The sequence below is a fragment of the Ovis aries genome, chromosome 15, assembly GCF_016772045.2.
Source record: "Ovis aries strain OAR_USU_Benz2616 breed Rambouillet chromosome 15, ARS-UI_Ramb_v3.0, whole genome shotgun sequence".
In the NCBI taxonomy this organism is placed as follows: domain Eukaryota; kingdom Metazoa; phylum Chordata; class Mammalia; order Artiodactyla; family Bovidae; genus Ovis; species Ovis aries.
In genome coordinates this window covers 66,061,891-66,206,069 of record NC_056068.1, presented here as the reverse complement: position 1 = coordinate 66,206,069, position 144,179 = coordinate 66,061,891, and the positions used below count along the sequence as shown (strand labels likewise).

General features: G+C 40.7%; 1 pseudogene; it reads left to right on the top strand.

The window, feature by feature from the left end:
• Positions 1-102,012: 102,012 nt before the first annotated feature.
• Positions 102,013-105,556, top strand: LOC101107200 (nucleosome assembly protein 1-like 1; annotated as a pseudogene).
• The last annotated feature ends 38,623 nt before the right edge of the window (positions 105,557-144,179 follow it).

Genomic DNA, 144,179 nt, shown 5'->3' with positions numbered 1-144,179 from the left:
AAGCTTGGGGATGATATCACAGTTAAGACCCACTTTCCCAAGGCAGAAACCTTACAAATGTCCCTAAACAGCAGAAGGTATGGAAGCATTAACATCAACATGGTAGTGCAGCATGTCTACCATGAGAAGGATTAGGGTCTTTCCCCATAAGCCTCCCAGAGGGAGTGTATGTGCTGGTAAACAGTTAACAACTAGGTCTCTGATTTTGGGGTGTGGTAGACAGAATGACGGCCCTCCAAAAATGAACCTGATCTCCAGAACCTGTGAAGGTGTTACCTTACATGATAAAAGGTCCTCCACAGATGGGATTAATTCAGAGACCTGGAGATGCAGATCCTGGATTATCCAGGAGAGACAGAGACTGTCCAAGAAAATAATAAATTTGTGTTGTTTTATGTCATGGCATAGGGCTTCGGAGGTGGCACAGTGGTAAAGAATCCACTCTTCCAATACAGAAGAGTATGGGTTCACTTTCTGGCTCAGGAAGATCCCCTGGAGTTGGAAATGGCAATCCACTCCAGGATTCTTGCCTGGAAAATTCCATGGACAGAGGAGCCTGGTGAGCTACAGTCCTTGGGGTTGCAAAGAGTTGGACCCAACACAACAAGTTGGCCTGAGCAGCCAAGTGTGCCACTGCATTGGGGGTATCTTGTTACAGAATCAATAGGAAACTAATACATAGAGTTTTCAAATGGTGTAAAGACTTCCCAGGGCTAATTTCAAGCTACCCAGGTGAAGTCACTGAATGCAAGATGGGAAAAGATTCATACAATCAGCCCTTATGAGTTGGATACAGATTAGACTCCAGCACACCATCTGCATGAGAGAACATTTGGAATTTCCCATGTCTCAGAGAACTCAGAAGGGGATGGAAGGGACTGGCAGATTGATGGAATCCTACAGTCATGATGAGAAAGAACATGAGCAAGCACAGTATGGAGCCCCAAAGATGGGGGCCAGGCACAGGATCAGAGGTCAACAATGGAGATCAGGTTGCTAAACCCAAGCTGGCACTGTGGAGGGCAGAGGATGACCACAGGCCAGATACTTCCTGCTTCTCTCATGCCCAGAGGCTGGGCCAGCCTGCCAGAATCTGGGAGAGAAAGAAGGGGTGAGCAAAAACACTTAAATGACTGATTTCAAGTCTTAAATTGACCAAATTTAAATCCTGATTTGACTGATATGACTAGACCACCTAGAAGTGACTCAATTACTTCCTGACGCCAAGGTGAATGGGGCTGGGCATCGAAACAGAAATTAGATTCAGTTATAACAGTTAGTCGAATTACTTCTTCCAAATAATTCACAAACACCTTATGAAAATTAAGCAGGCCTATCTATCCAAACATAATTGACCTCTAAAGGGCACCACAACCCTGGTTGACAGGAAGTATTTAGGAATTGGCTGCTTGGCTTTTGATGTGGCTAACCTGCTCAGATGCACACTGGAGTCACATGAAGAACTTTACAACATAACGATGCCTACCTGGATCCTACCCCCGGAAGATTCTGATTTAAATGGTGGAATTGGGATTTTTCAAGTTCCCTGCAGACGTGCCAGTAATCAGCCAAAGATGAAATCCACTGCTTAAACATACTACTTCTCCTGGAGCCAGTTTTGGAATCAAATTAGCCCAGGTTTAGCTATGACACTACATGCTTCCAGGATGACCCTGGATAAACAATTTCACTTTTCTGCACCTCAGTTTTCTCACCTGTAAGTAGGCTAATGACATTTAAGTAGAGAGTATTAAAGAGATAATGTACATACAGAGCCTGGCATAGGGTGCATATTCATTTTTGCTGGTGAATAGCTACTATGATACGATATTTCAACAAGAATGCCCATGAATTCTCTTTCTCCAGACATTGGATAGTCTTGTTTATACAAAATCAATAGAGGCTTCCAATGGACCTAGAATACAAATATTAAAGCACAAATCTTTTTTCTTATATAATTGTCCCATTTGGAAAACAAAAAGTACAAATGGAACTCCACAACTCACTCATGAATCAAAGAGGAAAACACCTCCTACATAGGAAACTATGTCAAAAAGCCCCTAAGCTTCACTCTCATTATGGACCAAATGAGGTTTCTCCAAGGTAGAGGCAATAATGTGTTCTCAGTTTTCTGAATATCAAATATATGAGGGCACTTAGGGACCTCCCAAACATATATTTCAAGGATAAAAATCTTTTCATCTTCAAAGAATCCACTTACTATTCAACAAAGATGATTACAAAATAAGACAAATGGAATTATTCTGCCTCAGAGGTGCTGTATAAAAAGTATACATGTGTATATACAAAAGTAGTTAAGAAAGATTAAAAGCTTGTGTAACTGAAAGAAGATATGGTACAGAAGAAGTATAAATGAAGTCTCCAGAGATTTTTTTGCTCTGTTTTTCATGAATAAAAGTTTGAATAAGATGGGGGGTAAAATTAAAGAGTCATGTCTACAAACAAAGAGCACAATGATTAAAAGCAAAGATTCTAGAATCAAATCCTCTAGGTTCTATACTAAATCTGTCCTTTATGTTACCTCTCTGTGCTTTGGTTTTTCTCATGAATAAAATCAAGATGGATAAGATCAAGTGGTTATTGGGACTTCCCTGGTGGTCCTGGATTAAGAATCCACCTTCCAATGCTGGGAGCACAGGTTCAATCCTGGTAGGGAAATAAAATCCCATCTACCACGGGACAAATAAGCCCACACCACAACTAGGGACAAGCTAAGACCTGACACATCCAAAGAAATAAATAATTAATAAGTGGCTATTGGGAGGATCTTAAAGATTCTAGGAGGAAAGTGCTTAGTGCAGTATTTAGTACCTAGAAAATTATCAATAAGCATTAGCTGCTATTGTTATTATAGTAGTAATACAGTTTTGCCAGTACTATTGTACAATAATGCTGTACAGTCCAATAAAGTACATCATGGCCATATGTGCCTGTTTGAATTTAGTATACAGATTTTTAAAAACCTAAATAGAATTTGAAATTCTATTCTTCACTTACCATAGCCATATTTCAAGTGTTCAGTGGGCACTTGTGCCTAGTGGTCACCAAAATGACAGAGGAATATTTCCATCATAATAGATATGAAAGTCTCTACTTCAAGAGACAAATGGCAAGCTCTGGAGCTTTTCTTATTTGGTTGAAGGTGAAAGAAATGTCTCTTCCTTTCTTCCTCCACTGAGCAGGGAAAAACATAAGGCAGTGATATCCCTCTCCCAAGAAACCTTCTCTCTTGAAGTCTGACCCTATTCAGATCTTAGATGCTCTCCATAAGGATACTGGACTGCTGCTGAGTGAACTTGTTTCACAATGACTAGCAAGGCCTGCTAGGGGGTCTTGCACTTGCCTTAGGATATGCAGGCATTTATCAACTGTGACATTACTGGCAGGTTATGCAGCCTCTACCAGAATTTCTACTCCATTAGCTTGTACCTTTCTGCTGATCAACAATGGTCCCCCTTCCAGTTTCCCAAAACTTCTAACTTGCTGATTTTATGTGAACAGAATACCAGATTAAAAAGTTACTATCAATACATTCTTGGAAGAAAAGTTATGACCAATCTAGATAGTATATTCAAAAGCAGAGACATTACTTTGCCGACTAAAGTCCGTCTAGTCAAGGTTATGGTTTTTCCTGTGGTCGTGTATGGATGTGAGAGTTGGACTGTGAAGAAGGCTGAGCACCGAAGAATTGATGCTTTTGAACTGTGGTGTTGGAGAAGGCTCTTGAGAGTCCCTTGGACTGTAAGGAGATCAGAACAGTCCATTCTGAAGGAGATCAGCCCTGGGATTTCTTTGGAAGGAATGATGCTAAAGCTGAAACTCCAGTAGTTTGGCCACCTCATGTGAAGAGCTGACTCATTGGAAAAGACTCTGAGGCTGGGAGAGATTGGAGGCAGGAGGAGAAGGGGATGACAGAGGATGAGATGGCTGGATAGCATCACTGACTTGATGGACATGAGTCTGAGTGAACTCCGGGAGATGGTGATGGACAGGGAGGCCTGGTGTGCTGCAATTCATGGGGTCGCAAAGAGCTGGACACAACTGAGTGACTGAACCGAACTGAACTGATGGCTCTAGAATGGGCTTTTAGTCCTTTTCAAGAATATCAGTTCACTAACACTTGAAGACATTGTTTTACTTCATTTCTGGTCCCATCTGTACTCCAGACAGCTGAGAGTGCAACATTCCCAGCTTATAAAAAAGATTTCTTTGCAATATCAAAGAGCAATAAGGATATATGAAGTGATTCTTTGAGAAACAGTGTAAGAAATAGAAAACTAATAGAAGTGACTCAGTTCAGTTCAGTTCAGTCGTTCAGTCCTGTCTAACTCTTTGTGACCCCATGGACTGCAGCACACCAGGCCTCCCTATCCATCATCAATACCCAGAGCTTACTCAAACTCATGTCCATTGAGTCGGTGATGCCATCCAACCATCTCATCCTCTGTCATCCCATTCTCCTCCTGCCTTCAATCTTTCCTAGCATCAGGGTCTCTTCAAATGAGTCAGCTGTTTGCATCAGGTGGTCAAAGTATTGGAGTTGCAGTTTCAGCATCAGTCCCAATGAATATTCAGGACTGATTTCCTTCAGGATTGACTGGTTGGATCTCCTTGATGTCCAAGGGACTCTCAAGAGTTTTCTCCAACACCACAGTTCAAAAACATCAAATTTTTGGCGTTCAGCTTTCTTTACAGTCCAACTCTCACATCCATACATGACTCCTGGAAAAACCATAGCTTTGACTAGACAGATCTTTATTGGCAAAGTAATGTCTCTGCTTTTAAATAAACTGTCTAGGTTGGTCATAACTTTTCTTCCAAGGAACAAGTGTCTTAATTTCATGGCTGCAGTCACCAACTGCTGTGATTTTGGAGCCCCAAAAAATAAAGTCTGACACTGTTTCCACTGTTTCCCCATCTACTTGCCATGAAGTAATGGGACCTGATGCCATGATCTTAAGTTTTCTAAATGTTGAATTTTAAGCCAAATTTTTAATTCTCTTCTTTCACTTTGATCAAGAGGCTCTTTAGTTCTTCTTTGCTTTCTGCCATAAGGATGGTGTCATATGCATATCTGAGGTTATTGATATTTCTCCCAGCAATCTTGATTCCAGCTTGTGCTTCATCCTGTCCAGCATTTCTCATGATGTACTCTGCATATAAGTTAAATAAGCAGGGTGACAATATACAGCCCTGACATACTTGTTTCCTTATTTGGAACCAGTCTGTTGTCTTATGTCCAGTTGTAACTGTTGCTTCTTGACCTGCATACAGATTTCTATGAAGGCCTGGTATCCCGATCTCTTGAAGAATTTTCCACAGTTTGTTGTGATCCACACAGTCAAAGGTTTTGGCATAGTCAATAAAGCAGAAGTAGATGTTTTTCTGGAACTCTCTTGCCTTTTTGATGATCCAATGGATGTTGGCAATTTGATCTCTGATTCCTCTGCCTTTTCTAAATCCAGCTTGAACATCTGGTTCAGATGTTCAGATACATCTTGGTTCAGATACTGTTGAAGCCTGGCTTGGAGAATTTTGAGCATTGCTTTGCTAGCATGTGAGATTGATTATATTCTTTGCAGCCAAAGATGGAGAAGCTCTATACAGTCAGCAAAAATGAGACCGGGAGCTGACTCTGGCTCAGATCATGAACTCCTTATTGCCAAATTTAGACTTAAATTGAAGAAAATAGGAAAACCACTAGACCATTCAGATATGACCTAAATCAAAACCCTTACAACTGTACAGTGGAAGTGACAAATAGATTCAAGGGATTAGATCTGATAGAGAGAGTGCCTGAAAAACTATGGATGGAGGTTCGTGACATTGTACAGGAGGCAGTGATCAAGACCATCCCCAAGAAAAAGAAATACTAAAAGGGAAAATGGTTGTCTGCAGAGGCCTTACAAACAGCTATGAAGAGAAGAGAAGCAAAAGGCAAAGGAGAAAAGGAAAGATATGCCCATTTGAATATAGAGTTCCAAAGAATATCAAGGAGAGATAAGAAAGACTTCCTTAGTGATCAGTGCAAAGAAGCAGAGGAAAACAGTAGAATGGGAAAGACTAGCGATCTCAAGAAAATTAGCAATACCAAGGGAACTTTTCATGTAAAGATGGGCACAATGAAGGACAGAAATGGTATGGACCTAACAGAAGCAGAAGATATTAAAATGAGGTGGCAATAATACACAGAAGAATTATACAAAAAAGATCTTCATGACCGAGATCATCATGATGCTGTGATCATTCACCTAGACTCAGACATCCTGGAATGTGAAGTCAAGTGGGCCTTAGGAAGCATCACTAGGAACAAAGCTAGTGGAGGTGATGGAATTCCAGTTGGGCTATTTCAAATCCTGAAAGAAGATGCTGTGAAAGTGCTGCACACTCAATATGCCAGCAAATTTGGAAAACTCAGCAATGGCCCCAGGACTGGAAAAGGTCAGTTTTCATTCCAATCTCTAAGAAAGGCAATGCCAAAGAATAGAAGTGGTACAAAGAAATATCTCCCTCTAGCTAATCTGTGTGGAGTCCAAATTTAGACAAAGGACCAATTCTATTATGTCATGAGCAAATGATATTAAATCATTTGAGGATCAGTAAAATCCATTATTCAACTATAAGGCACAAAAAATTCACTCTATCTGGTTCTGTATACTTTATCATATAGATGTTTTTAATGTGTTAAAACACTTTTCAGGCTGTGTCTATACACATGTGCCAGCCTGAAGAAGAAATGGTATCACCTAAAAAGTTATGATTCATGTGAACTTGATGCACTTCTTCCTAAGCTGATTTAACCACAGGAGTGAAGAGGAATTAAGTAATTCAGGCCATGTTAGATAAGTCAGTCTAGTTTGCATGATTGAGTATCATTCACCACATGCATCAAGTGGTACAAAGAACCATGACTCCATTAAAGCAATAATATATCCCTTGTTGTTACTGTTCAGTTGCCCAGTCATGTCTGACTCTTTGCAGCCTCATTGACTGAAGCATGCCAGGACTCCCTATTCCTCACCTTCTCCCAGAGCTTGCCCAGTTCATGTTCATTGCATCAGTGATGCTTTCCAGCCATCTCATCATCTGATGCCCTCTTCTCCTTTTGCCGTCAATCTTTCCCTGCATCAGGGACTTTTCCAATGAGTCGTTTGTGTGCATCAGATGACCAGAATACTGAAGCTTCAGTTTCAGCATCAGTTCTTCCAGTGAATATTCAGGGTTGATCTCCTTTAAGATTGACTGGTTTGATCTCCTTGCTGCTCAAGGGACTTTCAGGGGTCTTCTTCAGCACCACACTTTGAAAGCATCGGTACTTTAGCACTCTGTCTTCTTTATGGTCCAGTTCTCACAACCGTACATGACCACTGGGAAGACTAGCCTAGGCTATGTGAACCTTTGTTGGCAGAGTAATATCTCTGCTTTTCAACACACTGTCTAGGTTTGACATCGCTTTCCTGCCAAGAAGCAATCATCAGATTATATGACTGCAATCACCATCAGCAGTGATTTTGGAGCCCAAGAAAAGGAAATCTACAGCTTCCATTTTTTCCCCTTCTATTTGTCACACAATAATGGGGCCAAATGCCATGATCTTAGTTTTTTTAATATTTACTCTTAAGCAGGCTCTTTCACTCTTCCTCTTAACCCCTATCAAGAGGCTCTTTAGTTCCTCTTCACTTTCTGCCATTAGAGTGATATCATTCACATATCTGAGGTTGTTTATATTTCTCCCACCTACCTTGATTCTGGCTTGTAATTCATCCAGCCCGGCATTTCTCATGATGTGCTCAGTGTATAGGTTAAACAAACAGGGTGACAGCAGACACCCCTGTAGTACTCCTTTCTCAATCTTGAACCACTCAGCTGTTCCATATAGAGTTCTAACAGTTGCTTCTTGACCTGCATACAAGTTTCTCAGGAGACAGGTAAGATGGTCTGGTATTCCCATCTCTCTAAGAGCTTTCTACAGTTTATCATGAGCCACAGAGTCAAAGGCTTTAGCATAATTGATGAAACAGAAGTGGATGCGCTTCTGAAATTCCCTTGTTTTCTCTATAATCCAGTGAAAGTTGGCAATTTAATGTCTAGTTACTCTTCCTTTTCTAAACCCAGCTTGGACACCTGAAATTTCTTAGTTCGCTTAATGCTGAAGTCTAGCATGCAAGATTTTAAGCATGAGCTTACTAGTATGGGAGATGAATGCAATTGTCTGAAGGTTAGCACATTCTTTGGTACTACCTTTCTTGAGAATTGGGATGAGGATTAACCTTTTCCAGTCCTGTGGCCACTGTTGCATCTTGGGAAGCCACACTGGGGTTTCTCAAGTGGCTCAAATGGTAAAGAACCTGCCTGCCAATGCAAGAGGCCCTGGTTTGATCCCTGGGTTGGGAAGATCCCCTGGAGGAGTTCAAGGCAACCCACTCCAGTATTCTTGCTTGAGAAATCCCATGGACAGAACAGCCTGGCGAACTACAGTCCACGGAGTTGCAAAGAGTCAAACACAACTGAGTGACTATCAATATATCCCTTATTTGCCGGTAAAATAGGAATAAAGCCAGTTTTAAGACAAAGGACCTGCAGACAGATTACCTCAAATCTTGGCCTCACCACTCGTTATCAATTTGACTTTTAGACAAGTGCAAAAATTAGGAAAATGCCTATATTGTCTAATATGAAAAATGGAGTTACTAATATGCTCATGTTCAACTTTTTGCGATCCTAGAGGACTGTTGATTACCAGGCTCCTCTGCCCACGGAATTTCCCAGACAAGAATCCTGGAGTACTGGTTCCATTGCTTCCTCCAGGGGATCTTTCCAACCCAGGGATAAAACAGCTGTCTCCTGCCTGGCAGCAAATTCTTTACTGCTGAGCCACCTGCCCTTGCCTAATAGAAGTTTCTAACATGTTTATTGAGTGGTAAGTCACATACTATAAAACTCACTCTGTTAAAGTGTAAAATTCAGTGGTTTCTAGCATATTCACAGATTGTACAATTATCACCACTATCTAATTTTTTCATACCACAAGCAAATCTCATATCTACTCACAGTCACTTTGTTTATTCCTCTCACCCTGTCCCTGGTAACTAATCACAGAATTTTTGTCTGTATAGATTCATCTACTCTGGATATTTCATAGAAGTAGAGTCATACAATAGTCCTTTTTGACTGATTCCCTTCACTTAGCATAATGTTCTCAAAGCCCATCTATGCTGCAGCACAGAGGAATACTTCATTCCTTTTTATTGCCAAACAATACTCCATTGTATGGATATATTGGTTGGCCAAAAAGTTCGTTTGGGTTTTTCCATAACATCATGCAGGAGAACCTGAATGAACTTTTTGGCCAACCCCATGTTATATTCTATTCATCCATTCATTCATTGGTGGACATTTAGATTGTTTCTACATCTTAGATATTGTGAATAATGCTACGATGAACATTTGGTACAAGTGTTTGTGTAGACATACATTTTTATTTCTCTTGAGTACTCCAATACTTTGGCCACCTGATGTGAAGAACTGACTCATTTGAAAAGACCCTGATGCTGAGAAAGATCGAAGGCGGGAGAAGGAGACGACAGAGGATGAGATGGTTGGAAAGCATCACCGACTTGATGGACATGAATTTGAGTAAGCTCCAGGAGTTGGTGATGAACAGGCAAGCCTGGCGTGCTGCAGCATATGGGGTTGCAAAGAATCAGAATGACTGAGCGACTGAACAGAACTGAACTGAGTGCTTATCAGTAAGTGGAATTTCTGGGGTATATGATTTTGATTTGTATTTCTCTAATTATTAAAGATATTGAGAATCTTTTCATGTGCTTTTTAGTCACTTGTATATAGTCTTTGGAGAAATGTCTATTTGAACTCTTTGCTCATTTTTAATTAGGTTATTTGTTTTTTAATGGTTGAGATGTAAGATACTTTATATACTCTGAATACAAGTCCTATACCAGATATACAACCTGCAAATATCTTCTCCCACTCTGAGGACTGTATTTTTTGCTTTTCTGATGTTGAGCTTTGAAACACAATGCTTTTATTTTAATAATGTCGGTTTTATTTATCTTTTCTTTTTTTGCTTGTTAATTTGGTGTCATTTGAAAAACCATTGCTTAACCCAAGGTCACAAAGATTTACACCTATGTTTTCTTCTAAGGGTTTCATAGACTTAGTCTTATATTTAGGCCTATTATCCATTTTTAGTTAATTTTTATATATGGTGTGCAGTAGGAATCCAGATCTTTGGTTATACAGTTGTCTTAGCACAAATTGTTAGGAAGACTATGATCTCCCCACTGAGTTGTGCTTGCACTCCTGAAAATTAATTGACCATAAATGTAAAAGTAAATTTCCAGATTCTTGACTCTATTCCACTGATACCTGAACCCATCCTTATGCCAGTACCATGCTGTCTTAGTCATTTAGCTTTGCTTTAAGTTTTGAGATTGAGAAGTGTGAGCCCTCTTTGTTCTTTTTCAAGACAGTTTTGGATATTCGGGTCCCTTCCATTTCCTTATCAATCTTAGGGTCAGTTTATCAAGTGTCAGTAAAATAGACAGGATTTTGGTCAGTATTGTGATGAAGTTGTTTTGCAAGTGCTTTGTAAGAAGCTGAATGATATAGGGGAAAGAGCAGTAGGCTGGAATTTTAAAATGTAAGTTCTCACCATTTGAAAATCATTTCCATTGCTAGGACTTCAGTTTCTTCATCTATTAAATATGGAAGTTAGGCTGTGTTGATTTGGAAGATCCTTTCAAATTCAAGATTCTAGGGTTCTATATCTATTTCAAGTATGAGAATAATCTTAGAAGTTTGATATAAATAACAAAACTTTTAAACAAATCAGCAGTTTTGAACTATCAACTTTACTGGACACTTGGCAAATATAGTAACTCTGGGGATAGAAAAGATCCTAGTTTGGAGGGATTCCTTTTTCTGCTTGATTAAATGTAAGCCATTTTCAACAAAACAGCTTCTCAAAAACTGCAGTTATGAAATGGGTTCTTATGCTGTTGTTTGCACGAATGTAGGTGTGTTTACAACTATATTTGGTGCAGAGCCATTTAAAATAAAACCTGACAGTATGTTAAATACCTCTAATTTCATCAAGCAGAACACAAAAGTTGTGGGGAACATATGCCAATTACTGTTTTAATGAATATAGATTATCTCAATCATTAAATAATAAATATATAATTAATATTTTATATAACCAATCCATTTTCTCCTCAGATGTAAGATGGCATGCATAATAATGAACATCTGGCAAGTACTCCTATTTTTCACTGTTTTACTCTCAAAGCAAACTCTTTAGCACTAGCTGGCTAAGGATATTGGATGTTCATGTTCAAGTTTTCGAGGGGCTTAAACATCTGTTAAGCATGTACCATGTACCAGGCACAGAAGACACAGAAATAAATGATATATAGTCCTTATTGTCAGAGTTCACCATCTGAGTACCTGAGGAGACAGATATACAAGGAGAGAACCACAGTACAAAGTTTTTATACTTCTTTTATAATAGTATAAAAAACTGATCCAAGGACACAGAAGAGAATATAGAAGCTATAGCAGGATAAGGTATATAAGGGGAACAGTGATAAATGAGGCAAAACTTTAGAGCTAATGATATATCCACACTGATGTGGAACATAGGAGAACAAGAATTGTGGGCAACTCCAAGATGTCTATATGGGGTAACTTGCTGGATGGCGATGAAACTTCAGACAAGTTATTATTATCTACAAAAGAATTCTCATAATGTCAATGTCATTAAACATATGATAAACCCAATAAAAAATAATGAATAAAAGATAATTTAAAAAGAAAATTAAAGATAATGAAAAACCCAAACTATATTGCCTCCTCCTTCAGCCCAAAACTAAAAGCAGAATTCCAAAGTATAACTCTGTGAACTTTTTGTATTTCATCTCAACAATTGATCCATCACACAGCTATCGAAATATCATATCCTCAACAAAATTCAATAAGAATCAAGCTGTGGTACATATACACAATGGAGTATTACTCAGCCGTTAAAAAGAATTCATTTGAATCAGTTCTGATGAGATGGATGAAACTGGAGCCGATTATACAGAGTGAAGTAAGCCAGAAAGAAAAACACCAATACAGTATACTAACACATATATATGGAATTTAGGAAGATGGCAATGACTACCCTGTATGCAAGACAGGGAAAGAGACACAGATGTGTATAACGGACTTTTTGGACTCAGAGGGAGAGGGAGAGGGTGGGATGATTTGGGAGAATGACATTCTAACATGTATACTATCATGTGAATTGAATCGCCAGTCTATGTCTGACGCAGGATGCAGCATGCTTGGGGCTGGTGCATGGGGATGACCCAGAAAGTTGTTATGGGGAGGGAGGTGGGAGGGGGGTTCATGTTTGGGAATGCATGTAAGAATTAAAGATTTTAAAATTTAAAAAATAAAAAACTAAAATTAAAAAAAAAAAAAGAAGAATGAAGATTAGTCATTCTAATGATACAATGTTTATTTCTTTAAGTAGTCATTTATGCCTCCTCCCACCATGATAAATTTTTGATATATAAGTAAAAATGACATTGTATAAAATGCCATATGAAACTAACAGTCACTTTCTCTGACAAGTATTTGAGCTGGAGTGGCTACACTAATATCATACCAGATAGATTCTAAAACAAAAAAAAATTATTAAAGATAAGGAGAAATGTTATAGTCAAAAAAGAGCAATTCCATCAGGAAAAGAACACATATATGTGCCTAACAACAGAGACACAAAATACATGAAGCAAAAACTGACAGAACTGAGGAGACAGACAATTCAATAAACTTAGCTGGAGAGTTCAAAATGTCACTTTAAATTATCAGAGGACAATAGACAAAAGATCAACAAGGAAAGGGGGGACTCAGGCAATGTGCTTGTGTAATCAAATGCACTTGTAAAATTTAGAAATATATAATATTTTAAGTTAAAATAATTTAAGAGCATCTCCTCTTTGCACTCTGACTTCTTTCTGTCACATTTGCTCCTATATTAGGTGAAAATGGAGTAACCACATATTGGAAATCTAAGGAGGAATTCTATTTAGACGACATTTAGTGTGAGTGCATCATATGTCGGTGGCTTTCAGCTATCACTAGCTCTCCCAGGTTGGAATGGCTATCAGGAATAAACCCACTGCCCACTGAAGGAATTCACCCAGTACCAAACACCAAAAGGGACAGGGGTGATACTGAAAAGTGAGTCTGTCCTACAGCCCCTGGCACCTGAACTATGTACACAGTCAACGAGAAACCGAGTTTGAAAAGGGGAAGCCAGAAGAACCTAGTCTGCGGAAAATGCTTCAAGTCATAAAAAATGCAAGTTGTGAGCAGAAGAAAAATGGACGTTCTCTTCTTTCAGAGAAATATTTAATAATGTGGCATTTGCAACTATACAAGTACCATACTTTATTTCTTTCCATTTTGGTGGGAAGCATGGAAAATAGAATTTACCTGAATTCCTTCACTTTTAGAGCACAAATCTACAATTGGTGAGTGTATCTGTGAGGTAAGTCATATATAACTGTCACTACCATTAATAATAAAATACAAATTTCAATCAACCATCTTAAGACAAAGTATTGCAAAAATCATGTTTCACATGAAGAAGTGCTCAATGCACGCAGTCAGAAAGTATACATAAAAAATCATACCATGTCTCAGCCTGCTCACCACCACAGCAAAACACCATAGGCTAAGTGGCCTAAACAACAGAAATTTCTTTCTCACAGTTCTGGAGCCTGGGAATTCCAAGATGAAGGTGCTGGCAGGTAAGTTTCATTCTGAATCATTTTTCTCTTGAATTGCAGGCGTGTGCCATCACACCGTGTGTTCTCATGACCCATTCTTCGTGCACATGTTGGAGAGAAATCATGAACTCTCTGATGTCTGTCCACCATAAAAGGCATTAATCCCACCAGGAGGACTCCAGCCTCATCACCTCATTTAACCCTAATTACCCCCCAAAAGTTCCATCTCCAAATGCCATCACATTGGGAGTGTTAAGGTTTCAACATATGAACTGGGTGGGGGGCAGGGCATAAACATATCAAATGTGTGTACAATAATTAAATTATTATGTACTTAGTGATATTATGATATATGACAGCTCTTTAATATTTGCAATGTATTGTGATTAAGTTTCTCTTTCCAAATGTACCTTCAATTTCACACCTAATTTTGTTTTAATGATTTTAAAATCTTTCTCTCAAAGATGATCCCAGCCCAACAAAATCTAGACCCCCTCTTGCCTTTACCGTCACCTTCCCACACCCCTTATCCTCAAGTTCTGTCATATCTAAAGCTGCCCATCTTGCACAAAACAACAGCCTCCCTGTGCAGACAACCTCTCTACATGCATTTCTATCTATTCTCAAGATTCTAAATCACAAATCTCAAAAACAAGTTTGATGGAAGCAACCTGAATGTTGATTGACAGATAAATGAATAAGGAAGATCTGGGACAAATATATAATGGAATATGACTCAGCCATAAAAAGGATGAAATAATGTCATTTGTAGCAACATAGGTGGATCTAGAGATGATCATACTAAGTGAAGTAAGTCAGACAAAGACAAATATCACATGCTATCACGCACATGTTGAAACTAAAAAAAAAGATGATACAAATGAACTTATTTCAAAAACAGAAATTGACGCATAGGCAACAAATTTGTAGTTACCAAAGGAGAAAAGGAGGGGCGGGACAAATTAGTAGTAGGGATTAACATATACACACTACTATATATAAAATAGAAAAACAAAGACCTACTGTATAGAACAGAAAACTACACTCAATATTTCATAATAACCTGTAATGGAAAAGAATCTGAAAAAGTTATATATATGTATATACATATATATATACACACACACAAGAATATTTATACACAAATATATATATATACACTCAAATGAAAATTTATATATATATATATATACACACATATATAACAAATATGTTCTTGCCTGGAAAATCTCAGTGATGGGGGAGCCTGGTGCGATTCCGTCTATGGGGTTGCATAGAGTCGGACACGACTAAAGTGACTTAGCATAGCATATAACAAATGAAAAGTTTTATATATATATATATATATATATATATATATATGAAAGTGAAAGTGAAGTCGCTTAGTTGTGTCTGATTCTTTGCGACCCCGTGGACGGTAGTCCACCAGGCTCTTCCATCCATGGGATTCTCCAGGCAAAAGTACTGGAGTGGGTTGCCATTTCCTTCTCCAGGGGATCTTCCCGACCCAGGGATCGAACCCAGGTCTCCCACATTGCAGGCAGACACTTTAACCTCTGAGCCACCAGAGAAGCCCATATATATATTTTTTTTAATTGAAGTATAGTTGGCTTACAGTGTTTCAGGTGTACAGCAAAGTGATTAATTTGTGTGTGTGTATATAATTTAAAAAATTTTTAAAAAGCAATTTCAAAAAAAGAACAAGTTTAGTAAAAGCAGAAAGAAGCTATTGAATAAGCAAACGCTATCAGTCTCAGGGAGAGATAATGAGGATAAATTAGGAGCACTCATTTGTTATTCAACATATACAACTTACTCCACCAAAAGTTTGCAAATGGCTGTGTTATAGTCACTGTGTTTTACCCAGTACCACCATCTTCATCCACCCCTCAGGCCCTGTGGCTGATGTGCAGCTTAATTTCATTCAGGACTGATTCTTTCCCACTGGCCCAACAGTTCACTATGGAAATCAGGCTTCCTTCAGGAGTCCTTCAGTCAATGAGTCATGCCTACATGGGTCTGCATTCCAGCTGTCAATCCTGTTCAATGACTACTTTTCAAAAAGGCTCCTTAGCACCAAAGTGAATCAATCAATATCAATAAATTCAAAAAAAGGGGTAGGAACCAGCCACAAACACAGCACACATACAGAACAAAGTTCACTTGGACTTCACCCGGGTTCATTACTATCAGTGGAGAGAACGGCCATATATACACAGAGTGTGAAGCTTTATTCTCTCCCTGGGAGTCAGAGGCAGAATAATTCCTTAACAAACGCTCCTGCTGCCGTGTACAAATGATACTGATCTCTACAATTGGCACTGAAAGCTGGAGCTGGTATACTGCATTTTTTAAACTTGTATCTCTAAATCCAAGCTGGCAGTTTGGTGTCAAATGCAGCAGAAGACTTTTCCATAGATATCTCATCTAACAGATGGAGGAAAGTCCTGATTTACAGGAATTCAGGTAACCATGGTTCTCAGCGCCCTGGAATATTGTGCTTGTTACTCTGCTTCAGAGAAAGAATAATCACCAAAAAATCCCAAGACAAAATGCAAATGAAAAACCCCAAAAGTCTTATGTGTGCAGCTAGCAGCCCCTCAAAAGTGTTTGGGGATCATTGATTGTCTATCTCAAGAGTCTACCCTTTTTGCAACTGCATGATGTCCCATAACATCCTGCCATCTGAGTCCACTATTTTTAACAATGTTCTATTGTTTAAGGCAGGAAAATGAATGTGATCTTTTTAAAAAGAATTTCAGCAAGAGCTGAAGTGGAAATGATTATTTAACTTAACCCTCTGTGGACCAGATAATCCAATTAGCACCTTGTTGCTTAATCATTTGAACTAATTAAGCTTTTATTGTATAAGAATCAATGGCTTAAAGTAAGTTATTTCCTTGGCTTAAATAACTATTTGGAAGATACAGTAATTCAAACTGTTTAAATGGAATTGTCTTCAATACCCTCAAAGAGTCCATTTCGAGGCCATCTTTTTCCTCTGTTTGTGGTTGTTGTTGTCTAGTCACAAAGCCGTGTCCAACTCTTTGTGGACCCATGGACTATAGCCTGCCAGGCCCTTAGCCCATGGGGTTTCCCAGGCAAGATTACTGGAGTGGGTTTTCATTTCCTTCTCCAAGAAATCTTCCTGACCCAGGGACTGAACCTGTGTCTCCTGCGTTGGCAGGCAGATTCTTGGCCACCGAGCCACGAAGAAAGCCCCTTTTCCCTTAGGAGTCAATTACTATTAATGCTATTGATAACCCCAGTGACTGTCTACAACACGTATGTCTCCATAGAGCCTCAGTCATTCTTTTATAGTGTCTCATATTGATATTTAAACATTGTACGATTCAATTTTACTTGTTTATATCTTGTATTTTCAACTAAAGTTTAAGTAACTTGAGAAACGATAATGAATCTTATTCATTTTGTATTCCACTCACATCTCACAAAGTGCCCAAGATACAATAGGCTTCTGATAAAATGTTAGTTTCCATCATGCACGTAGGGACATATATACTATTACGTAGATAATATCAGACATGTGTGTATGTGTGTGTCTGGTCATGTCCGACTCTTTGCAACTCTGTGGATTGTAGCCCACCAGGCTCCTCTGTCCATAGGATTCACTAGACAAAAATACTGGAGTGGATTGCCATTTCCTCCTCCAGGGGATCTTTCTGACTCAGGAATCAAACACACATCTCCTGCATTGGTAGGCAGATTCTTCCCACTTGGGAAGCCCAAACATTAGTTATAGATTAGCCAAAACTAATTAAATAGCATTTTAACTTGTTAAGAACAAAACAACAAGGAATCTCAGATGCTATCTGATTAAACAACACAACAGCCTTGGAGAGACCATTTGTACTTCTCATTCTATGGAGAAATTTGAGAGTCATAGTTTGTTTTTGTTTTTTAAGTCCAGTGTTATGGATCTAATAAGACTTCCCTGGTGGCTCAGACGATAAAGTGTCTGCCTACAATGCGGGAGACCCGGGTTTGATCCCTGGGTTGGGAAGATCCTCTGGAGAAGGAAATGGCAACCTACTCCAGTACTCTTGCCTGGAAAATCCCATGGATGGGGAAGCATAGTAGTCTACTAGTCCATGGGGTCGCAAACAGTTGGACACGACTGAGCGACTTTACTTACTTTACTTATGAATCTAATATGTCCTGGAGCAATAATGCAAAACTACATGGAAAACTCATTTTCATACCTTGAAATAGTAACTCCGGTCAGAATAGTCATGTTCTAAGCATTCCACCAGTTCACCTGGAGTTTTGATACTTGACCAGAGAAAGGTTCAATCTTCTCACAAGGTTTCACTGAAGATGTTCAAAGTCTGGAGCAGTTACTTCTGTTGAATCAATGAAGACCTGATGGAGGGGATATACATTTTAGTGCACAACAGGAAGGTGCACAAGTTATCACATTTATTTCTTCGTATCACATTTAATCAGTGTGTTGTCCCCTCCCCACCTAACTAGTGAGAAACTAATGCTTAAATATCATGGTGTGTGTCTTCCCCACACCATGAGATTATTCCAGAATCCTAAATGCACATAACAGAGAACCAAGAGAGGATCTATATTCTTAGCCCAAGTACATAACATCTTTGCTGACCCTCCTTTGTAGCCTGTAGTTACTTCTGGGTGCCAATCTTAAGACTGGACACACAGCTTTGGGTGGGTTCACAGTGGTACCACATCAGAGTTCCTCTGAGTCCCACTGGTATCCTTATCACTGCTTTCCAGGCCCCTCTTTATGGTGTATACCTTGTATGGTGTCCAAGGCGGCCCATAGCATCTGGATGCTGCATGCTAGTGGAACAGACTAATTCCTTAGGTAGAAAAAGGGCCTTCAAACTTTAATTCTACTCTTAGTCTCATTCCATAAGATCTTTGGGCATCTGCATGCCAGATATGTGTATTCATCCTGTTCCCTTCAGAACCACCTGGCTAAAATATCCTTAGCGGGCACAAAACAAAAGCTCTTGAAAAACAGATACAGACCCCTCTTTCCTTTTCTTTTCCTCCCTTTTACACGGCAAAGTTACTAATATTTGAAGTCTGCTCTGAAATGAAATTGAAGTCTTGAGATTTGGACAATAATAAATGGGGTTTATATTATTATTACTGTGTAAATATTTTTCATGGCAGAACCAAGAAGTATTCTCTGGTTATACTTTCTTTATTGAACTGCCTCTTATTTATCTTGATATTTCTATTGGCCTTTATTATTTTCTTGCATTGTTTACCTTTATTGAATTCCTAAGCTCTTCCATTTCTCTGGGATAATATCAAATCTCTTAAATAACTACTAGGAGTTTTTCCTTTTCTTATTCTACTCGGACTTTTATAAGTTTGCTTCATGACTCAGTTCAGATCAGTTCAGTTGCTCAGTTGTATCCAACTCTTTCTGATCCCACGGACTGCAGCACACCAGGCTACCCTGTCCATCACCAACTCCTGGAGCTTGCTCAAACTCTTCTTGATTGAGTCGGTGATGCCATCCAACCATCTCACCCTCTGCCATCCCCTTCTTCTCCTGCCTTCTATCTTTCCCAGCATTAGGGTCTTTTCAAATGAGTCCGTTCTTTGCATCAGGTGGCCAAAGGATTGAAGCTTCAGCTTCAGCACCAGTACTTCCAATGAATATTCAAACTGATTTTCTTTAGGATTGACTGGCTTGATCTCCTTGCAGTCCAAGGGACTCTCATTTCAAAAGCATCAATTCTTTGGTGCTCAGCTTTCCTTATCCAACTCTCACATCCATACCATTTCAAAAAACATCAATTCTTTGGTGCTCAGCTTTTTATCCAACTCTCACATCCATACATGACTACTGGAAAAATTATAACTTTGACTATATGGACCTTTGTCAGCAAAGTAATGTCTCTGCTTTTTAATATGCTATCTAGGTTGATCAGAGCTTTTCTTCCAAGGAGCAAGCATTTTTAATTTCATGGCTGCAGTCACCATCTACAGTGATTTTGGAGCCCCCAAAAATAAACTCTGTCAGTTTCCATTATTTCCCCACCTATTTGCATGAAGTGATGGGACCAGATGCCATGATCTTAGTTTCTTAAATGTTGAGTTTTAAGCAAACTTTTTCACTCTCCTCTTTCCCTTTCGTCAGAGGCTCTTTAGTTCCTCTTTACTTGCTGCCAAAAGGACAGTATTATCTGCATATCTGACGTTATTGATATTTCTCCCAGCAGACTTGATTCCAGCCTGTGCTCCATCCAGTCCAGCATTTCGCATGATGTACTCTGCACATAAGCTAAATAAGCAGGGTGACTATATAGCCTTGACATACTACTTTCCCAATTTGGAACCAGTCCGTTGTTCCATGTCTTATTCTAAATGTTGCTTCTTGACCTGCATGCAGATCTCTCAGGTAAGGTGGTAAGGTATTCCATCTCTTTCAGAATTTTCCACAGTTTTTTGTGATCCACATGGTCAAGACTTTGGCATAGTCAATAAAGCAGAAGTAGATTTTTTTCTGAAACTTTCTTGCTTTTTCAATGATCCAATGGATGTTGTCAATTTGATCTCTGGTTCCTCTGCCTGTTCTAAACCCAGCTTGAACATCTGGAAGTTCTTGGTTCACATCCTGTTGAAGCCTCTCTTGGAGAATTTTGAGAATTACTTTGTTAGCATGTGAGATGAGTGCAGTTTTCTGGTAGTTTCAACATTCTTTGGCATTACTTTTTGTTTCTTTGTTTGTTTTCATAACTTTTAAAATTTTTTATTTATTTTAATTGGAGGCTAATTACAATATTGTAGTGGTTTTGCCATACATTCATATGAATCAGCCACAGGTGTACATTTGTTCCCCATCGTGAATTCCCCCTCCCACCTCCTTCCCCATCCCATCCCTCAGGGTCATCCCAGTGTTCCATCCCTGAGCACCCTGTCTCATGCATCAAACCTGGACTGGTGATCTATTTCACATATGATAATATACATGTTTCAATGCTATTCTCTCAAATCATCCCACCCTCGCCTTCTCCCACAGAGTGCAAAAGTCTGTTCTTTACATCTGTGTCTCTTTTGCTATCTTGCATATAGGGTCACTGTTACCATCTTTCTAAATTCCCTATATATGTGTTAGTATACTGTATTGGTGTTTTTCTTTCTGACTTAATTCTGTCTGTATAATAGGCTCCAGTTTCATCCACCTCATTAGAACTGATTCAAATGCATTCTTTTTAATGGCTGAGTAATACTCCATTGTGTATATGTACCTACCACAGCTTGCTTATCCATTCTTCTGTCTTTGGTATTCCTTGTACATAAAGGCATATTGTTGTTGCTTAGTCACCAAGTCGTGTCCACCTCTTTTGCCACCCCATGGACTGTAGCCCACCAGGCTCCTCTGTCAAACCTGTACCTTCACTGGCAGGCAGATCCTTTAGCACTGAGCTACCTGGGAAGCCCCACACATAGTTATACTTATAAAAGCATAAAAGTGTGAGGGCTACTGGAAGTGGAATTTTAATGTTTGGGGATTCTTTACAAAGCCTTCTGCCTCTCAACTCCTCATTAAACCCCATCTACTTTCACTATAGAGTATTGTGGTATCATAGAGCAAAATCAGAGACTAGTCAACTCAAGGAACCTGAGATGTTGATCCATGTGATGTCCAATGGAATCCCATGGAGATTTACTTATACTGACTTTCAAAGTTGATTGTCACAAGTCAACACATACCTTATCATGCGCATAATTAGAAGAGCATTAGCTTTGTTAGGATGTATATTCTTTCAGACTCATCACTATACTATTTTAATGTGAAATTTTAGAAGTCTCTAACTATTCTTTATTTCTCAGTACTCACCCAATTTATATTCAAGGTTGTATATTTGAAGATCTTGGGACAGTTAAATTTATATCCCAGAAAGTAAACAGTAAAGTACTATCAAAGAGTAATGAAACACTTGATCATATAATTCAAGGTGTGACAAAAGAATTGTAATTCAATTAGCTGAGAAAAGAGAAAGCTTTTAAAAACTATCAGATTAACATGGAGTCAACTGGGATCTTTTCTATTGATAAACATCAACTCCCTAATTGAGACAATAAATAAAAGAATAGAACAGTTTATTAAAATGTTTATTTTTTAAAGACTTCATTCTGAGTCTATTTTCATTTTAAGGCTTCTTGTGGTTAATACCAGACCTATAGAATGAATGTGTATAGTGCATGAAAGGACCATAAATCTTAAAAGAATCACTTTACTTCTGGATAAAATTATAAGCTATACTTGATAAGAAAGATAAAATTGAACTTTTCTTTCTAACATAATACTGATGTTTATTTCCATATTGTGTAACTACCACTCTAAAATCTAAAATTGACAAATATGCAAAACCAACAGTATGAGAATTTATCTCTATGGTCATTATTTTTATTTTCACACTACTATGTGCTACACTACTTTGTACTACAAATGTACAAAGTATTATATAAAATTCAAAGGTTCTGAAAGGTGAAATGAAAAGTCAAAGCTCTGTATATTGTAATTGTAGTAGGTAAAAATAAAGCTACATCTCTCTTCTAGAATTTAGCAATGTTGAGCATTTAGCAGTTGCTCTATTGAGCAATGTTGGAGCAATGTTGGTTTTCTGTTGACAGATTAAAGCCAGTGAATATTTGGAAAGGCATTATCCTGTGAGTATGGACATTAGTCGCTGAATTTACAAAGAGATTTTACACAATTTACAAAGTATTTGATCCAGTACTCTCTTTTTTTTTTTTTCTATCTCTGTTCTCTATATTCAAGACAGAAATATAAATAAAATGACAGATGAGTGAGAAGGTAACTCCATGCCAGCTTTATTTTCTCCAAGGACTAAAACTAGAGCAAATAAATTTAATAGTAACCAAATGGAGGTAGGGCTTCCCTGGTGGCTCAGACAGTAAAAGCGTCTGCCTGCAATGTGGGAGACCTGGGTTCAAACCCTGGGTCAGGAAGATCCCCTGGTGAAGGGGACCCACTCCAGTACTCTTGCCTGGAAAAGTCCATAGATAGAGGAGCCTGGTGGGCTATACAGTCCATGGGGTCACAAAGAGTCAGACATGACTGAGTGACTTCACTTTCACTTTCACTTTCAAATGGGGGTAAGAAGGAGAGAGAGCCATGGGTATGACTGTGACTTGAAAAATCACCTGGGGAGGAAATAAACAATGTAGCCAACCACGTGTTGGGATTAAAAGGTCAAGAGATTGCTGGAACTTTGCTTGAACTGAAGTTCTGAATGGACTAGTTTTATATTTTATATAAGCAGACTAGATTGAATGTATTGGGCACTGGTTGTATAACCTGCCATCATTGAAATTTAAACTCTACAGGGAGCGGTAGATTCTTTAACATGACAGGGCAATCGACATGAAACATTTTCCTTCTCAAGTCTGCGTTATATTCCCACTGCTAGTATGTAATTTGGCACATTACTTTGTGTAACTTCTACAGGGACTAATGTCCCTTCCACTCATCACACACACTGAATCGTTTCCTGTGCCAAAACCTTTCAGGAAGATAAAGAAATTATTGAAAATAATTTAATTCCCTTTCCTCCTCCTCCCCTCTCTTTCTCTCTCTCTCACACACACACAAAGGCTTTTGCTTAATGGACACTTGTCCAGTGGAGAGAAGGTAGCCAGAGAAATGGCATATGCTAAAATATATTTATTGATATTTAATTAAATGAAAGAGAACTAGGTGCAGCCTACCTGAGCATATTATTTTAAAGACTAACTTCTCTCCAAAGGTTTGTCCACATAAATTGTCAAGCTTGTTGGACATAATCAACTTTCCAATTTTAATAAAAATAAGCACAGCTGATTCTGTTTTGACAACTTATCAATAAGTAATGTTGCAAAATTTTCTGCAGTTGGTAAAATAGATACAAGACTTGAATCTCCTGAAATATTTGGTCCCGTCTTAATCCTTTCATCATTTTTTCACCTCTGTGATGGCAAAGACCGTATCTAACTTATTCAAAATGTAATCCCTGTGGCTAGTACACTGTAAATATTCAAAAGGAAAGAATAAGGACAGTGCATCCATGTTCTTAAGGGGTGCCCATATAAATATGTGAGACATATTTCAAGGATTTTTCATATCTTCTACTAGTTTTCATATCTCCCTATACAATTTATATTCAACTATAGAACCCAATCAGTAATATAACATCTTTAGGAAGGCAACTTCTCATAAGTTTATGAAAAAATAAATGTAATAAGCAAATTATATAATATGACCTTTTTTTTTCCTATTGTATAAAGGTGACCTTAGCCATTTAATGCCAATTTCCTCAACTCTGCTTCTCCATACATCAACATATCTCTGTATCTCTACTACTATCCTTTCTCTTTCTTCAGTGTCAGAGGGAACAATGATATAACTTTTATCAAAGGCATATCTCTCCACTTCATCTCCTAAAGCTTCCCCTGAGACTTAGTTTCATCAATTGACCCCACCTCCTTTCACCAGACTTTTGGTCTTTTATTCTTCCCCCTGGATTTTACCTTTGCACACTCTTTCGCTGCTATTGGTTTAAGTTCAGATTTGAGTTGGATCCAAAACGAGTCTCAGTAGTCTTTCTCTCTTTTCTCTGTGTGTGTATGTTTGTGCTCCGATTGCTTCTGAGTTTTTCCTTTTCAGACATTCTAATTTTTCTTTGTCCTATCATTACAAGAGAAAAAAATTCCTCTTTCCCAATGATTGCAGAAAAAGTCCCCCAGGAGAGCTCTTGAGCTCCTAGACAGAGTTCTGTGCTTCTCTCTGAACCAATGTTGCTGTTTTGGTTTAGTCACTCAGTCGTATCTGACTCTTTGTGACCCCATGAACTGTAGCTTGCCATGATCCTCTGTCCATGGGATTCCCAGGCAAGAATACGAGACTGGAATGCCATTTCCTTCCCAAGGGGATCTTCCTGATCCACATCTCCTGCGTCTCCTGCCTTGGCAACCAGGTTCTTTATTCCTGAGTGACCAGGGAAGCCCCTCTGAACCAATACCTTTGACCAAAACACAGAATGTTCTAAGGGACTAGGTCTGAGATATTGCTGTAGAGAAAAAGAGAGAAAAGGAAATTGTCTACTGCTACACCACAAGGGCAGAGGCCAAAAGAGAGGTATTTCCATGAAAGAAAATTATGAAGTTCCTTCCAGAAAAGAATTAACATTTTAAAAGCCATACAGGTGCAAATTTAAATAACTCTCTCCACATAAAACATTTCTTCTGCAGTAGTGTTTTCCTTTTAGGATAATAGTCTCTGTTTTTATGACTACAAGTTTCCAAATGAAGAATGTGGACTTCACTTCTCATGCATCATCCACTTCCTACTTTGCCCTTGAAAACTGACTTTTAAATTTCTGCAGCATTGATGTTGCCCTCTCAAAAGTCACTATTGATGCTTTCTGCTTTCTCTTCAGCTACTCTGTCTCTGCAACATTTGGCACAGCTTGTCATTACCTTTTGTAAAATTCTTCCCTCCTAAAATTTCCATGACATTCAAACAGCCTCCTCCGTTTACCCCTAGTCTTCTGTTTCATCTCCACACAGTGGACATGTCTGAGGCCATGTCTTCATCCTTCCTCTCTTCATTCCTCTTAGTTTCATGATATTATACACTCATGCCTTCAATGAACCATTCTACTGAATGACCTTAAATATCTGTATCTCCAGCTCAAAACTCCTGCATTCTTCTTCATGGTTCCAGCTGGACAGCCTGCCAAGTGTAAACTTAAAAATGCTTCCATCTGATTTTTAAATGCTAACAGTACCATCATTTTCCAAGTAACATGTTTTAAATCTCAAGCGCCTCCAGTTCTTTTCTCCATGTTCAGTCATGTACTACCATTTCCTCCTGATTAGTCTTCCTTTTTTTTCATTTCATATAGTTTCTGCTCCCACTCATGCCACCAATCAGAAGTCCTTATTACCTTGTAATAATGACTTTAGTGTTTTCCCTGCTCTCAGATCTCCCCTATTTCAATCAATGTCTAATTTTCACATTGAGCATTATCACTCCACTGCTCAAAGACTTTTCATGGCACACACTTGCCAATGGTCCGCATTTCTCTGTTATGCAGAACCAATCTTTTAAAGGTTGCATGCCTTGGAGATCCTCTTTTTTTCTTCTTCTTCATTATCAGGGCTCTTCCCTGGTGGCTCAGAGGGTAAAGCATCTGCCTGCAATGCAGGAGACCTGGGTTCAATTCCTGGGTCAGGAAGATCCCCTGGAAAAGGAAATGTACTCCAGTACTCTTGCCTGGAAAATCCCGTGGACGGAGAAGCCTGGTAGGCTACAGTCCATGGGGTCGCAAAGAGTCAGACACAACTGAATGACCTTCACTTCACTTCATTGTCAACCCTTGACTAATATGAAACCACAACCCAGGATAATCATGTCTGCTGTGTAGACCTAAACTTTTCCTTACCTAGGATATCCCAAGTAAGGGACTGCAGAATGGGTGGAGATATAAAGCATAGAGTGTTCTAGAGAGATTTTTTAGGCATAGGTATGAAGTCTTATTTTATAACTGATTCATCTCTTAATTGCCTTTGAGCTCAGAAAGCACAGAAAGGAGTATTATTTATTTTCCTCCTGAAAAATGCCAACATGGTAGACTCAGATGTTCATAAATTTTTTCACAATAGCACATGTAGATTAATGACCAAAATAAAAAATCTGAACATCTCTTGAAAAGGAATGGGGCATAAAACTTGCCTGCCTATAATTAGAAACATTCAAGCTAAAAGGGACCTAAAAGCATTTAATTCCACTTCATCCTTTTACAGACAAAGTGACTTACCCAACTTCCTCCAACTGTTTAGAGACTAAATGGTATCTAGAACTCAGATTTGCCTATTTAAAATCCAGAGCTTCTTCAATTTATAGCACACAACTTTCCAAATGATTGTAACTATGCCTTAAAAATTATATTTAACATTTTGTCTAAAGGACAGAAATGGTATGGACCTAACAGAAGTAGAAGATATTAAGAAGAGATGGCAAGAATACACAGGAGAACTGTACAAAAAGATCTTCATTACCAAGATAATCATGATGGTATGATCACTCACCTAGAGCCAGACATCCTGGAGTGTGAACTCAAGTGGGCTTTAGAAAGCATCACTACGAACAAAGCTAGTGGAGGTGATGGAATTCCAGTTGAGCTATTTCAAATCCTGAAATGCGATGCTGTGAAAGTGCTGCACTCAATGTGGCAGCAAATTTGGAAAACTCAGCAGTGGCCGTAGGACTGGAAAAGGTCAGTTTTCATTCCAATCCCAAAGAAAGGCAATGCCAAAGAATGCTCAAACTACCACACAATTGCACTCATCTCACACGCTAGTGAAGTAATGCTCAAAATTCTCCAAGCCATGCTTCAGCAATACATGAACCGTGAACTTCCAGATGTTCAAGCTGGTTTTAGAAAAGGTAGAGGAACCAGAGATCAAATTGCCAACATCTGCTGGATCATCAAAAAAGGAAGAGTTCCAGAAAAACATCTATTTCTGCTTTACTGACTATGCCAAAGCCTTTGACTGTGTGGATCACAAGAAACTGTGGAAAATTCTTCAAGACATGGGAATACCAGAGCACCTGACCTGCCTCTTGAGAAACCTATATGCAGGTCAGGAAGCAACAGTTAGAACTGGACATGGAACATCAGACTGGTTCCAAATAGGAAAAGGAGTATGTCAAGGCTGTATATTGTCACCCTGCTTATTTAACTTATATGTAGAGTACATCATGAGAAACACTGGACTGGAAGAAGCACAAGCTGGAATCAAGATTGCCGGGAGAAATATCAATAACCTCAGATATGCAGATGATACCACCCTTATGGCAGAAAGTGAAGAGGAACTAAAGAGCCTCTTGATGAAAGTGAAAGAAGAGAGTGAAATAGTTGGCTTAAAGCTCAACATTCAGAAAATGAAGATCATGGCATCTGGTCCCATCACTACATGGGAAATAGGTGGGGAAACAGTGGAAACAGTGGCAGACTTTATCTTTGGGAGCTCCCAAATCACTGCAGATGGTGACTGCAGCCATAAAATTAAAGATGCTTACTCCTTGGAAGAAAAGTTATGACCAACCTAGATAGCATATTCAAAAGCAGAGACATTACTTTGCCAACTAACGTCCATCTAGTCAAGGCTATGGTTTTTCCTGTGGTCACGTATGGATGTGAGAGTTGGACTGTGAAGAAGGCTGAGCGCCAAAGAATTGATGCTTTTGAACTGTGGTGTTGGAGAAGACTCTTGAGAGGCTCTTGGACTGCAAGCAGATCCAACCAGTCCATTCTAAAGGAGATCAGCCCTGGGATTTCTTCGGAAGGAATGATGCTGAAGCTGAAACTCCAGTACTTTGGCCACCTCATGTGAAGAGTTGACTCATTGGAAAGACTCTGATGCTGGGAGGGATTAGGAGCAGGAGAAGGGGACGACAGAGGCTGAGATGGCTGGATGGCATCACCGACTCAATGGACATGAGTCTGAGTGAACTCTGGGAGATGGTGATGGACAGGAAGGCCTGGCGTGCTGCAATTCATGGGGTCGCAAAGAGTCAGACACAACTGAGCGACTGAACTGAACTGAATAACCTATAAGGGAAATGAATCTTAAATCTATATGTATACATATATGAATATAAGTGAATCAATTTGCTGTACACTTGAAACTAATACAATACTGTAAATCAACTATACTTCAATAAAACCAAGAAGCAATCAGCAATGCAGCAAGATGAATCCCCTATAAATATAGCTAGATTGCAGCATCCAAGAAATTGTAAATGAGTAGAAAATATATTACTGAATTTTTCACAGAGATTCTATTGTCAAATTATCCTTTCTTGTGTATAAAGAAAATATTCAAGAATTGGTTTCTAAAACAAGGATTTATCATTCTGGCAACCCAAACCACTATGTTAAAAAAAAGTCATAATTATTAAAATTTTGTGCTTAAATTTTTAATGTGTTATTAATTAATTAGAATTATTCAAGTGTTTTAATTTTCAAAATGATTGAAGCCTTCACAGAATGTTTTAACTCAGAACTGTATTGTATGACATACAGAGTATGTGTAAATAGTCCAGCCCACACCATGTTCAAGTCTGTAATATTTAAGCAATATTTCTCTTGATATGAGCTAGTATATGGTAATTGATTGGCCCACCCAAGCACAACATCTATAGTCTTTGAACAAATGAGGAAAATATAGATAAGTCTATTATGTCAGGATGAAATGCTTCTTGTAAAATGACAATTTCTTAGAAATTTAATCAAACAAAATGAGCCTAATATTGGGCTGACATTCATTCTCACAGAAATTGGCTGGGGAATGGTCCTGAAATGTTTTCCATTAAATGTGGCTCTGCTGGGGCATTCAGGTTCACTCAGGTGTGAGAAGCAGATAATGACTTGCGGAGAACAAGAGAAAGGTAATGGAATCAATAGGTATTTCCTTTGAAGGAATACACAAAGTTAGAACTTAAAAGAGGTATTATTGAATAGTTTCAGACACAACTGTAAGATGATCTGACCACAGCCCAAACTGAGGAAATAGCACAACCTACGGATTCCCCATTTGGACTTTGGAGGTAACTGGACCTGGACTCCAGTTCCAGTTGGGTGACTTACTGGTTCACTTCATTGTGCATTTCAAGCTGTCAGAGCCTTTTAATTTCCTCCTCTGTAAATTAGTGTTAATAATATTGCCCAGTTCAAAGAGCTATTGAAAGGTTCACTGATGTAATGCCCATTAAATGCTCTCAATGAAGGCTAGTGGTTATTATTCCATGATATAGCAGAACATTTCTTTTTCTGTGCTTCCAAAGTGATTTTATATCCAGTGCTAATTGGTACAATATTGTCCCTTTCCAGTTCACTTTTTCTGATATTCTCTTAATAGGATCTTGAGTCAAGGCCTAGGGATGGATGAGGAGTGTCACCAATGCTGTTAATACACCTAACATCTGATATACAACATAATCCTCAACCATCCCTGAAACACCAACAGTCAATGCTATAAGCTCAGCTCATTTGAGCTTACTAAAATCAGAAAATGTTCACACTGGAAGAGCATGTTGCCATCTAAGGACAACTCCTCATTTTACACGTGGGGAATGGCAGAAATGCAGAAAATAGCTGGAAAATAGAAACATACCACTGCTATTCTAGTTATTCCACTGCAGCTTCTAGAAAATGCAACTTCTAGACTATGGCAGAGAATGATTAAAGCAATAGCAACAACCATAGCAGTACAGACAACAGTTATTTAATATTTCCTTTGTTCTAAGCATTATTCTAAGCATTTTGCACATATTAACACTTGTAATTGTCACAACCACCCAACAATTGGTATTTCTCTTATGTCAGTATACTTTAGCTTTTAAAAATACGAAGAAGTAACCTTTCTAGCAAGGCCGCATGTCTAGTAGGTGGTGTGGAAGAAAAAGAGTATTTGTATTTGCTACCTTTTATACACCAAGCGGGCTTCCCTGGCAGTTTAGACGTTAAAGAATCTGCCTGCAATGAGAGAGATCTTATTGAAATCTGGGTTCAGTCCCTGAGTTGGGAAGATCCCCTGGAGGAGCACAAGGCAACCCACTCTAGTGTCCTAGCCTGGAGAATCTTCATGGACAGAGGAGCCTGGCAGTCTACAATCCAGGGAGTCACAAAGAGTCGGACATGACTGAGCGACTCAGCACAACACAGCATACACCAAGCATATGCTAATTTCTTTAAGAAAGTTAAAGGGAAATAACATTATTGAGAACTTAACCAGAGAGTCAGAAATGTTCTATTTCAAGCCAGTTCAGGCCACTTCTGAAGAATAAGAATGATCTTCTTTCTAGGGGCATGTCCTCAATAAGCTCCTCAGTTTTACAAGGGACAAATCCTATCTCTTAAAACATCTGTAAGAATAGGTTGGGTTCTTCCCTGTTGTCCCTTTCTTCTATTGTACAAAATATATATCAAATTGAAAACTCATTAGATGGGTGGGATAGTGTCAGTTTGATTGGGCCATGGATGCCCAGATAATTGGTCAAACATTAGTCTGGTATGTTTGTGAGGGTATGTCTGAATGGGATTAACATTTGAATCAAAAGACTAAGTAAAGCACACTACCCTCCACAGTATGAGTAATCCAATCAGTTGACAGTCTGAACAGAACAAAAAAGCTGGCCCTCAGGTAGGTAAGAGGGAACTGCCTTGAGCCAGGACATTATATATTCCCTGCCTTTGGACTCAAACCAAAATATTGGCCCTTCCTGAATATCAGGTCTGCCAGAGTTTGGACTAGAACTATCCAATCAGTTTTTCAGTATCTCCAGCCTTGCCAACTGCATATCTTGGAACTTGTCAGCCTCCACAATTGGTGTCTTCACAATAAATATGTCTCTCGCCCCCTCTCTCCCTGCCTGCCTCCCCGTACATATTTAGAGAGGGAACAGTGCAGAACCTCTTATATGCAGATTTTTTTCTTTTCTTTTTTTTTTATTTTATTTTATTTATTTTTGAAAGAAATGTCTTTTATTTTTTTTATTTTATTTTTTAAGAGAAATTTACAATACTAAATGTTTATTTTCTTTTTTTTTTTTTTAGTTTTTTATTTTTTAAATTTTAAAATCTTTAATTCTTACATGCGTTCCCAAACATGAACCCCCTCCCACCTCCCCTCCCCATAACATCTCTCTGGGTCATCCCCATGCACCAGCCCCAAGCATGCTGCATCCTGCGTCAGACATAGACTGGCGATTCAATTCTTACATGATAGTATACATGTTAGAATGTCATTCTCCCAAATCATCCCACCCTCTCCCTCTCCCTCTAAGTCCAAAAGTCCATTATACACATCTGTGTCTCTTTCCCTGTCTTTCTGGAGGCAACAAATAGTAGAATAACGGAGGCAGAGGATAGGATTAGTGAAATAGAAGATAGAATGGTAGAAATAAATGAATCAGAGAGGAAACAAGAAAAACGAATTAAAAGAAATGAGGACAATCTCAGAGACCTCCAGGACAATATGAAACGCTCCAACATTCGAATTATAGGAGTCCCAGAAGAAGAAGACAGAAAGAAAGATCATGAGAAAATCCTTGAGGAGATAATAGTTGAAAACGTCCCTAAAATGGGGAAGGAAATAATCACCCAAGTCCAAGAAACACGGAGAGTTCCAAATAGGATAAACCCAGATTTTTTTCAACAGTAAATACTATAGTACCACATAATGTCTGGTTTGTTGAATCCTCGGATGAGAAGATGTAGAACTGTGGATATGGAGGAACTGCACATATGGAAAAATCACATAGACCGAGAGCCAACTATAAGATACATGCACATTTTTTACTGAGTAGAGGGTCAGCACCCCTAACTCCCACATTGTCCAAGGGTCAACTACATATAGAGAAAGAAAATTCTTTTCTCTGAAGGACTATAACTAAGGCATACAGGTTTAGCACAGGCTAGATGAGACATAGTGGAAGGCAGAATCAGTAATGGAAAAGAGAGAAAAACCCACAAATTTCAATAGAAAACACTGAGACATGTAATACATGTCAAAGAACTAACGCATGTAATTAGCTTCCAAGAAACAAAACACAAGAATACCAAAAATAAGCACTATTTGAAAAATTAATGATCACGAATTTTTGAAATGTGATGAAAGACCTTAATACAGAGTTGAAGAAGCTCAGTGACTCCGAACTAGGATGAACCACACCTGGGCACATGAGAGTCTGTTGAAAACAAACAGACAACAACCAAACATGAAGAGAAACTCTTAGAATCAGCCAGAAGGGAGGAAGAAATTTTCTTCCAGGAAGAACAAGTAAAAAGACACCTGACTTCTCAACAGAAACTGTGTTTGCCTGAAGAAATTATAATTGTTTTTTTAAGTGCTAAAAGGAAAAATAACTGCTAACACTAGGGCTCTATACGTGGTAGAAAATATATTTTGAGATAAGAGCAAAAGAAAGATATTCTCAGACAGGAATGAGAGAATTTACTGAAACCGACTTTTACTCTAGGAAATACTAAAGGAATTCCTGCAACTTAAAAGAGAAAAGATTGCGGATGAAATCACAGAAATCCAAGAAGTGATAAATAGCAAGAGAAAAGGGAAACAGGGAAATATAAAAGATTACTGACTGTTTAAGGCAATAATAATGATAATGTTTTGTGGAGTTTGTAGCTTATTTAGAAATAAAATATATGACAAAAATAGCAAATAAAAGGTGAATTATTTAAAGTAAATCTAAATTATAATCATTGTAATTGAGATCGAATAAGCAAATATTTTTGTCCAAAAATTCTACTCCAAAATATCCCTGTTTATTACAAACTCTGCAGCCAAGCTTTTCTAACTGATCATCATTTTGATCTTTTTTTAATCTTTGACTTCTTTTTGTATAGACTTTCTAAAATGAAATAAAAGTATGAGTCAAGCTTATCCCGGGAATAAGTATTACCATCAGCAATCTTTGTTTTAGATGGCAGAGTTTTAATGCCCTCCTTGCCCTATTAAGGTATACTTTTGCTGGACTCCACACTGACATGCAGTATAAGAAATAGCCCACTAAAGTCTGTGGTTGAGAATATAGTTCACAACAAACCTGTTTCTCTCAGAACAGTCTTCTGAAGTGTTTTGTTTTTATTTGGCTGGCCATGTGAATTATGTATCTTATCACGTTAACTTCTTTGCTTTATTTACTATAAAGCTCTGTGACAAACTTGCAGCTGAACAGTGTAGAAATATGTATATACATTGCTATTTATACATATTTTGCATTCACCCTTCATTGTATTCCAGTTGTCCCCATGTTTAATGTGCCTTCACTAATATTTTCTCCTCTGCTTTTATATGTAATCCTAGTAACTTAGATGATTTTATATGTCACCTCAAGCCCTTTTTAGAACAAGAAAGGAAATAAATACATTGCACTTATATTCATACACACACACACACATATTTACTCATTCTGGGTTCTTTTCAAACATTTGCTCATTAAATCATCACAAGCCAAAAAGGAAATACTTATTCTCTCCATTTCACATATGAGAAAACAGAATCAATGACTAGCCCCAAATCATACAATAGTGAAGCCAGAATCCTCCCCTTTGCTCAAAAGCCTATGATTTTTCTTTTATGCCATGCCATGCCTCTCATTTGCTGATTGTACCATTCATTTATTCATTCATTGGATGCCTGTGTATTGACTACAAACTACTTGCCAGATTGGTGATAGATAAACCAATCAAGATGTCACCTCTCAAGCAGCCTGCAGACGGTAGTTTCTTTTACCAAGATACCTGTTTTGTAAATTAGATTATAGGTGCTTAAGAGATAAATACTATTATATACAACTCTGTATGACCCTCCACACCTATCCCGCACTATCCCAAGTGCCCCATGAGCTATAGCTATAGTGCTTATCCACACTAACCCAGTCAACTTTAGAGTAAACACACTCACAAGAACAGTGAGGAGAATCAGCATGGCAGTTAGTGGGAGGTTTTCCTAAGTAATGCAAAAAATTACTAGGTTAATTACTTTCTTTAATTACTAAAGCAATATTGAGCTTTAGTATTATACAATGCAGAGGGAAAGAAAAAGAAAAAAAAAAAAAAAAACACAAAGCCTAACTGAATTATGTCGAATTACACTGAACAAAAGGTAACTTTGGAAGCAGCTAGTCAAGTATGTCAATCTGCTATGGTGTTTGGGAGCCCAGATTCCCTTCATAACTCAATGTCTTGTAACAACCACCGCCCCCCCCCCCCAGGGACTGCAAATATGCCTTGAACAATGGCTGAATATGGGTTTGGGTGCTTAATGGGATGCTGTCAGCAAAGAGAAATGGTCTCATTTCAGCCCATTACTCAAACTCTACATACTAAACCGTTGTTTCTGAATGTTACCCACAGCTAAGGGACACACAATAATTTTACTAAACAAAGGACCTTATGAGGTTCTATCAGGACAGAAACTGGAGGTTTTTCTCAGGGATCAAGGAACAATACCCATAACTCACAGGTCTGTACTTTGCTGTGGAGAATCGAAAGCCAATGAGTTGAGTCTTTCCGTACTGGAGCTCTCACTCACATTGTTCTCTGCAGAAACCTTTTCATCATCCCTCAAGGTATAAACATTAATCATTTCAGAGAGAAAACGTGAGTTCTTTAAACATTGCAGGAAGTCTCTTTTCCTGAATAGAAGGGTCCCTTATGCCTACAGGCGTTAAAGATGCATGGATGATGAGCTGGTGAGCCCTGAGGGAACCCAGGAAGGAAAAGAATACCTGTCAACTACCAACCATCAGACGACAGACTACAGCCATCAGACTACACTCCCTATGGTGAGCCCTGAGGGAACTCAGGATGTGAAAACACAGGATACTGGCCCCAGATAACTGAGGTACATATCAAAAGAATGGTTTCAATGAGCCCAGACTCTTGCATTTTCCCATACATAGAAAAGTGCTAAATCATTTAACTTGGGATATCTGGTTTTCTTTAAGTAACACTCAACTTTTGATGTTTCTGACTGGTATGATCTAAATCAAACCCCTTATGATTATACAGTGGAGGTGACAAATAGATTCAAGGGATTAGATCTGGTAGACAGAGTGCCTGAAGAACTATGGATGGAAATTCGTAACACTGTACAGGAGGCAGGGACCAAAACGATCTCAAAGAAAAAGAAATATAAGAAGGCAAGGTGGTTATCTGAAGAAGCTTTACGATAGCCAAGCAAATAAGAGAAGCAAAAGGCAAGGGAGATAGGGAAAGATATACCCAACTGAGTGCAGAGTTCCAGAGAATAGCAAGGAAAGATAAAAGGACTTCTTAAATAAACAATACAAAAAATAGAGGAAAACAATAGAATGGAAAAAACTAGAAGTCTCTTCAAGAAAATTGGAGATATCAAGGGAACATTTCATGTAAGAATGGGCACAATAAAGGACAGAAACAGTAAGGCTCTAACAGAAGCAGAAGAGATTAAGAAGAGGTGGCAAGAATATACAGAAGAATTATACAAAAAGGTCTTAATGGCCCAGATAAGAATGATGGTGTGGTCACTCATCTAGAGCTGAACATCTGGAGTGTGAGGTCAAGTGGGCCTTAGGAAGCATTACTACTAACAAAGCTAGTGGAGGTGATGGAATTCCAGCTGAGTTATCTCAAATCCTAGAAGATGATGCAGTTAAAGTGTTGCACTCAATGTGCCAGCAAATTTGGAAAACTTAGCAGTGGCCATAAGACTGAAAAGGTCAGTTTTGGTTCCAATACCAAGGAAGGGCAATGTCAATGAATGTTCAAGCTACCAAACAATTGCACTCATTTCACACACTAGCAAGGTAATGTTCAAAATCCTTCAAGCCAGGCTTTAGCAGGACGTGAACTGACAACTTCCAGTTGTGCAACCAAGGTTTAGAAAAGGAAGAGGAACCAGAGATCAAATTGCCAATGTTCATCAGATCATGAAAAAAATAAGGAAACCCCAGGGAAAAAAAAAAAAAAAAAACATTGATTTCTGCTTCATTGACTATGCTAAAACATTTGACTTTCTATATCATTACAAACTGTGGAAAACTCTTAAAGAAATGGGAATACCAGACCACTTGACCTGTCTCCTGAGAAACCTGTATACAGTTCAAGAAGCAACAGTTAGAACCAGACATGGAACAACAGACTGGTTGAAAATTGGGAAAGCAGTACATCAAGGCTGTATATCGCCACCCTGCTGATTTAACTTATATGCAGAGTACATAATGTGAAATGCTGGGCTAGATGAATCACAAGCTGGAATCAAGATTGCTGGGGAAAATATCTATAACCTCAGATATGCAGATGACACCACACTTATGGCAGAAAACAAAGAGGAACTGAAGAGCCTCTTCATGAGGGTGAAAGAGCAGAGTTAAAAAGCTGCTTAAGCACTGTTTATAATAGCCAGGACATGGAAACAATCTAGATGTCTATCAGCAGATGAATGGATAAGAAAGCTGTGCTACATATACACAATGGAGTATTACTCAGCCATTAAAAAGAATACATTTGAATCAGTTCTAATGACGTGGATAAAACTGGAGCCTATTATACAGAGTGAAGTAAGCCAGAAAGAAAAACACCAATACAGTATACTAATGCATATATATGGAATTTAGAAAGATGGTAATGATAACCCTGTATGTGAGACAGCAAAAGAGACACAGATATATAGAACAGTCTTTTGGACTCTGTGGGAGAGGGAGAGGGTGGGTTGATTTGGGAGAATGGCATTGAAACATGTATAATATCATATATGAAATGAATCGCCAGTCCAGGTTCAATGCATAATACAGGATGCTTGGGGCTGGTGCACTGGGATGACCCAGAGGTATGGTACGGGAAGGGAGGTGGGAAGGGGGTTCAGGGTGGGGAACACATGTATGCCCGTGGTGGATTCATGATGATGTATGGCAAAACCAATACAATATTGTAAAGTAATTAACCTCCAATTAAAATAAATAAATTAAGAAAGAAAAAGCTGCTTAAAACTCAACATTCAAAAAGTGAAGATCATGGCATCCGGTCCCACCACTTCATGGCAAATAGAAGGGGGAAAAAAATGGAACAGTAACATATTTTATTTTCTTGGGATCCAAAATCACTTCAGACAGTGATTGCAGCCATGAAATTAAAAGACAGTTGCTCCTTGGAAGACAAGTTATGACCAACCTAGACAGCATAGTAAAAAGCAGAGGCATTACTTTGTTGACAAATGTCCGTATAGTCAAAGCTATGGTTTTTCCAGTAGTCATGTATGAATATAAGAGTTGGACCACAAAGAAGGCTGAGCACTGAAGAACTGATGCTTTTGAAATGGTGTTAGAAAAGACTCTTGAGAGTCCCTTGGGCTGAAAGGAGACCCAACTAGTCCATCCTAAAGAAAATCAACTCTGAATATTCACTGGAAGGACTGATGCTGCAGGTCCAATATTTTGACCACTTGATACAAAGAGTTGACTCATTGGAAAAGACCCTGATACTGGGAAAGATTGAACGCAAAAGGTGAAGGGGGTGGCAGAGGATGAGATGGTTAGAGATCATCACAGACTCAAGGGACATGAATTCGAGCAAACTCTGGGAGATAGTGAAGGACAGACAAACCTGGCGTGCTGCAGTCCATGGAGTCACAAAGAGCTGGACATGGCTTAAAGACTGAACAATAACCACAAAAACCCTCACTTTGTTTAAAAACTTCTATACAAATGGCTCCCCCTCTGGCCTCCTCAGAGTAGTTCTCTGAAGGTTAATTGAGAAGCTGCCTCCCAAGTTTAGTCCTAAAAATTTCTACCGAATAAAACATAATTCTCAACTTGTAGGTTGTAAATATTTTTTAAGTCCACTGGGGAAATATGGAAACAGGGAACTGTGTGGCAGGATGCAGGTCTCATTGATGTCGAAAGCGTTTTGTGGTTTTTTTTTTTGTTTGTTTGTTTTGTTTTGTTTTTGAGGTAGAAAGTTTAAATGACAAAACTCTAAGTTCACCAAAAAAAAATAATAATAATAATATATTGCTTCTAGCTTAAAGGACAAGTCCAGGGATAAAACGATACGTGATATGATAAAGCACAGGATTAAACTGTAGAGTCCTAAGTCAATGGAAATAGTGGTGCTCTCTTACGTACTGCCATAATCCACCGAAGACGTGGTTTGGGGGATTTTCTCGCCACTCTTTTGGGGAAGACTTCTGTATTCCAGGCATTGTGCTGATATTTCCCACTTTCTCAACTTTTTTCTTTACAACGATCCTCAAGTGAATGATATCACACCCACTTTTAGTAAACGAAACTGCAGCCTGCAACAATCAATAATGTGCTGGTGTTCCCACAGCTAGTAAAGGGCAGAGCCCGAAGTCTACCCCCACCTTCTCTGAGTTTCTCTCTCCATGTGCTCCTCCCAGTCTCCCAGAGAAGTACAGAGAAGACAAGAGTAGCAGTGAAATTTGGGAAGTGTTTCAACTAAAGTCTTGACCTCAAAGAAAACTCCCTGTACTAATAAATCTACCCATTTGGACCAGACTCAGTAGTTTAGAACTATCTGCAGGCCCCTGAGGAAAGTGAGATATGCGCCTTCCACAGTGAGAGGGAAGAGTCTGTGTGGATGTTCTGATTAACATTAGAATCCTGATGTCAGAGCTCAAAGTCAACACTGACCGGAAGGGCACTCCTCTCCCTCTTCAGTGGCTTCAGAGAGCCCTCCCCTCCCCCAGGTCTTTACCCCTTCTAGTCCCCTGCAGAAGCTCCCCAGGCTTCCCAGTTTACTGCAGTAATTCATGGTAGTGTCATCTAGGTATTGGCACCTGCCATGGACACTTGCCTCCTACCTATCTACCTCTATAAAATTAAGTCATATGCTGCTGACCTTCAACACCCCCTGAAAGGAGCTCAGGGTGGAGGGCAGAAAAGAGTCACTCTGTGCTAGGAGTTGGTGGGGAGTGGAATGGCAGGACAGGTCTTCAGAGAGTTAGGTATTTTCAGAGCCGATTTTATAAGCCCAATTCTTGTATCTCCCCATACCTAGAAAAGCACTAAAATCCTTCAGGAGATGACTGTTCCTCATGACTAGCAAAGGCTTCATGAGACTAGAAGAAACCTTCTGGAAAAATATGTGATTGATTGCACATATTCCCCTTTCACCAAAAGTCACACATAGACTGACCTTCCCCCACTACCGCTTTGGAGCAGTTTCTCAGAGCTATCCCAGGTGCTGTCTCCCTGGCTGTAGATCTCATTTTGCCCCAAATAAAACTTACTGACAACTCTCATGTTGTACATTTTTTTAATAAAGTCAACAGTAGTGAGAAAATCTTGTCCAAGAGTCTACTCAAGGAAACTATGAGGAGGCAGGGAACTTAGGCATCTGGGGAAAACTCTGGAGGCCAACTGGTCACAACACACAGTAAGCAGAAATGAATGACTGGGGTCACAAACAATTTAATTGCTTAAATTGTTGCATTAAGTGACTATTGAAAGAACTTAGCTCTTCATGGAACCTCCTAGAAAAGTAAAATCAAAAGCATTCTTAGACTTGTTTTAAATTTGCTAATCCCAGTCAATTGAAGTCAGTCCAGTCTCTTCTCATTTCCCTACCCACCTGTCCGCTTTTTCTTCTGCAAATTACACACACAGCTCCCAGTCTGCAAGATGACTGTGGCTTTACTCCTCAGAGTGACTGTCAAGATGACATAGTGAATACAAAGTGAAAAGGGAGGGAAATACTCCATTGTTTTGCACGAAGCAAGCTAGTGCTTAATCTAATGCAAACATAATTACTTTTACTTAAACAAAAGGGGGAAAACAAATTAAAAAAAAAATAATGTTTACAGCATAGGCTGTCTGCTCGGAAATGAACAGCTACGTGGGCATCAGATAGCAATCACATTTCTCCTCTCAGCTGCTGCTTTTTGGAAACAAATCTGAAAAGCATTTACAGAACAGAAACAGGGGTTCTGAGTCCTAGCTAGTTTTTTTTTAATATTCTTATCTTCAATAGTTCCCATTTTAGGTTCCTGTCCTTGTTCACTTCTTCAGTTTGAATACTAATAGCAGGTTGGCACTTTGAGAAATGGCATTAAACTTGAGTGTCAGGAAGAGGGACATTTAACTTTTTTTTCCATTGACCTTTACATAGAATTGATCCCTTTGGTATTTTCAAACAGTGAGTCAGAAGGAATATTCTTTGATTCACTCAACAGATATTGAAAGCCAGGCTACTCTGTAACAGGTGCCGTACTGGGGTGAGCAACACAGAAATGAGGGCTGTCCTAAAGCAGACAGTATAGCGGAAAGAAAACACATGGAATAATTATGCAAATAAATACAGAAAAGTACATGCTGCTCTGAGAGCATATAACAGAGAAGCCTGAACTATTAGCAGGGTAGTAAAGGAGGGTGGTCAGGAATAGCCCTCCAGGAAGTCCTGAAGGCTCCAAAGAAGATTCCACTTCCAAGTTCATTCAGGTTTTGAATGGAATTCCGGTGCCTTGATGCGTGGGTCCCTTCAGATTCAAGGCAACAATAGTAAGGGGAATCCTCATATTTCAAATCTCTGAATTCCCCTGCCACTACTATCCTGAGAAAGATCTCTGCTTCAGAAGTCTCGTGTGATTACATTTGACTCTCACATTAATCTGAGATGAATTGCTATTTGAAGGTCAGCTGACTATTAATCAGATTTACAAAGTCCCTTGTGCCGTATATTATAACATTCACAGAAGAAACACCAGAGGGCAGAGTTCATTTGGACTACAGTTCTGCCTGTCACGTGGAGTATTTAGTGATGAGACCTCTAAAACACCGTGAGACTAACAGATTTCTGCAGCTACTTCCCAAGGAGAGGGTGTATGGGAACTAAAATTTTGTGTTTTTAAGTTGCCATTTCTCAGTTGTAATTTCTCTCCTCCCTGCCACTTTCCTCCTTGAATCTTGGCTCAGCAGCTTTGATACAGACAGTCTACTTGAATTCTCTGAGCTTCAGATTTCCTATCTGTAAACAGGGATGATAACAATAGCACAAACTCAAAGGGTTGCTCCAAAGACTAAATAAGTTAGGATGATACCTGACAGCTTCAAAAAGCCAACCCTGGTTACCACAAATTGGCAGAACCATCTGTGTGTCCACACTTCCAATCTCTGACTAGAATTTATTTATCATTTTCTTAAAATATTTATTAAGTTTTGGCTGCGCCTGGCCTTAGTTGTGGCATGCAGGCTTCGTTGCCTACCCCATAGCATGTGGAAGCTTAGTTCCCCGATCAGGGATCAAACCTCTGTCCCTCTGTATTGGAAGGCAGATTCTTAGTCACTGGACCACTAAGGAAGTCCCCTCTCTTAGAGATTAGCTAAGATTAGAATTTAGCTAGACCCCTGCCCAGCCCCGCTTTTTATCAGTCTGTTCTGTTTTCCATTTCACAAACTCTCTTCCTCATAGTGTCCACGTTCTTCAGATCCTCTTCCCAGTGACTCCTTCAAGACTCAACACACTGACTCCGCTCCCTAAAAACTATTTTCCAAGCTGCAATCTCTGGATTGGAAGTAGAACCAGATCTTGTAACCTAGCAGGCCCTACAGGGCCTTCCATGACAGGCCTTCCCACAGAGCCGCTGCTTTAGCTCCTCTCTCAAATACCTATTGAATAGATAACAGTATTTGATGCAAATTTACTGAGTTGTTTTGCAGATCAGGCTTCCCTTATGGCTCAGCTGGTAAAGAATTTGCCTAGAATGTGGGAGACCTGGGTTCAATCCCTGGATTGAGAAAATCTCCTGGAGAAGGGAAAGGCTACCCACTCCAGTATTCTGGCCTGGAGAATTCCATGTACTGGGGTCTCAAGGAGTCGGACATGACTGATCAACAGATATGATAACCCCTACCAAAAGGAAGTTATTAACCACTGACCATGAGCTCATCACCCCAGCCCTCCTGGAGCCTAAGGTGATAATATTCACCCCTGTGATACTACCTGGTTCCCTCACCATCAGCCAATCAGAGAATTGTGCACGACCTGATCACAAACCCTATGACTTCCCTCCATCACCTGGCTTTTGAAAATGCTTTGTGGAAAACCTTCAGGGAATTCGGGGCTTTTTAGGGCAGGAGCCCTTTGTCTCCTTGCATTTTGTTGTTCAGTCACTCAGTCATGTCTGACTGTTTGCAACCCGAAGGGCTGCAACACACCATGCTTCCTTGTCCTTCACTATCTCCCAAAGCTTGCTCAAACTCATGTCCATTGAGTCAATGATGCCATCCAGTCATCTCATCCTCTGTCGCCCCCTTCTCCTCCCACCTTCAATCATTCTCAGCATCAGGGTCTTTTCAATGAGTCAGCTCTTCTTCTCAGGTGGCCAAAGTATTGGAGCTTCAGCTTCAGCATCAGTCCTTCCAATGAGTATTCAGGACTGATTTCCTTTAGGATTGACTGGCTGGGTCTCCTTGAAGACCAAGGGACTCTCAAGAGTCTCCTCCAACACTACAGTTGGAAAGTATCAATTCTTCATCACTCAACAAGGCCCTGCAATGAACCTTTCTCTGCTGCAAACTCCAACATTTCTGTTTGTTTGGACTCACTGTGTGTTGGGCACAGGAACTTGCACCAACAGTGTTTGTTGGCCCATGTTTGACATGCCCTTGATTCCTCTTCCAGAAGATGCCAACTATCCTTTCATTTGGTAGGAAATAGGAAAGATTGGGCTTCCCTGGTAGCTCAGCTAGTAAAGAATCCACCTGCAATGCAGAAGACACTGGTTCGATTCCTGGATCAGGAAGATCCCCTGGTGAAGGATAGGCTACCCACTCCAGTGTTGTTGGGCTTCCCTGGTGGCTCAGATGGTAAAGAATCTGCCTGCAATGCAGATTTTTTTTTTTTTTTTTTGGTTTTGCTCACCCTCATTCTCTCTGAGATGCCCAAGATTTTTTTTTAATATTCCAGTGACCTTTCCCTTTACCCGGCTCCCCACTGCAGTACTCTTGCCTGGAAAATCCCATGGATGGAGGAGCCTGGTAGGCTGCAGTCCATGGGATCACAAAGAGTCAGACATGACTGAGCAACTTCACTTTCACTTTTCATTTTCATGCATTGGAGAAGGAAATGTCAACCCACTCCAGTATTCTTGCCTGGAGAATCCCAGGGACGGTGGAGCCTGGTGGGCTGCCGTCTATGGGGTCGCACAAAGTCGGAAACAACTGAAGCAACTTAGCAGCAGCATATATACACATATATATGTATATATGGAGACATAGGATTTTTCCATTGGCTTTTATTTTTGTTAACATGGGAAAAAAAATGTATCTCATCTAAGAATAGCAGTAACGCTCTGTAGAACCAAAAGGGACATTTATTTATAAAGATTAATTTTTTCTCCCTTCCTGATGAAAACCAGTGTTTCATTTTATATTAAAATTATGCTTCACTGAACATTTTATTAGTAATAATTCACTATTTAAAATGTATATTTCAGTAATGAAAAACAATTCACTAGGCTTGAAAGAAATCCAAATTATTTAAAATGAAAGAACCGTCCCTTTTAATTATGGTAGAGGTTTCTCTAACCAGACATGCAAAACACTTTCCAAAGAGTCCTTGAATTTTTTTCTTTAGAATTGTTTCAGATTTACAAATTATGCTGAAATTAGTAAGAGAGTTCTCATATATCCAAAACCCAGTTTCCCATATTATTAACATCTTAAATTGGTGTGGCAGATTTGCTATAATGAATGAACAAATATTCATCAGCTCATCTAAAATAAACTGCATATTCCATTCAAATTTCTTCAGTTTTTTCCCTTAATCTTTTTTTTGTATTCTAGGACCCTCTTTAGGAAATCATTTTTTGCTTAGTTGTCATGTCCTTGGGCTTCTCTTTGCTGTGATAATTTCTCACTTTCCTTATTTTTGAAGACCTTGATAGTTTTGAGGAGTAGAAGTCTCAGACTTGTACAGACTTATACAGACTGTCCCTCAGTTGGGCTTTTTCTAATGGTTTCTCATGATCAGAGCAGCTGAGGACGTTCTGAGAGGAAGACTACAGAGGTGCAGCGCCATTCTTGCGTGCATCTGCTCAGGCATGTCTGACTCTTGGAGACCCTTTGGACTAGCCCACTAGACTCCTGTCCAGGATTTTCCAAGTAAGAATACTGGAGTGGGCTGTTATTTCCTCCTCCAGGGGAGCTCCTTTAGCAAAGCAATAAATATTGGGCTGCCTGAAACCTGGGGTTGATTTGTTGTGTCATTGCAACGAATAGTGTCAGTAGAAGACATCACTTCTAATAAAGCAATGAAACCCTTTTGTACCATAGTTTGAACTAAACATCCCAGTCTTTCACCATCCAATAACTGAAGAAAAGCAGATTCTATGTCAAGACTTAATTGTCCGTTTTCAGCCTTGACTGCTTTTATCAATGCTAAAAGCATCCATCTGAAAAAGTTAGGAGAATTAATGTGAAAGTGAATTTGAAATTTTGAATACACTGTGCTATTAGCCAAATTAAAATGTATAAAATCAATTGCCCCAAATCCTAAAAAAGGAAATAGATTGTTTCTATCCAATGTCAGAGTAAAAGCAAGAGCTTATGGAGGAGAAACAGCAAAAATGTAATCTCTTCCATGTCTAAGTTCTATGAAGTGAACAAAAGCACTGCCAGAAGAAAAATGTAAAAATCCCAAATAACCCATGGAGTCTCAAAGTGCTTCATATTGATTAAATTTTGCCTTTGATTTCACAACTTATTGACCAGAGACATATTAATGTCTTTTGTTACCCAAATGTTATTGGTCAAAGATATTTCAATATTCAGTTACATAACAAATCATTGGCCCCAGGCATTAGTTTCTGCAAAAATCCTCCAGTCAATAATGTAAGACGTCTACCAAATCACATAGTCACACTCTCCTTGATGCTCTCATTTATGCATCATTTCCTAATTGCAGACTTCAGTTTCTTAGAAAAGTGTCATGGTGGGCATTCCCCAAACGTTTATAGAATAAATGAAACCTCATCTCCACTTCATAGCAATATCAAAGATTTTCCTAACTAGTTGATCTCTCTTCAACAACAGTGGTAGTTATGTTGAAAATATTCACTTGCTATTTCTCACATAATGCTTTATTTTGTCATTTTATCATGCTATGTGCCTTGTTCCTCCAATGGATTGTAAGTTCCTTGAGGGCTAAAATTAGAATCTACAGCCTCCTTACCTATAAGATAAGGATGATCATATCTCTCCTGCAAAGTTTTCATGAAATAATGCCTATGAAACACATAGTGGAGTAATTAACAAAGATAAATTGGCTAGTGACTTTCATTTCCTCTCCATTTTTACTATTTTGTATTCCTCGCTATTCCTATTATAGTGTCTTGCACATGGTAGGGGATGAATAAAGGTATGCTGATGCACTAATTTTCGAGTTCAAGGAAAAGTCAGTGTTGAGGAAAGATTAAAGGGCAAAGCCTAGGTATCAGTGGCTAACTTGAAGACACAGGACTTCTATTCTTGACACTGACTTCAGCAAATGCATTGAATATTTTGCTGCTATCATTGCTCAAAACGTTTTAAAACAAATTGTAAATGCATAATATTAATATGGTACCTTTAAAGGTCACCAGAAAGATAGGCAGCATTTTCAATAATACATGTTAAGAGGGAGAAGCTGGAATTCTGTCCAAATAGAAATGGAAATGCTGCTCCTACTCAAGCTTAGAATGGTTGGGGTCAATAAGAAGAGCTTGTGTTTTATTTGGAAAGCAAGCAGGCTAAGTGATATTTTCAGCACCATGCAATGACCTATAAGCTCCAACGTGCTGCCATGATATGGAAAACTGTGGCATACCACCAGTTAAAAATCTTCATGTCCTCTCCACACTGTCTACCTCACAGGGTAAAGTCTTCTTCTTCAATGGTATTTTTTTTACAATTTATTTATTTTTAATTGAAGGATAATTGCTTTACAATATTGATTTGATTTCTGCTTTACATCAACATGAATTAGCCATAGGTGTCCATATGTCTATTCAATTCCTGGAAGATGATGCTGCGAAAGTGCTGCACTCAATATGCCAGCAAATTTGGAAAACTCAGCAGTGGCCACAGGACTGGAAAAGGTCAGTTTCATTCCAATCCCAAAGAAAGGCGATGCCAAAGAATGCTCAAACTACCACACAATTGTACTCATCTCACACACTAGTAAAGTAATGCTCAAAATTCTTCAAGCCAGGCTTCAGCAATATGTAAACTGTGAACTTCCAGATGTTCAACCTGGTTTTAGAAAAGGCAGAGCAACCAGAGATCAAATTGCCAACATCTGCTGGATCATGGAAAAAGCAAGAGAGTTCCAGAAAACATCTATTTCTGCTTTATTGACTATGCTAAAGCCTTTGACTGTGTGGATCACAAGAAACTGTGGAAAATTCTTCAAGAGATGGGAATACCAGAGCACCTGACCTGCCTCTTGAGAAACCTATATGCAGGTCAGGAAGCAACAGTTCAAACTGGGCATGGAACAACAGATTGGTTCCAAATAGGAAAAGGAGTACGTCAAGGCTGTATATTGTCACCCTGCTTATTTAACTTCTATGTAGAGTACATCATGAGAAATGCTGGGCTGGAAGAAGCACAAGCTGGAATCAAGATTGCCGGGAGAAATATCAATAAGCTCAGATATGCAGATGACACCACCCTTATGGCAGAAAGTGAAGAGGAACTAATGAGCCTCTTGATGAAAGTGAAAGAAGAGAGTGAAATAGTTGGCTTAAAGCTCAACATTCAGAAAACGAAGATCATGGCATCTGGTCCCATCACTTCATGGGAAATCGGTGGGGAAACAGTGTCAGACTTTATCTAGGGGGGGCTCCAAAATCACTGCAGATGGTGACTGCAGCCATGAAATTAAAAGACGCTTACTCCTTGGAAGAAAAGTTATGACCAACCTAGATAGCATATTCAAAAGCAGACATTACTTTGCCAACAAAGGTCCGTCTAGTCAAGGCTATGGTTTTTCCTGTGGTCATGTATGGATGTGAGAGTTGGACTGTGAAGAAAGCTGAGTGCTGAAGAATTGATGCTTTTGAACTGTGGTGTTGGAGAAGACTCTTGAGAGTCCCTTGGACTGCAAGGAGATCCAACCAGTCCATTCTAAAGGAGATCAGTCCTGAGTGTTCATTGGAAGGACTGATGCTAAAGCTGAAACTCCAATACTTTGGCCACCTCATGCGAAGAGTTGACTCATTGGAAAAGACTCTGATGCTGGGAGGGATTGGGGGCAGGAGGAGAAGGGGACAATAGAGGATGAGATGGCTGCATGGCATCACCGACTCAATGGACGTGAGTTTGGGTGAACTCCAGGAGTTGGTGACTGACAGGGAGGCCTGGTGTGCTGCAATTCATGGGGTCGCAAAGAGTCAGACATGACTGAACGACTGAACTGAACTGTACATATGTCCCCTCCCCTTGAACTTCCCTCACCTCTCTCACCCTTTCCCACCTCTCTATGCTGTTAAAGAACCCCACTTTGAGCTCTCTGAGTCATACAGTACTCAGTGGGTTTTGATGAATTATTCCACCACTGGAGAAAATAGTGGGCCTGGATAGATAATTAGAATTTCATAGCAAGAACTAAGGAATCATAATCAAATTTATGCCACCCATAAAGTGCCACTTTTGTATTGCCCAAAGCCTACTATAAATGAATATAATAAAGGAATTCTCATAAACATAAAAATGACAGTCTCAGAAAAATCACGTGACATTTCTAAAAGAATTCGACTTTGCAAAGTTATTGCTGAGGCTTAAGATCAAAGGCTGAGGGCCACTGTTCTAGAAGACACCAAGAGAGGAGACATAATGAAGGAGAAAGGTGGTATCTGGGAGAAAAGCTGAAATGAAAGCAGGCACACAGAATCTGTGAGATGTATTTAAATCTCAGAACCAAACTAGCTCTCCAGGGGGAGCCGCTTTTCATCTTCTGAGTTGACACAAGCCTTTTGAAACCTCTGTGGCTTTGACCTTCCCTTATTGGCAACAACGGCCACCCGCCTTCACCCCTCACCTGAGCCTCTCGGATGCAATGCAGGGACGATGCCCTCGACCACTCTGCAATCGCGTGAGGCTTTTACTGCTCTCACTTCAAAACCAGCCAGATTGTGAGATGTGAGTCTTGCAAGAAAAGGTTTCTCTCTCAGCGCCAGCGTTTTTGGTGAGAGATGTAATACATCAAAGTGGAGAAGAGATGCAATCATGCAGGGAATGATTTCAAAAACTTTAATGAAGCATTTAAAATAAACTCATTTGAAGGTAATTTAACAACACCACTTTTACAATTAAAAATACTATTTTAGCATGCAAATGCAGAACATTAGTCCCATGTCAGGATGGAAAATGAAGTGAAACTGTAGGATTTTTGAAACATGAAAGCCATCTCAGTAATTTCTCATCACTCCATGGTGCTCTTAGGCAGCTTAATGAAAAAAAATGAATTGATTTAAACAACATTTTGTTAGAGCAATGGGGTTTGAGGAATTAAATTAACTTGATGGTTAGTTATAAGAGCCAGGCTCGGAATTGGCATAGATTGTTACTAAAATTAATTTCTATCCTCTCCTAAGTTTTATTTGGATACATTTTTTCCCCTATTTTTTTTCCTAACGTATCAACCAAGTATTTCAGCAATTGGCAGAATACCTCATCAGTCCTCTTTGATGGATTACCATTCGCTCAAAAATGTATATGTGAAGGCAGAATTATACTCTCTGGGCAAACAAACTGGACTCCAGCTGCTGCCCCTTGGAATGGCAGCGGCAGCTGAGTCTTCCCTTGAAAAGGGTCCTGGAATGACAAGGCGGCACGTGGAATAAGCCAAGCAGCAATTCTCAGTCTTTTCCCTCACCATGAAACAGACGACAAATCACATTCGCAGATCACATCCGTAGCTATACCTGGTTACAAATCTCAGCACCACTAAGACAGGCTGCAAGGGTCCAGGCAATTCTGAATGCACAGGTACATGCATGCGAGTTTCTCTCCCACTCAGCAGAGTATCAGAATGTTACTAAGTGAAAGCGACATTGTTATAGACATCACCTTATGAGCTCAAATTTTTTAAAAAGTAGGTCATACAATTTATACCTTAATGGTTACAACAAAGAAAATACATTAAAAAATAATATCAATAGATATTAACACGTCAGATAACATCTCCCTGACATGCACATTTTGTGCTGCAAAGTATTGCTCTTCTTATGTTTGACTCTAGTTTTTTAATAGTAGCCTCAGTAAAGAATGCTAAAATCAGATTCTCTCTTAATAAGAATGGTTTTTTATTGGTGTCAATAAAGAGGAGTAATGAATAGCTTGCTCCAAACACAGAATTTGCATCCTACACAAACTCTCCAAGATAATAACCCCCATTTTAAGGAGGAACAAAATAGGGTTCAGACTTGTCCAAGATTCTGCAGCTGGGAAATAGTAACTAGAAACAAAAGTTACATCCACTGTGACTTAGTAGGCAAGTGTCACCAGTGTTCAAGGTCCCATGGAAGCAAAAAATCAAGACATGAATATGGTGTTTTCATTTTTTTTCCTCTCATGTTCATGCAAAACTTTCTGTTCCAAAGCACCATTCTCTTTCAGAACTCTTTTGGAAGGCCACCCACATATTCCCACCAGCATGCATCTACTCAGCGCTTGCCTCTATAAAGAAGGCCTTCCTGTTCAACTTATGAGTCACACGTGAAAATGTCTCATTTCCTCCAATCTTTCTATGGTTACACAAACATAATTTTAAGATGGTATCTCCATCTTGCTCACCCACCTAATCGCTGTAGAAATGTTTCAATGAGGACTCACAACACATTTCTAGCAAAGACAGTATTATTAAACATGCCTATCAACATCTGAGACTATTTTGAAGGGCACAACAGATTTCAAACTTTTAAATCTAATACATCTATTTTTTTTATAGTCTTTGCTTCTAGAGCAGTTTTAGGCTTGCAGAAATATTAAGCAGGCGGTACAGAAAATTCCCATACACTGCCTCATCCCAACACACAGCTTTCCCATTCTCAGCAACAGCATTAGTGCTACACATTTGTAACAACTGATGAACAAATATTGATACATTATTATTAAATAAAGTGCATAGTCTACATTAGGGTTCATTCTTTACATTATACACTTCTGTGAATTTTGACAAATGTGCAGTGTCATATATTTGTTAGAATATGTTTAGAAAAATTTCAGGACCCTAAAAATCCCCTGGTACTCCAGTTATTCATCCTTCCCTCTCTACTCCCAATCCCCTGGCCACTACGCATCAGAGTACTGTCTCCAGAGCTCTGTGTTGCTCATAAAGTCATATGAAATCACACAGAAGCCTTTTCAGACTGGTTTCTCTTACTTGCACTCAGTCCCGGCCGACTCTTTGCAGCCCCATGGACTGTAGCGCACCAGGCTCCTCTGTCCATTGAATTTTGCAGGCACGAATGCTGGCGCGGGTTGCCCCTTCCTACTCCAGGGGATTCTCCCGACCTAGGGATCGAACATGCATCTCCTGCATTGGCAGGAGAATTCTTTACCACTAGTGCCACCTGGGAAGCCCTCCCACTTAACCACATTCGTTTAGTTTATTCCATATCTTCTCATAGCTTAAGAATATCTATCTTTACTTCAGCAACATGTTAAAAATAAAGTACAAAGATATCTATTCTCCATCATATATTTCAAAAAAGGAAGACATAAGGAAAAAGACTGGAAGGGGATTGGCTAACACGCATTAGGATCATGAGATTATGGTATGTGGTTTCTTTTGCCTATTTCTAGATTTTAGCTTTTGAAATTTTATAAAGAAATATTTCTTAAAATAGTGTTCAAAAAAGCAAAGGAGAAAATCAATCATTTCTTTATGATTCTTTTCCACTTGTTTGGCATTCTATAATTAGTTAAAACACTTTTCTCTCTCACTCTTTTCCATATGTCTTTTTTTTTTTTTAAACTGAGAGTCAAAACTCTGTGCCTCCTTTGACTGAGATGGGAAGGCAAGAAGGAGATGAATACAAAAAATAGCAAGGAAAGAAAAACATTTTGGAAGAACTGACAGTTTTTCCAGTATTCTTAGTGCCCTTGTGGATTTGTAAGTACTTATGGCTAAAGAACACACATTTCATGACAATGAATTAACTATAATTTAGACTTGCTTCCCTGGTTGCTCAGATGGTAAAGAATCTGCCTTCTATGCAGGAGCCTGAGTTCGATCCCTGGGTCAGGAAAATTCCCTGGAGCAAAGAATGGCAGCCCACTCCAGTACTCTTGCCCGGAGAATCCCATGGACAGAGGAGCCTGGTGGGCTGCAGTCCATGGGGTCGCAAAGAGTCGAACACGACTGAGCGACTTCACTTTCCCTTTCACTTTAGTCCTGCAGCAACTCCAGCTTCAGGAAAATCACACCTCTCAGCCCAAACCAAGTAAAGCAAAGTTCTCAACACAGCTGCTGTGCTTGGAGCCCTTAGCACTCTTATGAGGCAGACATATGACAGATGAAGTTGAACAAGAAAGTCAATTCACACCCGGATCTGACTCAAGAGCCTGCTTGCCTCTACCAAGCACCGCCATAGGTTACAGTATATAAAACCATACACGTTCTTGTCCCCAATTTTTTCTTTTCGGCCACAGCCAAGAGTTATCATGGAGGAACGCAGGGAGGGGTTCTGGGCTGAAGACCAGCATATAATTTAGTACCTGCCCAGAGGTTTCCCTTGCTAAATGGGAGGATTAAATAGTTAATGCATTTTAAGAGGCCTTCTATGAATATTCTTCAAAATCAAGGTTTCCTGCCTGGTTCAGCATGAAGGGCTTTGAGAACAATAAAAATCTCAGCTCCAACTCTCCATTTCACATGTAATTGCTTTTATCTTCAACTGCTCTATCTACAAATTGAGAATCAAGTGAAAGCATTACTAAATAGAAGCCACTCAATCCATCCTTTGGGCAGGGATAGAACTGTGAGGCTCAAAACATTTGGCACCAAGAGGCATTGCTGCCTTTGTTCTACCTGGTGGAGTGACCCCGGGCAAGATTCTTAACCTCTATGCCTCTGTTGCCTCACACACATAATATAGATAACAGTACTGTCTGGCCCCAGACAGTATCTTATTCAGGTTGATTTTAATGAGGCTATTTCTTCAAGAATTTGAAGGAGGGAGATTTAATAATCAACACAAGACGTAGTAACCCAGGGGCTGTGCCTCTGATTAGGGTGAAGGTCATTCTATCAAAATGCTGGCATAGCTGCAAGGACAGGAGCCTTGAGGTGATAATCATGTGTTCAAGAGTGAAAAAGGTCAAAATCATGGTGAAGAGGAGAGTACATTACCCACAGTTGCCTTCAGAGTGTATATCCCAAGCTGCATAGTTTAGCAGTGGCTGGTTGCTAGAAAAGGACTCTGTCTTTGGCATAAGATAACCCCTTGATCAAATCCGGGTCTCACCACTTAGCTGTAAATTCTTGAGAAATTTGCTGGAAGTTTCTAAACTTCTAATTCAGCATCTATAAGATAAGAAAAATAAGGCAACACCATTCCTCTCACCCTGGTAGAGTTGTTTTGAGTATCAAACTGGAAGAACTAACACAGGCAAATTACCTAGAAAATGACTGGCTGGCCTGCTACTGCTGCTGCTAAGTCGCTTCAGTCGTGTCTGACTCTGTGCGACCCCATGGATGGCAGCCCACTAGGTTCCCCCATCCTTGAGATTCTCCAGGCAAGAACACTGGAGTGGGTTGCCATTTCCTTCTCCAACGCATGAAAGTGAGAAGTGAAAGTAAAGTCGCTCAGTCGTATCCAACTCTGGCCTAGCAGAAGCATTTATTAGTTTTTTGCCTCTTTGTGGGGGCTAATTCTGCCAAGAGGAAAAGATAAAAGACTCACAAAAATCTATAAATCAACCCCAACAGGAAAAACGATCTCACCACATTTCTATCTTCTCTGCTCACATTGGCAGTAACCCTGAGGCAGGTATTTAATAAAGACACAGGAAGGAACTGGCTAACCAATTTACTCTGACCCTGTGTGATCTCTCTTGCAGCACCGTATCAATCAGTCTTCTTGGCCTTACTTTTCTAATTGGGATACACTCTCTCAATGGATTTCCATTCCCCCATTTTTCCTGCACCATCTGTAGGTGCAGGGACCCAGAGAACAGGGGACACTCTGGATTTTGGTTTTCTTTTATGGAACCAACTCTCCAGTAATTCTTGCTTTCACACCACGGGAAAAGTCACACTTGGCTCCAGAAACTCTACTCAGTTCCTGTCAAACTAACACGTTAATTGAACCTGGTTGAGAGGTGGACCATAAAGAAGGCTAAGCACAGAAGAATGATGCTTTCAAACTGTGGTGCTGGAGAAAACTCTTGCGAATCTCTTAGACTGCAAGGAGATCAAACCAGTCAGTCCTAAAGGAAATCAACCCTGAATATTCATTGGAAGGACTTTTGCTGAAGTTAAAGCTCCAATACTTTGGCCACCTGATGAGAAGAGCTGACTCATTGGAAAAGACCCTGATGCTGGGGGAAGATTGAGGGCAGGAGGAGAAAGGGGTGACAGAGGATGAGATGTCTGGATGGCATTAGCAACTCACGGGCATGAGTTTGAGCAAACTCCAGGAGATGATAAATAAAGGACTGGGAAGCCTGGCATGGTGCAGTCCATGGGGTCCCAAAGAGTCGGACACGATTTAGCAACTAAAAACAACAGCAACAAATCTGAAACTCAAAGTATAAGCAAACTCATCTGTTAGCATTCTCTGTTGGCAGTCTTCTTGCTGAAGCCCCAACCTATCTTCTTGGGTTTCTGCTCAGGTCACCTGCATCTGGGCAACAATGCCTAGTTCTGAACTATAACCAGTGGTCAGAGGAGAACAACAATGCACAGGTCTTTCTCAGTCTCCTCTTTCAATACTGTATCCTGAGTTCACTTCCTTCGTATTGTGTCAGAACCTCTTTATCTAAGACCAGTTTTCCCATCTGTTGCCAAGAACTATTCTTAACAGACTAGACATGAGTTTCTCCTGAACAGCCAAAGTTAAGCTATTTAACCTCACACACATTAGGATGGTTACTATAAAAAAAGAAAAGAAGTAACAATTGCTTGTGAGGATGTACAGCCCTTATAGAAAATAGGATGGAGGTTTCTTAAAAATTAAAGATAGAATTACCACATGCTCCAACAATTCCATTTCTGGGTCTATACCTAAACGAAATGAAAGCAGGATCTTGAAGAGATGTTTGTACACCTATGTTTGTACCAGCATTATCCACCATGGCCAAAACACAGAAGCAATTCAAGTATCCATCATGGATTGAATGAATTTATAAAATGTGGTTTGCTGTTGTTGTTTAGTCACTAAGTCATATCTGACTCTTTGTGACCCCGTAAGCTACAGTTCATGGAGTATTATTCAGGTTCCAAAGGAAAGAAATTCCAACACATGCTACAACATGCAAGAAACTTAAGGACATTAAAGTTAAATAAGTGAAAGTGAAAGTCACTCCATTGAGTCTGACTCTTTGCAACCACATGGACTGTATACAGTCCTTGGAATTCTCCAGGCCAGAATACTGGAGAGGGTAGCCATTGCCTTTTCCAGGGATCTTCCCAACCTAGGGATCAGGTCTCCTGTGATTGCAGGCGGATTCTTTACCAGCTGAGCCACAAGGGAAGCCCAAGAATACTGGAGTGGGTAGACTGCCTTCTCCAGGGGATCTTCCCAACCCAGGAGTCAAACAGCAGTCTCCTGAATTGCAGGCAAATTCTTTACCAACTGAGCTATCAGGGTGACCCTAAATAAGCCAGTCACAAGAAGACAAAAGTTGTTTAATTCCACTTATGTGAGATACCTAGAGTAGTCAAATTCATAGAGACATAAAGTGGTTTCTGGGACTGGGGAGAGACAGGAAGGCAGGATTCTCATTTACTGGGTAATTTTAGTTTTGCAAGATGAAAAGAGTTCTGGAAATTATACAACAATGTTAATGTACTTAATACTACTGAGTTGTACGCTTAAAAATGGCAAATCTCATGTGTATTGTACCACAATAAAATTTTTAAATTTTTTTAAAGTAATCTATTTAATTTGCCAGCGGATCACTTTTCCCCTGTTCTAACCATAAGTAACACTGCCTCACTGGAGCATAATGTGGTCTACCACTCTTCCTAAGGGCATTCCCACAGGCCAGGCCACTGGAACCACTGTGAGTCTGACTCATAGGCTTCTGCAAGAGAAATAAAGTGCCACTGAAGAGAGAATAAAAGTTACAGAAAGAATTCATGCCATTGGTGAAGTTAAAGAATGTTCTAGAATGAGAACAGAATCAGAAACCTACAAAAAAAGGGTAGGAAGTTAGTGCTCACAAAAGGTATTAAAGGAGAATGAAGAAGAACTTTGCAGACATACTGAGAAAGAGAGAGAGGCTCAAGGGAAAACGAGCTTCCTAATGAAGGAGGAGGCGTGCTCAATTAATTACACCTTTGAAATATTGAACTCATTCCTTAACGCTATCGCAACCCTGAAGAAAAAGAAAAGACATTTGTGCAAGTTAGAAGTAATGGAGCCTGAGAGGAACCAGCTGTCCATCAAGACCAATAAAGGGGATGTTTAGAGAACTGGAAAAATGCACATCAACAGGTCCCAAGACCTCACTTATGGGCAGTGTATTGAATTAGCACTGAGAAATTCTCTTCTAAAAAGAAATATAAACACCTTCAGAAAGATCAGGGGAGTAGCAAAGCAAAGGGCACAACCTAAATTAGAAACACCTTGAAATTGCAGACTTCTAAGTATGAAGGCTCTAATAATAGAGACAATAGATATACATATCAAAGCCCTTATTAAAATAAATACTGCCAGGAGCTGCAGAGATTTTTTTTTTAATCAAATTGATCAAATAAGAATGTTCATTGTTGAAACTCTTACTAAATCTTCTCATATATATTTATATAGTAACCGAACAATGGGGACAAGTCACTTTTGAGTTTAATTTTTGAGTTCAATTCACTCCTCTTCATGTTTTAAAGAGTTTTTGGAAGAATTGAATGCACATAAAATTAGAAAAGTACTGAGCAAAGTATCTGGTGTGCCAGAAACAGCAATCACTATTGATCATCATTATTATTATTCTGTTTAGAATTGATCAATTACCCTATCTCTTTCTTTTTTTAATTTTTTTTATTGAAAGATAATTACTTTACAGAATTTTGCTGTTTTCTGGCAAACCTCAACATGATATTTCTCCAGAGAAGACATACAGATGGCTAACAAACACATGAAAAGATGCTCAACATCACTCATTATTAGAGAAATGCAAATCAAACTACAAGGAGATATCATCTCACACAGGTCAGAATGGCCCCCATCTCTTTCTTATTTCTTCATTTCCTGTTGACACTTTTGCTCTTTGAACCTCCTTCCCTGAAGTGTCATTGTGCTCATCTGGCATAGTGGCTGAGTGGGCTTAGGTTAAATGGCCTCTGATGAAACAGGTTCAAATCCCACCTTATACACTTACTAATTATATGGCCTAGGGTAAGTCATTTGACTTTTCTGCATCTCTGCTTCCTCAACTACAAAATGGGGAAAATGAAATCTAACTTTCAAGGTTAACTATGAGGACTAAATGAGACTATCTATACAAAGGACTTTGCATAGCAGTCATACAAGCACTCATGAAAGGGTAGTTATCATTGCTGTTATGACAATATTATTTCTTGATTTTATAAAAGTGAAGCTCTTCTTTTGTGAAACGAGGCTGGTCTATGTGTCCTCGAGGTAAAGGGGTAAGTTGAAAGAGCAAAGCTATATTCTCTGACCTAATACCATTGTTGAAATAGTTGTAGCCACGCATTTGGGGAAACAAACTCACTGAGAAAGACAATGCAGATAGTGGAGTGCAGTTTATTACACCAGTGGGTCCAAGGCAGAGTCTCCTCTTAGCCAAGGACCCTGACCAGTTTTTATGAAAACCTTAAATACCCTAAGGGTACATGCCCAAACCCACATCCCCAAATTCCCTGAAACTAGTCTGAACAAAGAAAAAGAAAGATACAATCAAAGTTAACCCGACTCATATGCCTTAAGCTTAGGTAGTTAACAGTGGACAATTATTGTGGTCAAACCTCAATAAGCACAATAGAATTTATGATTCTATTTGGTTACACAGATAATTAGAGTATTCTTTTAGGTTGGGGAGTCTAGGTAGGAGTCCTGGGGCTCTTCCATCCGGGGGTCTGGTTTTCCATTGGTATGTCATTTCCATAGATACTGGGCATATAGCTCAAAGTCCGCAGTCCGGCCAAAGATGGAGTCCTGCTTTCAAGATGGAGCCTGTTCTGTCTATTTCCTCCTTCAAAATCTCACCTAAGAGTTTATGCCTTCTTTCTCAAACTAGAGGTAAAAATAAAAATTGCTTTTTCATAATATTAATAGAAGCTGTGGGGGTGGTAAGTCATTAGTAATTTAGAATAAAATTGAAACTCAAATGTTTTGCTCCAAACAGCTATTAAAATTAGTACAGAGAAAAAGGTAGATTTTAACAAGGGAGGAAAAAGTCATCATGAAAGATGACGAGGCTGCCTTTGAAACAGTCTCAGCTCTAAATATGCAGAGGAGGATTCTTGAGAGCACAGAGCAGTATGGGGTCAGAACAGGAATGAAAGGAGACACCAGAGGAAACAGCAGGGGTTCCCATTCATTTCTCCGCCAACCCCTCCAATTTTTCAACCCCATGTATTATTTAGCATCTACTACATGCAATGTCTAAGGCCATAAATATCTAAGGACATAGAGAGACTCCCCCTGTGTTGAGGGAATCCACAGTGTAGCAGGGTAGATAAGCAGGATAAGCACAGGGCAGTGCCTCAGTGCTCTCATCTCAGTGCATATCCAGTTTTGTCAAAACAGAGCGACTGGATGAAGATGAGGGTTAAAGGTGGAAGGGTAAGGATTAAGTCATTGAGTGGATCCTGGAACAAGCGTCACAGGGGCCATCTCTCTCCATTCTCAGTAGACGAGAATCTGGAAGGGGCATATCTCAGGCAGCAGGAATGGAGGCATGAAAAAGCAGGGCCTGTTGGAGACCCACAGGTAATTCTGTATGAGTCTAGCATCGTCCAATTAAGAGAAAGAGGATAGGGAGAGGGAAACACACCAAATAGATAGAAGCTAAAATGGACCTGCTGACTGATTGTTAAGCAAAGTGGCACCGCTGTATAGGTCTTTTAAAAGGAAGAGCCTAAATGTCTTCTAAATTACCAACTAGAGGGAGTCATGTGTACGTGCCTGTGTTAAATCACTTCAGTTGTGTCTGACTCTTTGCAACCCCATGGACTGTAGCCTGCCAGGCTCCTCTGTCCATGGGATTCTCTAAGCATGAATGCTAGAATGGGTGGCCAGGCCCTCCTCCAGGAGATCTTCGCAATCCAGGGATCTAACCCATGTCTCTTATATCTCCTGCATTGTAGGCAGGTTCTTCCCAGAGCCACCTGGGAAGCCCAGAGGGCATCATCAAGAATGTTAAAGCAAGATGTTTAAGTGCTTCAAGAAATGCCAACAATGTGAACCAAGGCAGTGGCAGTGATAATGGAAAACAGACACATTACAGGAACTAAAATTGTTTTAATTTTTTTAACGTTTTATTTTATACTGGGGTATAGCTGATTAACAATGTTGTAATAGTTTCAGGTGGACAGCAAAGGGACTCAGCTATACGTATACATGTAGCCATTCTCCCCCAGACTCCCCTCAATCCAGGCTACCACATAGCACTGAACCGACTTCCCTGCGCTGTGCAGTCAACCCGTGCTGGCTATCTATTCTAAATATAGCAGTGTATACATGTTGATTCCAAACTCCCTAACTATCCCTTCCCCCTACTGTTTCCTTCTGAACCATAAGTTCATTCTTAAGTCTGAGAGTCTGTTTCTGTTTCATAAATAGGTTCATTTATATCATTTCTTTTCAGATTCCACATATAAGGGATGTCCTAAGACTTTTCTCCCTCTCTGTCCGACTTACTTCACTCAGTATGACAATCTCTAGGTTCATGGGAGCCAGAACTCATAGAATTGCTGATGGCTTATTTGCAGAAGGAGTATAGAGTGATGTTGACGGTTCTGCTTCGGGAAACTGAGTGGATAAAGATGACACTGAAGTCAGAAAGACTGAAGAAGGAAGGTAGTCAGAGGGCAAGCCCCACAGACGAGCAAAGAGCCAGCTTCTAGCTGAGCTCAGCTCATCTGAAGGAACACTGGGGAAAAAAAGGCTGTAATGATTGCCCAAGAAAAGTGTTTTATTATTTTCATTTGACATATTAATAATCTGAATATGATTCAATATTTCACCCACTTCCTTTAACTGAGGATTCACAGTGCAGTGAAGAAATGGCATCAATGAGAGCTCTATAAACTTTAATGAGCTTTAAAAAACTGCTAAATAAGTGTCAATGCCTCTCAACAGCTGGAACACTCACTCCTAACCATTAATAAGGTATTTCTGCAGGTAAACCCAGGACACTTGAGAAGGCCCTTTACCCTGCGGGTAAACCCAGGGGAGGGAGAAGGCCCGTCTCACATTATCCCAGTGAATGTTCTGCCCCTAAAGTTGATCAGAATCTAAAAGAAGTCACAATGTTAAAATCGTATTCAAATGAAGAAACATTTATACTGGGCAACAAGCAATTAAGAATAGCATGATAAGACCCCTAAAATCTTTGCGGATTTATAGAAAGAGACCGGCATCCCAGATACTGTGGGTGTGTGTGAAAGTTGCTCAGTTCAGTTCAGTTGCTCAGTCATGTCCGACTCTTCGCAACCCCATGAATCACAGCACATCAGGCCTCCCTGTCCATCACCAGCTCCCAGAGTTCACTCAAACTCATGTCCATTGAGTCGGTGATGCCATCCAGCCATCTCATCCTCCGTTGTCCCCTTCTCCTCCTGCCCCCAATCCCTCCCAGCATCAGAGTCTTTTCCAATGAGTCAACTCTTCGCATGAGGTGGCCAAAGTATTGGAGTTTCAGCTTTAGCATCAGTCCTTCCAATGAACACCCAGGACTGATCTCCTTTAGAATGGACTGGTTGGATCTCCTTGCAGTCCAAGGGACTCTCAAGTGTCTTCTCCAACACCACAGTTCAACAGCATCAATTCTTCAGCGCTCTGCTTTCTTCACAGTCTAACTCTCACACCCATACATGACCACTGGAAAAACCATAGCCTTGACTAGATGGACCTTTGTTGGCAAAGTAATGTCTCTGCTTTTGAATATGCTATCTAGGTTGGTCATAACCCTCCTTCCAAGAAGTAAGCGTCTTTTAATTTCATGGCTGCAATCACCATCTGCAGTGATTTTGGAGCCCAGAAAAATAAAGTCTGACACTGTTTCCATTGTTTCCCCATCTATTTCCCATGAAGTGATGGGACCAGATGGCTGCAGGTAAACCCAGGGAAGGGAGAAGGCCCTTCTCAGATTACCCCCGTGAATGTTCTGCCCCTAAAGTTGATCAGAATCTAAAAAAAGTCACAGTATTAATGTCATACTCAAATGAAGAAATATCTATAGTGGGCAACAAGCAATCAAGAATACCATGGTAAGACCCCTAAAATCTTTGGGGATTTACAGAAAGAGACCAGAATCCCAGATACCATGTGTGTGTGAAAGTTGCCCAGTCATGTCCAACTCTTCATTTAGTGAAGGTTTACTATGAAAATAGACCTATACTAAATGCTTATCATCTACCATTGCAGTTAATTCTCATTACCACCACCCTGTGAAGTGGATATATTCTTATTTTTTAAGATAATTTTTGATGTGGACATTTTTACAGTTTTCATTGAATTTGTTACAATATTGCTTCTGTTTTACGTTTTGGATTTTTGGGTCACAAGGCACATGGGATCTTAGCGCCCCAACCAAGGATCAAACTCATACCCCATGCATTGGAAGGCAAAGTCTTATTAATAACTACTGAATCGCCAGGGAAGTCAGTGAATATATTCTTGCCATTCTCATTTTAGACATGAGAAACCAAGGCTCAAAGAAAAGAAGTGATTTCCCAAAGTTTCCCTGCAAGTGGCGCAGCCAAGATTCAAGCAGAATCTCTTTGCTGCCAACACCAGTTCTCTTAACCACTATGTAAGAATGTCTTCACAACTTTATCATTCCACAGTCAATTTTTAAGTTTGTCAGGAAAACCCTAAAATATGTGCCAGTTTTGCTCAAAAACTTCTATAAATCAGGTTCAACTTTTCTTTTGGGTCTGAAGACTTGATCATTCATTGAGCCCACCCAGAGACAACCTGCCAATAAGCATGTAATCCCAGACACAGGTTTGCACTTTGAAACTATAAAGACAGATAGATATATATGATTACTTGGAGTCCTACAACTCTCTCATACTAAATATTTCTATAATATTTCCTCTGGGCTTCTCTCAGCAGTGATGTGTTTGTTTAGTATTCCTCCAATTTTGGACACTTTCATCTGTTCTGAATAGAACAATGTTATTCTCATTCAGTCCAAACGTCACTTCCTTTTACAGCCAAGGTTCTGAACAATGATACTAAATAATATAATGATGTTATGCATTTGATGACTGTTTTATGCTTTCTGGTCTCCTGGGACAAGAACCTCAGGCTTCCCCTGTAAATCTTGCCAGCTCCCCAGATCTGCTCCCTCTATCAGTTTCTCCCCTGGAAAATTTAAATCTCTGCTTAAAACATTAACTTCTTCCTCATTTAATTATTTTTTATTGCTAAGGGTTTCCAGCTGACTTTATGGCCCTGGGATGATTAATTTTTAATGCCTTTCTTTCTTTCTTCTTTGACCAACTCCCTCCATTTTCAATTTGAATGCAATTGTACCTTTCTCAAAAGCATTTGCCTCTTGCTGGTTTGCATATTTCGGGGAGTTGGAGGTGGCTGATGCAGAGTGGAAGGCAGCATTCCTGCAGAAAATAACTGAAAGATAGAAAGCACCTCTATGCCTTTCCTGTGAGTCTTGTTGACAGCAAACTCTCTAGCATCAGTAAATCTGCCAGTTCTAGGTCCTGGCAGACAATGAATTCCCTGGGAGGGTTACCGTGCTAAATTCTGGCATTGTCATACACAAGGTATGGATTGAGTCATATCTTTCAAACTACTGAACATTCAGTGGGGAAAACACACATCCCTTTAAAAACATACCTTAAAGGCAAGTCATACCTTCTCCCAACCCCATACTCAAAAAACAAAACTGAAAGAAACTGAGGATTTGTTTTGCAAGTCAAAAAGTCCCCAGCTTTTTATATTCACACAGTATATAGCCATTTAAATGTTGCAGAACATTTAATGACATGGAAAAGATGTTCACTATATATTTGGTAGAAGAAAACCAGCTGCAAAACAGAGAGTAGGGTATAATTTCTAAAGGTATATTTATGCATAAAAATACTGAGGTTATTCATAATAATTCTCTCCAGGGATGATAGAAATAAATGTCTATTTTTGTTCTTTGCTTCTCTGTGATTTCTGTTTTCTATATGACTATGTATTGCTTTTATAATTAAAAAATAAGAGCTATAATTTAAAATAGAAGTTCCTTGCATTTAGGGTGATAATTGAAATTAAACAAAGAACCAGAGACCAAATCCTTGAGAGTATGTAAAGGAGAAATGGGAGATGCTCAAAATTAATAATAATATTTATCAGTATATTAAGGACAATGGCAGGAATATCATATTCCTAACTCTCCAGGTTTTAAAAGTTTTACAAACATTTTACAAGCTTGAAAACTGGGGCTCAGAAAAGTTATATAAAGTACTCAAATCTGCACAGATTAGGCTCAAGATTGTCAAATTTCAGATCCCCATGACTTCAAAATGCACACAATTGTCACAGTGCCATACTGCCTGAACAGCAGTACATTTCTACACACAATTGAGCTACCCCAATAGATTCATTTATTTTATACAGGAGACGTATTGACTCCCAGCCCCGGTGCTAAATCAAGAGCAGGTTTCTGAACCATTTTTATTCTTGCTTTTCAAAAATATATGTGCAAGTGTAGAATAATATATTCTTTCCATTGCAATTTATGAGCATGTCATAGTTTACGATGCATTTTTCACATCCATTAGTCTTCCTAACTATTTGATTTATTCACTAGGTAACTAAAATATCATCAAACTATACTTAAAATATTTAAAAACCTGTGCAGGAAAATAAATATATATATAAATCAAAAATGAAAACCTCTGCTCCTATTTTGTCTACATAAACCAAAAAATATATATTTATAGAACTGGTTAGCAGGTGACATAAATTGAAATAAAAGTTGTTTACCTGATTAATAATTTCTTCTAATATTATAAATTATTGACACTACCCTGTGTTGGATGAGGCTGTCGCTAGCTATCACCATGTAGCCTCCATCTGTTTAGCCACAATTTGACAGAAACTCTGCTAAATGGATGCTCATTAGGTCATGAGTAGTCAAGGAATGTCTATTATCATCAACAATGTGTTATTTACAGTGATGATTCTTCTCTCAGCTTCCTTGAAGTAATTGCAATTCCATTCAAATTTTTTGCTAGGTCTTATAATAAGGTCTAAATGTTTTCTATAGTCAATGGCTCTATGATCAACTAAAGTCACCAAAAACATTTGATGACTTGTATTACATATTTTAATAGGTTGAATTTAAGCCTTTCAATTTATGTGTTTGAATCCTAATTATGCTACTGTTAATTTTAAAAACCTGTTTCCACATCTGTGAAATGGGGATTATGATGGTTACTACAGAATTTAAATGTCATTATATATGATGCCTGGCATAGAAACCCTGTTAAACATTAGCTTTCCTCTTTATTAAAATGAATATAGTCAGTACCCATGCTAAATGGGCATTCCACACATTTTCAAAAACTGAGCTCATTGAATGAAAGTGCAGTTTCTGCCTCCTGGCTCCCTCCCTCCCCACAGCCTCTCTCTTATCTCAGGAAGTGACCAATGTGCAGGGAATTGGCAGTGTCTGAACATCGTTACTTTGTCCACTATTTCTGTCACCACCCCAGCCTCCCCTCTTGCAATCTCTCCAAGTCTCTTTCACCCCAAATCCCATAGATATTTCAGTTCTTATCAGCAGAAATAGAAAGGAGACTCCAGAGTAAGACACCCTCTGCTGCAGAGACCCACAGCTTCACCTAGGACCCAGCACGGTGGGGGAGGAGTACTAGCTTGTAAAGTGGTGGGCACCCCTGCAAGAACTCTATTTCCCGTGTGTGTGTGTGTGTGTGTGTGTGTGTGTGTGTGTGTGTGTGTGTGTGTTAGCTTCAGTCTTGTCCAATTCTTTGCAACCTCATGGACTGCAGCCCACCGGGCTCCTCAGTCCATGGGATTCTTTATGCAAGAATACTGGAGTGGATAGCCATGCCTTCTTCCTTCCCAATCCAAGGATTGAACCCATGTCTCTTATGTCTCCTACCAATGTCTAAGCTTGCTCTAGCATGGATGAAATGCAGGGGAAAAAACCAGGGGATAGGAGCCATAAATAATAGTAAATGAATGGGCAGGGCTGTGTTCTAACAAAATTGTATTTAGTTTGTCAAGCCCTAGACCCTAACAGATGTCCAAAGCACAACAGATATAAGTGATGCCTAGGGAGGCACTTGTGTTTAGTTGCTAAGCTGAGTCCAACTCTTTTGTGACTCCATGCACTATAGCCCAGCAGGCTCCTCTGATCATACGATTTCCCAGGCAAGAATACTGGAGTGGGTTGCCATGCCCTCTTCCAGGGGATCTTCTCAACCCAGGGATCTAACCCTGTCTCCTGCATTGGGCAGGGTTCCTCTTAATTTTGAAGGAAGAGCAGAATCTGGCTCTGTTGATAGAGCTTTTATCCTCCCCCCATACAAACTGAAATACAAAGCTTGAAGTGGAGGGAGCACAAATTTGCATAAGACCAAACAGACCTTCTGGGAAATAAAATGTCAAGACCTTTTAAACTTTCTTCCAGGTTCAAAGTTATTGAAACATCAAAATATTTGAGGGGAAGATAGAAGGTGTCCCTGACCAAACTGAGATCAAAATCACCATGAGTGAGAGGGAGGATATTGTTTCTGGATTTGTCAAAAAGCTAACCCCAAACCATGCATTCTGATAACATGATGTCTTTATAATCCTCAGGCAATGCATTGGGCTAATTGAAAAACCTGGCTAGAGAAAGTGCTGTTCCACTGAGTCAGTGTCGGCATGAGGTACCCACATCTAAACATAACTCGGGGGGTGGACTGTTCTAATCCCTGCTGCGCTATGCCACAAGCCAACATCTCCTCAATCCCTATGGGCTGGACATTGCAGGACCTGATGGTTTTATGAAGCACCAGAGATCAGTAAAAAAACAATAAGCCTTTGGAGAGAGAGACAACTTGGCCTCACCATCTGGAATCAGTTGGCACCCCAGGCTTCTTGGACCCACCATGAGAAGAGCATCCTCCGAGGAAAAGACTACATTTCTTGCCACTCTGAGCAGATGGAATCCTGAATACTGCATAATGATGCATCCTTTTTAAATGACATCTATTTGTCCTAACAAACTAATGATGATGTTCCCTCTAATTACAAGTTTAGCAGTAAATTTTTACATGAAAGGATGAATAAATGAATGAAAGCTGGAACAGAATACCTATGCCTGAAGTAGAATTCCACATCTTTGGCTTCCAAAAACTCTCAATCAAATGTCCCTGAGAACTTCCTCAGATCTGACTTCCAACACAAACCTTGTATGATTTTGTGCACCGTGATGTGAAGTACACCACAGTCGGGTTACATGAGAGTTGACACAAGCTAACAGCTTTTCAAAAAGTCTTTTTCACCCTTGATGAGCACAAGTTCACAGTCCATAGGTCCCTGCAATCCAAATATCCCCACGGAAACACTTTCGGCATATCATTCGGCCTCTTCCTCCAAAGCTGTCAGGACCAAAGCAGTGAGAGCGTTAGGTTTCATTCCAGTACGCCTGTTAGGTGTAACCCAATTGTTTTACTCAGTAACCACTAAATCTGTCAGTCAATCTTCACAGGATTTTCTGATCCCCCGCCCCCACCCTAATACCCTGCTAGCTTCCAGCAACCAGAAGAAATTTTACCAAGCTCTGTCAAAGGAAACCACTATATAAATATTAAAAGACTGAAGGGCTGATCAGAACAGACATTTGATATCATAGGATTTGTAAACTGACTTATGCACTGTGTGATATATGGCAAGGCATCAAGAGGCAATAACCATTTTGTGGGGGAAGATCATAAACCCATCAAGTACTCTATCCCCATGTGCATACGAGACTACTCTGATGCCAAAAAGTGATGCTATCACCTCATCCAAAAGAGCTAATGCATTTCTAACTTTACTATTAATGTTGTCTCTTAATAGGCCCCCCTCCAAAAAAGAGTTTCATTTTTTGTTGACATTTCCAATATGATCATTTACACAGCTGGAAAGATAGTAAGTTCTCTAAGAGCTGCATTGTAATTTTGATGTTCTGTACCCCAAAATTCCTGAAACCAGCATTTCCAGGGGACTAAGCATCATTTTGGAGAAAGCAATGGCAACCCACTCCAGTACTCTTGCCTGGCAAACCCCATGGATGGAGGAGCCTGGTAGGGTGCAGTCTATGGGGTCACTAGCAGTCAGACACAACTGAGTGACTTCACTTTCACTTTTCACTTTCATGCATTGGAGAAGGAAATGGCAACCCACTCCAGTGTTCTTGCCTGGAGAATCCCAGGGACAAGGGAGCCTGGTGGGCTGCCATCTATGGGATCTCACAGAGTCGGACACGACTGAAGCGACTTAGCAGCAGCAGCAAGCATCATTTTAATTACTGGTCTCCTTATTCCTATCAGTTGCTTCTTGCCATTTGAACACTCATGTTTCCACAGGAAGTCATGTGAAATGCCATTCTGTGACACAGCAGTCCAAGAGCTTCCAAGAGGACATCAACGGCATCTATTCAGGACAGGTATGTCATCAGGCAAAGGGTGCTGCTGGCCAAGCATCTCTGATATAGGCAAAATCATGCCTTCTTGGCAGAACACTGACAGCTCTCAGCAATATGTCCTATCTAGGCTGGCGTTTTGACAGTTTCAGTACTATCGAAGTAAGTGTATACATCCGTATTCACGTAAGTTGTTTGACCTTAGGCAAGTCACTGCATCAGAGGATCCAGTGGGGAAGCCCCCAGTAAGTACCAGGGGTGCTGATACCTGCCAGACCATCTAACCGGATGTGGGTAGTGTCGAATGAGGAACCAGATTTAAGTGCAGTTTGTAAACTCTACAAAGAAAGCAAATAATAGAGAGAGTGGAGGCTCTGGAGTCAAAAATCTGGGTCAGAATCCTGTTGTATAACCAAAACCATTACTTCATCTCTCTGAGCCTCACTCAGGTCTCCTATCCAGAAGGGGACAATAATAATTATCACACAGGGTTCTTGTAGGCAACTGCATTGTGTGGTGCAGAGTAGGCACATAACACATGAATATACCATGCACATATTTTAAGTGGGCTTTCACTGGTGGCTCAGAAGGTAAAGAATCTTCCTGCAATGCAGGAGACCTGGTTTGATCCCTGGGTCAAGAAAATCCCCTGGAGAAGTGAATGGCTACCTACTCCAGTATTTTTTTTAATATAAATGTATTTAATTAGAGGCTAATTACTTTATAATATTGTATTGGTTTTGCCATACATTAACATGAATCCACCACGGGTATCCAGTATTCTTGCCTGGGAAATCCCATGGACAGAGGAGCCTGGTGGGCCACAGTCCATGGCGTTGCAGAGTTCGACAAAAACAGAGAGACTGATACTTTCAAGGAGAAAGGAGACATAAATATGTGTTTTCAAATCTCCATATGTAACCAAAAGTCTTTTACATCTTTGTGTAAGCTTGCCTTCATGATTTACCCACTTCTCACTGGAATAAAACAGGATGACAGTGTCTCCTCCTTCATAGAAAATATAATCTCCCAGGGTCTTCACTGTACTATAAGATGCCTTCATGCAAAATTGAATACTCAGCCCCCTTTAGGTAGACACAGTCCAGTGAAAGGAAAGCTTAGGTTTCAGCTCCCATGAGCCATCTCAACCAGGGATCCTGTGCAAGACAAAACCAGGGCAATTATAAAAAATGGTCCTGAGGATCATTACATTGTGTGATACCCTGCGAAATCTCGGAGCAAGAGGCAAAACAGAACCTTCAAAAAATTAGAACAATCATGTGCTTCTTATAGCCACACAGTAACCCAATGAGTTTGCCTACTGAATTTATCAAAAAGTCACCCAGATGTCTTTGGTATTAAAAAAAAATTTTTAATAAAATTTAAAATAAAGAGAGAAGTTAAAAAAAATCACCTGGAATGTAAATTGGTACAGCCACTATGAAAAATAGTATGGAGCTTCCTTAAAAACTAAAAATAGAACTATCATATAATCTAGTAATTCTACTTCTGGGCATATATCTGAAAAAAAAAAAAACCTGAAATCACTAATTTGAAGGCATATATGCACCTCAGTGTTCACAGCAGCACTGTTCACACACCCAGCACATGGAAGCGTCCCAAGTGCCCATCAACAGATGATTAGATTAAGAAGATGTGGTGTGTGTATTTATACATATAATGTAATTTTACTCAGCCGTAAAAAAGAAATTCTGCCATCTGTAGCAATGTGGATGGATCTTGAGAATGTGACATTTAGTGGAATAAATCAAAGACAAATATTATATGATACCACTTATCTGTGGAATATAAAAATATCATAAATGAATGCATATGCAAAATAGTAACAGACTCACAGATATAGAAAACAAACTTGTGGTTACCAAAGGGGAGAGGGAAAAGGGGAGGGACAAATTAGGGCTACGATATTAACACAAACTACACATGCATCTTTTGCGGATTTAAATAAAGGCTTCTGACTCTCAGGCCTAGGCCATGCCTTGACATTTCTCTCGTTTTCCAGATTCTTCCCACTATATTAGCCAGTCTCCCCAGTGCCCATTTACAGTTGTTTAATGCGGGATAACCAAGCCTAGAGATCCCATACAGAACCCACTCATGATTCTCCTCCTGCCTGTAGACATCTGTTCCAGCCCTCCTCTTCTCTCATCCACCAAAAGAAGTAAAGTCCAAAGGAGGGACCTAATAAAGGTTCTGTACATTGTCTTTCATGCACTACACCCATGTATCAAAGCAATGACTCCACCACTGAATTGAGAAGATGCTCCACAGGGGAAGCAATACTGAACTAGATGCCCTTTTGAAGAAGGTCAGGGAGTTAGTCACATCAGGCCAAATGGATGGACAGGAATATCTTTTGAAGATGCCAAATAGATCTGAAGGAAGACAGCATCGCTTAAGGGCCCTTCAAAGCCCCCAGATTGCTAGCCATTTTACAATGCCATCAGAAATGGGAGCTGTCTCATTAGGGGGACCTACTGTGAGCTTGATAACACAGTGTAATGTATGACTCATCTTTGAGCCCAGTCATGCTGACAGCTTTTTGATTTAGTGTTTTTGGATCAATTTTCCTATCACACTCACAGTGAATTATACTGAATAGTTTACAGTGTCCTGGCAAAGTCAGCATACCATTTAATGAGTCAGCAGCTGGTGTCTACATATGGCGGAAAGCTACCTCAGTGTTACTCTGAGGAAGGGCGATCGTGATTGTTCCCATTTTGCAGATGTACGATTTTAATGCATGCAATTAGTCATGGTTACTTACCTAGTCTGAATGCACATTCTGGCTAACTTTGTCCAAGCGCTAGCCAGGTGGCCTTGGCCAGTCACCTAAGCTCTCTGAACCTGTTTACTCATCAATTATACTAAGAGATTGCATTAGATAATCTCCAAAGCAATTTCCAAAAATGTTCTTTTTAATTTTCTGACTCTTCTCAAATCATAGTTTGGAAAAGTCCTGGATGCAAATCCAAGTGAATAAAAACCATGGAAATCATTCTAAGCTAGCAATATCCAAGAGAAATGTTCTACAATGATGAAATGCTCTATAACTCCAATTTAGGTCAAACACAGTGACCAATTTAAGTAAAATATGCTAGCCACCCATAGCTAGCAAATACTTTAAATGTCGCTAATGAGACAAATAAAACTGAATTTTCATTTGATTTTATTATTAATTAAAATTTAAATATCCCCATGTTGCCATCATCTACAATATTGGACAGCACAGGTCTAGACAAAGATGTACGTTTCCATGGTAAGTCTCAGAATTGCAGTGATGAGAAAGAAGAAATAAGAATTTCTGAAATATAAGGGACAACTTTTTATAGTTTGGATATAGTTCAAAATTTTCCATGGCCAAAGTTCTGAGCCAAATGGCAGATTCCCACTCCACCCCTTTCATAAAGGACTGTCTTTTGATCCCCAACAAGAAAGCTATACATGACAGTTTCCACAGTAAGATTATGGAGACTTGGACCAGGGGTGGCAGCAGAAGAGATGGAGAAAAGTGATAAGATGATGGATGTATTTTAGAAGCATAGTCAGCAGAGGTGACTGGTGGTGTGGATATGGGTGATTAGGCAAGAGCAGAAATAGAGGTAAGTGACATGTAGATTTCTGACCTAAACAGAATATTTTCCACACTACATTTCAGTGATATCTGGTCTCTCCTATGTTTATGTGTTGTGAAGCTCTGACTCAACATAAATACCTGGATGAAAGTTGCCCTCTCTCTCCGTCTCACCTCCCACAAAAAAAAGATTGCAGCTTTATTCTGAGATTGGAAGGATTCATACTGTCAAAATCATAGAGACACTTCCCAGTTTGGGAAATCTGTAGTCTCAGCTGTGAGACCTCTCTTCAGCCATAACATGAGTTATCCAACAAGGTCTAACCAGCCTCACCCATGAGGATTATCTCCCCTCCTTACCCAAGTGGGGGAAGGGAATTTTAACAAGTAAAGTACTAGTTAACAGATAAGTACAATAAATCCTCTACCTATAAGCACATTCGTAAGTCCACTTTGGTGGTAAGTCCAACAAAATTAGCTTAGGTACCCAACTAACACAACTGGCTGTATACTGCTGCTTTTATCTTGCTTCAGACACCTTGGGCTTAAAGTAAAGATACTGTATAGTGTACTCTATAAAGTATTGTACAATAGGGTACACAAAAGCATAACCACATGTAGAGGATACACGCGTGTGCCAATGTACACAAGAAACGTGACTGGACATGCAAACGCATGTTCACATCTTTGAAAGTTCGCAATAGAAGGTTCATATGTAGGGGGCTTACTGTAGCAGAAGCAGGAGCTATTCATAATCTATAGAACAGAGTTATCAGAATCCAGGACACAGCACTGACAGCAAATGGAGAAGGTATCCAAAGCCATCATAAAGACTTAGAACCAAGATCTGCAACCAAGAAAATGGCCCAAGTGAAACGATTCTGAAATATGAGGAGAAACCACCAGGGTGACCCAGTGCATTTTACCTGTCGGCTTAAATACTACCTATGAGCTCACAGCTTTTGGCCCAGGCCTCAAAGTCACTCAAAACACCTGGCCAACCATCACCTTAGCAACAAAGAGATTAGAGGATAATGCAAGTGTTTTTGATCAATACCAAATTAATTACAGAAACCTGTTTTTCATTGCTCACTTCATCACATAGTAGTATTTAAAGCAACACCTTTTCTAACGGAAACGAATAAAGCTGGATACTGCCAATATGTCACCTTTGTGTATGAAAAGGACTCCACTGGTATTTGAAGGATGTTCCTCCTGATTGCCTATTGTCATAGCCTGAGATTAGAGGGGAGAGAAAGTATGGCTTCTGATTGTTACAGCCATGATGAGAAAGGCCTCCAGTCACATCTTATTAATTTACTGTGGAACAGAATGTCACATTGACATTTCAAATTATCCTCTTGCTTTGTTCACAGGATTATTTTGAGCTTAAACTCATTGGGCTTCTAGCTTGGCTATTTATGTGAGCTAAGAACTCTAATCTCCTAGTGTCTTGACCTGCACACCAGACTAAATTTTACTATTTATAAAAATGATTGATTGTCCTACCTTGGGGTCAAACAGGCCTGGGTCTCCTTGGGTTAAGTGATTTATCCTCTTGGTGCCTTAGTATCCTATATCTCATAAAGAAAATAATATTATCTCTCATGTTTCTTCTGAGGACTGTGTGTGATAACACAGGAAAGGCTTTAACAACTATACCAATAAAGGCAGCTCACATTAAACTAATAGTAACAATCATAAAAGCTAACATTTTTAGCACTCCCTAGTAGCCAAGCCTTTTGTTGTCATTGCTATTGTTGTTCAGTGGCTAATTAACGTCTGACTCTTTGCGACCCCATGGACTATAGCATACCAGGCTCCCCTGTCCTTCACTGTCTCCAGATTGCTCAGATTCATGTCCACTGAGACGGTAATGCTATCTAACAATCACATCATCTGCTGACCCCTTCTCCTTTTGACTTCAATCTTTCCCAGCATCAAATCTTTTCCAATGATTCAGCTCTTTGCAACACGTGGCCAAAGTATTGGAGCTTCAGCATTAGTCCTTCCAATGAATATTCAGGGTTGATATTCTTTAGGATTGACTGACTTGATCTTCTTGCAGTCCAAGGAACTCTCAAGAGTCTTCTCCAGCTCTACAATTCAAAATCATCAATTCTTTGGCACTCAGCATTCTTTATGATTCAACTCTCATATCCATACATGACTACTGAAAAAATCATAGCTTTGACTGTATGGACCTTTGTCAGCAAAGTGATGTCTCGGCTTTTTAATATGCTGTCTAGATTTGCCATAGCTTTCCTTTCAAGAAGCAACCATCTTTTAATTTCATGGCTGCAGTCACCGTCCACAGTGAGACAGGCCTTTGCATAATCTAAATATATTTATTAACTTTATTCTCACACCAACTTTGTAACTAGACGCTATCATTATTTTATTTATTTTTAAAATAGATTTGGCTGCACTGGGTCTCAGTTGTGGCACTCAGGATGTTGGAATCTTCACCCTTCATCGCAGCATGCAGGATCTTTAGTTGCAGCGTGTGAACTCTTGGTTGAGGCAATGGGGTCTAGTTCCCGGACCAGGGACTGAGCCAGAACTGCTGCACTGGGAGCGTGGAATCTTAACCACTGGACCACCAGCGAAGTCCCTGCTGCTGCTGCTGCTGAGTCGCTTCAGTCCTGTCCAACTCTGTGCGACCTCATAGACGGCAGCCCACCAGGCTCCCCCATCCCTGGGATTCTCCAGGCAAGAACACTGGAGTGGGTTGCCATTTCCTTCTCCAATGCATGAAAGTGAAAAATGAAAGTGAAGTCGCTCAGTCGCATCTGACTCTTCGCGACCCCACGGACTGCAGGCTACCAGGCTCCTCCGTCCATGGGAATTTCCAGGCAAGTGTACTGGAGTGGGGTGCCATTGCCTTTTCAGAGGGAAGTCCCTAGACACTAATAATTATTACCTCCATTTTACAGATGAGGACACTGATCCCCTCAAAGTTAGATTTTATTGCCACCCAGGCAATCTGGCTTCGAGGCCTGAACTCATACAATCTGCTACTTTGCATCTATCTCGATTTCTTCACAAAGCTACATTTTCTACAATTTGATCTCCAGCCCAAACTTCCCTCCAAAATCCAAGCTCACATATCCAATATCCAACTGCGTTCTCATCATTTCCCCCTAAAACTCTAACAGACTCTCCCCTGGAACAGGCTCAACTCAAGTGTCACATCACATGTGTTCCTCACCCTCTCCCTGATCCTGAGCCAGTCACCTTACTCTCTATGTCACTTATGTTGGTTTTATCCTTCCAGAAGTGACCACTCTTCCCGCCTCTCCTCCTCTCAAACCAATCTACTTCATTAGCAAGTAATTACTGGCTCTTCTTTCAAAATATTCAGGATTCACCACTTCTCATCTCCCCCTTCACATCACCCTGGCCCAAACCATCATCATCTCTTGCCGGGATCACTGCTACAGCCCCCTGACAGGTCACTCCAAATCTGCCCTGTGCCCCTACATTCAGTATCTAGGAGCCAGAATCATCTCCATACCCTTCAATAACTCCCGTACCTCCCTAGGTAAAAATCATAGTTTGTATGAGACCCCACATAATACTGTCCCTGCTGTTATCTCTGACCTCGTCCTTTGCTATTTTCCCTCTCTTTTTAAAAATATTACTTAATTAGTTTTTGGCTGGGTTGGGTTTTTATTACTGCTAAGCCTTTCTCACAATAAACTGTGGAAAATTCTGAAAGCGATGGGAATACCAGACCACCTGACCTGCCTCTTGAGAAACCTATATGGAGGTCAGAAAGCAACAGTTAGAACTGGACATGGAACAACAGACTGGTTCCAAATAGGAAAAGGAGTACGTCAACGCTGTATATTGTCACCCAGCTTATTTAACTTATATGCAGAGTACATCATGAGAAACGCTGGGCTGGAAGAAGCACAAGCTGGAATCAAGATTGCTGGGGAAAATATCTATAACCTCAGATATGCAGACGACACCACCCTTATGGCAGAAAGTGAAGAGGAACTAAAGAGCCTCTTGATGAAACTGAAAGAGGAGAGTGAAAAAGTGTCAGACTTTTATTTTGGGGGGCTCCAAAATCATTGCAGACGGTGACTGCAGCCATGAAATTAAAAGATGCTTCTCCTTGGAAGGAAAGTTATGACCAACCTAGATAGCATATTCAAAAGCAGAGACATTACTTTGCCAACAAAGGTCCATCTAGTCAAGGCTATGGTTTTTCCTGTGGTCATGTATGGATGTGAAAATTGGACTGTGAAGAAAGCTGAGCGCCGAAGAATTGATGCTTTTGAACTGTGGTGTTGGAGAAGACTCTTGAGAGTCCCTTGGACTGCAAGGAGATCCAACCAGTCCATTCTGAAGGAGATCAACCCTGGAATTCCTTTGGAGGAAATGATGCTGAAGCTGAAACTCCAGTAGTTTGGCCACCTCATGCAAAGAGTTGACTCATTGGAAAAGACTCTGATGCTGGGAGGGATTGGGGGCAGGAGGAGAAGGGGACGACAGAGGATGAGATGGCTGGATCACATCACTGATTCGATAGAAGTCAGTCTGAGTGAACTCTGGGAGTTGGTGGTGGACAGGGAGGCCTAGCATGCTGCGATTCATGGGGTCGCAAAGAGTTGGACACAACTGAGCGACTGAACTGAACTGAACTGAAGCCTTTCTCTAGTTGCTGTGAGCCGGGGCTACACTTCATTGCAGTGAGCAGGCTTCTCGTTCTGGCAGCTTCTCTTATTGCAGAGCTTGAGCTCGAGGGTTCACGGGCTTCAATCGTAGTGACATACAGATGCTCTGCGGGCATGTGGAATCTTCTTGGACCAAGGATTGAACTCACGTCCCTTGCACTGGAAGGCAGATTCTTCACCACTGAACCACCAGGGAAGTCCTTCCCTCTCTCTCTCTGCTCCAGCCACACTGGCACCCACTGTTTCTGGATCACAACAGAACACCACGACCTCATAGCCTTCACAGTTACAATTTCTTCCTCCTTGAAAGTTGTTCTGCCAGATATTGACATGGTGCCTTCTTTAACCTCCTGGTCTCTACTTACTGAAGGCTTTACTTTCTTCTTCCTTTGGTCCTATTTCCCTCCATTGTTTCAATCTTCTCCATCTAACACATTATGTATTTTCTTACTTGTTATGTTCATTACTTATCCTTGGGCGTCCCTGGTGGCTCAGCTGGTAAAGAATCTGCCTGTAATACAGGAGGCCTAGGTTCGATCCCTGGGTTGGGAAGATCTCCTGGAGAAGGGAAAGGCTACCCACTCTGGTATTCTGGCCTGGAGAATTCCATGGACTATATATAGGCCATGGGGTCACAAAGAGTTGGACACGACTGAGTGGCTTTCACTTTCACTTTACCTATCCTTCCCACTAGAATGTAAGCTTTACAAGGGCAGAGATTTTTATCTATTTGGCTCTTGTCTGTATATTACCATCAGAGAAGGCAATGGCAACCCACTCCACTACTCTTGCCTGGAAAATCCCATGGGCAGAGGAGCCTGGTAGGCTGCAATCCATGGGGTCGCTGAGGGTTGGACATGGACTGAGCGACTTCACTTTCACTTTTCACTTTCATGCATTGGAGAAGGAAATGGCAACCCACTCCAGTGTTCTTGCCTGGAGAATCCCAGGATGGGGGAGCCTGGTGGGCTACGGTCTATGGGGTTGCACAGAGTCGGACACGACTGAAGCAACTTAGCAGCAGCAGCAGCAGTATATTACCATACGTAAAATAGATGACCATTACAAGTTTGATGCATGAAGCTGGGCATTCCAAGCTGGTGACCTGGGACAACCCAGAGGGATGGGGTGGGGAGGGAAGTGGGAGGGGGTTCAGGACGGGGAGACACATGTACACCCGTAGGTGATTCATGCCAATGTATGGCAAAAAGCACCACAATATTGTAAAGAAATTATCCTCCTATTTTGCATCTCCTATACCCAGACCATGTGGGCATACAGGTGATGCTTAATATTTATTTAGTGAATAAATGATTGAATAACTCAGTTCTCTCCCCACAAGGAGCCGAACACCACAGCAATATGCCAAGTATAATGAACTACATAATGATCTCCCAGTCCTAGTTCCCTCCTGAGAGTTTATACTTTTCCTCACGTTCAATCTCAGTGACTCATTTCTTTGGGGTAAGTGTTATTAATCTACAAATACTTATGAGAAGGAAAAAGTAACGAGCTACTATCAGTCAATGGTACCTTAATGTAAATTGGTTTGTATAGTTTCCCCCCACCTCGTGAATTACTTGAGAACATGTTCACTTAGAAGTAAAGAAAAACAAAGAAGGCCACTACATAATGATCAAAGGAACAATCCAAGAAGAAGATATAACAATTATAAATATATATGCACCCAATATAGGAGCACCACAATATGTAAGACAAATGCTAACAAGTATGAAAGGGGAAATCAACAATAACACAATAATAGTGGGAGACTTTAATACCCCACTCACACCTATGGACAGATCAACTAAACAGAAAATTAACAAAGAAACGCAAACTTTAAATGATACATTAGATCAGTTAGACCTAATTGATATCTATAGGACATTTCACCCCAAAACAACGAATTTCACCTTTTTTTCAAGTGCTCATGGAACCTTCTCCAGGATAGATCACATCCTGGGCCATAAATCTAAACTTGATAAATTCAAAAAATCGAAATCATTCCAAGCATCTTTTCTGACCATAATGCATTAAGATTAGATCTCAATTACAGGAGAAAAACTATTAAAAATTCCAACATATGGAGGTTGAACAACACACTTCTGAATAACCAACAAATCACAGAAGAAATCAAAAAGAAATCAAAATATGCATAGAAACTAATGAAAATGAAAACACAACAACCCAAAACCTGTGGGACACTATAAAAGCAGTGCTAAGAGGAAAGTTCATAGCAATACAGGCATACCTCAAGAAACAAGAAAAAGTCAAATAAATAACCTAACTCTACAACTAAAGCAACTAGAAAAGGAAGAGTTGGAGAACCCCAGAGTGAGTAGAAGGAAAGAAATCTTAAAAATTAGGGCAGAAATAAATGCAAAAGAAACAAAAGAGACCATAGCAAAAATCAACAAAGCCAAAAGCTGGTTCTTTGAAAGGATAAATAAAATTGACAAACCATTAGCCAGACTCATCAAGAAGCAAAGAGAGAAAAATCAAATCAATAAAATTAGAAATGAAAATGGAGAGATCACAACAGACAACACAGAAATACAAAGGATCATAAGAGACTACTATCAGCAGTTGTATGCCAATAAAATGGACAACGTGGAAGAAATGGACAAATTCTTAGAAAAGTACAATTTTCCAAAACTGAACCAGGAAGAAATCGAAAATCTTAACAGACCCATCACAAGCACGGAAATTGATACTGTAATCAGAAATCTTCCAGCAAACAAAAGCCCAGGTCCAGATGGCTTCACAGCTGAATTCTACCAAAAATTTCGAGAAGAGCTAACACCTATCCTACTCAAACTCTTCCAGAAAATTGCAGAGGAAGGTAAACTTCCAAACTCATTCTATGAGGCCACCATCACCCTAATACCAAAACCTGACAAAGATGTCACAAAAAAGAAAACTACAGGCCAATATCTCTGATGAACATAGATACAAAAATCCTCAACAAAATTCTAGCAATCAGAATCCAACAACACATTAAAAAGATCATACACCATGACCAAGTGGGCTTTATCCCAGGGATGCAAGGATTCTTCAATATCCGCAAATCAATCAATGTAATTCACCACATTAACAAATTGAAAAATAAAAACCATATGATTATCTCAATAGATGCAGAGAAGGCCTTTGACAAAATTCAACATCCATTTATGATAAAAACTCTCCAGAAAGCAGGAATAGAAGGAACATATCTCAACATAATAAAAGCTATCTATGACAAACCCACAGCAAACATTATCCTCAATGGTGAAAAATTGAAAGCATTTCCCCTAAAGTCAGGAACAAGACAAGGGTGTCCACTTTCACCGCTACTATTCAACATAGTTCTGGAAGTTTTGGCCACAGCAATCAGAGCAGAAAAAGAAATAAAAGGAATCCAAATTGGAAAAGAAGAAGTAAAACTCTCACTGTTTGCAGATGACATGATCCTCTATATGGAAAACCCTAAAGACTCCACCAGAAAATTACTAGAACTAATCAATGAATATAGTAAAGTTGCAGGATATAAAATCAACACACAGAAATCCCTTGCATTCCTATACACGAATAATGAGAAAGTAGAAAAAGAAATTAAGGAAACAATTCCATTCTCCATTGCAACGAAAAGAATAAAATACTTAGGAATATATCTACCTAAAGAAACTAAAGACCTATATATAGAAAACTATAAAACACTGATGAAAGAAATCAAAGAGGACACTAATAGATGGAGAAATATACCATGTTCATGGATTGGAAGAATCAATATAGTGAAAATGAGTATACTACCCAAAGCAATTTACAAATTCAATGCAATCCCTATCAAGCTACCAGCCACATTTTCACAGAACTAGAACAAATAATTTCAAGATTTGTATGGAAATACAAAAACCTCGAATAGCCAAAAGCAATCTTGAGAAAGAAGAATGGAACTGGAGGAATCAACTTGCCTGACTTCAGGCTCTACTACAAAGCCACAGTCATCAAGACAGTATGGTACTGGCACAAAGACAGACATATAGATCAATGGAACAAAATAGAAAGCCCAGAGATAAATCCACACACATATGGACACCTTATCTTTGACAAAGGAGGCAAGAATATACAATGGAGTAAAGACAATCTCTTTAACAAGTGGTGCTGGGAAAACTGGTCAACCACTTGTAAAAGAATGAAACTAGATCACTTTCTAACACCGCACACAAAAATAAACTCAAAATGGATTAAAGATCTAAATGTAAGATCAGAAACTATAAAACTCCTAGAGGAGAACATAGGCAAAACACTCTCAGACATAAATCACAGCAGGATCCTCTATGATCCACCTCCCAGAATGCTGGAAATAAAAGCAAAAATAAACAAATGGGATCTAATTAAAATTAAAAGCTTCTGCACAACAAAGGAAAATATAAGCAAGGTGAAAAGACAGCCTTCGGAATGGGGAGAAAATAATAGCAAATGAAGCAACTGACAAACAACTAATCTCAAAAATATACAAGCAACTTCTGCAGCTCAACTCCAGAAAAATAAACGACCCAATTAAAAAATGGGCCAAAGAACTAAATCGACATTTCTCCAAAGAAGACATACGGATGGCTAACAAACACATGAAAAGATGCTCAACATCACTCATTATTAGAGAAATGCAAATCAAAACCACAATGAGGTACCACTTCACACCAGTCAGAATGGCTGCGATCCAAAAATCTGCAAGCAATAAATGCTGGAGAGGGTGTGGAGAAAAGGGAACCCTCCTACACTGTTGGTGGGAATGCAAACTAGTACAGCCACTATGGAGAACAGTGTGGAGATTCCTTAAAAATTGCAAATAGAACTACCTTATGACCCAGCAATCCCACTTCTGGGCATACACACCGAGGAAACCAGAATTGAAAGAGACACATGTACCCCAATGTTCATCGCAGCACTGTTTATAATAGCCAGGACATGGAAACAACCTAGATGTCCATCAGCAGATGAATGGATAAGAAAGCTGTGGTACATATACACAATGGAGTATTACTCAGCAGTTAAAAAGAATTCATTCGAATCAGTTCTGATGAGATGGATGAAACTGGAGCCGATTATACAGAGTGAAGTAAGCCAGAAAGAAAAACACCAATACAGTATACTAACACATATATATGGAATTTAGGAAGATGGCAATGACGACCCTGTATGCAAGACAGGGAAAGAGACACAGATGTGTATAACGGACTTTTGGACTCAGAGGGAGAGGGAGAGGGTGGGATGATTTGGGAGAATGACATTCTAACATGTATACTATCATGTGAATTGAATCGCCAGTCTATGTCTGACGCAGGATGCAGCATGCTTGGGGCTGGTGCATGGGGATGACCCAGAAAGATGTTATGGGGAGGGAGGTGGGAGGGGGGTTCATGTTTGGGAATGCATGTAAGAATTAAAGATTTTAAAATTTAAAAAATAAAAATAAAAAAAAAATAAAAAAAAAAGAAGTAAAGAAAAAGATGACTAGGGAAGACCAATAAGCCAAGGAAATAAACTGATATCCAAAAACCAGATATTGCACATATGGGAGGTGGTAGAGGAAGGGGCGGAAGCCCTGGCTTGGGAAGGGCACTACAGGGAAAGATGAATCTCTCTTTCCGGCATATGTGACTGGGCTGGTCAAGAATCTTCAGGAAGAGATCTTTGGTCCCTGGTACTACATCTCAGGCTCAAATGAGCACCTTGGTTGTTTTTGTTTGTTTGTTTGTTTGTTTGTTTCCTCTTTCTACTCTTTTGCTTTGCTATAAGACCCACGAGTTTACATTCTCCCCCTTTCTCTGCAAGGCTGCTGCTGCCGCTGACAAATCGCTTCAGTCATGTCCAACTCTGTGCAACCCCATAGACGGCAGCCCACCAGGCTCCCCCATCCCTGGGATTCTCCAGGCAAGAACACGGGAGTGGGTTGCCATTTCCTTCTCCAATGCATGACAGGGAAAGTGAAAGGGAAGTTGCTCAGTCGTGTCTGACTCTTAGCGACCCCATGGACTGCAGCCCACCAGGCTCCTCCGTCCATGGGATTTGCCAGGCAAGAGTACTGGACTGGGGTGCCATTGCCTTCTCTGCTCTGCAAGGCTACTCACATCTGATTTGCCTCTCCAGATTTCTCTATCACCCACAGCTGGAAATGACGCAGAACAACATTTTCCCAGCCCCCTACAGCACAGGCTTCTGTGAGCCTAGTTCCTGTGGCACCCTGGCATTGGACAGATGTTCCAAAACCCATTGCATATTATAGTGACTCACAGTGTTTAGAAAGATAGGAATGATTTCTTTACTCAGTCTGAGGTGAGAGCAAGCAGTTGGTGAATTCCCTTAGGGGATGTAAAAGTGCAGCCCTGGTTGACAGTGACTAGGGTGGGAGAGGCCAGCTCTACAAGGGGGAGATCGAGGTTCAAGTGTGGCTCCAGCTCTCACCAGACATGACGTCAGCAAAGTCCCTTCATCTTTCTGAAGACGATTAGAAAGATTAGGTTAGATTAGAAAAATCTGGCTCCTGATTATAAAAATAACCACTCTGATTTCTTAGGATTATTGTAGAGATATATAAGAAAACTGTGTGAAAGTGTTTTTATAGGACCTCACTACTTTGGGGTAGTTATCCAACGGGGCAAAAGTAGGAGTTGGATATCACTTGAATAAAGAAAGCACACGGAATCTAGCGGATTCCTCACCAAACAGCTATTTTTCTAACAGCTATGACAACATAAGGAGAATAACTCCCCATCAGGATGTGAGAGGCAGAACCCTACAAACAGGCTGTTCTGACACATCCGCAGTATTGATCTTATAATTATCAAAATGATGTATTCACTATATCGTATACATAATACTGTTAAGAAAAAGAGGAAAAACTGAAATTCATAATCTAACCACCCATGGATCACCATTATTGCCATCTTGATAGTCTTCCAAACTTCAACACATAAAAACACAAAAATATGCAAGACAAAAGACAGTACATATTAGCATTTAGCATCCTTTACTTACTTAACATGACATTAATGTCTTTTGATATCAACGAATACAGATCTTTGATTATTGTCCTAGAGGCCATGTAGTAGCCAATCTCCAAGCACTTATCACTTAAATTGAAAGTGAAAGTTAAGTCACTCAGGCGTGTCTGACTCTTTTGTGATCCCATGGACTGTAGCCCACCAGGCTTCTCCGTCCATGGGATTCTCCAGGCAAGAGTACTGGCGTGGGTTGCCACTTAGGCTATTTCAAATTTCCCCTCTCACATAAACAATTCTGCAATATAACTTTGTATATATATCACTATTCACTTGTCCATTTATTTTCCCAAGATAAACTCCAAGTAACAAAGCTGCTCAGAGACAAGGCAAAAAGAACCATATTACAGGGGTCTTTTTTAATTACAAGAAAAATATAGGACTTTTTTTAAAAATCTGAGTAATTTATGCTAATTGCTCACTAAAATCTATGTTCTCTTCATCTGCCTGAAGAGAGGCACACTACAGGAATAAATTTCCCAGCCTCTCCTGAAGCTGGATACAACCATGGGACTAAGTTTTAGCCAATGGAATATACACTAAGTAATAGATGTCAAGTGCCAGCCTGGCCCACTGAAACCTCTCATGCCATCCTCCTGTGCCTCTCTTACCTCTTTTGCTGGTGGCTGACGATACCTAGGGACTCTGGAAGTTATGAGTTGAAGATGGTCTAGTCTCCATCAGCCTGGATCTCTGAAAACCTATCACAAACATAGCCCACTTCCTGCTACACTAGAACAAGCTCAGATTACTCATGTAAGTAAGAAAAACTTCTGCATTTAGGCCACTATACACTTTGAGATTTATTTGTAACAGAAATTAGATCTCCTTAACAAAGAAATGTATACCTTCAAGTAGCATAATGCTATAGTTCAGTTCAGTTCAGTCACTCAGTCGTCTCCAACTCTTTGTGACCCCATGAATCACAGCACGCCAGGCCTCCCTGTCCATCACCAACTCCCGGAGTTCACTCAGACTCACGTCCATCAAGTCAGTGATGCCATCCAGCCATCTCATCCTCTGTCGTCCCCTTCTCCTCCTGCTCCCAGTCCCTCCCAGCATCAGAGTCTTTTCCAATGAGTCAACTCTTCACATGAGGTGGCCAAAGTACTTCAGCATCATTCCTTCCAAGAAATCCCAGGACTGATCTCCTTCAGAATGGACTGGTTGGATCTCCTTGCAGTCCAAGGGATTCTCAAGAGTCTTCTCCAACACAGTTCAAAAGCATCAATTCTTCGGCGCTCAGCCTTCTTCACAGTCCAACTCTCACATCCATACATGACCACTGGAAAAACCATAGCCTTGACTAGACGGACCTTTGCTGGCAAAGTAATGTCTCTGCTTTTGAATATGCTATCTAGGTTGGCCATAACTTTTCTTCCAAGGAGTAAGCGTCTTTTAATGTCATGGCTAATGAAATAATAATGCTATAATATACCCCTAAAACATGTGGCATTGGCTCAGTTAGTGGTTTAGTAGAACACAGTGGAGAAAATTTTTAATATAGGCTCCAAAGACAGACACCCATAATTTACAGTTACAAGACATTTGGTAAAATGTCTTTCTTGGAAGACAGAACCAGTGCCATCTAAGCTTTTATCTGTGGGGGAAGTGGGGAGAAAATAGGCATTAAAGTACGTTGATTATTACTCATTACATTTAGAAAGGGTTTGCAAGAAATATATGAGCTCAAAAAAGAATTGCTTGATTTTCAAGGAGAAATAAAAGAGAATGGAGAAAGCCTAACTTAGACTTTCATTGCCAGATGAGTGGATACAGATGTGGTAGTCTATACAATGGAACATTACTCAGTCATTAAAAAGAATGAAACAATGCCATTTGCAGCAACAGAGAAGGACTTGGACATTATCACACTAAGTGAAGTGAAAGAGAAGAAGACAGGTATCCCATGATATCGTTTATATGTTGGATCTAAAATAAGTGACACAGATGGACTTACTTATAAAGCAGACTCAGAGGCTTAGAGAACAAGCTTATGGTTACCAGAGGGGAAGAGGAGTGGGAAGGGAGAGATGGGAAGTGGTGAGCGATAGTTATTACATGCACACACTGCTGTATTTAAAGCTAATACTACAGAGCCCACACACTTTGGAGCCTACACGTCACAATAGGAGACAAACCCTCATGCCACGAGGAACATTCTGTGTGCTTCAAGTAAGACTCAACACAGCCAAATAAATAAATACAAAATATTTTTTAATAATATTAAAAAAAATACCTAACCAACAAGGACCTGTGTATATCACAGGGAACTCTGCTCAATATTATGTAACAACCTAAACGGGAAAAGAATTTGAAAAAGAATAGATAGATGTATATGCACAACTGAATCACTTTGTTGTATGCCTGAAACACACATAATATTGTTAATCAACTATGTTCCAATATAAAATAAAAAGTTTAAATAAATCACTGAACCCAAGGTCACCTAAAAAAAATGAAAAGAAAACAAGCTTATGGTTGCCAAAGGAGAAAAGTGGGAGGTAGGGAGAGTAAATTGGGAGTTTGAGAATGACATATACACACTACAATATTTAAAATAGACAACCAACAAGGACCTACTATATAGCATAGGGAACTATGCCCAATATTCTCTAATAATCTAAATGGGAAAAGAATGTGGGAGAATTTCACTGTATACCCCAAACTAGCAAAATATTGTTAATCAACTATACTCCAATATAGAATAAAAATTTATAAAAAAAATATTACTAATTTCAGAGGACTAAATCAAAGATTTAACATAGTTGGAAATATCAAAGAGTTGCAGCCATCCTGTCAGTGAAGTAATGGCTATAAAACTTAGACGATACAAATTTAGATGATATAAAACTTAGATGATAAACTTAGATGGTATAAAAGTTAGATTATATGAAACTTAGACAGTATAAAACTTAGACAGTATGGAGATTCCTTTAAAACCTAGGAATAAAAGCACATATGACCCAGCAATCCCACTCCTAGGCATATGCCCCAAGGAAACCAAAATTGAAAAAGACACATGTGTCCCGTTGTTCATTGCAGCACTATTTACAATAGCTAGAACATGGAAGCAACCTAGATGTCCACCAACAGATGAATGGATAAAGGAGGTGTGGTACATACACACAATGGAATAATACTCAGCCATAATAAAGGAATGCATTTGAGTCAGTTCTAATGAGGTGGATGAACCTAGAGCCTATTAAATAGAGTGAAGTAAGTCAGAAAGCAAAAGCTAAATATCATATACTAATGCATATATACGGAATCTAGAAAAATGGTACTGAAGAATTTATTTGCAGGGCAGCAACGGAGAAACAGACACAGAAAATAGAGTTATGGACATGGGGAGAGGGGAGGAGAGGGTGAGATGTATGGAGAGAGTAACATGGAAACTCACTTTACCATATGTAAAACAGAGAACCAAAGGGAATTTGCTGTATGGCTCAGGAAACCCAAACAAGAGCTCTGTATCAACTTAGAGGGGGGAGATGAGGAGGGAGATAGGAGGAAGGCTCAAAAGGGAGGAGATATATGTATACCTATGTCTGATTCATGTTGAAGTTTGACAGAAAACAGCAAAATTCTGTGAAGGAATCATCCTTCAATTTAAAAAAAAAATAAATTTTTAAAAACTTAGCAGGCATTGAATACTCAATAAATGTTATCTATTATTATTTCAAAACATAAATAAAAGTACATGCATTGATGTGGCTAGATAGCACTCTATGCCTTTAATAAAATAATAACTGTCCATTTGGGGCTAACAAAAACTACAAAACAAACCTATAAAAATATTTACTGTTTTCATGAACACTTTGATGGCCAGCAAATGAGATAAACACTGCCCAGAAATAATGTAGAAATAACAAATTTCACCCCAGTAACTTAAAGTAAAAATCACAGCCAAACTCTTACACGTCACAATAAGAAAATAAAATAGCTTCCACTTAGCCCCCTAGTATTTGTCTTCTGAGGGTGTTTTCTCCCAACAAGCCCAAGAGATCAGTATAGACAAAAGCAACCACTCTTTTAAATGAAAAACATGTTAGAAGGACAGGTGCTGGTAAACAACTGATGTATTGCCCAGTGCTTTTCTTAGCTGTTCATCCACTACATTTACAGAAATTTTCAGATATTTTCAGATATCTGAAATATTCAAAATTTCAAATATTTTCTTACAAAAATGCTGAATGCAGAACTCATATATGATAAATTATTTCCATTATTGTCTCAAAAGGGAGTACTTTCTCTGGAATTCTTGAAATAATATTACATTACCAATGACATATCTGAGTTTAAGAACACCTGGTACCATCTTTCAGTTTGTAAAGGTCAAGTCTGTTTGTGCTCAATCACAGTTATGCACTCTCCTTTACATTCAACAGAGCTCCTAGCTCAGAATTCTCAGATTGTCCTTCATATACCTCTTCCCTGACCCGTCCCTCTCACCCTCCCATGCAGTGGCCTGAATAGAATGCCCCTCTTCTGTATTCTCATAGTATTGTGTGAATGCCACCACCCAATAACTCCAATTCATTATCGTCATTGTCATCACATTTTTGGAGAGCTATGTGCTAGATGCCATATAATGTACTTTATATGCTCTATTTCATTCAAATCTAATATACTATTTTATAATAAGTAAACTGAGACACAGTTTAGTAAGCAGCTAGTGTCAGAGCCAAGGCTTCAAGCCAGGCAATCTAACCCAGGAAACCATATTCTAAAGAGCCAGTAATAATAGTTGGTTTTATTGCCTCTTTTTCTTCAACAAATATTTACTGATCACCTGTTACTACAAGCCAGGCTCACTTTCACAGGAAATGAGTAAGGGACTGTGTTTTGAAGTAAGGGACTGATGATCGATGATAGATGATGAAACTATCTAATAGAGAGACAGGCAGGCAGACAGACAAAGTAGGTTCTGATCCTTAGAGGGACTCTCAAAAGAGTAAAGTTGGAATTAAAGAGTTATTTTAGGTTTGTTCACAGAAAAATGACTTTATAGATGTGGTATATGAAGCATATTGGCCTGGTATCTAAGTTCTAAGAAGAGCTCGCTTATTCTTTTCCTCTTTCCTGGACTGGGGATAGGCAACCTCAAGATGACTGCGATTCAGGAAGAGCCAGTGGAGAAATTGGCCACATAAGTTGGGTTGCAACCACAAGAACTTTCCTCACACAACTGAGTCTTCAGATTTTATTCCTTGGCAAAGAACTAAAGTCACCCAAAGAGGTTTCTCTTTCCCTTAGGCAGACCCTGCATCATGGGTAAACCACCTTCCTAACTCTTTTTGCCAACCTCCACCATCTCTACCCCTAGGCCAGCACTTCCTAGAAACTCAAGAATTGTTCTCTATGATGGCATGCTCCACTCCCTTGTTCCTAGGTGGAACAAAGGTGCACAGCACTGCCCCCACACACTCACACCCAAGCATGTCCCCAGAACATAGTGGCTGTCTACATGGCTATTGGCTTTCTCCATGGACTCACACCTACCTACGGAAGAAAGCCAAACCTCGCAGTTTAGTTTTCCTGGCCTTGTTAATGTTGACAGTCATTTGCTGGCTCAGCTCTGCCTCATAACCAGAACTCATCTCATAGACCTTCTTCATCAGTCAAGCTCATTAGCCTACTATAGCCCTCCATCTGCTCTCTACTGCTAATGTCTCATGTCTTCCCTGAATTTCATCCTGTGTCCTAACCTCCACACTCTTAACCTTTCTTCACAGTCCAGTTTTCTTCAATTTCCTAAACCCACAGAAATTTCCACTTCCTTGGAACACTTAAAATTGTTTCTACTAATTTTTTGACACTTAACTTTAAACTCTTCTATCATTCCTTAACTGCTCTTGTGAGAATGTCATTTCCTATCAATTACATTCCATGAGGTAAAGACTTTGTTGAAAGCTTCTGTATCCTTCACAGTCCCAAGCACTAATAGGTGCTCAAGAAATACTCCCCAGGTGAATTTGTGATTACTAATTATCCATCTAGATATTTGATGAAATGGTGGCAGGGGAACAGATTAGAAATGGATAATTCATCATTTCTCCCATTGTCATGTTGCAGAATTTTAATTAAGTAACTCTTGGCATTACATATGACTGTTCAGAAAATAAGAATGCAGTTTTAGCTCAAAGGTTTGATTTGCCTGAAATGGAATGGAAATGACCATATTATTCTAAAGCAACCATATGCTGTACCTCAAAATAACTATTTTTGCACTGTGCTCATTAATGTTTAAGAGCTAACTGGTAAGACATATCAGACCAGCAGCAATCTGACAGTTCATTATTCACTACCATTTTCTGCATCTATTGCAAAACAATGATTTGCTAAACTGAATTTTCTCTCTCAGTGAAATAAGCCTGGTAATAGCAGAGTGTCTCTAGAAACATGTATGGTTCTTCCAACCCTACAGAGTATAGCATATCCCTACTCACTGCACTCATCAAAGGCAAAATGACATCAGGGGTCTTTTTTTTTTTTTTTTTAAGAAAAGTGAAATGCAGTAACCTATCTAAACCACAAAAATTCAAAAGTCAGGAATGGCCTATTTAAATTACAGAAGTATCATTTGATTCACAAAAGATCATGCTGCAATATACAATACATATATCAAATCCCTGGCATTTGTGAAGTTAACAATCATTGTTTCAATCACTTTGCTCACAATTAAATACTATGCATAATCTATTGTGTTATAGAGGTACATGTTTGAGTCACGCAAGGTGAGGTGATTCTTACGTACAATGTGATTTCACTCAATGTCAGAAATCAAGTAGGTATTACAATATTCCCCCCTTAACAGGTGAGAACAGCATGCAAAGTATTTATTTCTGTGGCATTCATAAATTTTGGCTTTCCTGAGGCTGCCTGCTATTTCAATGCTAATCTAATTCCCAGGTGTAAGGAGGTCATACTCAAGCTTTCTTTAAATATCTTTTTCTTTTCTTGGGCTTTGGATCTGTATTAATTTTTCAAGTTTTCTTCACAAGTGAAGCTGAGATTTAACATAGGAAGAGCTTCATTTTATTTTGTTCATTAACAGAGTTCACTTATCTCTGTAAAGCTGCCATGTAATTCTCTGAGATTTGCAAACAATATTTGCATGCAGTGATTGAGAGCTAGTGTCAGAGAAGTTAACCAAATGCAAAAAGGGCTTCCCTGGTGGCTCAGTGACAAAGAATCTGCCTTCCATGCAGGAGCTATAGGAGACTCGAATTCAATCCCTGAGTCAGGAAGATCCTCTGGAGAAGGGCATGGCAGCCCATTCCAGTACTCTTGCCTGGAGAATCTCATGGACAGAGGAGCCTGGCGGGCTACAATCCATAGGGTTGCAAAGAGTCAGACATGACTGAAGCGACTTAGCATATTAGCACACCATCCCAAAGTGAAAGATATCTCCTAGTGACCCTCAGATCTGACTGATAAATGCAATAGGAAGGGTACAGTTCTTGCATTGTCTAAAGCTTGGGAAAATAGTCTTAATTTGGCCTTAACCCAAATAGAAGAAGAGAGAAGGGTAGGGGAGAGGAGGAGAAGAAGAAGGAAGAGGAGGAGGAGGAAGGAAAGGAAGGAGAATGGGGGAGAAGAAAGAGGAGGGAGAGGAGGGGCGGGGAAGAGGATGAGAGAGAGGGGCAGGAAAGACAAATGGGCCTGATATCTCCCTACCTAGATCCCTGTCCAGACCTGAGACAGCACACACAAGAGGAGTGTGAGTCTGCAAAGCAGACGCACCAGCCCTAGACACTTCTTCTGGGAATAGAGACCACATTCAGGACCTTGGACAGATCCCCCCAAACAATGGCGAGACCTGCTGCCTTCCAACCAGGTACCTCATTCCACCTCAGCTAGGAAGAAAGGAAGGGGTGGTGCAAGAGACACAGAAGTCTGCTTTGGCAAAATCACTTTTCCTGGAAATCAAGAGTAGAGAAGAGCATTTTCTCCAATAGATGGGACCTGACACATGTCAGCACATTCAGCTGCCCGGACAGCAGCCCTGTCAGCCTTCCTACCACTATCACCCTGTGGAAAGGGCATGTATAACTTGGTCCCATGACATTATAAGTACTTCCTCCCTTCAAGGCCACATAAGCCACACTCACATGCCCAAGCTGTTTTTGGGAAAAGTAAAATAGAGGAGATGTGAAAATCAGAAAAAAATAAGGATCTCAAAAGTCTACTTTTATTTAATGGGGTTATTAATTATTTTTGGATTAGACTAAATAAATAAAAAATAAATAAAATTCCCTTTATTCCACCCAAAATGTGGGCCTCATAAGGGATATTACTCAATAATCAGAAAAGAAATGCATTTTCTGAGCACATAAATTTCTGTGCTCCCTAAAAGTGTGGAGAGGGGAAACTGGCATTTACTAGATCAGATACAGCTTACAAAACTGAGCACATTATGAAACAGGGCAATCGAAGTTAAAGTAGACCAATGAAATTAAAACAAACAAAGAGATATACAACTAAACCTCCTGAGATAGTTAATACCAAAACTGGTCACAAAACTTTGCTTCAAGTTTCAAAGAATTCTTAGCACCTGGAAAAAGGTATGTAATTTAGACAGTTGATTCATGGTTGACTCCTCCTTCATCTATGAATTTGAAGCTTCATTTTGAAAGCTGTGATTTCTTCTTAATCTAGATATTTAAAAGAAATAGAATATATAGACCAGGATTTCACAGTGTAAAATCTACTCCTTGACTTTAAACTAGAAATCTCTGGAAGCTGAATTAACATTTAGACCATTAGGGTACAGTTTAGGAAATTATTGCTTCAATTGCTCAAATGGGACCCCAACGGAATAAAAGGTTCCACCAAGTCTACGCTTTATTAAATTGCACCTTGGAGTTCTGTACTGTTGGATAGTACACTTCAAGTACCACAGTTTGGCTCTTTGTTGTTGCTCTCTGTAGAACTAAAGGCAATTACCTATTGCATGAGCTTAGAAGCCAAATGTTTTTTAAACCAACCTTGAGGGAGAAAAAGAAAGAGGTTAATTCTATTTGAATGAACACAAACACCACTTTCCTATGTGGTCCCTATTAGATCATATTTAATGACACTAAGCATACGAGACTAATTTCTACAAGTTTGTTAAGCTTTCATGTAAACAAAAATGACTCAATGGCAAGTTCTGATGGATGCTGTTTTCTGTTTCAGGTACCTCAACTGGTGACATTAATTTACTTCCTGAATCTAAGGCTCCTCAACATAACCCTTGAATCTATACATGGACTCTGAGAACTTTGCACTGAGTATTACAGATCTTTACTGTCCAATATGGCAGGCATTAACCACATACGGTTATTCAAACTTAAATTTAGTTAAAATTAAGTAAGATTTAAAATTCCATTCTTCAGTCACTTTAGCCACTTCAAGCATTCAATAGCCACATGTGGTTAATGGCTAAATTAGTGGCAGAGGGCTAAATGAAAGGTGACGAGATTAGAATTGTGATTCAGGGCCAAACAGAAAGCCTGTCATGCTATGAAGACAGGACTTATTTTGCAGAAGCTATGGAATTAATAAAGGTTTTGGCATATAGCACATTTATGCCCTGAAAAATAAATGAAACTAATTTGTTGTAAGATGGACTAGAGAAAATAAAAAGGACTAAATGCATAGGAGATAATTTAAGGTTGAAAATTTATACCACACAACAACTTACTACCAGATGCCAAATAAAAATAATGTTTCTCTATAAGTATTCACATTTATGTAAACATATATATGAACATTTATAAACACACTTATTGTTAACTAGACTTACTGTAGTGCTTATTCTGCAATATAAACAAATCATTATGTTGTACACACAGAACTAATATAATGTTGTATGTCAACTACATCTCAATTTAAAAAACATACTTACAGTTTACTGAAAGTAAATAAAACTGTAGAATGCTAATGAGGCTATATGACTGTATGGGTATCTAACATAGACTCCAATTTATTTCCAGATTCTATGCTCTGAGGTGGCCCAGATACCTACATATACATACACACATGCACACCCACAACACATCATTTATTTATTAAGTTCTTACTCTATGTCAAGGCCTGTGTTAACTGCCGTTTCTACATTATCTCATTTTAACCCTTAGTGACGACTCAGGAGATGGGAATTGTTTTCCCCGCTTTAAAATTATGACCCAGGCAGGTTGGATAACTTATCCAAAACCAGACAACTAGAAAGAAAGACAGAGTCAGACACTGTAGTCAGGAATAATTATTTTTAACCTTGTGCTTTTAACATCAAGCTAATATTGCTTTCCAACATGACTTAACATACTTGACTCACACAGGTTCAGGATTCTTGAAACCTGCTTTCAAAATGATATGACATACAAAGAAGACATTAAAATGAAAAAAGAAAAAATCTTCTGACAAAGCTTGCTGCTCTAACAATACTCACCACACCTCAACAATGCCTTAAAGATGCATTCACTGGACAAGATGCTCATTTTAACAAAGATGTATCACTGGAGGAAAACAAACGGGCTCCAAAGACCTGACTTCAAAGTTCTCTTCTAATGGCTCTAACTAGAGGTACAAGAATGTAGGATAATATTAAACAGTATCTTCTTTGCTCACATTTGTTTCTATCCTGTCACACCATGAGGGCAAATATGCCCCGAAAGTGATTGCCCTAACCACTCCATCACCGTACCTTCAGAGTGACTGCAAGAGAAATTCCACTTGGAACTCTAATGAGGAAATCAGAGGTAAATAAACAGAAATTCCACTTGGAACTCTAACGAGGAAATCAGAGGTAAATAAACGTTATAGCCAGACCATGCAAGGGAGGGCTTTCCCCAGTGGCTCAGCGGTAAAGAATGGCCAGCAATGAAGGAGACCTGGCTTCAATCTCTGGGCTGAGAAGATTCCCTGGAGGAAGGCATAGCAACCCACCCCAGTATTCTTGCCTGGAAAATCCCATGGACAGAGGAGCCTGGCAGGCTCCTGTCCATGGGGTCACAAAGAATCAGACACGACTGAAGCAACAGAGCATGTATGCACATGTGAGGCAGCATAGAGGAAAGAGCCACTAATATTAAATGGGCATGAGAGGAAGAGGAGGGTGAAGCTATAGTGAAGGAGAGGGAAGCATAGTACATGAGCAGACTTGATGGGGTTAAGAGACTGAAGTCACCCTGTCATTTCATGCTCAGCTTGAGCAACTGTGGCAATCGATATATTTTTTTTCTTCTATTACAAAACAGCTACACTTATAAATATATTTAAAGCTTCATGCAATTATTAGTGGCACATTGATAATTATCTTGATTGGTGGCTTGCCTTCCTCAATGGAGGAAGGCATTAATATAGAGGAAGAAGCCATCCCTTTTGAGAATTCCCATTGGCTGCAGATAATGGTACTGAACAGAGGCCCAGAGTACTGGAAGACAATAAAGTCACCCTGTTGTGGCTGGGCTTTATGATCTCTAAGAAGTCACAAAGCTCTGCCTGCTTCTCTGTCTAGGCAATGGCCATGACTTCACACAGACCCAAAGCAGAGTCATTCCAGTTTATTGTATTTCAGCTCCATGATGCCACAAGGCAGAAAGATGGAGGAACTGGGGTCCTTTTACAAGCACAGCTTAAGGAATACAAAGATTGAGCAGATGCTGTTATAGCCTTATTTGTCTTGGTCACGCAGCATGCCCTCCTTCCTTAGTTTGCAACAATCCTATATCTACATGTGGTTCAAAGCACTTCGTCAACATTGAAGCCAGCAACCTTAACACAGGTTGGGGTAGAAGGGCAGGATAGGTAAGAACTGCCAGAGCCGAATACAAAGCAAATAGCATTTACATTGACAAGCAGCTGTGCCAGAGAAACTCAGTGAGGAACAGCAAGGAAATCAGCTCTGGTTTAAACCAAAAAAAAAAAAAAAGTCATTACTGCTATTATCATAGGCTTTCAAATGGTACAGATACATACGTGTGCTGGCATGCACGTGTGCACATTCAGTCGTGTCCAACTCTCTTTCATCCCATGGACTGCCCTTTGCCAGGCTCCTCTGACCATGGAATTTCCCAGGCAAGAATACTGGAGTGGGTTGCCATTCCCTTCTCCAGGGGATCTTCCAGACCTGGGGATTAAAACTGCGCCTCTTGTGTCTCCTGCATTGGCAGGCAAGTTCTTTACCAGCTGAGCCACCAGAGAAGCCCCTACATATGCATGATAATAATATTAACAAGTATTATATTATTTTAATAATTAATAATTATATTATTTATATTATTATATTAATAAATTCCATGGTCAGAGGAGCCTAGCAAGGGGCAGTCCATGGGATCAAAGAGAGTTGGACACGACTGAATGTGCACACGTGCATGCAAGCACACGTATGTATCTGTACACATATGTATACATGCATTTAAAAAATAAAGATCACACACACACATAAACACACACCAATTTTCTTTGAAACAGTAAATTCTCTTTCAGAAATGACTTGGAATTGGATTAATCTCTTAGACCTAAAAAGGGCCTCACAGATGATTTGGTTTATATGTCTGCATTATACTATTTTATAAATTTAGTCATGTTTATAGAGGTCCTACCGGGTGCCAAAAAGTGAATATGCAAAGTTAAGTTACCTAAGGAAAAAAAAAAACTGAAAAAGAGGCTTAGAACACAGTTTCCTGGCTCCCTACTGTAGTATTCTCTCCATTATATCTTTTGGCCAGTTAGGAAGCAACTACTTGCAATGAATGGAGAAGTCCTCCCTGGAGCAACTGACTGCGAGTCACTGCCTTTGACAACAATTCTCAGAGTAGGTGTTAGTTCACCAGTTTAACGACCCCAGGGCTGATGGGATCTTCCCTCGGTCCTTTCATCTTGTGCGTTGTGTCACCGTCACAATATGGCTGCGGCGTCTCCAGGCCTTTCCCTTTTCAATGGGAAAACGGAGCATGGGAAAAGGCAAAAGGTCCTCCTGCCGGTACTGCATTGATCAGAACTGTACTGCAAGGCCGCCCAGTCTGTAAGAGAGACTGTGAAATGGAATATTTAAAACTATCCACATTACTGCCTCCAACACAATTGGGAATCTATAAGCAAAGAATGGCTTCCCAGGAGGCTCAGGGGTAAAGAATCTGTCTGCCAAGCAGAAGATGGGTCGGGAAGATACCCTGGAAAAGGAAATGACAACTCACTTCAGGATTCTTGCCTGGGAAACCCCATGGACAGAGAAGCCTGGTGGGCTACAGTTCATGGGGTCTCAAAGAATCAGAAATAACTTAGCAGTTAAACAACAGCAAGCAAAAATTAAGGAGAGAATTAATAGGGTTCTTTATACTTTCTTCACACACACTGACCATCCTAGGAACTGTTTCATCCTTTTTAGAATCTAGCAAATGCAAGATTTCATCTAAATTTAATCAAAAGTTTTCCCTTATTAGAGTATAATTGCTTTACAATGTTGTCTTAGAGCCTGTTGTACAATGAAGTGAATAAGCTATATGTATTCATATATCCCCTCCTTCCATCCCTCCCACCCACCCCTTCCCACCCATCTAGGTGATCACAGAGAACCGAGATGAGATCCATGTGCTATTTTTTTGTTTGTTTTGGTTTTTTGGTTTTTTGTTTTGTTTTGTTTTTAATTTTTACTTTATTTTACTTTACAATACTGTATTGGTTTTGCCATACATTGACATGAATCCACCACGGGTGTACATGCGTTCCCAAATATGAACCCCCTCCCACCTCCCTCCCCACAACATCCCTCTGGGTCATCCCCGTGCACCAGCCCCAAGCATGCTGCATCCTGCGTCAGACATAGACTGGCGATTCAATTCTTACATGATAGTATACGTGTTTCAATGGCATTCTCCCAAATCATCCCACCCTCTCCCTCTCCCTCTGAGTCCAAAAGTCCGTTATACACATCTGTGTCTTTTTTGCTGTCTTGCATACAGGATCATCATTGCCGTCTCTCTAAATTCCATATATATGTGTTAGTATACTGTATTCTTTCTGGCTTACTTCACTCTGTATAATCGGCTCCAGTTTCATCCATCTCAACAGAACTGATTCAAATGTATTCTTCTTAATGGCTGAGTAATACTCCATTGTGTATATGTACCACAGCTTTCTTATCCATTCATCTGCTGATGGATATCTAGGTTGTTTCCATGTCCTGGCTATTATAAACAGTGCTGCGATGAACATTGGGGTACATGTGTCTCTTTCAATTCTGGTTTCCTTGGTGTGTATGCCCAGCAGTGGGATTGCTGGGTCATAAGGTAGTTCTATTTGCAATTTTTTAAGGAATCTCCACACTGTTCTCCATAGTGGCTGTACTAGTTTGCATTCCCACCAACAGTGTAGGAGGGTTCCCTTTTCTCCACACCCTCTCCAACATTTATTGCTTGTAGATTTTTGGATCGCAGACATTCTGACTGGTGTGAAGTGGTACCTCATTGTGGTTTTGATTTGCATTTCTCTAATAATGAGTGATGTTGAGCATCTTTTCATGTGTTTGTTAGCCATCCGTATGTCTTCTTTGGAGAAATGTCTATTTAGTTCTTTGGCCCATTTTTTGATTGGGTCGTTTATTTTTCTGGAATTGAGTTGCATAAGTTGCTTGTATATTTTTGAGATTAGTTGTTTGTCAGTTGTTTCATTTGCTATTATTTTCTCCCATTCAGAAGGCTGTCTTTTCACCTTGCTTATATTTTCCTTTGTTGTGCAGAAGCTTTTAATTTTAATTAGATCCCATTTGTTTATTTTTGCTTTTATTTCCAGAATTCTGGGAGGTGGATCATAGAGGATCCTGCTGTGATTTATGTCGGAGAGTGTTTTGCCTATGTTCTCCTCTAGAAGTTTTATAGTTTCTGGTCTTACATTTAGATCTTTAATCCATTTTGAGTTTATTTTTGTGTGTGGTGTTAGAAAGTGATCTAGTTTCATTCTTTTACAAGTGGTTGACCAGTTTTCCCAGCACCACTTGTTAAAGAGATTGTCTTTACTCCATTGTATATTCTTGCCTCCTTTGTCAAAGATAAGGTGGCCATATGTGTGTGGATTTATCTCTGGGCTTTCTATTTTGTTCCATTGATCTATGTGTCTGTCTTTGTGCCAGTACCATACTGTCTTGATGACTGTGGCTTTGTAGTAGAGCCTGAAGTCAGGCAAGTTGATTCCTCCAGTTCCATTCTTCCTTCTCAAGATTGCTTTGGCTATTCGAGGTTTTTTGTATTTCCATACAAATCTTGAAATTATTTGTTCTAGTTCTGTGAAAAATATGGCTGGTAGCTTGATAGGGATTGCATTGAATTTGTAAATTGCTTTGGGTAGTATACTCATTTTCACTATATTGATTCTTCCGATCCATGAACATGGTATATTTCTCCATCTATTAGTGTCCTCTTTGATTTCTTTCATCAGTGTTTTATAGTTTTCTATATATAGGTCTTTAGTTTCTTTAGGTAGATATATTCCTAAGTATTTTATTCTTTTTGTTGCAATGGTGAGTGGAATTGTTTCCTTGATTTCTTTTTCTACTTTCTCATTATTAGTGTATAGGAATGCAAAGGATTTCTGCGTGTTGATTTTATATCCTGCAACTTTACTATATTCATTGATTAGCTCCAGTAATTTTCTGATGGAGTCTTTAGGGTTTTCTATGTAGAGGATCATGTCATCTGCAAACAGTGAGAGTTTTACTTCTTCTTTTCCAGTTTGGATTCCTTTTATTTCTTTTTCTGCTCTGATTGCTGTGGCCAAAACTTCCAGAACTATGTTGAATAGTAGCAGTGAAATTGGGCACCCTTGTCTTGTTCCTGGCTTTAGGGGAAATGCTTTCAATTTTTCACCATTGAGGATAAAGTTTGCTGTGGGTTTGTCATATATAGCTTTTATTATGTTGAGGTACGTTCCTTCTATTCCTGCTTTCTGGAGAGTTTTTATCATAAATGGATGTTGAATTTTGTCAAAGACCTTCTCTGCATCTACTGAGATAATCATATGGCTTTTATTTTTCAATTTGTTAATGTGGTGAATTACATTGATTGATTTGCAGATATTGAAGAATCCTTGCATCCCTGGGATAAAGCCCACTTGGTCATGGTATATGATCTTTTTAATGTGTTGTTGGATTCTGATTGCTAGAATTTTGTTGAGGATTTTTGCATCTATGTTCATCAGTGATATTGGCCTGTAGTTTTCTTTTTTTGTAGTATCTTTGTCAGGTTTTGGTATTAGGGTGATGGTGGCCTCATAGAATGAGTTGGGAAGTATGCCTTCCTCTGCAATTTTCTGGAAGAGTTTGAGTAGGATAGGTGTTAGCTCTTCTCAAAATTTTTGGTAGAATTCAGTTGTGAAGCCGTCTGGGCCTGGGCTTTTGTTTGCTGGAAGATTTCTGATTGCAGTTTCAATTTCCGAGCTTGTGATGGGTCTGTTAAGATTTTCTATTTCTTCCTGGTTCAGTTTTGGAAAATTGTACTTTTCTAAGAATTTGTCCATTTCTTCCACATTGTCCATTTTATTGGCATATAACTGCTGATAGTAGTCTCTTATGATCCTTTGTATTTCTGTGTTGTCTGTTGTGATCTCTCCATTTTCATTTCTAATTTTATTGATTTGATTTTTCTCTCTTTGCTTCCTGATGAGTCTGGCTAATGGTTTGTCAATTTTATTTATCCTTTCAAAAAACCAGCTTTTGGCTTTGTTGATTTTTGCTATGGTCTCTTTTGTTTCTTTTGCATTTATTTCTGCCCTAATTTTTAAGATTTCTTTCCTTCTACTCACTCTGGGGTTCTCCAATTCTTCCTTTTCTAGTTGCTTTAGTTGTAGAGTTAGGTTATTTATTTGACTTTTTTCTTGTTTCTTGAGGTTTGCCTGTATTGCTATGAACTTTCCTCTTAGCAATGCTTTTATAGTGTCCCACAGGTTTTGGGTTGTTGTGTTTTCATTTTCATTAGCTTCTATGCATATTTTGATTTCTTTTTTTATTTCTTCTGTGATTTGTTGGTTATTTAGAAGTGTGTTGTTCAACCTCCATATGCTGAAATTTTTAATAGTTTTTCTCCTGTAATTGAGATCTAATCTTATGCATTATGGTCAGAAAAGATGCTTGGAATGATTTCGATTTTTTAAAATTTATCAAGTTTACATCTATGGCCCAGGATGTGATCTATCCTGGAGAAGGTTCCATGAGCACTTGAGAAAAAGGTGAAATTCGTTGCTTTGGGGTGAAATGTCCTATAGATATCAATTAGGTCTAACTGGTCTAATGTATCATTTAAAGTTTGTGTTTCTTTGTTAATTTTCTGTTTAGTTGATCTGTCCATAGGTGTGAGTGGGGTATTAAAGTCTCCCACTGTTATTGTGTTATTGTTAAGTTCCCCTTTCATACTTGTTAGCATTTGTCTTACATATTGCGGTGCTCCTGTATTGGGTGCATATATATTTATAATTGTTATATCTTCTTCTTGGATTGATCCTTTGATCATTATGTAGTGGCCTTCTTTATCTCTTTTCACAGCCTTTGTTTTAAAGTCTATTTTATCGGATATGAGTATTGCCACTCCTGCTTTCTTTTGGTCTCTATTTGCGTGGAATATCTTTTTCCAGCCCTTCACTTTCAGTCTGTATGCGTCCCTTGTTTTGAGGTGGGTCTCTTGTAAGCAGCATATTGAGGGGTCTTGTTTTTGTATCCATTTGGCCAATCTTTGTCTTTTGGTTGGGGCGTTCAACCCATTTACGTTTAAGGTAATTATTGATAAGTATGATCCTGTTACCATTTACTTTATTGTTTTGGGTTCGGGTTTATACACCCTTTTCGTGTTTCCTGTCTAGAGAATATCTTTTAGAATTTGTTGGAGAGCTGGTTTGGTGGTGCTGAATCCTCTCAGCTTTTGCTTGTCTGTAAAGCTTTGATTTCTCCTTCATATTTGAATGAGATCCTTGCTGGGTAAAGTAATCTGGGCTGTAGGTTATTTTCTTTCATCACTTTAAGTATGTCTTGTCATTCCCTCCTGGCCTGAAGAGTTTCTATTGAAAGATCAGCTGTTATCCTTATGGGAATCCCCTTGTGTGTTATTTGTTGTTTTTCCCTTGCTGCTTTTAATATTTGTTCTTTGTGTTTGATCTTTGTTAATTTGATTAATATGTGTCTTGGGGTGTTTCGCCTTGGGTTTATCCTATTTGGAACTCTCTGTGTTTCTTGGACTTGGGTGATTATTTTCTTCCCCATTTTAGGGAAGTTTTCAACTATTATCTCTTCAAGGATTTTCTCATGGTCTTTCTTTTTGTCTTCTTCTTCTGGGACTCCTATAATTCGAATGGTGGAGCATTTCATGTTATCCTGGAGGTCTCTGAGATTGTCCTCATTTCTTTTAATTCGTTTTTCTTTTTTCCTCTCTCATTCATTTATTTCTACCATTCTATCTTCTATTTCGCTAACCCTATCTTCTGCCTCCGTTATTCTACTATTTGTTGCCTCCAGAGTGTTTCTGATCTCATTTATTGCGTTATTCATTATATATTGACTCTTTTTTATTTCTTCTAGGTCCTTGTTAAACCTTTCTTGCATCTTCTCAATCTTTGTCTCTAGGCTATTTATCTGTGATTCCATTTTGATTTCAAGATTTTGGATCATTTTCACTATCAATATTCGGAATCCTTTCTCAGGTAGATTCCCTATCTCTTCCTCTTTTGTTTGGTTTGGTGGGCAACTCTCCTGTTCCTTTACCTGCTGAGTATTCCTCTGTCTCTTCATCTTGGTTATATTGCTGCATTTGGGGTGGCCTTTTAATATTCTGGTAATTTGTGGAGTTTTCTTTATTATGGAGCTTCCTCACTGTGGGTGGGGTTGTATCAGTGGCTTTTTAAGGTTTCCTGGTTAGGGAGGCTTGTGTTGGAGTTCTGGTGGGTGAAGCTGGGTTTCTTCTCTCTGGAGTGCAGTGGAGTGACCAGTAATGGGTTATGAGACGTCAAAGGTTTTGGAGTAGCTTTGAGCTGCCTGTATATTGAAGCTCAAGGGTGTGTTCCTGTGTTGCTGGAAAATTTGTGCGATATGTCTTGCTCTGGAACTTGCTGGCCATTGGGTGGAGCTTGGTTTCAGTGTAGGTATGGAGGCGTTTGATGAGCTCCTATTGCTTAATGTTCCCTGAATTCAGGAGTTCTCTAATGTTCTCAGGCTTTGGACTTAAGCCTCCTGCTTCTGGTTTTCAGTTTTATTTTTACAGTAGCCTCTAGATTTCTCTATCTATACAGCACCGATGATAAAACATCTAGGTTAGCTTTTTTAGCGCCATCTGCTCACGGAGCCGCCTCCTGCTCCTCCTGCCGCCACCCTGAGTCACTGCTGCGCAGCTCGGGCCTCTCGGCTCCCCACACTCGCCACGGGAGAGCTGAGCTGGAAAACTAAATTTGCCATTTTTGAAAATACTTGGCATTTGTACAACATGGCAGACATCGACAACAAAGAACAGTCTGAACTTGATCAAGATTTGGATGATGTTGAAGAAGTAGAAGAAGAAGAAACTGGTGAAGAAACAAAAATCAAAGCACGTCAGATGACTGTTCAGATGATGCAAAATCCTCAGATTCTTGCAGCCCTTCAAGAAAGATTTGATGGTCTGGTAGAAACACCAACAGGATACATTGAAAGCTTGCCTAGGGTAGTTAAAAGATGAGTGAATGCTCTCAAAAACCTTCAAGTTAAATGTGCACAGATAGAAGCCAAATTCTATGAGGAAGTTCATGATCTTGAAAGAAAGTATGCTGTTCTTTATCAGTCTCTATTTGATCGCTTGATTTGAGATCATTAATGCCATTTATGAACCTACAGAAGAAGAATGTGAATGGAAACAAGATGAGGAAGATGAAATTTCGGAGGAGCTAAAAGAAAAGGCCAAGATTGAAGATGAGAAAAAGGATGAAGAAAAAGAAGATCCCAAGGGAATTCCTGAGTTTTGGCTGACCGTTTTTAAGACTGTTGACTTGCTCAGTGATATGGTTCAGGAACATGATGAGCCTATTCTGAAGCACTCGAAAGATATTAAAGTGAAGTTCTCAGATGCTGGTCAACCTATGAGTTTTGTCTTAGAATTTCACTTTGAACCCAGTGAATATTTCACAAATGAAGTGTTGACAAACACATATAGGATGAGATCAGAACCAGATGATTCTGATCCCTTTTATTTTGATGGACCAGAAATTATGGGTTGTACAGGGTGCCAGATAGATTGGAAAAAAGGGAAGAATGTCACTTTGAAAACGATTAAGAAGAAGCAGAAACACAAGGGACGTGAGACAGTTCATACTGTGACCAAAACAGTTTCTAATGACTCTTCCTTTAATTTTTTTGCCCCTCCTGAAGTTCCTGAGAGTGGAGATCTGGATGATGATTCTGAAGCTATCCTCACTGCAGACTTTGAAATTGGTCACTTTTTACATGAGCGTATGATCCCAAGATCAGTGTTATACTTTACTGGAGAAGCTACTGAAGATGATGATGATGATTATGATGAAGAAGGTGAAGAAGCGGATGAGGAAGGGGAAGAAGAAGGAGATGAGGAAAATGATCCAGACTATGACCCAAAGAAGGATCAAAACCCAGCAGAGTGCAAGCAGCAGTGAAGCAGGATGTATGAGGTCCTGAGGATAACCTGCACTGATCTACCTTCTGCTTCCATGGAAAGGATGAATTTACATCATTTGACAAGCCTATTTCAAGTTTTTTGTTTGTTTGTTTGCTCATTTTTGTTTTTGCATCCTAAAATAAAAATGTCATATAATTTAAAAATAAAGAAAACATCTAGGTTAAAGATGAAAAGTTTCTCCACATTGAGGGACACCCAGAGAGGTTCACTGAGTTACATGGAGAAGAGAAGAGGGAGGGGGTAGTTAGAGGTGACTGGAATGAGATGCGGTGAGATCAAAAGAGGAGAGAGCAAGCTAGCCAGTAGTCACTTCCTTATGTGCGCTCCATGCTCTGGACTGCTCAGAGGTATTTACGGAGTTATACAGGGAAGAGGAGAGGGAGGAAGTAGACAGATGTGGCCAGGGGGATAAGAGAGAGAAATGAAAAGGAGAGAGACAAATCCTGCCAGTAACCAGTTCCTTAGGTGTTCTCCACCGTCTGGAACACACAGAAAGATTCACAGAGTTGGATAGAGAAGAGATGGGGGAGGAAAGAGACAGAGGCCACCTGGTGGAGAAAAAGAAGAGTCCAAAGGAGGAGAGAGTGGTCAAGCCAGTAATCTTGCTCTCAGGTAAAATTGGGTAGTGAAGTTTGGGTTTTTAAATGTACAAAATTGACAACAAAACCAAAAAGCAAAGATTAAAAATCTAGAGTAGAGGTTGGATTTTCAAAAATACAATATTGATGAAAAGAAGCAGAAGGAAAAAAGAAAAAAGAAAAAGAAAGAAAAAAGCCACAAGAATTATTTAAAAACTCCAACAACAACCACATAAAGACTACATGTGGTGTTTGCCTTAAAAAAATAGTGTTTTTTTTTTTAAAGTAATAGTAGGTTATAGAAATAAAAATTAGAGGAGAAATAGAAGACTTAACAATTTTTTTTTTTAAAGTTAGGGAAAAAAGGCAAGAAGGAAAAAAAAGGCAAAAAAAAGAGGGGGGGGAGAAAAAAAAAGGAATGATTGTAAAAATAGTAAAGATATATCTAGCCCTTCTCTGATGTTGTGGGCCATGTGGGGTCACTTCCAAGGCGGTTCCCTGTTTAACTTCTTCTGTTTGCTGGTTTTTTAGGCTCACTAGTTCAGTCGCGCTGTGGGGAGGGAGGGATGCTGCAAACAAATAGCACTGTCATGTGCACACAGTGTCTCAGCCCCTCTGGACCTGTCCCTTCTCGTGGGGCACAAACCGCTCCGGTTCTGCGATGCTCAGCCAGGAACCGTCTGAGGCCGGCTCTAGGCTGCGTGCACCTCCCCGGTCTAAGCCACTCAGGTTTGGCGCTCAGGTAGCCCTCAAAGGCTCAGATTCAGTTGGAACTGTGTTTTGTGCCCTTCCCAGGTCCGAGTAGCTCAGGAGTTTGGCGAGCGCGGTCGCTGCGACTTGTCGCCTTTTCTGTCTCTGCTGCTCAGTTTTCTGGGTGTACTGCTGGTGCCCCTTGTGAGGCAGATGGTGACTGTCGAGCACCCCCAGAAGTCTTAGCAAAGAAGCCTGCTTGCGGTTTGGTAGGTAAAGTCTCTCCAGGGCTGCAATTGCCCTTTTCCAGTCCTTACAGCTCTGGCTGCCTGTCCCCAGTGGGGGATGGTCTGCAGCCAGCTATTTCCGATCCGTCCTTTGTTCTGTGCGTGGTCCTGGCGGGGTCTTATGTTCGAGCTTTTTGCGTGGTAGCTATCCCACAGTCTGGTTTGCTAGCCCAAGTTAGATCGTTCTGGTTGCACGTGGGGCGTTCCTGCCCGATTCTTACAAAGCTCTGCAGCCGGCGCCTCCCGCGCGTCCCTGCCCTGCCCCCACTTCCCAATGGCGGATGCAGGCGTCTGTGCTGCTTTTCCACTGGGGGAGTTACTGTTGGGCTTGTAATCTCTTGGTTTTAATTATTTATTTATTTTTCCTTCCTGTTATGTTGCCCTCTGTGTTTCCAATGCTCGCCACAGACTCAGCAGGGAGAGTGCTTCCTGGTGTTTGGAAACCTTTCTTCTTAAAATTCCCTTCCCAGGACGGAGCTCTTTCCCCACCTCCTTTGTCTCTCTTTTCATCTTTTATATTTTTTCCTACCTGTTTTCGAAGACAATGGTCTGCTTTTCTGGTTGCCTGATGTCCTCTGACAGCATTCAGAAGTTGTTTTGTGGAGTTTGCTCGGCGTTGAAATGTTCTTTTGAGGAATTTGTAAGGGAGAAAGCGGTCTTCCCGTCCTATTCCTCCGCCATCTTAGGACCGCCCCCCTCCATGTGCTATTGAATCCAGTTCCTTACTTGCTGTTAGCTAGGATGGTGGGAAGAAGTAAACTTTATCCTCCATCTAGGCTGTGGTGCTTCTCACTTCCCTCACTCAAAACCTCCCCTTCCTATCATCCTGTGAACTGGGTGCAAGGCTACAATCTGACTCCTCCATGTCCACACATCACCCATAACCTGGATGGAGAACAGACACACAAATGACAGCTGCTTTGTCTCCAGAACAAAACGTGTTTAGCTTTTGCTTCAGATGTAAAAGCAAAAGTCACTCAGTCGAGTCCAACTCTTTGAGACCCCATGGACTCTACAGACCACGGAAATTTCCAGGCCAGAATACTGGAGTGGGTACCCTTTCCCTTCTCCAGGGGATCTTCCCAACCCAGGGATTGAACCCAGGTCTCCTGCATTGCAGGCAGATTCTTTACCAGCTGAACAACAAAGGAAACCCAAGAATACTGGAGTGGGTAGCCTATCCCTTCAACAGTAGAGCTAATAAATTATAAAAATTTGAAAGAAATTTTTGAAAAAGTACTACGCTATCATATACTACTTGTTTTCTCTCTATCACATGCACACACATGCACACACACACAATTAAAATAATCCTTTTACCAACAAAAGGAGAAAAGTCTTAGCATGGATTTAGAGATTAAAAACACCAATGAACTATAATTCTTTGGCAGGGGAGTGACTTATTCATCAAATAGCAATGATCTTAAAAAGCAAAGATCATCATCTGTTTAGATAGCGTAAGAGCTCCTAAGTTCATCCATCTTTGTTTTAAAGTTATGATAGGAAACCACACAAGCAAAAACTATTTTATACAAATGCAATTAGTCATTTAGCTTCTTCAGTGCAAGGTTTGTTTATTTATAGACTGAGAAGACTGCAGCCAGTTGGCCTCTAAAGCTGATTAGATATTGCCCCAACCCACGCAGAAGTCACCTCTTTATCAAGGCAGGGAACTGGCTATTCACTTTCTCTTTTCTGCCTCTAGTAACAGGGTGTCATTACTCAGCAAGGGAACCAACTTGTTCCAGGGTGACCAGTTACCCAGGTTTGTCTAGAACAAAAGGCTTTCCCAGGATTCAAGATGGTTGATGCTAAAACTGGGATGGTCCCAAGCAGACAATGTACCATTCCACTTAGACCACGCTGCCCCCTTGCCCAACTCCATTCCTTCCTCCAGAGTCCTGCCTAGAAGGAGAGGAACAAGAGTAGAGCCCGGGTGTAGTCAGACCTAATCACTAAAATGAATTTCTAGTTATTCAAGATGACCTTCCACACGTTCAGGGTTTTCATTACTGCTTATTATGTGACATCTGTTTCTGAAGGAACATTTTAAGAACATAGCCTGTAAGATGAACTTTGCTGGAAACTTTCTTTAGATTTTACCACCTGCTACAACGCAGCAAGCCACTTTTGGACAGGCTCCATTCCCGCCATTTCACAGTTGTACCCAATAACCACAAGACAGACGTATCCAACGTTTGATTTGTTTTGGCATTTTGGGCACAAACTTAATTATGATAAACCAGTCCAGTTCTTTCTCACAACCTTTCTCCTTACAGTGGATCACACTGATAAAGTGTGATTTAAGTATATTTTTCAGTAATTTTAATAATTGACACAGGGAAATTAAAATAATATTGTCCTATTCTACTTGTCATAACCTGTTGAGATATCTTTCAAAATGTGTTACTGCACAGAAAAAAGAAATTTGATACACATTATTGCTGAAATTTCCTGGCTTTCTGCCTCCCAGAAGAGCAATGCATGAAATATTTATTCAAGAATGGAAATATTAAGAATCAAATGGATTTAAGCCACCCTGATTACTGTATGGCATTTCTCCACTGCTTACGGAAACACCAAACCATCTTAAGTTCTGCATAGGCTGTGTCAACCAGAATATCTTGTTCAAAAAATGAAAAATTCCTCTCAAATAGCCAACCTATCTAATTAATTTAATTTAATTAAATTTAATTAAATTTAATTCTATTTAAAGAATTGTTCTCAGGATGAAGTAACTAGATAAGTGCTGTAGGACAAAGTCAGAAGAGGTAAAGAACTTTCAACTGCACAGGGCCTGGGAGATCATTTCTTCTTTCACTGAACAAATATTTATTTATTGAGCATGTACTGTGCTGGGTGTTCTTTACTGTGCGGGCTTTTCTCTAGTTGCAGAGAGAAGGGGCTACTCTTTGTTGCACTGCCAAAGCTTCTCTTGCGGTAGCTTCTCTTGTTGGAAGCACTTGGGCTCAGTAGCTGTGACTCCCGGGCTCTAAAGCAAAGGCTCAGTAGCTGCAGTGTACGAGCTTAAGTTGTTCCGTAGCATGTAGCATCTTCCCAGACCAGTGACCGAACCCATGTCTCCTGCATTGGCAGGCAGATTCTTTACCTCTGAGCTACCAGGGAAGCCCCACCAAGTGCTGTTTTAAATGCTGCAAGAAAATAGAGCTTCTACACTCATGAAGACATAGACAACCACTTCTGTGATGGTCATGGTAAGTAAATATGAGGAAAAACAGCTGACAAATTCTCTTATATCCTAATGGAACAGTGTGTCTCTGAGAAAATGACTTCTGAATTGTGACCTAAATTAATTTGGGGGAGGAGATAGGCCTCTCCAGACTTCCCTGGTGGCTCAGATGGTAAAGAATCTGCCTGAAATGTGGGAGATCTAGGTTAGATCCCTGGATTGGGAAGATCCCCTGAAGGAGGGCATGGCAACCCACTCCAGCATTCTTGCCTGGAGACTAAGCATGCAGGTCAAGAAGTAACAGCTAGAACTAGACTTGGAAAAATGGACTAGTTGGGAAAAGAGTATGACAAGGCTGTATGTTGTCACCCTGCTTATTTAACTTATATGCACACTACATCATGTGAAATGCCAGGCTGGATGAAGCACAAGCTGGAATCAAGATTGCTAGGAGAAATGTCAATAACCTCAGATAAGCAGGTGACATCACCCTTATGGCAGAAAATGAAAAGGAACTAAAGAGCTTCTTAATGAAAGTGAAAGAGGAGAGTGAAAAAGCTTGTTTAAAACTCAATCTTCAAAAAACTAAGATCATGGCATCTGGTCCCATCACTTCATGGCAAACAGATGGGGAAGCAGTGGAAACAGTGACAGACTTTATTCTCTTGGGCTCCAAAATCACTGCAGATGGTGACTGCAGCCATGAAATTAAGATACTTACTCCTTGGAAGAAAAACTATGGCCAACCTAGACAGCATATTAAAGAGCAGAGACATGACTTTGCTGACAAAGGTCTTTATGGTCAGAGTTATGGTTTTTCCAGCAGTCATGTATGGATATGAGAATTGGATCATAAAGAAGGCTGAACACTGAAAAATCAATGCTTTTCAAATGGTGTTGGAGAAGAGTCTTGAGAGTCCCTTGGACTGTAAGGAGATCCAACCAGTCAATCCTAAAGGAAATCAGTCCTGAATATCCACTGGAAGGACTGATGCTGAAGCTGAAGCTCCAATACTTTGCCCACCTGATGTCAAGAGCCAACTCATTGGAAAAGACCCTACTCATTGGAAAAGACCCTGGTGCTGGGAAAGATTAAGGGCAGTAAGAGAAGGGGACAACAGAGGATGAGATAATTGGATGACATCACTGACTCAATGAACATGAGTTTGAGCAAACTCCAGGAGATAGTGAAGGACAGAGAAGCCTGGAGTGCTGCAGTCCATGGGGCCGCAAAGAGTAGGGCATGACTGAGCAGCTGAACAACAATAGGCCTCTTCCCTACTGCCATCATCTTTATACATCTAGACAGTGGTTTTCAAAGTGCGGTCCCCAGACTAGCAACAGCAGCATCACTGGGGAACTTACTAACAAATGCACATTCTCAGTCCCTACTCAGGCTCTCCTGAATATGAAACTCTAGAGGTTTTCATAACCACTCTGTTTTAATACATTTTCCAGGTGATTTTGATGCATGTCAACTGCTCTTGACAATCATCCTTTAAGGTTTCATTCAAACACTCCTTCCTCCAAGAAACCCTCAAGGATCTTCACAGCTATGAGTGATCCTTTCCTCCTCGAAAATCCTGCAACATGTTACAGATGATCATCTGGAGGCGCTCTGACTCCCCTTCCTGTATGATTCCTCTCATGTGTTCCCCTTCCTGTATGATTCCTCTCATGTGCTCCCCTTCCTGTATGACTCCACTCATGTGCTCCCCTTCCTGTATGACTCCGCTCATGTGCTCCCCTTCCTGTATGACTCCGCTCATGTGCTCCCCTTCCTGTATGACTCCGCTCATGTGCCTGCAGACCCTGCATCTGCTACCAGTAGCTCCCTTAAGGCAGGGGCCATGGGATGGTTAATTTTATACGTCAGTTTGACTGAGCCATGAGGTGCCCAGATATTTGGCTAAACATTAGGTTTGGTTGTGCCTGTGAGGGCACATCTGAATGAGATTAGTATTGAATCAGTGGCCTGAGCAAAGCAGATGGCTTTCCTGTGGGTGAGCATCATCCAATCAAAAATGACTGAGGATATCTAAGTTGCTTCCATGTCCTGGCCCTTATAAAAAGTGCTGCAGTGAACATTAGGGTGCATGTGTCTTTCTGAATTATAGTTTTCTCAGGATATATGCCAAGTAGTGGGATGGCTCAATCATACGGTGGTTCTACTTTTAGTTTATTAAGAAACCAAGGGTATCAAACACAGTGAAGTAAATCAGAAAGGGAAAAATAAATATCATACATTAATGCATATATGTGGAACCCAGAAAATTGGAACAAATGAACCTATTTACAAGGCAGGAATAGAGATGCAGATATAGAGAATGATATGTGGACACAGAGGAGAGAAGAAGGGTGTGGGATGAATTGGGAGATTGGGGTTCACACACACACACACATATATATATACCATATATACACCATGACATATATATACCTACCAGTTATCTATATTATACCATGTGCAAAGTAGATAACTAGTAGGAAGCTACTGTGTAGCCCAGGGAGCTCATCTCAGTTCTCTGTGATCACCTAGAGAGGTGGGATGGGAGGGGTAGGTGGGAAGAAGGCTCAGGAGGAAGAGGATATATGTATACATATCGCTGATTCATTTCATTGTACAGCAGACACTAACACAATATTGTAAAGCAACTATACCCCAATTTTTAAAAAAAATCACTGAGGGCCTGAATAGAACAAAAGGTTGAGGAAGGGAGAATTCACTCTCTCTGCCTGACTGATTAAGTGGGGATAGTGGTCTTCCCCTGCTCTTGGACTTGGACCAGGACTTACACCATCAGCTCCCCTAGTTCTCAGACCTTTGGACTTGGATGGCACCACAAGGCTGCTTTTCTGGGTCTCCAGCTCACAGACAACAGACTGTGGGACTGAGCCTCTATAATCACATAAGCCAATTCCTCACATATACCCATAGAGAATATATATATATAGACAGACAGACAGACAGACAGAGAGGGGACGCATAGAGGAGAAGAAAGCAAACATGACCTCAGAGGCAGAAACTGAATGACGTGGCCACAAATCAAAAAATGCCAGCAATCACCAAAAACTGCAAGAGACAAGGTTCTCCCCTAGAGACTCTAGATGGAGTGTGGCTCTCCTGACATTTTGATTTCTGCCCAGTGAATACAGGTTTCAGATTTCTGATCTCCAGAACTGAAAAAGGATAAATTTCCATTGTTTTTTTAAGCCACTAAGTTTGTGGTAATTTGTGACATCGGCCACAGGAAACTAATACAGAAAATAACAGCTAACAGAGAGTGACTTTCTAATGTTACCTTGGCTAGGCTGCGATCATCAATTATTCCATCAGACACTAATCTAGTTGCTAGGGATGTAAAGAGATTTTTCCAGGTGTAATTACAGTTCGTAATCAGTTGACTTTCAAGTAGAGGAGAGTACCTGGAGTGAGCCTGCCTATTTCGGTTGGAAGGATATAAAAGCAGGAATGAGTCTTTTACTCAAAGGAAGGAATTCTGGAGGCAATGGCTGCAGACCATGTTGGTGAGGTTCCAGCCTTTTTGTGCTCTTCCTTTCCTGATTCTGTGCCCCTGGGGTCAAGCCTGCCCATGATCTCTGCCTGCCCTGGTTAAATCCTGGCTGATATAGGCTTTGAGAATTTATTCTGCAGCAGGCATTTTACATACAGTATTAAATCTTCACAACAATCCTATGAGGTAGGTATGACCTATTATCCCATTTTATAGATAAGATTCTTTACACCTAGAGGAATGAAGTCAATTACCCAAGGTCACACAGCTCACATTCAAATGCAGGCAGTCTGATTCCAGAATCTCAATCACTGTACCAAACACCTCCCACCAAACCATGAATGAATATGAAACAGAATGGAAGAGGCATTGCAAGGAAATTCCCAGTGCTCTTAAATGTTTCAGGCTAAAAAAAGGGACGTGTTAGGAGCTCAGTGGTGTCCAACCCTTTGCAACCCCATGGACTATGGCCTATAACCCACCAGGCTCCTCTGTCCATGGAATTCTCCAGGCAAGAATCCTGGAGTGGATAGCCATTCCCTTCTCCAGAGGATCTTCCTGACCCAGGGATCAAACCCAGTTTTCCTGCATTGCAGGTGGATTGCTGACTCTCCAAGCCACCAGGGAAGTCCCTAATAAGGGGAAACAGCAAAGGAATTTTCTTTAGAATGAAGAGGAGTTCCATTAATTTGGAATTATATTTAAGGCAGACACGGACTGCTGAGAAGACAACTGTTTACTAAATAATCTGAGAATGTCAGCCCAGCTAGGCTCAAAGCCTCCCTCCCCCTCACTAGCAGGGCTAGTCAGCTGACCCTCCTCATTTCACTCCCTCAGAGGCAACATCCAGAGCTGGACAGATGCTCCAGACAGCAGGGGACGGACAGCAATGGTGATAAAACAGAGAAATTTAGGAGCCCCGCAGTGGGTTCCCTTATACTCTCTCATATTCATGAGAAAGAGAACTTTATCAGCATTTGCCCCAGGGTGCTAATTTAATATGCTAAGAATAAGATGTTCAATCTGGCATCTTGTAGCTGAAAAGAAATTTGCTCACTGCAAAAGAGACTACTCAGGCCAGTTGAGGAGCTGTTAAACAACGAAGTCATTCTAACATTCTTCATGACCGAGATGTCAGCTTAGGATGTGTTCTAAGTCAGTGAGGATAAAGATGGAAATGTCTTAAAGAACCAGAGGGACCTTATAACAAAGGAGTTGCTTCTCTAAGCCAGTCTTGCCCATGTAAAGAGCAAGGGCTTGAGAATTCATCAGAGCAGGGTTCCAGACTCAGCTCATTAAACACATGACTTTGGTAAATTACTTACTTTTCCACAAGGAAAATAAGCTTATTGGGTATTTTATTATTATTACATAATGTGTGCTCATTGAATAAATTCAAACAATATAGACAGAACAGAAAAAAAACAGCAACGTTCACTCAAAATTTCATGACCCAAAGATAACTGACATTAACCTTTTGTTGGGCAAGTTAGCTAACTTCTTTTGGCCTGGCTACTAATGGAAACAAACACAGAGTCTGGCAGGAGAGGAGATGCATGAAATAAATCAGGTAAAATGCTTAACTTCCCTGGTGGCTGTGGTAAATAATCCACCTGCAAATACAGGAGACATGGGTTCCATCCCTGGGCTGGGAAGATCCCCTGGAGAAGGAAATGGCAACCCACTCCAGGATTCTTGCCCGGGAAATCCCATGGACAGAGGAGCCTGGCAGCCTACAGTATCCACATGGTCACAAAAGAGTTAGACACCAGTTAGTGACTAAAACAGCAAGCAAAACGCTTAGCCCAGGGGGTAGCGAATAAGGCTCTCCCATGCTAGGGGGGTGATAGCCCGTTTGCCAGGGTCTCTCTTGGTAAGCGCTGAATGTGCCACAGCCTGGGAAATCTCTCAGTCTTGGGCGATCCAGGATGGCTGGTCACCATGCGCACAGCATAACCCCAAAGGAAAGAGGACAGCAGCGAAGTAGCCTATTTCCTGGAATCCAGACAATGCAGAGGGAGTACATGACTGTTGTTTTAACCAAGCAGCATCCTTCAGTTCCCCGCAGATTCATTTTTATTATCTAACACACAGTCAGTTTGGACTGATGGGGAAATCTCAAGGTCAGTGGTTCAGTATCAGAAAGGTATCATCCTAGTATAGAACTGTCACTCATCCAGAAGCAGTTTTGATTTTTAGCAAATGGCATTTCCTTCCTGCCTGCCTATGACTTCTGGTTGAAGGAGTGAGCAGAAATCTGCCACACTCCTCTAAGCTCTAAGCTGCTCTTGAAGAGCAGCAGGGAAGCCCAGCAGAGCACCCCCCTCACCCCAATCCAGACCGCCACTCTCCAGACACCTCTAAGCCCTAAGAACATCGATCTGGTTCCATTTCCCTTCAGTCTTTTAACTTGCACAACTCTGGATGGCACTGCAGACCAGGACACAGGTCTCATCATTGTGGTATCAGTTCTGCCTTGCAGAACTCAGCCTTATTCTGACTTTATCAGTGATAGAAGCAACATGTCTGACCTTTGCAACCCCATGCACTGTAGCCCCTAGACTCTTCTGTCTACAGAACTCTCCAGGCAAGAATACTAAACTAGGTGGCCATTCCCTTCTCCAGGGGATCCTCCTGACCTAAGGATCAGACCGGGTCTCCCGCATTACAAGCAGATTCATTTACCACTGAGCCGCCAGGGGAGCCCAATAGAAGCAACAGAGACTTAACAAAGGTGTTTTCTTAACCAGACCCTCAGTCTGCTGATTTCTGATGACCATCAGGAGAATGTTCACCCCTAACACATTAGATGGCTCACTTTCTGTGCTCCCAGTTTAATAAATCACTCACTCTGGACATCCTGACAGAGGTCCGAGTGATATTTCCTTTGGCTACAACTCATCCCATCCTTTCTAGTTATTGACTCAATCCTTCTGTCAACTAAACAAGGCCCAGCCAACATCTTTGAGTTATGACACTTCCTTTCCTCTCTTCCCACATTCTTTTCACTTGGCTTCTCTCGATTACTCTTCTCTGTGCTTGCCTGGAGATCCTTAATGATCTTGCCTCTAGCGCATTCAAACCTTTGCACTAACAAGTGTTCTGAGCTGTTTTCTTCCTTCTGGGAAGCCAACTGGAAAGTCACCCACACATACTGCCCCAAATGTATTTCAAGTAAGCACCAGAGGAGCTGAGAGCCTCCAACCCCTAAGGACATATGAAGTGCCAACTGCATATCCTTGAGTTTGAATAATAATACACATGCACACGTGCGCACACACACACACACGTACACACATATACTTCCACAGCTGGTGAGTGTAAGTGACACTACATTAATAGCAATAATAAAAATTTCCATCCTCGTCCTTGATGATGGCCAGTCATGCAAGAACCTCAGCCTCTGACAAAGACCTCCAAACCCTATGAGCATTTCCGTGGGTTCATTTATAGGCAGACCTGCAAACCCAGTCAGGACCACATGGCTTTTCCAGGCGCACTGCCAACCCACCTCTGTTTCTGTCTCCCATAAGGTACCATAGTCTCTCAGCTGACAGCATCATCACTTACTCTGTGGAACAGTCCAAATGAGAAGGGGTCTGTGGTACAGGAAATTGGGAAATCAGTGCTGCCAGGACCCTGCAGTTGAGTGAAAGATAAATGAGAAAGTGCAAATGAAACATCTTCAGGTTTTCCTCTCTCTCCTCCAGCTCAGCTACAAGTCCTTGGGCCTGAGCTAAGTGTAGACCTAAAGGATCAGCATCGCATTCTGCTCACAACCACAGCCCCCACAGGGACAAATGACCACGACCGTATGAATGGGTCCAATTCATCACGCATAGGCATTTCTCCCCTTAATATAAGTTCTCACCCTGGATGGTCCTCCTGCAAATAGAACTCCATCCTCTGTGCTCAGGTTCCAATCTCCTAATCCCCTCTCCAGTTCCAGACCCCAGATTCCCACACATGCCTAAACACCAAATGAATAGATTTCCACATGTGTATACTATTTGGGGCACTTCGCTGGTTGCTCAGACTGTAAAGAAGCCTCTTGCAATTCATAGAGACCTGGGCTCAATCCCTGGGTCAGGAAGATCCCCTGGAGAAGGGAATGGCTACCCACTCCAGTATTCTTGCCTGGAGAATCCCAAGGACAGAGCAGCCTGGTGGGCTCATTTTTAAATGATTCATCACAAACCCTGAGCACGTTTCTAGACACGAGGGTTTTCAAAATGAAAGAGAGGCAGGTCTACTCTATACATCCTTCTAGGATGCATATTCCTAGACTGTTTTCCATCGTCTGGGATTACTAGGACATCTATAGGCCATAAAACAACAGACGTTACAAGCCCAGGAGCTGGTGTGTTGCATCACATGGGCCCATGTGGTTGCTTTCGTGAGTTTTTCCTGGAAAATGTCCAGTCATAAGACCCAGTGAAACTATTAGAAGAAACTGATCCTAATAATACACAGAATTAACATAATCAGGAAAATGGCTGAAACAAATGGCTCTTGACACTGCAATAATGGCTTCTTCATAAGAGAAAATGAATTCAGGAGCAAATAATAGAAATTAATGAAGGTACCATAGTCAAAATCCTCCTCCCCCTCCAAAGGGATTATTTCTTTGGGGGCTGCCCTGCCTTCAAGATGAGCAAATGTTCTACCGAGAACCCTGGGAGAGGATGGATAATTTGAATGGGAGCTGCAGCCGCAGAGGCTTCACAGACTGTGAACAGAGTCACTTCTCAAGGGAAGTGGTAAATTTCCACAGCCTTTATAGATCACTTGGCTGATATTTTAATACCAACAGTCTATGTCTTTAAAGGGTATTTACAGCTTTAATGGCATTAAGGTGACTGGATACCCTGGGACTCTTGAACTTTTATCTGTTGGTGAAAAGTATAAATCACCTTGACACCATATTAGCCTATGGAGATGTTTTCCCTAGAAATCAATAGCTCATACTCAGTTATCTCCAGCTCTGGAGACAGCCCCAGTCAAGCAGAATAGGCCCCCAGGTAGCAGTGATCACCTTTCAAGGGAACAGCAAAGGTCAAGCAGGGCAGGCAGGGAGGTGTGATAAGTGGGATTTTTACCCCTCCCTAGTCTGGAATAAGAAGGCAATGGCACCCCACTCCAGTACTCTTGCCTGGCAAATCCCATGGATGGAGGAGCCTGGTAGGCTGCAGTCTGTGGCATCGCTATGAGTTGAACACGACTGAGTGACTTCACTTTCACTTTTCACTTTCATGCATTCGAGAAGGAAATGGCAAACCACTTCAGTATTCTTGCCTGGAGAATCCCAAGGACGGGGGGGAGCCTGGTGGGCTGCCGTCTATGGGGTCGCACAGAGTCAGACACGACTGAAGTGACTTAGCAGTGTGGAATATGCCTAAGGCAGAATCTGGGTCACCTTCTTAATATTTTCCATTTTACACAGAAAATAATTCAGGGGTCCAACTGGGAATGGACTTGAGAAGACTGAGAGACCTTAAGCAAGTCACTCCACATCCCTAGTTTCTTCATCTTGTCTGCACTTTCAATTTTTGATATTTTATCATTCCTGGAAGAAGTAAGAACCCAGGCAATGTCCAGAGACATCAGGTCAGAGGCTAATCCTCTGAGACTCCTCCTCCTTCACTCAAGGTGATAGCGCCAGGACTGGGGGAAAATGATTCTTACGTCTATTCATTCATTCAACAAAGGCTCGCTGGCAGTCTTCCCAGGGAGGGGCTCTAAGCTGCAGATTGCAGATGTTTATCAAGGAATGACTGTGAGATCATCACCTGTGAAAAGGCAAGGATAGAAGCTGGAAGCCTTGCTGCAAGGCCGTATCTACATGCATTCCTGACCCTCAGGAAGGGCCTGCAGAGGTGTCCCAGGTTGAGGTGAGAGAGCCAGGACATCACACCCTGTGTCCTACAGTCACTGGACATCGGCCACCCTGAGTAGAGGGGCTGAACTTGACCTTGGTTACCTCTGCAGCCAAGGCACCACTGTGCTGATAGCTGAAGGATACTGAAGATATCACTCCCAATCGCTGGGACCACAAGTCCCTCTTTGAAAGAGGGTGTGGGTACATCTCCACATCCACCACACCTTTTCTATTAAAGACAAAGAATGACAATAGCTCACCAGGAAACCAGGAAAACTGAACCAGAGGCCTCAGATGCCCTTCCAGGTGTGTATAGACAGGCAAAGCAGCTCACACGGGAGTTTAACACACATACACATACACAAGTTTAACACACATACACATACACACACACCAGTGTCTAAAAATAAAGAATTCCCAGGAAAGCCTCACCTTCTCATTCTGACTGGGTATACCCGGCAGCTCTTCTTTTCTCTCTAGGCCTTCAGAAGCTTTCCAGCGGAGACAACTTTATTTATGATACTGAACAATACTTGGAAAGATAAAGAGCCCAGTCAGAAAAAAATGAGAAGCTCGGCTAAGGATCTTCAAGGCTCCCTGATACATTTCTTCCTGTTTTTCTGAGCAGAAATTTTCATTTACAAAATTTCTACAGCTCAATTTGTCTTGTGTTAGTTTTTCATTATTCCCCCTTTTTTTTTTTTTTAAAGCACACACATGTTCGGAACAAATCATTTCCTCTGATTCATGTGTTCAATTAGTTTGGATATTAACTTGAGCTGCCCAACCCATGGCACTGAGTAAGTGTGCACCTCTGATTCTGAAGTTCCTTAAACTTTCCAGGATTAAATTAGCCTTTCACAGACATCAAGGGGCTGGCACAGGGCAGGGGGGTGACTTCTTAGTGCTTCTATTTGTATAATCCAGAAGCCTGACAGTTGGTGGTTTCCCTGAAGGTTGTAAACTCTCTGGGATGAGCTAAATCATGAGTGATGGGCCAGGAGAGTAAGATGCAGCATTCACGCTGGGTTGAAATGCCGAAGACAAGAGTGAAGCAAGACTAAGGGCGTCAGGAACCCAGGATGGATGTTTAAGAGCTGAAAGGTGCTTGGGACAATATATCCTATTCCTTCATTTAAAAAAAAAAAAAAAAACGGCCAAGAAAGGTTGAGGAATTGCCCAGATTGCTCCATGAGTGTTAGTAGCAGAACTGAGATACAAATTTCTTGGCACCCAAAACAGGGACCTTTCTCTATTTCAACTACAGGAGAATATTTATTGGAGTTGGAAATATTTCAAGGCACATCTGGGCAGGAAGTTATCAGAAATATATTATAATCATAGCTTTCTCATTTTCATTTTATGATCCCAGCAATGAAATGTGGGATTGTATTAAAGGCATGAGAAGTCCCACGAAGGCTTATGTAGGGATGGAAAAAATCAATAACTTCCCTGATCACAGAGACCAATGGGAAGCCTGCTCCCATCTGGGTCTCTGGAGAACACCTCCGCACGTCCTGTAACACCAGAATCAATTCAGTTATCCTACATCATTTTTACCCGCTCCCAGTTCATTCATTTTTCACTGCTAGTCATCACTGATTTATTACCTCGTTTCCTTCTTTATTTTCTTTTTCCCCACCCCCAGATTCCCTGGTGGGTTCCCTGGTGGCTCAGACAGTAAAGAATCCACCTGCAATGCGGGAGACCTAGGTTCAATCCCTGGGTAGGGAAGATCCCCTGGAGAAGGGATCGGCTACCCACTCCAGTATTCTGGCCTGGAGAATTCCAAGGACTGTATAGTCCATGGGGTTGCAAAGAGTCGGAACCGACTGAGTGCCTTTCACTTTTGCCCCCAGATTAAGAGGTCCAAGAGGGCAGGAAACTTATTTGTTTTATTCATCTGTTAAACTCCAGCACACAACAAGCACACACAAAAGAATTGCTGAACGCATGGATGAAAAAACAAGTGAGTGAACAAATTGAAGACAACGGTGATCATTAGCTACCTGATAGGATTTTTCCTTTTGTCCTCCTCAAATACCTTTTCCCTATGCCTCCCATCTCCTTCCCCACTCTCCTCCCATTTCCCTGTTCCATTCATCACTTTTAAATAGAAAACTAAGATATACAATGTCAATATTTCTAACTGTTATTGAACACCTAATTAGAATTAGAGACATAAATAAAATAAATTCCTAAAATTTCTGGATTTCCATCTCTTTGCAGTAGACCACATTGCCTTATGAGTTATCTGAGTTCTCTCTTACACAACATATATAGTTTAGATAGGATTTATCTACAACAAATATATTTATTTCCTCAGTGTAGAAAGAAAAACATCTCCAAAACTGCATCTGTTCTGTGGGTTACTGTCTAATAAGCTTCTCTAGAGGGGAAAAAAAAAAGCCATTAATAAGTTTGAGAAATTCTACCTACTTTATATCCCTTAGGGGTCATCACAAAATATTATGGAACCCTAAACATTATGTTCTAAAATGAATTTACTTTTGTTAGACCTAACTTCTCCAAATTTATTTGACCAAGGCAACCCTTTTCTGAACCCAACACCTATTCACATTTCTTTAAACTACTGATTGCTGGGAAAGATTGAAGGTGGGAGGAAAAGGGATGACAGAGGATGAGACGGTTGGATGGCAACACCGATGCAATGGACATGACTTTGAGTAGGCTCCTGGAGTTGGTGATGGACAGGGAAGCCTGGCGTGCTGCAGTCCATGGGGTTGCAAAGAGTCAGACACGACTGAGCGACCGAACTGAACTGAATATTCTAAGTCATAGTTTGGAAAAAGCTCAAGTGGGAGCACATTAAAAATGACGTGCAATCACTGATGGGGCTTCCTAGGTGGCTCAGTAGTAAAGAATCCACTTGCCAATGCAGGAGACACAGGAGACGTGGGTTTGATCCCTGGGCGGGGAAGATCACCTGGAGTAGCCAATGGCAACCCGCTTCAGTATGCTTGCCTGGAAAATCCCACAGACAGAGGGGCCTGGCAGGCTACAGTCCACGGGGTCGCAAAGAATCAGACACGGCTGAGTGCCTGAGCGCACACGCACAATCGCTGGTGGAGCTATGACTCCTGCATAAGTACTGAGGTGGTACTAACCAGAGCTTTGACTTTGTGAACAAATCCACCTGTCCTTATTAGATAGCTGGACTCCCACCTAGTGTCTTTAGAAAGGTGACAGAACCTGGGGAAGAAAATACCGATAGAGAGAGGAGAAGGACAGGAAGGAGCTGCCATTGCCAGTGCTTTCTGGCTTTCACCATATTCACCCTGGGCTGAATTTGACGTGACTCTCTTCCCTTTTCTCTCCCAAGGCCACCAAGCTTTTAATTATCAATCTAATTTTAAAAACAAGTCATGAAAATCCCATAAACTACCATCTTCAAGTTCAGACAACTTGTAGCACCTTGCATGTTCAGCTCAGCTCAGTTCAGTCATTCAGTCATGTCTGACTCTTTGAGACCTCATGGACTGCAGCACGCCAGGCTTCCCTGTCCATCACCAACTCCCAGAGCTTACTCAAACTCACTTCCATCGCATCAGAGATGCCATCCAACCATCTCATCCTCTGTTGTCCTCTTCTCCTCTCACCTTCAATCTTTCCCAGCATCAGGGTCTTTTCCAGTGAGTCGGTTCTTTGTATCAAGTGGCCAGAGTATTGGAGTTTTGGCTACAGCACCAGTTTTTCCTATAAATATTCAGGACTGATTTCTTTTAGGAGTGACTGGTTGGATCTCCTTGCAGTCCAAGGGACTCTCAAGAGTCTTCTCCAACACCAGAGTTCAAAAGCATCAGTTCTTCGGTACTCAGCTTTCCTTATAGACCAACTCTCACATCCATACATGACTACTGCAAAAACCTTAGCTTTGACTAGACAGACCTTTGTTGGAAAATAATGTCTCTGCTTTTTAATATGCTCTCTAGGTTGTTCATAACTTTTCTTCCAAGGAGTAAGCATCTTTTAATTTCATGGCTGCAGTCACCATCTGCAGTGATTTTGGAGCCTCTAAAAATAAAGTCTGTTACTGTCTCCATTGTTTCCCCATCTATTTGCCATGAAGTGATGGAACCAGATGCCATGATCTTAGTTTTCTGAATGCTGAGTTTTAAGCCAACTTTTTCACTCTCCTCTTTCACTTTCATCAAGAGGCTTAGTTCTTCATTTTCTGCCATAAGGGTGGTGTCATCTGCATATCTCAGGTTATTGATATTTCGCCCGGCCATCATGACACCACCTTGTGCTTCATCCAGCCTGGCATTTTGCATAATGTATTCTACATAGAAGTTAAAGAAGCAGGGTGCCAATATACAGCCTTGATGTACTCCTTTCCCGCATCTTATAACAAGTAAATTTTTTTTAAATGATAACTCCCCAACTCCAAACCTCTGGTTCCCTTACCTGGAAATGTAACACAATCAATTCTTCTCATTCATAGCACCTGCCTAGATTTCTGTAGCACTAAAATCTCTTTGAGCTTCCCTTCGGTCCCATCACTCCATGGGAAATAGATGGGGAAACAGTGGAAACAGTGTCAGACTTTATTTTTGGGAGCTCCAAAATCACTGCAGATGGTGACTGCAGCCATGAAATTAAAAGATGCTTACTCCTTGGAAGAAAAGTTATGACCAACCTAGATAGCATATTCAAAAGCAGAGAAATCACTTTGCCGACTAAGGTCCGTCTAGTCAAGGCTATGGTTTTTCCTGTGGTCATGTATGGATGTGAGAGTTGGACTGTGAAGAAGGCTGAGTGCTGAAGAATTGATGCTTTTGAACTGTGGTGTTGGAGAAGACTCTTGAGAGTCCCTTGGACTGCAAGGAGATCCAGCCAGTCCATTCTAAAGGAGATCAGCCCTGGGATTTCTTTGGAAGGAATGATGCTAAAGCTGAAACTCCAGTACTTTGGCCACCTCATGCAAAGAGTTGACTCATTGGAAAAGACTCTGATGCTGGAAGGGATTGGGCACAGGAGGAGAAGGGGACGACAGAGGATGAGATGGCTGGATGGCATCACCAACTTGATGGACATGAGTTTGGGTGAACTCCAGGAGTTGGTGATGGACAGGGAGGCCTGGTGTGCTGTGATTCATGGGGTCGCAAAGAGTCAGACACAACTGAGTGACTGAACTGAACTGAACTGAATAGCTCTCAATTGGTAAAGAATTCGGCTGTAATGCAGAAGACCCTGGTTCGATCCCTGGGTTAGGAAGATCCCTGGAGAAGGGAAAGGCTACCCACTCCAGTATTCTGACCTGGAGAATTCCATGGACTGTAAAGTCCATGAGGTCGCAAAGAGTCAGACATGACTGAGTGACTCACTCACTCACCCACTCTTCACTAAATCCCTACTCCTCTACCTATTACTTCTCTATGTGACCTTGTGTAAGTTAAACATCTCATGCTTCACTTTCCTCATCTGCAATACAGGTTGTACAAGGATTAAATTTGTTATTGCATGTTAAAGTTTATAATGGTGTCAGCACATATTTATCTCTCAATAAAATAGCTATCGTTAGTATAGTCATCTTCAGATACTGATGAATCTTCCAGATGATTAGTTTCAGATCATTTCCGCAGTCTATGAGCCATCTGAGTGGAAATGGAGTCATTACCAGTCCCATCTTTAAAGACTTAGTTGAGATAGACCAAAGCAAAATAACTGTGGAACCCACATATACATTATTGTTTGTAAACAAACATTCAGGATACTAATTGGTAAGAAAAAAAGCCAAACACACCATTATTTTGAATGGCTATAGAAATCTGAGGATCCTAATTGATAAGCTAATTGACTTACCATTCTTTTAGAGCACCAATTTCAGCCCACAGGTAAACATTTACCTTGATTGCTGGCACAGGAAATTTTAAAAGAAAATCAAGGCAACACGTTGATTGTGACCAAAACTTCTGTTTCATCAGCCATCATCTGTCAGCAGTCCTTCAAAAACAGCAAAGACCAATAAAATCCAAGGGTCTACTAGGCACTACCCAACAGTTATACCCAGAGAGAGCACTCCTGGAAGTACTAATCCTCTAAGAACACACTCATGCATGCCTTTTGCATCTATATTGAGCACCCAGCATGAACCAGCACCAATACTGACATCTAGGAGGACCATAAACCTAACAAGCTCAACACTGGCTTCATGAAACTTGGAGTCTTGTCAGGGAGAGAGTCAATTAACACAAGATATTTCAACAGGTACAGTGAAAGTCACAGGACCATAGCAGTCATAATAAAGTACTTTTTCCCCCTGCTGCTGCTGCTGCTGCTAAGTTGCTCAGTCATGTCCGACTCTGTGCGACTCTATGGACGGCAGCCCACCAGGCTCCTCTGTCCACAGGATTCTCTAGGCAGGAATACTGGAGTGGGTTGCCATTTCCTTCCCCACTTTTTTCCCCTAAACATTCAGTTAATAAGAATAATTGTGCTATCTCTGAAGACCACAGAAAGTAACACAAAAGTTTTTAAGAGGTAAAATTATGTTTGTATATCCTTAGTGAAGTCGCTCAGTCGTGTCTGACTCTTTGCAACCCCATGGACTGTAGCCTACCAGGCTCCTCTGTCCATGGGATTTTCCAGGCAATAGTCCTGGAGTGGATTGCCATTTCCTTCTCCAGGGGATCTTCCCAACCCAGGGATCGAACCCGGGTCTCCCGCATTGTAGACAGACACTTTACTATCTGAACAACCAGGGAAGTCTTAGAACTTGTTGTCTTAGAAGTTGTATGTCCTTAAAATGGTATATTGTTCCTAACTCAGCTTCTTCTTCCCATCCAATCAGGAGACTGATTGGCTCCATGGGACTGAGGTTCGTGTTCCATATTGTCCTTCAGTGAAGACTCCATAGGGTATGCTGATCTCCAGAAATAAGTATCTTAAAGGAGCATGAAAAAAATGCATTTTAACATATGTCGAATTCCATATAATAAGGTCCTCCAATGATGAGGCCTACGTGGGTTGTACTTGCTCAGGGAGAAATAGTGACAACTTGCAGGTGTTAAGACTTGACCTGAAAGAATAGTGGAATAAGTCTAAGATGACCTTATTTTCCAAACCAAAAATCAGGACACAAAGTCTAACAAAGAACTTTTTCCACTTCTGGGAATTGGGCTCTCTCAGAGAATGTAGTCTAAATGTCAAAATACATTGGCCTTTCTGGGACACTGAGAGCAATGAATATGTGGAAACAACAAGGCAGAATCCTTGAAATCAAGACTACTCTGAAAAAAGAGTCAAGAAATCTCAGCCTAAAAGGGTCTGCACAAAATACCGTCTTGAAACCTGTGGAGATTAAAATCAGAGGAGAAGTGGATGGAAGCAGTAGTTTCTAAGCATTCAATAAGAGAACAAATGAATCTGGAGTATCCCTAGGTGTAGAGAAAGGGGGAAGAAAGCAAATTCTTTTCAGTTTATAATACCTCTTGCCCAAATCAATTGATTCTTTTTATCCCTCTGGTTGAAAATGTGTCCAAGTATTTTAAGGTAAAGCAATCAAAATATCCCTTGATCAACTATTTAAGTAGAAGATGAATCCACATATATATTTTTGGTTTTGCTCTTTGATTATAAGCAGCAGAAACCCACTGTTTCCCTAAAAATGGAGGGTAGACATTTATCGGATAATGAATAGATAGGAAGATTATTAGGCCTTTCCTTCCATTTCAGCTTTAATCCTGGCAGAAACTGACTTAAAATGGGTGTTTTAAGTTTCAGTTCTGAAAAGAATGTCTGATCCTAGGACGCTGACCCAGCTCTGGGTTTTTGCCCACTCTGACCTCATAAACCATGTCCTAAGCAGTATTCTGGACTTGCTAGCTTCACTAAGAGGCACTATAGGCAACCCAGCAACGTGAAAGTGTCCTGCACCATTAAGACAACGTTACGGATGTCTAACCTTCCAGGAGAATTTTGTACCTCTAGTTCCATTCCAAGTTCACCCAGCTGTTCTACATGTACTCACACCTGTCTCTCAAAGGACATGAGTTTGAGTAAACTCGGGAGTTGGTGATGGACAGGGAGCCCTGGAGTGCTGCAGTCCATGGGGTCGCAGAGTCGGACATGACTGAGCGACTGTTCTGAACTGAACCTGTCTCTAGGCAGAACCATCTGCTCAGAATGTCTTTCAGGAGACGGGAGCAGGCTGTACCTCCCTCCACCCCCAGGGGGCGCCAAAATGTCTGTTCTGTGCCTGCAACAGACAGGCTATGGCACCTCCTCTCTGATGTTCTCCTGGATCAGCAAAACTCTCCTGGACCCCGCAGGCCTGTTCTTCCTCCTTCGAGTCGGAGGCTACCTATAGCAGAAACTGTTGGTACCCAGCTCATATTATGTCAGCCCCTCCCAGATCCCACTTGAGATCAATTCTCATACTTGCCAATAACATCCTGTGACTGACTGCCAGAAGGAATTCCCTGGCTACAGAGCCATGCTCTGCCCCACATGACAAGACAGGCCAAAAGTGCCAAGGAGACAATGCCTGCAGAACTGGCTCCCACCAATGAGAGAGAGAAACTGGTGGATAAATATTTCAGTTTCCTCACTTCATTGATGAAACACACAAACTCTTGGAGGGTCCATAGTAGGACTGGGTTTCAATTGCCCATAGTGAATATACCTATGGGAATACACCCTTTATTAGCTTTCTCCTCTACCCCTCTCACTTCTTTCCCACTCTTCCTGCTGCTGCTGCTGCAAAGTCGCTTCAGTGGTGTCCGACTCGTGCAACCCCATAGACGGCAGCCCATCAGGCTCCCCCGTCCCTGGGATTCTCCAGGCAAGAACACTGGAGTGGGTTGCCATTTCCTTCTCCAATGCATGAAAGTGAAAAGTGAAAGTGAAGTCGCTCAACCGTGTCCGACCCTTAGCAACCCCATGGACTGCAGCCTACCAGGCTCCTCCGTCCATGGGATTTTCCAGGCAAGAGTACTGGAGTGGGGTGCCATTGCCTTCTCTGACTCTTCCTGCTATCAACTCTCAAAGAAACTATTTGTACCCATAACCTTGTCTCAGGGTCTGTTTTTGTGAAAACAAAGGTAAAAATCAAGGGACCATTTCACCCACCATCCCCAATCTGCTGATACCTCCCACTCCAAAGTCTTGCTTTGACATCTTGCTTTGAATGATTCTGAACATGATCCAGGCTCCCAAACTCAGACCAATCGTGTTCCTTCACCTATTCTCTCCAGAACCAGACCCTCTCCTCAAATCTTGCATTCCCTAACCTCAGCTGTATCTTATTTCATTTAGTCTTAATATCTCTTAGGTTTCCTGTAAAAGAATGAAGTTGGCTTCATTGCCCGGGGCCAGCGTGAGGAACTCCGCCCATGGCAAAGGTCATGAGGAAGGAGGCTTGGCATACGCAAAGGCATGATCAAGCCTCAGGAAACCCCCTGTCCCCGAGCATCTAACCCCCAAACCAGAGTCTGTTTTATGCTCTCACCTACACCTCTGACTTTACGGGGGGCTCTCCCCCATAACCGTTTCTCTCAGAGGAGTAAACGTGCAGCTCCAAGGCAATAAAAATTCTTGGGCGTGACAAGAGTGTTTCAGCTTACGGACTCCTCTGAAGCTTATCTAGCCCACCTGTATAGGTTCGTCCGGCCACATGTGATTGTTTACAGCCTCCCAACCTGAGAGGCACGAGATGTTTTTGACTTACTAAAGGCAAATTCTTTTGGGGAGTTAGAAATTATTAGTATAGTGGGTTGGTTAGGAATTATATTGGTGAAGGGTTTTTTCGTTTGTTGTGTCAATAATTGCTGCTAATTCCCTGCTCTGGGTGGGACAAGGATGTCTCAGGTCAAACCTCTCTGCTGACAGACTAGCTTGTGTGACAGGATTATCCATATTCCTGCCACTACGCACATGACTGTTTACTACCTCTTAACCATAAACAGCACAGAGAGTTTTGGAGTATTTTGAGAGTCTTAATTAGCACAGGGCTTTTTCTTCTTGTTGAGTCAATGATTGCCGCCAGGCCTCCATATCCTTAGGCATCTGGGAATATATAAATCAATGTATTTGGAATATAGCAAAGGAAATATAGTAGTTTTTGATGTTAGCAATACTAGACTTTTTGAGTTAATGGATTTTCTCTTTTGTAATAGATCACTGTACTTTGTTATAAATCACTGTGTCCTTGCTATGTAAAACTGTAACTTTATCATATCTTAAGACTAAATAGATCCTAAGGGGAGCATTGGTGAAAGGATTTTCATTTGTTGGGCTGATGTTTCCTGCTAAATCTCCATATTCCCTGCCCTTATAATGAATATAACTAGCATATAGAAGAAATAAATATTAACCTTTAAACATATAGGAGAAATAAGTATTAACCTTTAAGATTAATCATGTTAACCTTGGGTTAAATAAATTCCTTTCTTGATTGTAACTCACTACACCCCTCACCCTATAGGAATGTAACTTTATTTGGAGGGTGGTGCCTGGTTCAAGAAAAAACACCCTTGGAAAAAATAAGTTTTTGGTTATCAGAAAGAAAGGATCATAAAATGTTAGCAGGTCTCACTCATGGCCAGAAGATGATGTACCTTTTTATACATTTATGTGAAGCACCTGATTTTAATAAAGGTCAGGACTGCTGACCCCGCGTGACTCTGTATTCATCCCTATGTGTAACAAAAGGTATATAAGCAAACCTAAAAATAAAGAAAATTGATCAGTTTCCGGAAAGACTGATTCCCCCATGTCGCTTCTTTCTTGCTCCCGTTTTTCTGGCTGAATTCGCATCTGGAGCATGGATGCTATTCCACGTAATCCAAGTTATTCAGCCTCTTTTTCTCCACTAATCTTCCTACTGCACTATCCATTTCTAATCTCTCTATATCTGTGATTAAATATGTATTTTTCCAAAGACACCGACTCCATCCCCACCTTCGAATCACCCTGGATCCACCGGGGCTGGACCCGGGCACTTCATGTTCTACTCCCAGAAGCTCACTAGTTTCTCCTGCCAGATACTTCTTCCCAGGAGCTTTTCCCCAAGGGGTCATGATGTCAGCAGTACTAACTGATGTCACCTCCATGCTTAAGAACACATGGGAGACATAATCATTTAGCTACTGATGGCCACTACCAGCACCCCTTGCTTCCCCCACCTTGCTTTACCCACCTTGGTTCCCCCATAGAACCGCAGAAACTGAAAAGGCCAGGAACTTGTATTTACAGCCTCTCTTGCAGCTAAAGCTTCCATGGATTCCATTGTTGCTGAAAGACATAAGGGAATTTCTGAGATAGCTTTTTTCCTCTCCCAGAAAAGAAAAGAGAATGCCCCTCAACGAGTCTTCCTTCCCACTCTCTCTCCCCCTCTTCCCCAACCCCTCTCTGTGTGTATATGTGTCTGTCTTTGGCTCTCTCCCCAATCCTTGTGGGTATGAGTGTGGAGACACACATATGCAGGTACCCTCCTGTCTTCTCCTCTGGACACACTACATACATAAAAAGCTTCAGGAACTACAGAAAAAAATCCAGTAAGCATGAGAAATATGATAAGCCAAAAGAATTTCGAGATGTCAACTCCACACACTGACAGCATGGAGCTAAGGAATGAACACCAGGACTGGCTGCCCCCAGATTTCTTCTTCAGTAACAAGTGTCCTTTGGGTTATTCCACTGTTGGTGGAGTTACACTTGCAGCCACGACTATTTCCAGCTCATATTGGACAAAACAGGGCAGAAGGTGTGTAGGGTTCTTGCTCAAGCAACAGCTATGTATTAACTGCCTGGTCTTTGCAAAGCATGGTAGGAATAGGGAACATGTATAAAGCAGAGTCCCTTCAGAGGATTAGAGAAATTGTGATAAAGAGGCTGCAAGGTTGCAGAAACAGCAGAGCCCCTGTGCTGACGTAGGGGCTCCCAAGAGAGGGAGGCTGCTGTGGACCACAGCGGTGGGGGGAAATTTCCTCAGGCAAACTCAGAGGCACACAGGATTTAAGTGGATGGAGAAGAAAATTCCAAGCAAGGGAAGTCATGGAAACAACAATGCTTGATTTAATTTCATAAGACAACTTGGGAAAAGCAAGTCAACCAATGTGGCTGCAAAAAGGGATGGTGCTGGATATCATTGAGCCCCTGGCACTATTCTTGTGAACAACAAGGCCTTGGTTGTTAACATATGCTAGCGGTGAAAGGACATGGGGGCATCATGTCAGAAGGCAGGGATCACAGGCAAGCCCCAACTAAGAAAATAATGATAATACAATGACAATTTATTGAATACCGGGCAGTCACTATCATAAACATTTTGTACAAATTATCTCATGTAATGCTCAATACACTCTTACAGTTAGATGGGAGTTACATTACTGGTTACTGTGGATAAGAAAACTAAGATTTCAAAAATGCTTTTGAACATTACACTGTTAGGGAATTCCCCGGCAGTCCTGTGGTTAGGACTCAGCACTTTTATTGTCAAAGACCTGAGTTCAGTCCCTAATCATGGATCTAGGATTCCATAGGCCACACAGTGTGGCCTAAAACAAACAAAAATTACACTGCTGACAAGAGACAGGATCCGATTTCAAACTCAAGTGACCCCTTGACTCTGTTACGTAGCGAGACCTGGATGAGTGTCCTGCCCACAGGCTTCCCAGTGCTTCTGTCTGTCACAGCACCAGCCACACTGACTCGCTAACCTATCTCCTCCAGTAACTTCAGACAACCTGTGGACGTGGACAGTGGCTCATTCACCTGGTGACCCCCACGCCCTCCCAGTGCCTTGAGAGATCCTGGGCCATGGCCACACTGATCAACATTTGCTGAATGGATCCCAGTCTTCACTCTTAAGTGCTGAGTTGACTTATAAATTGAAATAATCTCCTTATGTTTAAGGTACAACATCCTGGCAGGGGCATTAAACTAAGGTACAGGTGGCTGGCTTTGGCCAACTCATCTGAGAAGACTCCTTCCTCTACACACAGCCTCGCCACCTACACAGTCCAAGGCTGAAAAGGAAGCTTTTGAACAGAGAGCAGATTAAAGGGCTGGTGAGCACCAGCAGGACTCTTCCCAGAGCACCGCGTGTGGCTTCAAAATCCACAAGGGAGCAGAAGTGCAGAGGGCAAAAGCGAGCGCAGAGAATCAGTGGGGAGATGGCCATTCCTGAAAGGCTGCCCCTCATCACTGGAGGCCAGCCGGAAACACAGGCAGCTTACATTTCAGCCAGGTGGACTGCAGTCAGAGGAAAGGAAAGATATTTAGCCACCACTCGTCCATCAGAAATTCACATCATCCAGACTGGTACTGAACACAGTCTAGGTCCCAAGACAACAGGGATGCAAAGTCAGAGAAGGCTGCTCACTGTCCTCCTTATAGCCCAACCCCACCTTGCAGACCACCAAGCCAACAACGACCATTCAGGGGAAGGTTGCTTTATTAGGGGCATGCCAACGAAGTGCTGGAAAAGGGCTTCTCACCTATACTTTTTCTGCCAAGCTTTCTTGAGTACTTCCTCTTTACAAAGCACTGGGCTAGCCACGAGGGTACAAAGATGAGTTACAGACCCACCATCCAAGACTTCCTAATGGAGGCGCTGATACATAGACTATAACTTCCTATAAATGTGGTGCAGGGGTACCAAATGCTGTAGGAATGAAGAGCCCTAAACACAGTGCTGTCTGACAGCAAACCGACCACCACATAAGTGACTTTGAATATTCTAATAGCCAGGTTAAGAAAGGTAATAAAAAGCCAAGACATTAATTTTAATAATATTTTGTGTAATCCAATAACTGAAATATCATTTCAACACGCAATCGATATTTTTTTCTAAACTCCCTGTGCTTCAAAATTAACAGCAATGAAAAACTCAGTTCGTCCATCTCACAAGCCACATTTCAAGTGCTCAATAGTCATGAGTGACTGGTGGCTACTGTGTAAGGCAGGGTGGAGCTAGAGGAAATGACACCTGAGTTAAGCGTAGATGAATGACCGAGAGTTAACACAAAGGCAGAAAAGGCATTTCAGGCAGAAGGATCAGCATGCAGGAAGGCAGATTCAGAGAGATGAGGGCAGTGAATGGGGCAGGAGAAAAAGCCAGAGATGCAGGCAAGGATCAAGCCAACTCAATAACGCTTTCTGTGCTAAACTAAGGAGACAGACTTTATCCCCGGGAAGTAAGGGGGAAGGCGTGTGAAGTTTTTTAGGGCTGCCGTAACAGAGTACCGCAAACCTGGTGGGTTAAAGCAATAGACATTTATTTTCTCACAAAGTCTGAAATCCATGTGTCAGCAGGCCTATGATCCCTTGGGAGGCTAGAAGAGAGGACCCTTCCTTGCTTCTTCCAGCTTCTAGTGGTACACTGTGCTCCTGGCCTGTGACAAGCCAAGAATTATATTTTTAACAGTGATGGGAATTATTCACTGAAGGAGATATATGATGATGTAGGAGAGAAAGGAATTGGTATTGTAATAGTCTCAGGTAGGCTGAAGGGAATAGGGCCTAGTATACAAATAAAAGCATTTTTTAGAAAGGAATATGGACATTTAATCAATAGTGACCATGTTTGGACAGAGAATATGGGAAGATGCCAGCAAGGGCTAAATGGGTTTGTGATTATCTCTGAGTTTCCCTGTTCTTATCTCTAAATGGCAGTGTTATTAGGACTTTGGGGAGGCTTACATGAAATGTTTTTGGCAAGTATTTAGAATAAATCACGTAGTAGGTGTTCAGTAAATGAGTATGAGTGTGTATATGAATCAGTCAAGGCTAGGAAGATAACAGATGCTCCTCACTCTATAACAGGATTTACTAAGCACCTTCAACATGATTTATTCTAAGCATTTTACAAAATTATTTCATGTAAGCCTCTCACAGCCCTACTAATACTGTCATTTTACAGATGAGGAAATGCAAACTCAGAGGTAATCACAACTCCATTTAACCCTTGCCAGTGTCTTTTCATATTCTCTGTCCTAACACTGTCACTATTGAGTAAATTTCCATATTCCCTTCTAAACAAATACTTAGATTTGAATACCAGCCCCCATTCCTTATAAAAGGATTTACATACAGGTTTTACAGGTTTACCCCATCACTGGAAGAGCTCAGTGACTGAAGGTTAGGGAAGTACCACTGGTAAAACTCACTTTGGGCACCAAGTGGGGAAGGTTGCTTCAAACTTCAAAAAAGACCAACGATCGTGGTAGCAACTGCCTCAGAGTACTGGGCTTCCCAGATGGTGCAGTGCTAAAGAATCCGCCTGGCAATGCAGGAGACATGAGAGACGTGGGTTCAAACCCTGGGTCAGGCAGATCCTCTGGAGCAGGAAATGGCAACCCATACTAGCCTCTCTTATTCTGTCTTCCTTATCTGACATGAGGTGCCAACTCACTGCAGACAGGTTTTACTGGGACAATTATACAGAAGAAAAGAGCCTGGGAATACCCTTCTTGGCATCAGGCAACCCAACACAGTATTACAGCCACTTGTACAATGAGCACACCATTTTAGGCTCCAGTTCCTCTGCGGCAAGGAGAGAAAGTCTAGTAGCTTCCCAAGCATTAAGCACGCCACTAACTTCTAACTTGGAGCTGATATATATATATATATATTTTAAATTTAAATACTCAACTATAAATATCTGTCAGTTTATTCCTCTTAAGTAATGAACAAGCCCAAGTGTTATTCTTAGAATGTGACACTGGAAAATAGCTCAAATATAGCAAATATTTTTATCTCTATACAGTGTTGACACACATATAAAAAAGATAAACTAGTGTTGACACCAAAACTAAAACAGCAAGTTATTTCACCAGCAAAATGAATTTATTCAAAGTAGCAGAAAATTGTAATTCAGGACAAGCATGCTGTAGCAAAAGTGATACAAATCTGGAGAAACAAGAGAGAGGAAAATTCTTTTATAGAGGAAAAGGAGAATTCGAGGGGAGCTGTTATAAACAAGGAGAAAACGGGAAGTTTGAACTCTAGGGGCTTTTTATTGGCTGAGTTGTAATAGTCTCTAATTGGCTGAATTCTTGTTGGGCAGAGAGAAAACCTCCCTTTTTCTTGCTGGACTAGTAAAGCAATAACCTTCTTCCTGTTGGCAACACAAGGTACATCTCTTCCTGTTTGGGGTCTGCAGATAGCAATGAGTGGTGGGCATGAGAGTTCCCACCTCCAGCATCCTGACTCTGATTTAAGTGAGATTTCCTTTATTGATGTTCACATTAGCAATAGTTAATAATTATCACAAGCCATGAATGCCCACTTTGGTTTCATCTTACCTTTATAAAAATTCAAGGGGGAAAAGAATTACGCTTTTTGTGTCTATGAAGTTTCCATCATTGTTTTAAATAAATAATTTGGCTTCTCCTATATTCCCCTCAACTAGTATCTTACCTGTAGGAGAATTTTCTGGTTTGGACAATCTTGTGGATACTCACTTTTGTATAAAATGAAGGATAAAAGAGTTTAAAGATAATGGAAACCATAAGTCATAGAAGCAGAAGTAGGGGGCAACACTTTTGTTAGAGAGATCAGGCTATAACATATTTAAGAAACATACAGTACAGGTTGTAACACTTAAGAGGCTTTACATGGTAAATAACGGGGCATTTGTACTCAGGTGTAAAATAAATATTCAACATCTTGATGGCAGTGCTAGACGGTAGCGCCACGTTGGTGGCAAACTGATGTGCGCATGTTTTAAAAATTGTACATTTAAAGATGGTACGTTTTATGTACTTAAAGCAATCCTTTGATTAAAGAGAGTACACATGGCAAAAAAAAAAAAATAAGTGTGGACTTCTAACAGTTATTGACATTAGGCAGTTACGGCATGCCTTAGGCACTTTATATGCATTTCTTTTTGTTTGTTTATTTATGGCTGTGCTGGCTCTTGGTTGCTGCGCTAGAGCTTTCTCTAGTTGCCGCAAGCAAGGGCCGCTCTCCAGAGGTGATCCACAGCCTTCCCACGCAGTGGCCTCTCTCGTTGTGGAGCGTGGGCTCTAGGGCACGTGAGCTCAGTAGCTGAGGCTCATGTTCTAGAGCGTGGGCTCAGTAGCTGTGGCATCTGAGACCTTCCCAGACCAGGGCTTGAACCCCTGTCCCCTGTGTTGGCGGGTGGACTCTTTACCACTGAGCCAGCAGGGAAGCCCAATATATGTATTTTCTAATTTGAACTTCTCAGCTGCCTTAAGGAGTGGGTATTTCCATCCACTTTTGATGAAGACACTGAGGCTTTGAATGTTAAAATCACACTAATAACTGAGAGAGCTAGAACTCAAAATTATGAGTGTGGAGTCCAAAACCCACAGTTTTAGCCATCACACTATGCAGTCTCAATTTCAGTGCCAGGATAAGGCTATCTACATGCTTTCCTTGCAAACATAAACATTTCCCTTTTCACTTGACAGCCAGGAAGCTCATGAATGACTTTACTGCACAATGTCATTAATCCTAGCCTTTGGTACATGGTTTCTAGTTTCTCTTTTTTTTTCTATGATCTTCCATGTAAAAATATATACATTTCTGCTGGCAATTATTACATATCATCAAATAATATAAAAGAAGTATATAGATATGTCTTCATTTGTTATTATTGATCTAGTTTAAGTCATCATCATTTAGAACAGTAAGAGCATCATAAGTGATGAGAAGTTTCAAGTCCAATTTCATATTTAATTCATAAGTTATTAATTTTCTGATTACTATGCATATTATCTCTGCACACCCAGCAATGCCTTTTTAAAAGTATTTCAAAATAAAAATATGCACACAGGTAATTCTGTGATAAATAATGTACATTGATCACAAGTACCCATTCTGAAAACCTGTTAAACATATTGATCTCATTTTAAAAGAAAATCAGCCGGTGATGGAGCCAAGTGATTCACTACCTGGAAGAATAATGAAAACGGATGCAAACTAAATGAGTCTTCAGGCATCCCAAGGACTAATGGAAAAGATGAACAAGTGAACGGTAGAGTGAGAATCAAGTTATTTCTGCTTATACTGCTGAGCTGGTGACTTATGGACCACTAAATGGGTCATTCTGATGGAATCAGTTGGTTGCTAAGACAGCCTGCTGCAATCATTAGTGAGTATACCTGTGGCAACTTTGCTCAAAGGGTGCCTGAGTTTGTAAAAAAATATATATATATTCCTGGTGATTTGGGGAGTGATCTGGAATCCATATAGAAAACAGACTGTGACGGGTTAGATGACATCCTCATTCATCACAGTCTGTTTTCTATCCAGATGCAGCCTCGTAGACCAGTGCGGGGTCTCTATTTTTGAAGTGTGAATGGTTCTCCCAGACTTTTTCCAGAATGGAGACTCTGAGTTGTATTCACTTGGCCTCACTAATACTACAGTCTTGTGAAGCCTTGCCTTACGACCTCAGCCCTGAACAGTCTTTATAATCCAACTGCCTATCAAGACTTTCAAGTAACACCCAAATTCAATTCACCATCTCTAGGGTCCACCCTCCTGTAGACCTCATTGAACTTCCTCAGACCCCAGCTATCTCCTGCCTGTGTTCACGACTTGCCTAGACCACAACAGATTATTCCTGTGCTCCCTATGGACATGGATCTGAATGTTAGCACTTGAACCTGGACCAGAGCCTCAAGCTGTGCGTCTGCCTGGGAGTCAGCTCTAGTAACAGAACACACGTTTCCCTGTCTCCTTTGGACAGCCATGACCTCATCGAGTCCTTGCACGCAACTCTTACAAAATGCGGCCACGTTTTATAACCAATTACATGCGTTTCATTTTAGGTATGCCTATGACACATTTCTGTATCTATTTTATGTAATTTGTATCAGGCTCAGTTTCTAGATGAACATTTAACATTTTTAACTGCTGTACTACTGTGAGTCTTTGCACTCTAAATGGGAACGTGTCTTTCATATGGATTGAAACAACCATCTGTACCCTCGGCTAACAGTCCATATTAGTCACAGGGTACAGAATTGAGTTGATGTGTCAAACCCTTCCCGGGCATGAAACACCCTCTCTCTCTGAGAGTCATGGGGACAATTCAGGTTTGCTTGGGTTCTATATACTTGGAATTTGATTGTCTTCTTTTCTCTTACAAACCTCCCTTGTAACTATTTATCTCAAACCTGATCCCAGTTAGACCCAGTTATCTGTTTCAAACCCTTTATGTTGTTGTTCAGTCACTAAGTCGTGTCCTGACTCTTTGCGGCCCCATGGACTGTAGCACGCCAGATTTCCCTGTCGTTCACTATCTCCCGGAACTTGTTCAAATTTACACCCACTGAGTTGGTGATGCTACTTAACCATCTCATCTTCTGTCATCCATCCCCTTCTCTCCCTGCCCTCAACCTTTCCCAGCATCAGGGTCTTTTCCAATGAGTTAGCTCTTTGCATCAGGTGGCCAAAGTATTTGAGCTTCAGCATCGGTCCTTCCAATGAATATTCAAGGTTGCTTTTCTTTAGGATTGACTAGTTTGATCTCCTCTCAAAAATGTGAATGTTTCTGTCTCTGTGTGTATATTTTCCCCCAAATTCAACGGAGGCAACACGCCAATTTAAAGCAAAATTGGAAAGGGAGAAAGTGCCCTAAGTGTTTTACAGATATTGCACTGATCCCTACTTTTCATTTGGATAACTTAATCTAGAATCAGTCATATCTTTGCTTTCTCCACCAGGAGCTGTCATACATACTTCAGCCTGGCAGTCAGGGTTCACTCATTCCCTCAATAGCTGAGGATATTTGCAATTGCCTTGTAACACCACCCACACTGTTTTCCGTTTGCTTTCTGTTTTGTTTCTGGCTGCACTGGGTCTGTATTACTGCACACAGGTTTTCTCTAGTTGTGGATACTGGGGGCTGCGCTGTAGTCGCAGTGTGCGGGCTTCTCATCGCGGTGCCTTTTCTTGTTGCAGAGCACAGCCTCTAGGCTCGAGGCTCAGTAGCTGTGATGCACTGACTTAGCTGCCCCATGGCACGTGGGTTCTCCCCACACCAGGGATTAAACTCATGTCCCCTGCATTGGCAGGTGGATGCTTAACCACTGGACCACCAGGGAATTCCCACAGTGTTGTACAGTTTAGCTTTTGCTTTTGATCTCTTCACTCATTTAATTCTCAGGCCAACCCAGTGAGACTCTACCCTGTTAGGGACCCATAGAAGAATTTTCTTTTGAGGTCTGGGCCCCCAAGAAAATACCACTGTAAATCAGACTTTGTCACAATCAACCCTATATTGTCACCTAACTTCGTTGCAGCTGTAGGCCTTAGATTTTAAAAACTGGATGATATAACTTGAATATTGAATATGATTCAGAAGCTTGAATTGGGACACAGGTGCCATGTTGGAAATATCAGAATATGGCTAGCTTTTAAACCATGAGAAAGCATTGTTGAGCTACTTTCACGTGAACAGAAACGGCCCTGAAAGCCTGGCAGATCTTCACAACAGCCGCGAGTACAATCAAGTTAGTGCCCTTAAGCGGAGCGCCCCCGGCTTGCACACTAAAGCATTCGGTGTGGCAATGCCATCGCGTTAACACCTGCTGCAACCAGCCGACAGAAGTGAAGTGGGTCCCCTGACTGGACAAAGTCAACCCAATGCCTCTAACATCTGCAAGCTTCCAAGGCACTAACGTTACTTAGGGTAGCTATGGCTAATGGAGCTACATTTTCGCAGTATCTGCCAAACACAACTCTCCCAAAGCAGAGTTAAGATAGAGTCAAAGCCTTCATGAGTCACATCAGGCCACGAGACCATAGCTCTACGGTGTGCATCGTTCCAGTGGACATTTCTGCCAAAGAAGCGCTAAGCGCACATCAACGCTAGAAATCTGGCACCACCTCAAGGAGGCACAGTGCAGGGTACAAAGGGGAGCTTCACCGCCTTTGCACTGGTTAATTAGGATACAGAATTCCATGATAAAATTCCAAGGCAAATCGGTCTGCTGTGGAAACCTGTTGTGGCCCGAATGTTGTGCCCCCTCAAAATTCATACATGGAAATCCTAACACTAATACGATGGTGTCAGGAGGTAGGGCCTTTGGGAGATGTTTAGGTCATGAGGCAAGTCCTCCTGGAATGGGATTTAGTGCCCTTAGAAGAGATCCCACAGAGCTTCCTTGGTGGCTCAGGGGCAAAAAATCGACCTGCCACTGCACGAGAAATGGGTTTGATCCCTGGTCTGGGAAGACCCCACATGCTGCAGAGCAGCTAAGACCATGGGCCACAACTACTGAGCCTGTGCTCCAGAGCCGAGGAGTCAACCACCAAGCTCACGTGCCACAGCCAAGCCCACACGCGCTGCAAACCAAGCTCCACTACAAGAGAAGCCCATGTCCCCCAACTAGAGAGAAAACCCACGCAGCAGGGAAGACCCAGCACAGCTACAAATAAATGAGAGAGACCCCGCAGAGCTCCCCAGCCCCTTCCACAATGTTAGGAAACAGAGAGAATGTAGGAAGCCCTCCCAAACACCGAATCTGAAGAAGCTATGATCCCAACCTCTGGACCTGTAGGAAAACTGTTCACTGTTTATAACTACCCAGTCTGTGCTATTTTATTATAACAGCCTGAGCAGACTAAGAGCATTAACAATACAAAATCCAGCACCAACTCAAGGATTCACTGTGCAGGGCACAAAATATTGCTTTATTGTCTATGCACTGGTCATTTGGAATATATAATTCCATAATAAAAATTCCAAGTCAAGTTGGTCTTTAAGATATTTGTTCTTCGGTGGGAACCTAACCACTGTGAAACTAAGGACTTGCTCTCCTTTATCTGGAAAAGTGGTCCCTTCAGATAGAGAAAGTGGTTTTGGTGGAATACACGTGGACCAGAAAGAGAGGACAGAGGACGTCTATAACCAACCTGGCCATCCCAGTAACTCCTGGAAATTACAGTGGTGACCTTTGTGAAAATCATTATCACCCTAAATCCAGGATCCTATTGAGTCAACTTTTCAAGTACTACTGCTCAGCTCAATAAACACTTAATGAGCATTCCAGATGACACAGCTGTCAGTGGAAAGGCTTATTTTAAAAAGCACTCTTGACCTCAAAGATTTCTTGACCCCAAAGGTTGCAGGTAAGAATTTTCCTGGAAACAGATTACAGGATTAAGATCTACATGCTTGAAGTTTGTTGGCACATGTTAATGAGATCAACACCTTGGAGAATGTGGGAAAGCCAAATCATGCCTGGGGGGTAGGAGGGAGGTGGAAAAGTCAAGCTGTGTGCAATCACAACAAAGGCTTCAGTTGATCCCACAGGAAGCCAAGGAGCTGGGATGACCTCTTAAAATTATTTCAAGTTTAGGCAAAGCATCCAGGCCTTTATAAATCATAGTGACCAGTTATTGGGTATAAAGGAGGGGCAATTCCCAGAAAGGAAGACAATACCACAAGCATTTCAACAGTTGGGGAAATAGGTAGTTCCATTGTGAAGGAGGGCAAGGGAGATCTGGGTGGCACACCATACATTCACTGCACAAAACAATATGGACCAATTTTGGTTTTGTTTTGATTTTGGAAATCAGTCCTGAATATTCATTGGAAGGACTGATGCTGAAGCTCCAATACTTTGACCACCTGATGCGAAGAACTGACTCATTAGAAAAGACCCTGATGCTGGGAAAGATTGAAGGCAAGAAGAGAAGGGGACGACAAGGATGAGATGGTTGGATGGCATCACCAACTCGATGGACATATGTTTGAGCAAGCTCAGGAGTTGGTGATGGGCAGGGAAGCCTGGACACGACTGAGCAACTGAACTGAACTGTGCTGGGTCTTCATTGCTGAGCATGAACTTTCTCTAGTTGTGGCGAGCAGGGATTACTCTCTAGATCTGATGTGAGGGCTCCTCATTGCAGCGGCTTCTCTTGTTGTGGAGCACAGGATCGGGGGCACGTGAGCATTAGCAGCTGCGCCACATGGGCTCAGAAGTCGCAGCTCTCAGGCTTAGTAACACTGAGGCATGTGAGATGTTCCAGGACCAGGGATCGAACTGGTGGAACTGAACTGGTGTCCCCTGCATTGAAAGGCGGATTCTTAACCATTGCACCATCAGGGAAGCCCTGGACTAGTTTTCGTATTGACTTAAGTGACGGGCCCAGTAATCTTTAAGCCACACAATTCAATCACTGAACATTAAAACATCTATGAGATCCTAACATGAATCACTTAACTTACAACTGGACAATAAAAGTTTTGCTATAATTGTGCTGATTTTTTTTGGGTGTGGGGGAAACAATGTCTCAAAATCATCCTCTAATGAATATGGAAGCAGACTTATTACATAAGCAAAATTAATTAAGTGTGAAATCAATGGTACTATAGAGTTTAACCAATTCTCCTCACATTCAGGATTCCCCTAGCAAGACATACTCCTAACGTGGAGAGCAAATGCGTTTTCACAGCCTGAAATCACAGCCCCTGCTGTCTGTCCTACGGGAGAATAAATGGCCAGGAAAATTAACCACCAACATTTGCCAAGAACTTATTATGTGCCTGGTAAATGTTATGAGTGCTTTACATGCATCGTTACCCTTAATCTTCAAAATAAACTATTAATACATAAGGTAGACATTGTTATTATTACCAAAATACAGAAAAGGAAACTAATTTACAGAAAAGTTAAGTAACCTGCTCAAGGTCACCCAAATTACGTGTTGTTTAGTCGCTAGGTTATGTCTGACTCTTGTGACCCCATAGATTGTAGCCCCCCAGGCTCCTCTGTCCATGAGCTTCCCAGGCAAGAATACTGGAATGGGTTGCCATTTCCTTCTGTAGGGGATCTTCCCAACCCCGAGATCAAACTCATGTCTCCTGCATTGGCATGTGGGTTCCTTACCCCTGAGCCACCAGGGAAGCTTCCAATGTGTGGCAGAGCCTACATTCCATGTTATCAGACCCAAAGGAAATCCATAAACACAGTTGTTTTGGATAATCCCCATTTGCCCCTCAGACCTCCTCTCCACCCTATTCTGTGTCCCAGGAAGCTGACCACTATGGACTTCGCCCAGCTAAAGCTCTTTTGCCTTCTGGTTTCCAGGTGGGTTGATTAAAAGGAGATACCAATAAGAGATCTGAGGGTAGGAGGAGACCAAGATCAGGGTGTGCAAATACTGGTTTCCTCCCTGCTGGGCCACAGGGTGACTCCTTCCTCTACCAAAAGTTCTTCCTGCAGCTAGAGATATCATGGCTTCCAGTGACCACACTCTCCTCTTCCCTCTCCAGATCACTATTGGTTTTTCAAGACCCTTCTCCAACCCTTGTTCATTTCCATTAATGCTGCCCACAGCTTTGTAACTAGGTTTTGGTTTTTTTTTAATTAAATCTGTCTCTTAGGGCATTTGAGGGTTGAGTACATCTCCTAGTGGACTCAGAAATGTAGTTAGATTTCCAAAGCAATGAGAGACATGCTCTCTAGCAGAGAAGTCATGAGTTTCATGGACAGTGTCTAATGACAAACAGACACTAGTTAATGTCCATAGCATGCCTCCTGCCTTCCAAGTAAGTATCCCCTGGTCTTGCCTTTTTCCAATAAGCATCAGTACAGACAGGGTTTCACAATCTGAACTCTATTGATATTTTGAATCAGAAAATCTTTAATTCTGGGTCAGGGGTGTCCCATGCATGGCAGCATCTCTGGTCTCTACCCAACAGATGCCAATAGCAATCTCCCAAGTCATGGCAACAAATGTCTTCAGATATTGGCAAATATGTCCTGGGGGCAAAATACCCTCAGTTGAAAACCATGACCTAGAATTAATGGAGAAAGAGCTTCAGAGGATAAACCCAAGAGTAACAAAAGGATGGAGCGAGGGGAAGGAAGGCAGGACACAAGGGAGAGAGGAAGGGAGAGGGGAAGGGAGAGGGGAAGGGAGAGGGGAAGGGAGAGGGGAAGGGAGAGGGGAAGGGAGAGGGCAAGGGAGGGAAGATCAGGAGGTATTTCCAAAGACATTGATCTGCCACGTTTCTGTCACTGGTGATTAATAACCCTCACTAAAGGCACTCACTTTCACTTACTGTTTATTCCCTCTGAGAAGCTGGGTGCTCTGTTCTTATGGAGGATCTGTTTCTCTATCAACTTCCTCCTTCTTCACAATCACGACCTTCCCAGACAAGTCACTGCTCCTTTCTAAACCACACTGCCCTGCCTGCAAACCAAAGGCATCAGAGAAGACCATCTCTAAACTTTCTCCCAACTCTGCTTATGTATAGCTCCAAAGAAACACTTCCCTGTTCAAAAATGATACCCCAGATGGTCATTTCTCCCCCTTGTGCCTGTGGGAGCTAAAAAAGCCAACCACACAAGATTAAAACGATTTTCCTATGCATACAGCCGTCATCATCTCATTTTATTCCCACACTTTTTTTTCTTTTTGGCCTTTTCTCAAAGATTTCAGGACTTATGTCTAGAATAAGTACATCTTTGTCATCCTGAAAAAAAAAAAAAAAAAAACAGAGGCCTGCCTTGAGCTGAAGGGCAAAGCAATACCAAGAAATCTGAATGGTTTATGCTTGACGATGACTATTTGGACCCTGTTCAAGGGCCCGCGGTAGAAATCCTTCATTAGCACCATGACGTTTCCATTATTGCCAATGTCAGGAAGGAACGTGTTGTAAGTACTCAGGAGCTGAGGTTTCAACATTTGTCAAATGCAATTACCCAGACTTTTTAGTTCCAAAGTTGATTGGAATGCTATCTTCCACTTCTCTTTCACCCGATACACAGAAAAGGAAGCCGAGGGTAGTTTATAAAAGAGATGAAGTAATAACAACGGCATCATGTTTAAATTAGAATGACATGAATGAGTTTGTAATGCTTGGAAACCACATAACCCTGAGAGTGCTAAAAGGTCTATTAGAGCTAACGAGGCTGGTAGCTGTGCTATTCCAACAAGAAAGAATGAATCACAACACAAAATGCAATCCAAATACAGTTTTCAAACCACAGTCGAGAACAAGGATGAAACAGAGAACAGGTTCCCCAAGCGCCACCCCAGTCACCTGCCACTCTGAAAACTGGCCACCAGACCCCTGATAAAATCACTTACATGTAACTGTCAGGCATATCACTTGCAACAGAACTTCCCATTTCTGCTGTATCTCAAAGCTGGAAATGTCCGCTAGGTTTCCAGTCTTGTGGCTCTTTTAAAAGAAGTTGCAAGTCAGTAACTAGTGGGAACCCTGAATTCGATTTAGAAGAGAGTTTTCCTGGGACCTCACTCTCTGAGACATGGGGACAAGGATTTGCCAGAGAAAAATGTGGCTGCAATTGGCTGACAATGTCAGAGATGATTCTTTCCTTCTCACCTGGGATTAGGACTGTTCTCACCACAAGGAGAGCATCCACAGTCACAGGTCATGCTGCTAAGAGGGCAAAATATGAAGGTGGAAAATGCAAACTTCAAAAATAGACAAGCAAGGAATTATAAAAACTCAGGGCAAAAATTCTTAAATAACTCCATTAAATTTGAGTGTCAAAAGTCACACACAGGGAGACCCAAAAGTGAAATTCAGTGAGCAGGCACAACCAAGTTAGTTTTGATCAAAATGATGTTTGGAAAAAGCTGAATTGAATGCCTTTGTAGGAGAGACATACTTATCTGATGGCTCATTGAGTAAAGAATCTGCCTTCGGTGCAGAAGATGCAGGAGACTCAGGTTCGATA